Consider the following 143,343-nt stretch of genomic DNA (forward strand, 5'->3'; position numbering starts at 1 on the left):
ATTCTTTGCTCTGCGAGGACCTGTTAAGCAAATCCGTTCCGACTGCGTAACTAACTTTACGGGCGCCTGCAAAGAGTTACAGATACTCCTCACTGATCCTAAAGAGCCCAATATCAGGAAGTACTTGGGTGAAGAAGGCTGCACTTGGGTTTTCAACCCTCCCCACTCCTCTCATATGGGAGGAGTTTGGGAACGAATGATTGGCATCTCCAGACGGATACTAAACACCATGCTCATGCAAACCAGCCCTTCACGTCTCACTCATGAGGTGTTGTCTACCTTTATGGTCAAGTGCCTTGACAGAACTTCTTCAAATTCAGCACAAATGTTGGACTGGTTATACCTTGGTGGTCAAAGGTCAAGGTCACAGTGACCTCAGAAAACACACATCAATTATGACAAAATTTCACACAAAAGGTTAATATTTTATATGATTCTGGATAAACAGGGATGTAATCTGCAACTAGTCTGAGTGGTGGAGGCGCACAACCACGAGGCAGTAATTCTAGTTTAATATTATCTTTATTTTTTTATTTATGAGTTTTTGTATATTTTATGTTATTTGGTGTGTTTACTGCGTATATTCTGAATATTCTTTGGTATGTTTTTGATAAGTTTTTGTAAATGTCAATAAAAAGATTTGAATAATAAGTGTTTACAAGTGATGTTTATAGAATGGGCATCAGCCTCATGGACAGTTCACCTCCAGACCAGCTGCTAACAGATTTTTACAGAGAGTGAGAGGCATTTCCAAATCAGATTAGATAGAATTACACACACTTCAATCTGAGACATGATCTGATTACAGCTTCAGAGAGGCACCATTTCAAATTAAAAAGAAACTGCAGAAAAATGCATATGCACAGAAGTTCCTCTCTGTTTGGAACCTTTGAAAAATAAAGGTACTCTGTAGTGTTTAGGTTTGAGTAATACTGAATACACACTGTGTATGGTTACATAGTTAAGTGTAGTGTGTGCTGTGACATGTAACATATTTATATCCTTAAGGTATTCTTTCCTAGGCATTATTATGTGTATTCATTGTGTATTTAACGTTAGACTCATCAAAATACACTAAGCTGCTGTTTTAGTGCTAAAGCTTGACCCTGTATTCAATATCTCAGACCTGTGTGATCCAAACCTAAAATACATCCATCTTAATTATCTTAAAGGGTATATGTCTTTGTAAAGTAAAATTCATAATTTACCAGCAACTAAGTGCAAATTATCCTTCTGTGTTCTTATAGATTTAAGCCAGTTATATTGGAAAATGTGTCAAAGTCTAATTTTTGGTTTGATTTTCATATACTAGCAGTATTTCAGGATTCATACTGTATGATAAAAACGACTTCCACACACTTAAATCTTCATTAGATGATCCACTCAGATCCCCTGATCTGACCCTAGGCCGAAAGCTTAAAAAATAAAGTGACACTGCATTGATTTAAATGTGTGGAAATCTTTTTTATCATTCAGGTGAGAACTCGTTGGGTGGAGCAGTGGTCATCCTGCAATATGATTCATACTGAAACAAGTCTTCAAAATGCCCATGTCTCATTTTTTTAACCAGTTTTATTTTACATGTAATCAGTCTATAGAGTGAACAGCATCACACTTATCATTGAACAGATCATCAGTGTTGTCAGACATTATATTACTCGAGCCAAGTTAATCATAGAGATAGTAATAATCAGTGTATTAATGTTGTTGAGTGCAACATACAAAGGAAATCAAAACAACCAAAGCTTATAATTTCTTTAATAACTCCTCAACATCAGAGTCGAAATCAAAACCCCCACATCCTCCTACTGTCACACACCCATGGAAACTTGAGACATACAATTACCTGAACATACCATCATACAGCAGGATTTTTTGGAGCTCTGAAACTGACTTGCTTTGGCAATTCTCTGTCATTATGCCACTTCAGCCATCACACAGGAAATAAAGAAGAAAACCTTCATCCTTGGTGCATGATTGAGGAGGAGTCAAGGGTTGATGTGGAGCACTGGGGCCCTTTTCAGCTCCCATTCAAGCTTCATGGAGAATCGTCATTAGGCCCAGTCTCCACCATCAATAAACATTCAGCTCAAATACAGATGACCTCCATGTACCAAGTGCTGACAAAAATATATGTGCCTGGTTACACAACTTCTGCTGTAGTTTGTTCGTTCCCGTCTATTCTCTTACAGCCGAGACTGGTCATCTACAGAGGTATTGATCACTAAGCTTCTGAGGAAAGAGAGATAAACAAGCCCTTCAAGTGCCTCCAAATATGCAGAAAGGAATGTTGTGACAGTTAGTGGATCAACCCAATTTAGCAATATTTAGATAAATACTTAAAAATACCTGGCCTGTGGATAATTTAATGATTATGCTTATTAACAACATAAATAGATATAAATATAGCTGGCACCAGGCCAGATTCGAAACTGGATTCAAGTAGTTTGAATATGAACACCTTTCTGATTGAAGGCCTTTTTGTTCTGTTTACTTGCTTCGGAGCCTAATATTAATAACAGCTGATTTACGTTCATAAGTGTCCCTTATATATCAAGATTTAATAATTAATACATTAATAATTAATTTGAAGGTCAAATCAACCACCATCATTTTACAAGATAATGATCCAAAATGCTCTGTGTCGCTTCTCCATTGCATAGCAGACTGTGCGTACAGTTACCAACCTCAAAGTCTGCTTTAACAAAACTCAGACACCCCCAGCAGTTAAAGAAACTAAGTCTAGAGTATTTACAAGGCAAATAACACCCACAACCCCCTGTAGTGTTACATGATACATGTGAGAATTGTGGTCCGTCCTTGTTTGGAGTGCCAAATGGTGAAGTGTAGGGATGCCCCAATCAGGTTTTTTTTTGCCACCAATAGCGATCATTTATGAGTGAGATCAACCGATCCATGGCCGATACCGATCATTATTGGCAGACACTGCAGGGCTCCAAACTGCAACACATATGTGACTATTTTTTGTGAGTGTGCGAGTGAAAATTGCACATGGTCGTTGCATGATCATTAATCCCTAGGCTGTTTTGGTGCCCTGCATGTACTGCTTTGTTTTTTTTCCTTCACTGGCTCAGTCGGTCTGACTACCTGACCTTTCATCAGAATGCAGGTGCAGACAGGAACAGACAGAGACATTGGGCTAACTCAGTACCCGTGGTTGTGGTATGTGGGCAATGCTATGTTGCGTAGTGTAAGCAATGTGGCCCGTTCACTGCAGACAACGCTTGTTACTACCAAGTCAACACAATTTAAGCTTAAACTCCTGCAATTTAAGCTAAAAACCTGCCTGGACAGAGCCCCTCCCCTCATCTTTTCAGGAGAACGAAAAGGTCATCAAATTAAACTCTGCCTATAACAGAGCCAGGGGTTAAATTTTGCCAGGGCCCTGTGGAGCTGAGCTCTGTCCCCTTCAATATCATATCGTCATATCACACTAATATTTTCTAAATTGCCCAGTATACCTAATACCATGTGAGTAGCATATGCAATCTCTCACAGTACAAATAGCTACATTTTACACTCGGTAAAATTGTTTTCTCTGTGGTGAGTTTAGGTCGCGACGTGAAAAGATACTGACAGCGCTCTAGTGATATAGTGATATAATTTTACATTTTTATTTAACATGATTAAAGAAGAGTAAGCCTTGGAGCCTCCTTCATGAAGAAATAGGCCAGACCAAATCATGCATCCAGTGAAAAGTTAGTCTGGAGCCCTGCATTGCATTATATTTTGTGTTCCACATGGCTGACATGTTTTGTTTTAGTGGCCTGTCACACAGTGAACAAGGTGGGAGGCGGGACTACACTACAAAGCACACAGTGCCTCTCTCCGCCACGGACACCAGAGTATTAACCACGAGTGATCGGTTTTAAGGTTATTGGTGACTAGGATAATTTGCAGATCTACCGATCACTTATTTTTATGAAAATCAGACGATCATGATTGGCAGCCGATCAATCGGGGCATCCCTAGTAGTGTCAGCTAAGTTGTACATCACAGAAAGGTATACAAAATTGACTTTCATTTACTTTTCTTACACTTCTGAGCACGTTTTGTTTTGCTGTATACAGCAAACAAGACAAAAATGGTCTATGCAGGTTTAGACAAACACTAAGAATAATTTGAGACAACTGTCCGAACCTGCAGCTAACATCTCTACAACCAACACACTGGATGGCGACGTCCAGCAGTGTATGCTGGTGTGTCACATGTGGGGTGCACCCACTGTCTGTCATGAAGAGATGTAGGAAAGATGATGTGGCATGCGTGTGTGTTCGGACACATTCACACATATCTGAATGACAGGAAACAGGAAGATGGAGAAAAATGGCCACTAAACCCAATAGTCTGTGTTTGGAATGACTAAAGGATGATATGTTAAGAAGCTTCATTCATGTTCATTCTTCATCCATCTTTAAGTCTCTGTGATGCTCTATCCTTCTTCTCCTCTGCAGTAACATGACAAATGTAAATCTTCTGGCCTCATGCTGACTTATTTCAGCACAGTCTAGGCCCCTCTCTCCAGGTCTTTTAGGTCTCGGGATTGGGTGTTGCAAGCAGCGGCACGTTGTCCCTCCTCCTCCTGCCCAACGGGGGGCGTCTGTACTGCTCCCCTTCAGCCAGCGTCTGGGGCAGCGACTTCCTCTTGCTCTCAGGCAGCAGCAGGATGGACAGCACGGCCAGCAGAGCCAGTGACGAGTAGACCACATGGTGCAGGAAGTAGCCGTAATGGTTCCTCAGGTCCATGAGCGGGGAGCTGAGGCGGCCCACGCAGCCCAGGGCAAATACAGTGCCCACACCACTGCCCCTGACACACCAATCAGATTTGCAGAGATTTAGATAAGAAAATTGAAATTGAATCACTTAGCTTAGCTTAACATGAAGACTGGAAACGGGGAAATAACTAGTTTGTCTCTGTCCAAAGGAAACTAAATCCTCCAATCAGCTCCTCTAAAGCTCACTGAATAACAAAAAAAAATCTCAGCTCTGAAGCATTTTATCCATTTATTTCCAAAAACAACATAAGCCAAGCTTTAATTTCAGGTTGATCCCAGTTAACAGAAATGTTTTCAGATGTCATGAAACTTCTCATGATTACTAACAGCTATTGATAGAAATTCCCTCTCCTCTGTCACAATTTACTGCATTTTCCATGTCCTGATTAATTTTGGCAGCACTTACCTGAGCTGATATACTAATAGCTTGTACATCTCAACAGATACCATACTTTTACTATAGAACTCTGTGAGGAAAAGGCCAATTTAGCTTTTGAACTTCAAAGTGTTGTCTTTGCTGTCCTACCTGATGATGGTGGGCATGACCTCTGCAGTGAAGAGTATGCAGAGGGAGGCGGTGGCCTGAGAGGAGAACAGACCCAGCACTGAGAAAACTGTGATGGCCGTCTCACTGAGATCTAGAGAGAAGGAGGGGTGGGGTGGGGGTACGCTTCAATAATTATGCATTACCTTCAGTAATTATGCATTACCCTGATCAAGTGCAGCATTTCTACTTTTCAGTTTCAGATGTGTGTGAGTGTGATCATCATGATGCCTGCCAATCTAATCTTTTCTTAAAGCTTGTTCAGACCTCAGCATCACTAACAGCAGACAGAGAAAATCTCATTACGGCCCACTGCTTCTGGCCGGAGCCCCTGAAGCATGATTAAAGCACAGTCTGACACAGCTTTGACTTTGCTTCCACTGCAGTGTCCTACATAAACTCAATGTCATTCTCACCGTCACACACATGGGGGAGCCAGTGTGTTTCTACACCAGGCTGAGGAAAAACAAATAAAAAGGGCTGGCTAGTTTGATTGTAATCTATTTCATAATGCATAAAGTACAAGGTCAACATGACACACATAGTGCATGATGATCTAATATGACATTGGGTCAGGTCTGCATCAAATTAGCTAACTTTTACCTTCATTGGTCAAGGACTGAAGAACGCGAGGATCCTGACATAAGCCTGACATAGGCCCTGTTCAGACCTGGTATTATTTAATTATAAGACCTGTGCGCATCACATTAACTCACACACACTGCTGCTGACTAAAGCCCACTTACACTCCATGAGTCCCAGGAGGATCAAAGAGGCCAGCCCCGTCATTGTCATGGAGAGGAGCAAAATGCCACGCCGACCGCACCTGTCCACAGTCGCCCAGAGCAACAGCCAGGCACCACCCCCTGCACACACAGACAACAGGTACATCCAGTAGAAACTGGGAGCGGTGCCTCTGACGTCACCTCGGAATGAGCTGTAACAGTGACTGATGCCATGGGAGATGAATCTGAGGGAGGAAGGACAGAAAGACAAAGCACAAGCAGCTGAGGATTTACAAACTGGTTTCAAAAAGAAAGGTGGAGGAGACACTGAAACATGATACTACCGCAACAACACACCCTGTGAATTAATGACAAAGTGCGGGAAGACTTACGAGGTGAAGCCGAGCACACACATGTTCTTCCAGATGTTCCTGCTGTGGAAGAGTTCAGGGAAGGACAGGTGCGGTCGTGAAAAAAGGGCTGGTTCTGAATCCAGCTCTGCAGGAAACAAACAGGAAAAAAACATATTTTTTCTTTTTAATAAACAGTTCAGCAACACAGAGAATAATGACCGGACATGTCTCTTTTAACAATAACTCACTGTCAATTTCAGGGACATACAAGCTCAGTTGATTCAGATATAAGTAATAGAGAATTCAGTTTATACCACACACTAACTCAGTAGCTGTGAGCAGGAAAGTGTTTATTATACCATTTGTCAATGACTACAATTCCCTCTCTGACTGACAAGATACCACAGCTCTAATCATATAACATGTTTAATTAATTTATTCATTTTATTTATTTATAAACCCTTCTTCTTGTGTCTTTGTGAAAATTTAGCTAAATTCATCCACCGATGAAGGCAATTAAATAAGACTGAAAGCTCTGCGGGAATCTAGCAAGTAGACCTTGAGTTAACTTAATGAATGAACTTTAAAGCTCCACATATATCCAGGTAGTTACATAAGGGGTATGTTCTTTGATTTCTCAAGTGCATTTAACACCATCCAACCCCCCATCCTTAAAGACAAGCTGGAAGGGATGGGGGTGGATCCCTGCTTCACGTCCTGGATTGTTGATTACCTGACAAGACGACCACAGTACGTCAGGTTGAGTAACTGTGTCTCAGGGACAGTCATGAGCAGCACTGGGGCTCCACAGGGGACTGTTCTGGCACCATTCCTGTTCACCCTGTATACGGCGGGATTTAAATACAACTCTGATTCCTGTCACATCCAAAAATACTCGGATGACACAGCTATTGTGGCGCGAATCAGAAACAGGCAGGAAGAGGAATATAGAGATCTGAAGATGGCCTTCAGTGAATGGAGCGACAAGAACTGCTTCCTTCTGAACACCTCCAAGACCAAGGAGATGGTCATGGACTTTCGGAGGTCTAGGCCCACCCTTCAGCCAATCAACACTTGAGGGAAGGACAGCAAGGTGGTGCGCACTTATAAATTCCTAGGTGTGCACCTGGACTGGTCCCTGAACATGGATGCCATCTACCGGAAGGCACAGAGCCAGCTCTTTTTCCTCAGGAAGCTCGGGTCCTTTGATGTCTGCAGTGAAATGCTGCACATGTTTTATCAGTCAGTGTTGGCCAGTGTACTTTTTTACGCTGCAGTCTGCTGGGGCAGCAGCATGTCCGACATGAACACAAAGAGCCTGGACAAGCTGGTAAAACAGGCTGGGTCTGTGCTTGGCAGGAGTCTGGACTCACTCAGGACTGTTGTGGAGAGACGCATGCAATGTAAGATGGAGGCCATCTTGGACAATACCAACCATCCTCTCCACAACATTCTGGCAGGACAGAGAAGCAGCTACAGGTGCAGCAAACGTCTCAACTCACTGCGCTGAAGAACAGAGAGGTTGAGGAAATGCTTTGTTCCCACTGCCATCAGGCTATACAACACCTCAGCCAAAGGAAGTGAACTAATCTAATTATTATTGTTTATTTATTACCAACTGTTGTTATTATTATTATTATTATTATTATTATTATCAACAATGAGCTAATGGACACATACATTTTCACTAGGGGATAAATAAAGTATTTATCTATCTATATTTCTGACTATTGAACACAGTTATAAATTGTTGCCAGTGAATGATTCCTATTTATGTGAATGTGACAGTTAATGAATCATGTATCATTAACAGTAATTACAGTTTTGTTATCGCTCATTCTTTATCTCTTTATGCAGGAGTTAAGAAGTTTCATTCATCAAATATCATTATATCCAATTACAGTGTGTCAAGCGGGGTGTTAAATGTTACTGATGCAACTCATTCATACATCATTAATTAACTGGGCAAGGATCATTGGTGAACACAGTGTCAATACCATGCATCTGCCCAACAGTGCTCTGAGGTTTTTAACATCTAGAAAAACCTCTAAATAATGACGGCAAGGATGTGAAAACATGATTTCTACAGTGCAGACATTTGCTTTCAATTTTAGAGATAAAATAGGAATTAATCTGAATCCAATATTATAAATATGCATCAGGAGCTTGGTGGCTCAGATGACTCCCTTTAATGAACTGCTCAAACATCATATTTATCACATAATGAATACTTCAAGATTGTCAATTGCAAATACTCTGATGACATGTTTCAGAAGGCTGCTACTGAAAATGACGATGACTTCTGCTTAAGCCTTTAGCTTTAAAAACATTGTTTTTTGTGATCAATTATTTATTGCATGAATAAGGAAGTAACAACAAAAAAATTAGATATTACTGGAGGGACAAAACATATGTAAATTATAGTATGTCAAGTGTGCTAACATGAAAACATTGTTAAATATAACGAATGTTCATCTGCTCGTTTAATGCAGCACTCTCTTCCCCTCCCAAATCGTCAGATGCCTGGGTCTAACTTTCACCAAATGTGAGAAACATGATTACTGTCAATTGTCTGTGAATGACCGCTTGGTAGAATTATGTGATGCTTTTAACTCATAGTGGCAACAGTGCCACTAAACAAGAGCAAACTCCTCACATTTCTGCATGTAAACTATCCAGCTCACATTATTTTGTAGATGCTGCTTGGTCATTGTGCTCCATTAAAATCTAATTTTTATGCAGAACCTATGAGTCTTTAATAAATAATGAATTATAATGTAGCATCATTACCTACTCTTGGTAGTGATGTGTGATAGGTATTCATGTTTTCAAATGAAGATATAAGATATAATAAGAACCAGAATCTGTTCAGCCTGACACTGATTAGTTGCTCTTGTTTTAAGAAGCAGTGTGAGGAAAACGCTGTTGCTGCACACACACCTGTGAAGCTCTCGTCATCCCTCACATCTCTGTTGGAGTTTCTTCTCTCGCTGAACGAGTTCATGTCTGCAGATCGCTCAGACAGAAGGAGCCAGCGAGGGGACTCTGGAAAAACCCCAGGAATGCTGCAGGAGACCAGAGACAACACAAGCCTGACTCATTCTTAGATCTATGCTTACCTTCACTAGCACCAACTCTATTTGGACATATTAGGATTTTGTGCTGTAACCCAGATTTGCTGCCTCAACATGGAAAATAACCAGTTTGGAAGAATTCTTTTTCTTCCATTGTTATTAAAACCCGAAATTCACAGCCAGTAATCTCTGTATAATCTCTGTTACTTTGATTTTGAAATTACAATGAAGGCTTATCTTGTAACAGAGGTCTTAGAGGACCTTAAACAAAGTGGTCCTGATGTGTTCTGAAATGAGCTAAAAGGCTTGGGGTGGTGAGGGAACTGGTATCAATACAATCCAACAAAGCTTTCAGGAAGTCAGTTGGCATCAAGACGCTTCAACTATTACACTTCACAATATCAAAAGGCTATCAGGTTCCTTCATTCTCCTGGCCTCATTCTGCAGGTTCTCAGAAAAAAATGCTTCTGATATCTTAAAAGACTCCAAACTCGTACCCATAGCTGAGAAACAGTGTTAGTGGTGCAGCCCCGGCTCCCAGCAGGCCCCTCCAGGACTGGCAGCCCAAGGCCACGGCCAGCAGCAGCAGCTCTCCGGTGACAGTCATCAGACCAGCCAGCATGGTCACCACCAGCCTCAGAGAGGGCTCACACAGCTCCAGACCTGCCAGACACAAAGCAACCCTAATAAATCTTCATATTTACAGTTCCCATCTCTGCTGTTTATTTGTGGTTTACATCAGTTTTATATTAGTTGAACCAAAATGAAACATATTTTCACCACACAGTAAGACAGATTTTCATCTGCCAACTCTTATCAAAAATGGAAACCTAAACCCAGAAACACCTAGGGTGATGCATGAAAGCTGTGAAGAAAGAAGTGTATTTATTTGTATTTTAGTTGGAAAGCAGTGACCATGTGGGTGGAAAGCAGAACATAGATTTATTTTTATGATTATGCTACAGAATTGGTTTGAGATGTTTTTTTCTAACCAGCATGAATCTATAATGACTACATGAGTGAGTAAACCCCAAACTTACATTTTTTACGTGTTCATAGACTGTTTCATATTCAAAACATAGATATTTACATACATTTAGAATCAGTCATCTACTTTTACAAAGTGTAAATAAATGGTTACATCCAGGATAATTTAACTCAGTCTCTCTCAGGTAAAGTTAGTTACCGAACCAGAGAGGGAAAACAACCTGGTTCATTCTGAAACAAAAATTTGTGTCAGTTGTGTTTATCTGTCTGCTATAGTGTGTAACAGATCATCTATGAATTTTACTCAAACAAAGGAGGTGTTGTTTGAATGTACTCACGGGTGATGTACAGAGTGAGGTAGACTCCTGCACTAGCAGCCGCCAGGCAGAAACGCATAACAATGAAGATGGAGGGGTACGGAGAGACACACACCAGCACCCCAAACACCACTGACAGAGTCAGGGAGGTCAGCAGAGTCTTGGACCTGCCCAGCCTGAAGAGACACAGATACATACATATATCCCACATACACAGTACTCTATTACTCTATTATTATTATTATCACACAATAATAAGATGAGACTAATTACCACCTTGCAGTTGTATGCCTCTGCCACTCAGACTAGTTTTGGATTATATCCCTTGAGTCACATAAAATATTAACCATTTTGTCATAATTTCTGTGTGAAGTCTTGAGTAATGGCTAAAAGTGTTTTGTGAGGTCACCATGACCTTGACCTGTGACCACAAAAGTCTAATCAGTTTGTCCTTGAGTCCAAGTGGACATTTGTACCAAATTTGAAGAAGTTCCTTCAAGGCGTTATTGCGATATTGCGTTGACAGGGCCAAAATCATGTTTTGTGTACAAAAGCAATAAAGTGCAGAGAGAGCAAAGACAATATTTCATATAATATCAACAGCCTGAGCGATGAGAACAGAACACAGGACATTAATCTACTGTGAATATAAGGGTTAGGATACAATGGAGAACCACCATGTGAATTCTGCAACATAATCAACATCGTCCTCGTCATCATCATCTGCAATGCTGTTACCACATTCCTAGTTTCATGTCATTTACAAATAATTAAGAGAAAATGTTTATTAACAAAATTATTCTGAACTTAACACAATTGTAAGGTCTGAATTTTTTTTTTTACTGAATTTACATTTTAAGATTAATTCTAAGGATCTGAAAACAGACACCCAAAAATATAAACATATATACACAACAGATATTATTGTTATTGTTTCAAAAAGAAACTGGAATTACCACTTCTGGGTTGTATTCCTCCGTCAACCAAGCAAGTTACAGGAAATATGGTCACAATTTCCCCTTCCTGAGCTACAACATTGAACAATAGCCAGAGGTGATTTTGCAGAACATTATGATCTCACAGTAACATTGAACTTTGACCTTTTGGATATAAAATGTCATCACTTCATTTTATTCCAATAGACATTTGAGTAAAATTTTGTCATAATTAGTGTATGAATTTGTGAGTTATGGCCAAAATCGTGTTATGTGAGATCACTGTGACCTTGACCGTTGACCTTTGATCACCAAAGTCTAATCAGTTCATCATTGAGTCCAAGTGGACATTTGTGCGAAATTTCAAGAAATTCCCTCAAGGCATTACTGAGATATGGCACAAGAATGGGACAGGTGGATGGACCAATGGATGGATATTACATGAATACTCAGTACTCTTAGGTCAGACCACACCCATCTTCGAACTCAGCCTTCCTCTGACTTTCAGGTTGTGATGCTATCGTGGTGAAAAACAGACAGACAGATATCTGCCAAAGTTCTTAAAAGATGAAAACAATACCAGCCACACCATCTCAGCTGCTGATGCAATCATAATGATTACCAGAATACTGTGTCTTCTGCAGCTCAAGTCTGAAGTATAACTGATCACTACATGTGATAATCAGCCAATTCCCAGCTTCATGTAGGTGCAGCAGTTTTGTTTCCACACTGTAGGTTAGTACTGTTCCCATTTCTTCTTTTGTATGTTCCCAGGAGGCAGCATTAATTCACCAGTCTTAACAAACAGATGCTATGCTCAGTTGGTCAGCAAATTAATGAAAGCTGTTAGCTGATTAAACTGGCATCATCTACCTCACAATGCCCCCACAACTACAGCTTCCCTTGTGGGATTTTCAATCCAACAATGCAGCACATACAGACTGATCCATTATGTAAATTATCTGAGGCATTTGGGGTGTGTCTAATGCAGACTGCCGAGCCTGAAATCCTAAGATTTAGCAAACTAAAGCTTACAAATTCTTAGGCATTTATTTTGATGTCATTCATGGCTTGTTCATAGTAAACTGGTTTGTAATATATTCTTCAATGTTTCTGTGGCAAACAGTAGTACTTCTCCCACAGAATGATTTCTTACTGTGATGAAAAGCCAAGTCAGATGACCTGTGGGCCGTTTGATACTAAATCTTTCTTCCTATCGATTGGTGGCCATGAGCTACTGACTGACAGAGGAACCACTGGCAGACAAAGTAAATCTATAGCTAATTTCATTTGAACATTAACAACCAAGCTACTCCTTGTACATTGTGTGTGTCAGTGGACATGTCTCTGTGTGTTGCATGAAGAATTTTGAAGTAGTGAAACTGCAAAGTAAAGACAAGGTGCTGAAGAATGATGAACAAAGTGATCTCAACAGCAAAGATCACTGCAGACAGACAGACAAACTGAGTTGCACTGGGACAAAGTGAAAACATGTTTTTATAATTTTTTACAAATTTATCAAAAATCTAAAACTGAATTCTCTCATTTACAAAAGCATTCAGACACACAGACCTGTTAACAAAACTGTGTGTGAGGTGTGTGTGTGTGTGTGTATGTGCACGCTTTTATTACCTGTCAGCAGCATAGCCCAGACCCAGACAGCCAGTCAGGACACCTAGGATGAAACACACCTCCTCCACTGGGACCAACCAGTATTGACCACACACCAGATCCCACTGGACAGCACAAACACAAGAGAGGTAAGACATCCGGTAAACATTTGTTTGAACCAGGTAGAACCAGAGGCCTCTACTACAAAGCAAGTTCAACATACCCAGGATATCTTTTCATTATCTGCCTCAACTGAACCTTACATTGGCTGTCCTGGATAACCTATACTACCAAGTTGGTTAACTCTGGGTTTACCTATTCAGCTACGAGCGCATTCATGTGAAAGAGGTGGATTGTCCATTATAAGCAACATCATCGAACCATGAGTAAAACACTTAATATGACGTGAGAAGAAATGCTGATACCTACCAGTAAATTCAGTTATAGCAACTTTAGCGCTTTACACTATTACTCGCATTCACCCATTCACATACACATTCATACAGCTCTTGCTATATACACAGCACACCTCTATCACATACACTGATGGTACATTGGGGGTAATTTGGGGTTCAGTATCGTTCCCAAGGACACTGCGACATTTAGACTGGAGGAGCTGGGGATCAAACCACCGACCTTCTGATTAGTGGACGACCCACTCTACCTCCTGTGCCACAGCTGCCCCATTATGATCACATTATTTGAATAAAAAAAAACATTGGCAATAATTTCCAATTATTAAAGTCATGCTAAGGATATACTGTAAATATTTCTTCTTTTGTCTGATGATGAACAAACTATTATGAACATTTGATGCAGATTAAAAAAAAGTTGTCAGACTGTTGCTGCTGCCAAAGAAGAGAGAAGAGAAAGAACAGAAATGAGGGGGAATATATGTGTATCATAAGAGAATCAATAAAGGGAGAGGTTGGAAGATATAAGATACAGGTCTGGATTATATATCTGCACCCATTGGAATAAATTTATAACTGTTACAACAATGAAAATTTACAATAACTTCTCAACCCCAGTGCTTACCACAGTTATCTATTAGCACTGCAACAAATGACTGTTTTCATTTTCAACTATTGTGACAATTATTTTTCAGCTAATAGGTTACCCTATAAATGTGAGAGAATGGTGAAAAGTGCTATTACTATTTGTCAAGGTTCAAGTTTACATCCAAACCCCAAAGGATTACAGCACTATGAAACACAGAACAACAGCAGATCCTTACATTAGATAAGTTTAATCACATATTTTTTCTTGCTAATAACTTAAAACGATTATCAAAACCCTTGGCAATCAATTTTCTGTCAGTTGGCTCATCCATTAATCAACTAACAGTTTCCCTACTTCCTATTTAAAGGCGACCGCTTATGCTTGTTTCCAGTTCTCTATTTTTATTCTGGGACTCTACTAGAATGATTCACAGTTAAAAAAGTATTTAATTATCTCAAACTGCATTTTGTCCTGGTTTAAAAGTTGTAAATATGGGAAATGCACTAAAATGTAGACTGAAGTGAAAAACGTTGCAAGTAAAATATTATTCTGCTGTCATCAAAAATGGATAGTATACCACTGCAATGTGGATTATTTCTATGATGGAGGACATTAAATGTCTACAACAGCAGTTGGTTCTGAGAGAATGAGCTTAGTTTGGAGCAGACAACCATATACATAAATCTGTGACCTGATCTCAGCTCGTTACAGGAAGTACAAAAACCTATTGGACACCTATTGTTCAGAACAGACTGGATCCTGACCTTTTGTCTCACACGGATTTCATTATCTGACATTTTGGCTACATTTATATGAAAATCTGACAATGTAATATTATATACAAATATACACACATACATACACACATACATACATACATACATACATATACGTACATACATACATACATACATACATATATATGTGTGTATATAAACACACATATATATGTGTGTGTATATAAACATATATACATATACATATACATATATATATATATATATATGCTGCACTACCTCTCAATGTTCATAGGCTTTGGGACAAGTTACCCAAAAAAAATCACCACCAACAAATTACACATATTATAATAAAGATGCTTTTATGTTATGTCTACACCTATATGTACTTTTTATTAATCCTCCCTTTTTTACAATAAAAAGTTTTTTTAAGTGTAAATACAAAATAAGGTTTATCAAAGAAGTACCATTTCAGTTTCAGAGATTGACTTCCTAGAGATGGCTGAAGAAAATCTTTGGATGTAAGAACACACATGCTTTCATTGTATTTTGTGGATTTTCCATGTGGATTATTTCTACTCATTAGTAAATAATTACATGCACAGTCACAGGTGTAAACAGGGCTGGATTAGATCCAATGACATCACAGGCATCACAGGAATGACTCTTTTGAACCTTCTTTAGACTTGTGATACAAACACAGGAAAATGTAAGCATGTGAGTGTGTGGCCATGACAGTCAGAGGACAGTGGGTGTATTACTGTCATTGCTAGTTATACTTGCAATAGGAACAGTAACAGTAGAATGTTGGCACATCTGTTAAACAGAGGCACAGATATGGGAGGAGAGGGGGAGAGTAGACGGCCGGTGATAAAAAGGCCATGTATTATCAGTCCATGCACAGAAACATAAAACCCTGTCACATAATATCAGCCTGTTGCTGAGGCACAGAGTCACAGCAGTGCACAGTAACCGGCTAAAGGGCACCACAGCAACCCACAGTGCTCATATGGGTGGAATACTTTGGATGACTGATGGAGGGAAAATGCACACAAACAAATTTGGAAACTCCTCAGACCGGTTTTGAGAATGAGACTCAAGCACCAATCAGGTATGTGCCTTTAGTAAGGACAGAAACCTGCAGACATTTTTTCCTTTCACATTTTTGAGTCCAGATGCTTTGAATAGGAACACTGCCTTTTTGCCACTGTGGGATGAACTTCACTGACACTTCAGAGAGAGGTTACATGTATTTCAGGTTGAGGAAAGATGACAACTAGACATGAATCTAAAAATCTTCTCTCATAATATATACATTTTTTATAGTGATGTCAATATGGTGATATATTAAATTTACTGGAAAAATCCATAGAAAAACTCTGCATGCGTGTTTGTGTTCGGCTAATCCAGAAAATGAAGTATCTGACAAATCAATATACTTAATTATACTGATGCAAACATCCTATAACAAAGGCATAGTGCTAAAGCAGACCTGCTTAATGAGTGGAAATATGACCCAAGGTTCCTGATACACCCAGATATCTCAAGGATGCAGTTGTGCTGTACTGCTACAACATTTTTGGTGGTTTACAGGTTCTTTTCCTGACATTTTTCCCAACCCTTATGACAAAAGGAAGAAAAAGTAAGAAGTAGGTTCTGTGCATTAGTTCGTAGATCCACAGCATAGAAATGTTCAGTGGAGTTCACCTCTAGTACAGTGACACAGTATCTATTGATCAGCAGCAGAGGTGAAGCTGATCAGAGACCTTCCTAATTCTGGCCCATCAGTCTGCCAGCTCAGCAAAGCAAAGCAGCGCTGGAGGAACAGATCATTATGACAGTAGAAAATACTTTCTGAGTTAAACCTAACTCAAAAGCCAAACATGTCTCTTTGTCTGTTCATGTCAATACTAATATGAAACCTGAGAGGTGAAGACCACTATAAGCCTCCTCCTCCTCTACACAGATGTATTTGCAAACATGCTCCTGCTAAATGCTTCCCTTGGCAACGTTTGCTAATTTCAGCTCACTGCAGTGGTGTGGGTGGATTACCAGCAAACTGCCCTAATACCACGAACTGGAGGACTGGGTGTGGCTCCTACATCAGTAGGCACAGAAATGAAAACAGACCACAGGCCAGAGAGTTTCCACTAAGGCCACCAGCCTAAGGGAAACAAAATGTTCTCTCTTCCACTGTCTTCCCCCTGTCTGCTGTTTAAATACACAGTGATGAACACTAGAAGTGAGTTACAGTTCTAGTTTAGAGTTGCCAAATTGTGGCCTGCAGGCAAATAATTAATATTCCCCAATCCCTGCTTCATAAGCAGTTTCTCTGGTGCCCTAGAGCAAGACATTTAAAAGGCATTATTCCTGTTTGTGCATGTTTTATCCCATTAAATACAAGCTGCTGTTGATCCCATTCCAAAGCATAACTTTTAAGACATATCTTGTACATGGGACCTTTTAATTCAGTCTCTCTCAGTGTCTCAGTGCCACAGTCTGGTTTTAAGCAGTGACTGGTCTTCCTTAGTTACATGTTTAAGGATACTGACTTCTGAACTTTCAAACATGACTCTCATTATAATATCTCTCTCATAGCCCTTTCAGGTTGATCCTGTGATGTAGGTGAGACTCACAAGCTTTGCCCCGCATGCCATCACATCTCTGCGCTCACGCTCTGACACCTTAACAAAGGTAAAAATGCATTTCTATTGGAGTCAAGAACTCCTATTAAATAACACTGATATAAACTACAACCAACTGCTTGACTATTGAAACAAAAACACAGAGTGAATGGGTGAGTGTATGAGTGCACACTATAGCTAACCTAAACAGAACCTTGTTTGTGATAAGTAATCCTGTAGTTTAGCAGTAGTGTGTATGGGACAACAGCACCTGGGATCAGCTTGTGACATCTGTCTCATATGAATACCTCAAATGTAAATGCGCGCATTCAGTAACACACATCAAACAGGAGACTTGTGTGGGAAAATGGAATCAGGGATCTCCCAGATCTCTTGATGTTAGTAACTTTGACAGCACCAACAAGGAAGGGTTTTCATAACAATCAGTGTGCACACAACCAAAACATTACTAAAGAAAACTATAAGATATGATATAAATCAGCAATATGCAAGGCTCTTATGTTTTAGAAAATGAGAAACAGTTAACACAAGAGCCATTTAAAGTTAGAGGAATGAGACTGAACACATGGAAAACACTGAATTGGTCCTCAAAGGAGCTGCTTGGTAGCAAGAAAATATGTGCAGCTGTATTAAAGTTTAGCAGGGCATTGCAAAAAGAGAGACACTGAATGCTCAGCAAGACAATAAAAGTAAGAAACAAACTTTAGTCAACACATCAACAAGAAGCTAAAACCGTGAGCAAGACCAGGACCATAATCAGAGAGCACAGGATCCAGTCCGGAGCTTTACCTCAGTAACAATGTTGTTCCTCAGCCCTTCTGTGACGTTGTAGTCCCAGCCTGACTCGCAGTCCACCACAGCCGACTGGCTGCTGTTGACGTACTGCTTACACTGGGATGGGCCCCCACTATCCCCAGGCCTCTGTCCCTTCTCCCAGGGTAGGGAGGTGTTCAGGGTCTCCAGGGACTGCAGAGAACCGGGCAGGTGGCAGTGGTGGGGCGGGGAGAGGGTGATGAGGGGGTCAGATGATAGCAGAAAGGCCAGGAAAAGGTTGGGCAGGATTGAGAGAGCAATTAGCACCCGCTGCTTCTTCCTGCCCAGAGCCAGCACCATCACCTCCCCTGTGGGTGGCAGCGAAGGTGGGGCGGGGAGGGAGGAGGAGGATGGGGCTGGGGACGAGGGCACGGGGGAGGAGGGAAGAGACGGAGGGGGAGGAGGGCACGGGGAGGGGGATACCAGTGGGGGAGAGTCCGGAGATGTCATCATTGCGGGAGTTGAAGGTGGTAGGGGGTGATGTAGGAGAGCACTGTGGAGGAAAAGAAGCAAAACATTTTACAGTTAAAGGTTCTGTTTCTGTTCATGCTGGTTCACTGCCACACTGTAATGACTTAATGAGACACCTAAAGTGAATAGAGCCACCTGTTTCCTACTATTACAATTCTGACTGTGCCTTTAACAAAAGGAATAACAGAAAACAACAGGATAACCTGTTTTAAATGTAGCCTACATTATGTACACTAAAACAAATTTTTTTTTACATATACTGAATGTTTCAATGCTCACATACATGTAATAACATCTGTTTTAAGGCAAATTAAATTTAAGATTATTTATTTTTCTGCAATGATCACTTAGAATATCCACATCAGGATATAGGTTCTTACAACAGTATTTTGTGATAGAATGGTATTCCTTGACAAAATTTACTTCGGATTCTGTATATGCTCATGTGTGATCGCCACATGTGCAGTATCAGCCATGTTGTACTGTCAGCTGAGCCAAATGGGAAAGTTCCAGATAGTTCCAGAGTAAGAGGAGACAGAGTGAGGTCACACTTACGACATAAATCTGTTCAGAGATTGAAAAACAATGCTGAACAACACAATACTGAACCATACAGCAGCAAATTATTTTTGTGATCTAATGATACCCAGCCACATCCAAACTGAAACAGAAAGGTTGTGTTGTAGTAAGGCACTTTGGTGCCAGGATTATGAGATATCAATTTATACCTAGGTGTGGGTTTGGAACATCAACAACAAAACTTAGCAGATATTCCAAAATGTTTAATCATTGACATCATTTCTCAGGAGTTACTGGTTCCAGCCTCTCAGTTGTGAGGATTTGCTGATTTCCCTTGCCTTGTGTGACAATGAAGTGAACATCTTTGGGGTTTTGACCTGCTGTTCAGCCAAAACAAGACATTTGACAACATCAACTTGGGCTTCAGGAAATTGTAAGGGGCAATTTTTTCAATGTTCTGACCTTGTATAGCTCAAACAATTAACTGACAAAGAAAATTAATGTTAGTTGTCCTAATTCAGACCTGTTGATGTTTTTGAGAGTCTTGTCACACACTGAAGACCAAACTCACCATGAGGGAAGAGCCTCAGTAACTGATGATTCAGACTGCATAGCTGTCAGTATTCAAACAAGTACATGTGGAGACATTAAATACGTAACAGCACAAGTAAAACAGTTATCAGCAGCCTGAGCCTGTTCAAACCCTGTCCTAACCCGATTTTAATGCACATGGCTCTCCTCCAGCAGCCAGTGTTCCAGTTTCCTTGCACAGGAAGTCTGACAGAAAGGAATCCCACAGGGTTACATAAGAGTTTTTTTTTCCCGGGGAGGGGGGTTGTAACCCACCAAGGACTAGCTTGCCGGCCTCTTTCACGGTAGCACCACACCAAACAACAGAGCAGTGGTGTGAGCGGAATAAAATGATAATCGGGCTAACTAACGCAGCTGGGCCAGGCGAGCCGCAGCGGACAAGACTCACACCTGCCACGATAAAACAAACGCATAGCTGCCGCTACAGCATCCGCCTGGCACCAGCAGTAGATGTTCGCCGTTACATACCGCTTTAAAGCGTAGTTAAATATACACAGAGATACTGCCGGCCGTCGTCTCTTCCACAAGTCCAAACATTGCGGTCTGATGGGGGGGGGGCACAGCAGAGAGTACTTTCTCCGCAGTCACCGTATCTCCTCCGCTCCTCGACTCCAGGCTGCTCTGTCCGTTACAAGAAAATACATTTTTGTCCCGGAGAAGTGTCGTAGTCTCTGAGAAACACCAGTACTGCTGCTAACACAACAAAGGACACCGGACTGTTGTTAGTCCCGGGCACAGCTAACCCTATGTTGTTTGGAGATGTGGGATGCCCGCCGGGGATGCTACGCCATTCTGCTACAGTCGCTGCTTCAGTCTAGGGTTCCGCCTGCCGACGTTACTCACGGTCCTGAAGTAGACATCAGAATAGTGCCGGTGGCCGACAAAGAGCGAATAAACAACCAGGAGAAGCCTATTTAAAGAAGCGAGCAGCCACAGCACACTTTGACAAAAACGGCTCAAATCGTGAAAGCGACGTCCCCTCGCCTAGCTGTCGAAGATCGTCTATCTGAGATGGTGAATCACTCAGTAGTGAATCGGAGCGTTCTTCTGGCCAGAACTGTCTCAGTCATGAAGATAATAAGATACTAAAACTGTCAGAAATTTGGAAATATTAACATTATGCCTGTTTAGGTTTCGTTTTCACCTGCTGGCTGTGTAATACATTTTATTGACATCTGGTTTGCCAACTTTGCTCTGCTTGCAATAGTCACACAGAGTTACTAAACTGAAATTAAATTGTTCATTTATGCTGTCTGCCATCTTCATTTACTCATTTACAGTTAAATCTAGACTGATGTCTACATGTATAATCTTCAATCTTCTTACTCTGTCAAAAGAAAGGTAACACTTGTGAGATTCATCAAGAGGTGTAAGTATCAGCCTAAATTTCACTGGCTATGAGCAAATGAAGATGGCACACAGCATAAATGAACACTTTTATTTTATTTTTATATAATAATAAAAAAATTCCAACATATCTGATATATAAAATACATATAGACATGCTGTGAATACAACTGTTTCACTGAGTTTAGTAAATCTGTCAGTTCTAGATTCACCTATCAAATGGAGACAAAGAACGTGTAATCACCTAATCACTTGTCTAGGGAGATGTAGACCTTCCACCTTGGCAAACACAGACGGCTGGATGGACTCAATATGAAAGCGAGACAATAGCGGATTGTCAGCACCAGACAAAACTTGCCCATGTGTGCTGTACGACACATTATGCAGCTACATTATGCATATTGCATTTGCAGTTAATATTTTTGGTTTGTGCAATCATTTTTAATGTCATCACTGGTTTCTTTAATATCTTATTTTGTGCAATTTTGTTTTCCTTCCTCCCATATCTACAGTTAAAAGCATTTATAACTAAAATAGCCTCAGGAGGCACCCATATAGGTTGACATAATCATCTGAATGATGGCCTAAAAAACTGGAACATGAGAGGGGAATGGTTGCAGGTATATATAAGCTTCTTCTCCTTTCCTCCCCTAATAGCAATATTCAAGCACAGAAAAACAGATCAGGACCTTGGCATCTCACATACCCCACATGAATGGGATAGAATCTGGCATTCAGCAACACTGTCCAACTGTGTAAGATTTAGAGTAATACAATTGAAAATACTGCATAGAACATAAATCACCCCCTCCAGACCTAAAAAGATGAATCATTCTCTCTCAGGCTTATGCTGGCATGGTTGTGGGGAGGAGGGCATTCTTGTGCACTCCCTATGGTACTGTCCAGCAGTTAAAGCCTTCTGGGAGTCAGAGATATTCTGTCAAACATCCTAAACACATAAGCCTTAGCCCAGAGACGTGCTTACTCGGCATCCAGCCCTAGACTTCCCTAATCTTATCAGCACGGAAGATGCTGGGGCATCTCTGTCATGCTTGGACAGGGGAGGGGACGGTATATGGGAGACAATAAGTTCATTTCTGGACTCAGAACATCTCTCCCTCCTCTCCCTGTAATATAATAATGACCATTGTTGGACTTGTAATACTATAAGTAATGTCTTTTTTTGAGTTTATGCTCAAGAGGAAAGTATGTGATGTAAAAATATGTGAGCATGCAAAGTATGTGTTTGTGTTGTTAAATCATGTACATGCTTGTGTTCCTATCGACACACTGTGTGTCAAATAGTAGCACATGCATAAAGTACTTTAAAACTGTAACCCCACCACCCCTGTGTCCCTTTCTATTGTGAGTCTTTTCTGTGTGATAGTCATGTCTTCGTAGTGTTATCATGTCTTTCTGGTGTGTCTAGTTTTGTAAAATCTGTAATAAAAATTTTAAAAAATTTTATGTAATTTTTCAAGTGAGAATACCAACTGTTCCCCCATGTTTCTGTGTTTCTTTAATTTTCTGAAGCAAATTGAATTTGAAATGATTTATCAAAAAAGACATTTGAACCGTTACCTTGGGCATTAAGAAACCGTGTAACGGTGACATTGATTGCAAAGACCAAATGATACATTGTTTAAGATAAAATAATTGAGACATTCATTGAAAGTAAGAATAATAATTTGAGGCCTGTCAGAGATTAGTCTTGTCAGACTGTAATCAGACTTTGCTTGTTTTGGCTACTTAATGCTTGTGAACTTCTGCTTGTTATTGATACGTTGATACTTAATATTTTGTTTCACAATTTACACATTTTTGTTATTTATATGTTTTATGCTACAGTGAAATATAACTATGTCAGTGAGCTTTAAGAGTGTTTTGTTTTACAAGAAACCTTGAAACCTTGCTTTGTATGAAAGGTGCAGTAGTACAGTGGTCAGTATTGACATTGTATGATTTTTAAACCTCATTATGCAGTTATGATGAAGTAAAACTGGATCTTTAATAGTTTGATTTGTGCCTTTGTTATTCTGTTTGAGACTGGATGCATTGACTAGCAACACAGAGCCAGTCTGTTTGGAAAGTAAAATGTGCAGCAATAGATTTGTTCTAGCCCCCATGTATTACAGTTACTAGCTTAATTTTTGCACAAGGCAGTAAACATTCATGATTAGATAAAAACATTGTTTTTTCTAGTTGGTAGTGATGGGAGAAATGTTTCATGGAATCAGTGGCGAAGTGAGACATCTGTTATTTGTGTGCTCTCTGCTACAGGAGGCCTACATGTAGACCTCTGCCACATGGTGGAGCCATAAATCATACCACCACAGGGACAGCTCTGATGTCCTGCACCTCCATAGCACCTCCTTGTTTTTTTTCAATATGCAGCACTTCAAATGACGTTTGCACAGATGAGAAATGTCACATACTGTTCCTTCATTTATTTACTGTCATATTTATCACTATGCTGCCACACAGCAGTTAAATTTACTCCAGTGATCTTGAAGAGCAGTATATATAGAGGTAGCAGTAGGGCTGAGTAGATTCATCACTATAGAGTTGTCCAGCTTCATCTTTACTGCTTTACTTCTGAGTTCTTGAATCTTCTCCAATACTGTGTCCTGAGCAGGGAAATAACACTGCTACCTTGTTTCTAGGTTTAAAAGAGATAGATAGATAGATAGATAGATAGATAGATAGATAGATAGATAGATAGATAGATAGATAGATAGATAGATAGATAGATAGATAGATAGATAGATAGATGTCATGACTGGCCAAAATAACCTCACACTGATGGTTTCTAAAAATCTCTAAATTTTTTGTATAAATATTGTCAATGAAGGTTGGAAATTGTGGGATTTAAAAGAGCTTGTCTGACTTTTTTGAAGAAAATTTTTAAGGATGGCAGTTGGAGTGCGCAGTTGGCTCCAGCTAGCAAGTGGATTTGTGCCTAAAGACAGCAGACAACGCTGAAGATGTAATATATATCACAATCCTCTAAAGTGAAGTTACAGCAACACCACACGGAGTGAGCAAGAGAGAGGGAGAGAGAGAGAAGCTAGTGCTAACTGTTCAGCTAAAATAACTAGCAGGTCTGAACAGCATGTAAACAACTGCTGAGTTAGTGAAAGTCGCTAAAAGGAGCAGAGAGTGCTGGAGTAGAACAAGTGTAAGTTTAAATGTACAGCAGGTAGTTAGGCAATGGGATGAAGAAAATAGCAAGTAATAGAAACTGACTGGAGATGGGATGGGACACCACACTGACGTCAGTACACTACCACGTTAACGTTGTCACTAGTATTAGTAAAAAGACATCAGTAGAAGTAAAAATGTTCTCAGATAAAATAACAAAGTCAGTTAAAATGTTTCTGAATAAAGGTGTTACATTTGAAAATGAGGATGGGTAAAATGTTATATGGTGATAATAATAATATATTGCGAAACTATAAAATTTAAGTACATCTTTAGTTTACCAGATATATCAGTTCTCAGGTGAGAACAGCAACAAAACCACCCAATTAATAGCAGTTAGGCACTTTGGAGCCTGAGCATACACCTGATAATTATTAATATACTAAGACAGTTTTTGATTCAATTGATCACTGTGGAGGATGTAGTGTATATGACATTATACAGAGGTGTTTCTGATATTTAGCCTACCTTAAGTGATAAAAATGACGCGTGTGTGTGTGTGTGTGTGTGTGTGTGTGTGTGTGTGTGTGTGTGTGTGTGTGTGTGTTCACAGAGATCAAAGAGCCTCTTAACAAGCTGGTTCGAACACCTGTGTCTAGCTGGAAGAGAGATCTGGGTGAGATTTTGACTCAGTGAGCCTCTCAAACGGCTGCTATTTGTGAAAAAACGGTAACTCCTCTCAGAACCATGAGCAGACCATGACAAGCACAAGACCTTCATGCACTGCAGATCTCGCTTTGGTGTTTCTAGAGCCAAAAATGTGGACAAAGGAGCAAGTTACAGAAAAATGTCACTTCTGCATTTTTGGGGAAATCAGCTCCTGAATTTGTATTGCAGTCAAAGGGAGAGGTGGAGGGTACTCCCATCACTTTGAGGCTCACATTCAAATTCTGTAAGTCTCTATGATAGACACATTCTATGAAACAATTTTTCTACTATCCAGGAAGCTGTGATGCGTGAAGACTGAACTACAGAATGTGGCCGTGAGGACGAGTTAAACAGAATTTTTTCAGGAGTTCTAGAGCTTCTCCCACTCTAGCGATGATGTCATCCACTCTAGCTCTGAACATTCCATGCAATACACACCCATTATAAAGTCTGAAACGGTCTAAAAAAAACGTAAACTGCGATTTTTTGTCAAAATACCTATTGAACCCAAAAGAGTCTCAAGTCTTGTTACCCATTTAACATTTCAACCATTTTTCTACGTTGAAGTATGACTCAGCAGTAGAGCTCCAGAGTTGGTCATTTTGAAGACGTCTCCCCATTCATTCTCTATGGGAATGACCTGAATTCTGACCAGCCAGAATGTTTTGAAGAGAGTGGTTGGTATTGTCCAAGATGGCCTGCATCTTACATTGCAGTCCAGACTCCTGCCAAGCACAAACCCAGCTTTTTGACCAGCTTGTCCAGTCTGCTTGTGTTCATCTTTGACATGCTGCTGTCCCAGCAGACTGTAGCATAAACAAGGACACTGGCCACTACTGATTAATAAAACATGCAGCATTTCATTGCAGACATCAAAGGACCCGAGCCTCTTGAGGAAAAAGAGACAGCCCCTTCCGGTAAATGGCATCCATGTTCAAGGACCAGTTCAGCTTACTCTCCAAGTGCACACCTAGGTATTTATAAGTGTGCACCACCTCAATGTCCTTCCCTCTAATGTTGAGTGGCTGAAAGTAGATGACCATCTCCTTGGTCTTCAAGGTGTTCACAAGGAGGCAGTTCTTGTCGCTCCATTCACTGAAGGCCATCGTCAGATCCCTGTAGGAACAGAGCCAGAACAGTCCCCTGTGGAGACCCAGTGCTGCTTATCACTGTCTCTGAGACACCCAGCCTGATGTACTGTGGTCGTCTTGACAGGTAATCCACAATCCAGGACTTGAAGGAGGTATACACCCCCATCCCTTCAAGCTTGTCTTTAAGAATCTGGGGTTGGATGGTGTTAAATGTACTTGAAAAATCAAAGAACATAATCATCATGTAACCACCTCATCCAGGTAAGAATGGGACATGTAACATGTAAAGGACGGCATCATCCACTCCAATATGTAAGGAACATATTGGAGTGGATGATGACAGACAAATGTAGACAAACTTTAGGGGACCTGGTGCATGTTCAACATGTGGCCTCAGAAGGCAGAGAAGCAGCTGCTCCCGGGTCTTCATGATATGTGATGTGAGGGCCACCAGTCTGTAGAATAAATTCTAATAAACTAATTTAGTAATTTAATGTTAAGTTATGTTTCTAGTCTTGTTATTGTGGTTATATTACCTTGAAAATCATAAGCTTAATAATAATAACAATAATATTGTGACTGCATCATCTGTTGTAGACTTCAAATATACACATTTTTTTTCAATGATGGCTGCCATTTCCCCTCTAAACACCAAGGTAACAGCTCTTCTTTATGACAGATCCATTATCTTTACAATCAGAAAGTTAGATCCTTTAAATCACTTTACTTCTAAGAAAGAAATAAATGAAAAGTGAATAGTAACAACATGCCTTCTAGTAGATGAATCAACCCACACTTCACACCACCACAGAGCCTCTATCATTGCAGGACTCCTTCTCATTGATTATTTTGGTACCATCACTGGAGAGAATTTTGAATGTGTGGTGGGAAGCAGGTATCTGACCTCAGAGTTGCCTTTGTTTGAGAACATGTGTAAATGTTTGAGTGTGGAAGTCCTGAAATAGAGGTAGAAGGTTTAAGTTTCTGATGTTTGGCCTAGATCTTGACCTGTGTGTATGTTGATATCAGTCTCTGCTCTGGAGATTTAAGTGTGACTGGCCACTCAGTTACTGCCACAGAAGTAGATGAACTTGCCAGCATCTGTAAGAGTGGAGCAGCTTCAATGGGGTTGTGGTGGGGTTCATATGGTCTGCTGCTGTTGAGTAACGTGGAAGGGATGAGGTGAAACACAGTCTTTCTTCACTCTGTGGAGATGTTGCAGTCCTGGGACCACAGATTACCCCACACGGCGCTGCAGGACATTTCAACAGACACGGTCACACAACAATTCTTTATGTGCCTCTGAGTACATGTCAGGCCTGTGTCACACTTTCACTCTGCTTTGTAAATGAATCGTTCATCAGCATTAATGTTCATGTGGAGGATAAAGTCAGTTTTTGGAGTACATCATCTAATAATTGTGTTTGCACTTCTCTGTCTTTTGTACAAGTTGAGTGTTGTGTTTTCTGTTGCCCTAAAAATTCAATAAGTTTGTAGCTTGTAATATTACTTACACATATTATCTGTGCAGAGCTGCACTCTGATCTGTCATCTGTAATCTAAGGAAAGACTCAGACTCAGAGGTTGGATGTGATTAGATCTAGTTTATTTTGGATTAATCAGTTAACAGTGTGTGTGTGCTGATTAAAGTAGTGTAATTATTATCAGTTCAGGTCACTGAGTTGTAGAATTGCATATTAACATAATTTTACAACTTGGACAGCTCTAAAACAGTGTTTTATCTTTCTAATAAATTCAACAATGTAATGATGACATGATGTTTTCATTTTGTAAAAAGTTTAACAAGAGAACTTAACATCCATGTCTGTGTTGCTTCATTTAGTCGTTGTTGCCATAGTAAAAAAAAAGTTGAGATTAGGTCAAAAACAAAAATTAAAACATTAATTTGAAATGAGATGTGAAAATTTCTGAACAATTTTTGCATGTGGACTCATACGTCTCTTTCTAACAGTGTTGAAATGTTTTACCAATGATATAACTCCCCCCACCCACCCCACCCCCCCACCCCCCCACCCCCACTATCTCTCTGTCCCTTCATTACCATCACAGCCACAGGAAGGCCCTGGCAGCCCAAAAACACTGATACTATCTCTGCTCCTCATCTCCGTCCTCCACTGTGTTGAAATCTTGCCCATCCCACAAAGGGAAACCGCTGGTGCACAACGGCCCATGGCATGATGTCCGTTTCTGTGGGTTGACAATTTATGGTAAATAATGTGGCAGGTGCACACCATGTCCCCTGATGAAGGATACAGTGGAGGATCAGTGGGAATGATAAAATATAATCACGTTCTTTTAATCAAAAGGTGTCTAAGGAAGCTGTATCCTTTGTATTGTGTATATTGTTATGTTAAATTAGCATCAGCTGTCCAAACTTTTTTATATCACATATGAAAGATTATGGTTTCATATAAGCACAAGCATTTATTTATTTATATATGAAAATATCTGACAAAGTATTGCTTTAACAATGTATTACTATAACTTTATACAACACATTCAACAAGAGCAAAGGTGAAAACATTACATATTTAAAACTACATCAAATAATTTCAAGTAATCCCACACTGACTTAGAGTATTATACAGAGAGAGACACTTAGATTTCAGTGAATCCTTTACAAACCACAGGTTGTTGTGAAACTCTGTTGGGCAACAACACTTACAATCATCTCTGACGATGACAAGAAGCATCAGGTAGATGATTAGGCAACGTTTGTTCAATCAAATCAAAGAACAACCCAGTGGACAGCACAGAGTGGTCCGCTGTTTGAAGACACTGCCTTCAGGAGTCACACACAAATATGACCAGCTTCTTTGCCCATTTGTCCAGTATTTACATTTCCCCTATCATAGTCCTTTTCCACAGAATTTAGATTCACTGTATGTTTGAGACACTGCATTTACAGCATTTAAATTCAGACCCACCACACATTCTGCCAACAGGATATACTACAACAGTAACTATGTTTTTCAAAATGTACAGGTGTTTAATTAATTTTTTGAAAGTTCCAGTGTGCAGAGCCATTGCCACAATTTCAGAAATACTGAGGTCATGACAAAATCCCCTTTTACTAAGAAAAATACCAAAAAGTAACCCTCATACATTCAGTTTTAGGGATATTATAAAATATTTTATTCATTAAGCCAGCTATTATATTGTCTGTAGATTTCCCAACATAAATTCAGTTCACAAACAGGGACCTGAAGTGTCTGATCACAGCTTAGCATCTGAAACTAGAGCAGGCCTGTCGCCTGCCTCTGGGTGTCTGAAAGAAACAATATCTGAAGAGGTTGGAGGTGGCGTCGTTTTTAGCCTCCATAAAACCAAATTTCAAAAGCAGAAGTGTAATAAGCTGAAAAAGATAGCATGTCCCATCACGTGTGTCATCAGTGGAACGACAGTCCTGCCAGTGTGCTATGCTTTCTCTCTTCAAAAACTCTCTTCTGAAACTATAATTAACCACTTTATACCTGGTATTACATCCCAATACAACACTTCATTTTCAAGTTATAACAAATGTTTGCCTCAGTGAAAGCTAAAAAAAAACACTAGCAGGCTTTTGACTTTGAGTGTTGGAGGGATGCCTATACACTAATTATGAATGTGATGACTGGAACTGGATATTAATGGGAAGGTGGTTTTAGACTGTGCTCAGATGCTGGAATCTGCTGCTGCTCCCTCTTCAGCTCCCTGCAGATGTCGCTGTGACAGGATGTGTTTGAGAGTGTCCAGCTCCTGTGTTAGCTGCCCTATCCTCATCTGCAGCTTGTGGTTCTCCTCTTGCAGCTGCAGAGCTCTCTGCTGGGTCAGCAGGATCCTCCTGCGGGCCTTGTCCCTGCTCTTCCTCACAGCAATGTTGTTTCTCTCACGTCTCAGCCTGTATTCTGCGCTGTCTTTGCTGATGCTCCTCTTGGTCACCGGGGCCCTCAGAGTTGGCAGGAGGAAGGGAGAGAAGTCCTGGAGTTCACAAACACAAATGTGCTTAGGAAGTGTGGGAGCAGGATGACAGAGGAGGCTTATGATTTTTCCTCTCTGATCATTTCTAAAATTTGACATTTGTATCAATCGTGCACAAAAGCCTCTGTGTCACCTGTTGAGTGTTGGTGTGGCTCTGGTTGTGGTTTGTGCTCACACTTGAGGTGTTGCTGAGACAGGATGTTGTGTATGGAAGGTACGGCAATCCCATCATCTGCTCGGCCACTCTGTCCTCACCGTCCCCCCTCATCATTCCCTGGGACTGGCTGTATGGTATCATGTCTATCTGAGCCATTTGACTGGTAGATCCAGCCTGGCCGGAGGTGACAGGGTTCAGGATGTGGGCCTGACCCGGGTATGAGCTCACCCACTCCTGGATGACAGAGGACACCCTTGAATCAGACATCTGCATGGTCCAGAGGCAGGAGGAAACAGTTCAGTACTTCTCAGATTAAAAGTTTACATAAAAAATGTGATGCACTGTGGAAACCAGATTTTAGCTTTACTGTGTTTGTATCCTTAACAGTTAACTGTAACTGACAAGAAATATTGACAAATTGTTTGTATTTGTAACGTGTCCAAATTATTTAAATTTGTTTTTTTTGCTTATGACACAAATTTACACTGCTCCAGAAAGAGTTTGAACAGTTGAATTCAGTGGAGGGAGAATTGAAAAGAGTAAAGACATGGTTTGACACTAACAAATTATCATCTAATTTATATAACACCAAGTATATAATATTTGGAAATTAAAATAGTATGAAAATGGGTATGAAAATACATTTTTGGGTGTAATTATTTACAACAAATTATGTTGGAAGCCTCACATCAATAATGTAAAGACAAAAACTGTCTCAAACTGTGGCAGTGTTGCATAAGGCAAAATGAAAAATGAAAAATGAAAAATCAATATATATATCATACTGCTCTCTCATATTACCATACATTACTTATTGTGTGGAGATATGGGGAAACACTTACAAATGAACACAAACTCAATTTACATGCTTGAGAAGAAAGCTATGAGAATCATCAATCAATCAGATTATTATGAACCAACAAACCCACTATATTTATTCATTCATATGCTTTAAATTTTCATGATGTGGTTGACTTTAAAACTGCACAGATAATGTATAAAGCACAAAATTATTTAGTCCCAAACTGTATTCAGAGGTTGTTCGAAATCAGACAGAACCTGTTCGAATTTAAGGGAATAAGTACATTCATAAAAGCAAGGGTAAGGACCAATATAAAAAGATGTATAACTGTCAAAGGGGTAAACCCGTGGATGAGTTGTGATAATGAAATAAGAATGTATATATCACTTGGTAAATTAAAAAAAAAAAAAAGTTTAAAAATATGGTGATAAATAGATACACAACTGAGATATGATCATTATCATTGCATAAATGCAGCAGTGAAAGGCTTCTTTCTGTTTTTGCTTCTTCTTGGCCTGTAGTGACAAGGTTGCTGTTTCATTTAACATTATGTATTGAGGGGAGGTGTAATGAACTATAGTTTCAGCCCACACCTTTTAAGCCAATTTTGTTGTGTTTTATTTCTATGTGTATTTACTATGTATAATTATTAACACTGATCGAAATATAATTGAACTGAACTAAACTCAACTGAACTGAACTTGTATTGACTTTTGTTGATTACATTATCCAATAATGACCAGCAGCAGCATAAAAATCTTCCTAATAATATATAATCAAAGTTTATCATAACTCAGATCCCTGAAAGGCCTCATTCTGTTGTATATTGTGTACTTTTACTTTTGATTGTAAAAAACACTTTGCTAATAATATCTTTTTAGTTTAATTAAAATAAGAATGCAGTACTTTACCAACAACAGAATATTTTTATGGCATGATAACAGAATATTTTTACAGTGTGATGTCTATTTTTATTTTTATTTTGTATTAATACTTCTTCCATCGGTGCCCACAGAAATGCCTCTGTATATTGTTTCTTTTAAAGATGAAGGCAGGTTATCAAGCTCATATAGGAGGATGGATGGCTTTTCAACAATATATTCCTATATTTAATATAACAGACCAATTTACCAGTGTATGTCTAATGTTGTCAGACAATGCAGTTATCTTCAAGCTATAAGGTTTAATAAGTGTAACAGTAGATTTGGAGTAATTGGTTCACTAACCTTTTAGACAAATTCATCAGTAACAATTTTGATAATTAACTTCTAATTTAAGTAACTTTACAAGCAAATAAATTCACTGGTTCCAGGTCTACAAATGTGAACATTTGCTGGTCTCTGTGACAGGAAACTCTGGCTTTTTTGGATATTAAAATATATGAAACTGTTTTCCAGATAATTTTCTCAACTTGACAAAACAATTAATCAGTTAATTGATAGACTAAGCAGCTGATTTATGACACTTACAATAATAATAAGATGCAGCCCTATTCTTATTCTTCTATTTTTCTATTTCTTTTAAATCTCTCCACACAGTAGAAGTAGTAGTAGGCTACTAAATACAGCAGAAGTTACAGTGTCAGTTTGTGAAAGGTTGTATTAAAGCACATAGGTTCAGAGCTCTGGGTAAAGTTCTGATGTTACTCACCATGACTCTTCTTCAGGTTCCTGTGAATGGAAATGGTCTGAAAGTCAGAGGCAGGTACTCCTCTAGTGGTGGTGATGATGATGATGATGATAATAGTCACTCCATCACTTCCTCTGTTGCCCCTCCTTTCTCTCACACACACGCACTCAATTTACAGAAAAAGACCACCGCAAATCTACAGATTATTTATTATATTATTTACCGCCAATATAATTCATCAAATTATTTATTATATTATTAATAATTTCATGGCTGTTGACAATTTATATTTTGTTTATTAATTCTGGGACTTCCAGGAAAGGCAACACTTTTCCGCAGCAGGTCACATGAATTCATTTACTAACGGACGAGACTTGAATATTTTCCGTTCGCACGTTAACACCGGAAGGATACAAGTGCTATCATAATAACGCCTAATCCCTGCCTCTGCGGCTTCCGTAGATCAACGTGAACTCAAAATGGCTGACCCTGCTGACAACGTGAGTAGAGCTCCTGCTGAATACATTCATTTATTCATTTATTTGATTTATATTAACACTAAAACTGATCTGGCTATTTAAAGTATATTCTGAAACCAACTTTCAGATGTTGGATTTTGTGGTTTTGTTTTTGTTTTTAAAGACAAAGCTAACCAGCTAGCCACCAGCTAACTTAGCTTTTCTGCTACACTGGAAATTGTATTTTTTACAGTATCTTTGTGTCTCTCCTTTAACTTTCTGACAGGATCTAATTGAAAGTGACTTGCCCAAAGCTGTTGAGCTGCTGAATAATCTCACAGAACAGGTGGGACAATAACGCGATACTCTCTTGTTTATTATTGTCTAATACAAGTCCGAAGAAACAATGCAAACATGGTAAACACTGTCAGATTTTACACTGTCAGAAGCAGAATAATACTGAATTAGTACTGATCCTTGTCTGGGATCATATACAAGGGCAGCTTGTTTTTTTGTTTTTTTTTTAGATGTTCACAGAATCTGTCTACCATCGTTTATCTTGGTCAGGGTTCATGATGACTTTAGCACGTCTATTTGGAGCTGTACATGAGTCTTTGTAGCAGTGGAAACTCTGTCTCTTTTCTCTTTAGGTGGCCTCAGTCACGATTCATGTCCGAGAGCTGCTAACTAAAGTCAAAGATGGGACATTTAAGACATCACAGGTGAGCAGGGACTTTATCAGATCTATTCCTGGACATAAAAGATATATAAAAGGCCAAAGGCCCCGAGGTTCACTACATGTCTGCTTGTTTTAATAATTTCAAATCCATTAGAAAATTACCCCCACAAGTATCAGCTATTGTAATCTTTTTTTTATTATTTAATCTTCTGGCCCTGTCTTGTATCACAAGGGTTAAACTGATCAGATATTTTCCGGTCCCTTGGATAGGCCCTATGCAGTATATGTAGATCATAGTACATTTGTACCAGTGTACTATGTTTTCACACATGGATACAGTACTCTGTTTGTCTGTTGTCTCTGTGTAAAGTGGCCATGCGGTCCACATTTTCATGTTTTTGTTTGTTGAGTTTGGACTATGACAGGAGAATAGGTTTCTTGAAATTGTACTTTATGAAGGCATGTGTAACTGTCCAAGCTGTCAGACAGACACTGCTCTCCCTGACTCTTTGTCGATCTTCTCTCTGCAGGGTTTGTCTTTCCTGGACCTTCGCTATCACCTGCTGCTCTTCTACCTTCAGGACCTCACTAACCTGATCAGCATTAAGAGCGAAGGAGGCAGTATAAAAGACAGTGAAGCCTTGAACAGAGTGGTCACAATCAGAACAGTGAGACGTCATGATAAAGCAGTTGATTCTTATCTGTCCAGCTGATTCAGGGTTTAATCAGTTTTTCCTTTTTGAAGGTCTTGGAGAAGATGCGGCCACTAGACCACAAACTTAAGTACCAGATTGATAAACTGGTGCGTACAGCTGTTACTGGCAGTTTAGGTAAGAATGATGTGATGTTGTCTATGATAAATGTAACCATCAGTGATCTGATTTTTAATCTGTTTGTGAAGGACAAAATGTTCTACCTACCATGTTTCACAAACTTCTTTGTGTAACAGTTGGGATGGTGTTTGATATATCTTAAAGGACATAACAGCCTCTGCAGTTTTATTCCCTGAGGGAGACAAACTATGAATCTTCTATTTCTATTATAAGTATTAATGTGTAAGACTCTACATCTATATCAAGTTCACCTCCTACTGGCTCTGTCTGCTGAGCATCATGTTGCTGTCTAGTCCAAAAAGTCAAGTTACACATTAACACACTGAACAGTAGTGCAAGGCTTCTTAATAACAGCGTCTCATGCTTTTGTTGATTTCAGCTGAAAATGACCAGTTGCAGCTGCGTCCTAATCCTGAGAATCTCATCAGCAAAGTAAGTCCTGAATACTGTGTCACAGTTTAGTCACAGTTTGTATCATAAATCATCTCTAATGATTGGATATAGTGTAGAGTAACCTGTCAAAATCTGTTTTTTTTTTTGTTTGTTTTTTTTCAATTATTGTTCAAAGACATTTTCAAAGTCTACCACTGGTGTCATTAATTAAACATAAATATAATTTGCAAATAGTGAACAGACTTTTTTTAGTCACAGTCTTATTTATTTTTTTCTGTCTTACTGATCAATCAACCAGTTGGATGAATCTGAGGAGTCTGAAGATGAAGCTGAAATGAAGGCAGCCTCAGAGAAGAGAGCAGCCCACTCTAGTGGCAGAAAATATGTACCGCCAAAGATTGCCCCAGTGCATTATGGTAATGTTGTCTCTTTTTTTTTTTAAAAACAGCATTTTGTTCTTTACTTCCTTTTGTTAACAGATGAAAGAGGGTAGACTTTCCTTCTTTGGTTAGAGTATTCCTGTGAAAGTGTATCTGATTGCTGTGAAATAAAGACTTCAAAGAAGACTTTTAAAAAGCAGTGTATAAGAGCAGTATTGTCATGTTCCTGCAGATGGGGACATGACCGAGACCGACAGAAGGAAGGCTCAGCTGGAGTGTCAGCGGCGTGCAGCTCTGAGGAGCTCTGTGATCCAGGAGCTGAGACAGCAGTACAGCGATGCCCCTGAGGAGATCAGGGACAGACGAGACTTCCAGAATGAACGAGAAAGCCGCGAGGAGACGCACAGGTTGATGGGTTTTCTTCATATGTGGCATTTCTCTTCTTTGAACAGAGATAGGTGATATCTGTGTGATTAGATGAAAGAGAAGAGAGAAGTGTTACCAAAAAATATGAACAGCTGTAGGATTAATACCTGTTACATTTCTAACTGAATATCTGATGAGGAAGTCTTACACTTCTACACTGTGTGTTTCAGAAAACATTATGTCAAATATAAAAAAAATTTACTTTTTTGGAAGCGCTTTCACGCTTTCTAAATGTTGTTGAACAATGATTCTCTTTTCTTCTTCATCTTCACAGAAAAAATTATGAGGAGTCGATGATGGTGCGTCTCAACATGCCAAAGCGTCAGAAGAATACTAGGAAAAGGGGCATGATGGCCATGTCTGGCCAGCTGAGCAGCATCACACATTTCGGTGACATCACTGGGCTAACAGGTGGCGACGGCGGACAGGTGAGCTCTGACAGAATCGCCAAACACTGCGGATGAAGAACAATCAAAAGTTTAGTCCATTGGCCAATTATGGCAGGCCAGAACATAATCAAAAGCTACTCTAATAAATTGATTGATAAAAATGCAACTAGAATTTACTTTGTTACTGTAAAAAATGTGAGGCACTGTGGCCCAGGTTTGACTGATTTACTGAACTGGTGTTAGTTTTTTCATATCACACATCCTACATCCGCTATTTTCAGAGGTCTGTCAAGCAAGCAACAGAACCATTGGACCTGTTGGTCTATGACAGGGAGTTATTTTAGCACCAGGTACTGTGTACTGACTACAGCGAAGCCTGCAGCTTGATGCGTGACTGTTGGTGTCTGTCATTGGCCCTCAACATGGACAAAAATATAATCAGTATCCTTCAGGTGGGGGTTATGTGGACATTATAGCTAAATCCGGAACTGTCTGTCTGATATGGTAAGATTCATAAAATAAATTATCAAAATAATCTGGCTGCCCAGGGGTCAGTCTTGGCCCGCAGGCCATCTGTTGCTGACCACTGCTGTCATACAAAGTACTAGTGAATGTGGTAAGGAATGGCCAGCCCTTGCTAATGGTCCGTTCCACTGCTTGTAAATGTGGAAATGTCATTCAGAGTCACATTTAGATTTTGTACTGGACAACAGCAGAAGCCACCAGCTCACTTCCGTCCATGATGAATGGGACCATTGTGTCTTGTTTTTATGTAAATGACTGCTTTGCCTTGCAGGATGGAGAACACACTCGTCCCAAGAAAAAGAAGAAACCGATGAAGAAGCAAACCAAGAGAAGAGGTAAGGACATCAAATATACCAGACAGAACAAATTTGTCTAGAGGCAAAAATTAGGGACAAATACTTTCTATTTCTGTCATTGCTTTTGCTCCAGTACTGGCTCTGTATCGAGTCTGCATTTACAACACTTTACTACCATTTGCTGCATCACAACTATGTGATCATTTAGTTCTAAAAGGAGAAAAACTTTTTTACACACATCTAATTGAAGTCTTCAACGTTAAACCTAATTAGTTTCCATATTTCACAAGCCTATTCAAATGAAAAGCAGCAATCAGTGCTGTTATTTGCATTTAAATTTCATTGTAATAATCACTGATTTCTCTTCTGTGCAGCTTTCAAGAAGCACAGATAGACCTGAAACACGGTATCCACTGATGTAAGATGTGACCATCCATCATTGTTTTAGTTCATACAACATTGTTTTCAGGATTATATCTTCGCTGACTCAGTTGTTTTAAAAATAAATTCGTCAACACTTTTTTTAGTGTTTGACTTTGTATAATAAACATTACTGTCGACTCTTGTATTTGTTAGTCACACTTTTTATTTTTATTTTCCTCCATTAGAGGGCAGTCATATAACAGATCTTTGGGACAAACACACTGAAAGTTAGTGAATTTTAAGACTCACTTAATTCTATTCTTTTCCACTATCAGCATCTGCTGCTGGAAGAGCTATCATCATGTTAAGACATGCAAGAACAGGGTCTACAAAGAACCATCTAGTCCAGTTTGATATACAAAGTGTCTCAAGAAGCTGCCTGATGTTGATCTAAGACCTGAGCACAACCACGCCATCCCACTGAACACAAGGCAAAGAAAAACTTCTCATGTGGCAGTAGAAAAGCACTGGTGTTTAGTTCCCAGGTAACTTGGTGCTGTGTCTGTCTGCTGTGAAAAACATATTCAGGAGCTTCACAGCAAACCATGAAACTACCACTCTTAAAAAAAAATGTCATCTCTCCTATTAAAATATATAGTGACCAGAATTTATGTGCAGTAAGGTCCGTCATACCCAATGTAACAAGTAGTGTCAAACCTTTGATGTGCTTCTCAGTAAAAGGTTGTCGTTTGTCTAAATATCAAATGTTTAAGCTTTGACCTGCTCAGACTCCGGATCAATAGGATCTGCTTCATTCTCAAATATATATAGATTGTGATTCTATTAAACTGACCAGATGGGCCGTGACCTTAAATAACACTATCACCAGTTGCACAATTAGTTTTCAGGACAAAGTGACAGACACAGTCTCATTTTTACACAATGTCTTTATTTTTTTTCCCCTAATTACAGACTCATGAGTTAAAAATAAAATTAAAAAAACCAAAACATTTGTGGAAACCCACTCCCCCTTTTCAAAAAGAAAAAAGGAAAAAGAAAAAAAAAGGAAAACTTGCCACACAAACCCCACCCCTGACTTTCCCCACCCTAAAACAACAGCTCCAGCCCACTCCATTTATTAAATTAATAATCAATGCCATAAGCCTAGTCAGCCTTCCTCAGACAAGCCGTGACTGCACTGCGCCAAGTCAGAAAAAGGGGGCGCTATAAGGTCTGCACTGTACACCCTGGTCTCTGGTCCTGCCCTCCTCACTCTCTCTGCCACTCAGCTGTTGGCTTCAGCTCTCTGGATAGAAATCATGTGTAGGGTTGGCTGCCAGTTACAGGCTATGTCTCTGTGTGTGTGTGTGTGTGTGTGTGTGTGTGTGTGTGTGTGTGTGTGTGTGTGTGTGTGTGTGTGTGTGTGTGTGTATCTCTCTGTGCGTGTGTTGGAGTGAAAAGGACAAAAAGCATCATCAGCGTTTGCTGTTGTAGTAAATGCCCCCTGCTGCGGGCCTGTGGTCCCCCTGTCCCCCACCCCCGCCCCCCCACACGGACAGAATGGGGTGAGTGTGCATAGTGGGAGCAGAGAGAGAGAGAGACGCTGCAGAGACAGTGGGGGGGGCCGGTGCCACCTGGGGAGGGGTCGTCAGCCTCCACTGGTCCTGAAACCTGAAACGACAAGAAGTGGTCTAATATACAGAGAGAGGAGGGGGGAGGGGGCAGGAGACAAGGAGCACAGAGGGAGAGGGAGTGGTGGGGTAGCACAAAATAAAAACACTGATGCCTGTCAAAAGAATAAAATGAGCTGTGGCCATGCTGAGCTTGGGGGGGTGGGGGGAGCAACAACGACAAACCCCACCCACAAGAAAGAAAAAAAAAAAAAGATGCATGTACAGCCCCACTAACACTGCAGGTCCATCACTGTCCAGAGAAAAACAATCTGTGGTGTGATGAGCCAAGGGGTGGGGGTGGAGAGCATGGCTTATTAATTGAAGGGTAGATGTGAGGGGTGACAGTGGGTAGAAGGGGTTGAGGTGGGAGGGTAATGATATACTCCAAACTGAAAACACAACACTGTGGCTGGTGGAAGATTCACATGTACAGTACATTTAAAACTAAAATGAACACACTATCTTCTCATTGCTGCCCCCCACCCCCACACGTTTATTTTCTTGTTTTGGTGGTGGTGGAGGGTGAGTGGGTGGGCTGTGATGGTGTGAAAGCAGGAGGTCACAGCCAGACCAAAAGGAGACACATCTGCAGCCTGAGATACCATCATACCCCCCCCCTCCCCCCAAAACCAAAAAAACCAATAAAGAAGTCTGCCACCTTGTTCTCCCCTAGTGGCCAACTGATACCTTACCAGGGCTGACCGCATCACCCTCGGCACACGCACGCTCACACACAATCGCACACTGCGGCAGTCAGTCTCTGTCCACCACAGGGTTTCCTGTTTTGTCTTTTTTCTCTCTTCTGGGGGTCTCTTCTTTTAATGTTGGGGAGGGGGAAACTTTTTTCATTGTGTGTGTGTGTGTGTGTGTGTGTGTGTGTGTGTGTGTGTGTGTTTTTTTTTGAATGGGAACAGAGAGGGGGAGAGGGTTGATAGTAAGGGAGTGTTGGGGAGGGAGGGGGGTGTTTAGTAAGGGGAATACCACGATGTTGTTCGCCCTCGGCCCCTGGAAAAGAGAGAGAAAAAGAGGGTGAGTTTTTTTCTGGTTGGCTTAAGAAGACGACACCAATTTCCTGGTGTAATGTCATAAAATATTATATAATAGATATGTGTTACTGCGTGTGCTGGTGAACAGAGGAAGGATCTGCTGATGGGGACAGAATATAGTGATAACAGTGTGTTCAGAGATGTTATACCATCTTACAGGTATTGTGCCTTTGTTGTGTTACAACTTATCAGTGTGGAAAAAAAAAGACTAGAGCGCTGAAAGCAGCTGAGAGCAGCTTTGTCAGCATTATGAAGAGAGGAAAAGTGTTTAGTTTCCAGATATGAGGAGAAAATGATTGGGGGGATGGGGGGTTGAGGGGACAGCAAAGGCCCTCTCTCTCCCTCTTTCTCTCTCTCTCTCTCTCTGTGTGAGAGCCGCCTCTGGGGTCACTGTGGGGAAACACCGTGAGGACAAACAGCACCACACAAACCCCAGCAAGACATTGTGCACACACACCTGACAAGGTGGGTGACAGGACTCACAACTGCACCATTTTTATAGACTCATACATCACCTAACAGACAGACACACAGAGGGAAGCAGCAGACCTTCCCCACATCGCCAGGCATCTGTCTCACACACACACACACACACACGTCTTATGTTAGTTGTGAGGACACTCATTGACATAATGCATTCCTTAACCCTTACCCTAAACATAACTAAATGCCTAACCTTAACCCCACCCCTAATCTAAATCTTGATTCTAACCTGACCCCAAAAACCAAGTCTGAACCATCATCAGGCTGTGAGGACCGGCCAAAATGTCCTAAATGACGGTTTCAAACCAAATTTTATCCATACAACTGTAGACAGACATGTAGACTCACACAAAGAACATTCAGTGGTATACAAACAGGTCACACTGGGACTGAAACCAGTTGTCGTAGGCTAGATTCTGAGGTCAGGCTGCAGTAATGAACCCTAATTTCTGGGAGCGAACACTATTATGGTGAATCTGAGTACAAGTGTGTGCGTGCGTGTAAGTTCATGTACATGCAAAACACAGGAAAAACAAAAAGCTACTACCACATCATGAGCACATTCTGAGCACCTTCTAGCTTGCACTAAAATCTTTTCTTTTCACTGTGCCAACTTGGGAAGATCAACAATGTTAATGGATGTGAAAACAGAGAGCACACTTTCTGCAGCCAGCAGCCATTTTTTAAGAAAGGCTGCAAGGGTCTGTGGTGTTACACAAATGCCACTGTTTGGCTATGTACTCCTAGCAAACCAGCAGACGAGGCTCTCCCAAGCCTGAACAGTAACACTTACATCTTATAAAACAAAGCCTATCAACGTTCTCATACTTTAATCAAACATCACTCTTACTGTGCAGAATTAGAGCCATGCACTGAAATCCTCCCAAGCTCACGACAGGTTAATGCAAAGATTCTGAACAGACTGTTTGTTCACCATGGATGTGTTCCCACAACAAGACAAAGCACCAGCGAGAAGCGTTATTAGATTCAGATCAGAGCCTGGTTTTGTTCAAGTGCAGCTCAGTCTTAAACAGACTAGTGATGAATTCCTGATGTAACAGCTCTCATCTGCAAGAAGTGATCAAGGCCAGCTCAAGTGAAGAACTCTGCTTCTCTGCATACTATTATCTGTGGCTGATGAGTACATGTTAACCGTTGCTGTTAGAGAGTGGGATGATACACCATGTACCCCAGTGGGTTGTTTTGTTTGGGAGTACAGTCATTGCAGTCAAATTACTAATGGCAACAACAACAACAACAAAATCATCTCAGGTCCTTGGAACCGACTGATACGACTGTCAACAACATATCTAAAACCTTTAACTGTTCCTTTGTGTGTTTCTAGCACAGCCTTTTGGGGTTAATGGACCTTTTTTTTTTTTTTTTTTTAAACTTTCATAATCGTATAACTGCAAGTTCAACAAGCACAGTAAGTCTTACCTAAGCATACAAACCAACAACCTACTTAAAGATTTTAAAATCAAATACAAATAATCTGTATAATAAGTATTTGAGAGTAATTAAATTACCCACTGGTATCAGTACTTTTAGCAGCTGGAGACTTGATTTAATATCAAATCGTCTTATTGCCTTGTCCTGCTGCTTGGGCCAAATCCCAGCAAGTGAACTGGGTATGTGTGGGAGTACACATTGATTAGAGAGATTCTGACCTTGAGCTTCAGACACTTTCTCACATAAAGGAATGAACAGACGTAACCCTCCTTGTGGGGTTTTTTTTTTTTCAATTTATATATAAATATAAAAATAAATAAATAAATAAAGGCATCATTGCTCAAATGGGAATTCACTGAATAAATACTCCGGTCTAGAGTAAGTGAAGAAAAACACAAGATAAAGATAAAACCGAGTAAACAGGCTTATCAGAACAACTTTGCAAACTGTTTATTGCTGAAATAAGAGACCTCTAAATGAGGGCTTTTAACCGCTGCAGCATCTTCCTTCTGAAAATGCTCTTTGATAAACTTAAAGTATAAGACAAGAGCTAAGGCCTGCAGGATCCAGATTAGAATAAGAATCTCTGTGTCACAGCTCTGTGCATTAGAGGAAGCTGGCATGCTGATCAACATGTCTCGCACGACACCTCTGTCTCAACAGAAAAAACGGCTTCAGAGACAGAGCTCCACCATGGGGCTTATAGAGTGAAATTACTTGTAGCTGCCTACGACGCATTTACATAAAAAGGGGCAGTTGGTTGTTGTTCATTACACCCAAAATCATTTCAAATAGGAACTGTGCAGCTCCAGTTTAAAGTCAACTGCAAAGTGATTTAACCACCCGCTATAAACACACCAGATGTGGCCTTGCAGTAGAAAAAAGGCCCCATAACAGAGCTCTTAGGTAAAGCCCATCAAAACGAAGAGACCCTGTATATAGACCGCCACCAGAATCCAATGCACAACACTCTGATCAACGCCAGGCCAGTGCTGCAGCAGACTAAAGTAATGTCATCAGGTTACAGTGTGTAAACCCTGTTACATATTAGAAAATGGAAAACCAGTAAGTCTAGCTTTGCACCAGTACCTTTCCGTTACCTAAAAAGACCTGGGAAGAACAGGCCGATGTGCACAGAGCCTGTTCACCTTCAATGTAATGGTTTTATGTGATGTTTCATGCAATGAGCCCTCAGCCCCACAACTAATGTGATATGACATTCTATTACAGGCTCTAATACAATGTGGATAACAATTTGTTTATTACATGATGAATAATCCACAGTACTCAATTACATCCAATACTGAAGTAAGTGTCATGATGAAATGTGATTTCATTTCTAACAAATCTTAGACTCATTGTTTATACTCGACACTTGAGGATGGGAATTAATATTTAGACACTTCAGATTTCAAACAGGGTATCTAGAAATGTTTACCTCTTTGGACAATGCTCAGATTTCTTCTCTGGCCCTTGGGTACTTACCTTCTCTATACTATCTCAGATTCTTTTATCCTCATCTCCAATTTCTTTTCTTGTCCGGCCAATCTTTCTTTTCATTGTGGTCACATTTTTAAAAATCCTTTTCTTACAAACAATTCTGTCCAATTAGGTCTAGAGTAAAAAAGAAGTCTGGACACTGGTGTGCACTGTGTTACCCACTGGGCAATTTTGCTGGCTTACAAAAAAAATAAATAAAAAAATAAAGAATCAACCAACCTTAATCAAAAACATCCTAAACAGGCTTTACCAGGAGCATGTCGTACACGTGCACCTGTTTTCTCCAACGGCAGAGCCTGGTGCTTTACCAGAGGGTAATGTAACTGATGTAAAATCTGTCAAATTCTTGATTTGTGAACCCAATCCCTTGTTACCCTGTGAGCTTTCCTATCAAATATATTAAATGCTGATGATCAGTCATCTGTTTCCTTGTCCTGTTCTTTAAATATATAAAGGACAGGGTGAACCCTGACTATACTCCAACCTAATCTGCAGTGGGAAAGTTTATCATCTGTCCAGTTCTTGTTTTCTCCATAGCTGCATCCCTGTTCGATACAACAAAACCTAAATAATACTCATCACAATTGCATTTCTATGTAAATTCTCAAACTCTGGCCATGCTGGTTTGTGCCATTTGTCCTCTCCCTCTTTCAGTGCCAACAGTGGATGCAGGTGCAGTGTTGTCCCAGGTGCAAGAGGTGAGGTGTCTGGGCCTCAGCTCACCTGAAGGCCCGTCCTCTGCCTCTGGGTGGTGTGTAGCCACTGTAGTAGCGTGCACGCGATGAGAAGCTTCCTCCCCGTGATCGGAAGCGAGCCCGTGGAAAACCGCGGTCTGTGGTGCTGATACCTGGTCTGTTTGTTCTTTTAGCGCCCACCTGAGGAGCGAGGATTGAACAGGGAATGGTTACAGAAACAACAAAATCCAGAGTGTCTTACTTCTAACAGCTTTCGCATTTTCAGGTTGAAAGCAAATACTTCAATGTATAAACTAACTCTAATTACTAATAACTCCTAATTATTTTAGTGAGAGATTAAATAAATCTTACTCCAACACTTTCCAGTATCAGCAGTTCCAATCATGTGTCACAGTGACAAAAGCATATAAAGCCTCGCCATTCAAACCAAACTACACATTTGCCACCAGTATTAGAACACTTAACCTACAGAAGAAGGAATAACCTGTAAAATTAGCTGCTCTAGAGTCTACCTGTAATGTTAACTGTTCTTGGGTCGAGCAATAAGCATGAAGGTTGGTAAACATATTTCCATAAGAACAAAGGACAGGGTACCCTCTCAGGACAAACCAGGGGTGATTGATCCTGTCCTGTTACTCCATCAGCAGCTGCTACATGTAGCCAACAGTGCTGATTCTCCAGCTGTGACTACTTCACTTCCATTCGGTTTATTTTGTAAATGCACCAAGTATTCTAAATTAGACCATTCTCAATGATGACGAAACTGTTTCTGAGCAATCAAAATTTAAAAAACAGTCATCATCCCATTTTCCTAATTTCCTCTCACAATGGTGTCACTTTTCTTTCCATTTTTTTGGACGCATAAACCTCTCGGCTGTTCTCCATTAAGAGGAAACATTAAAAAACTGAAATGTGAAAATCTCTTACCTTTATCTGCCTTCCTCTGAAAAGGGATTCATCCAAAGCCATGGCTGTCCTCACAGACTCTTTGTCTGCAAACTCAATGTAGGCAAACCTAAAGAAGGACAACAGCATCACTCATGCAGAGAACATCTTGGTTTATTACAGTCATACCAACAAATATTGATACTGCATTGATCCAGTATTGATGCACAATAATCTGTCCACCCACAGTGAGCCTGTGGTATATTCGCCACATAACCTGTCATCCACACATTCATCTGGTACATAGTGAAGAGGTATAAAAGTGGTTATTACCCCTTGGGATGCCCTGTGTATTTGTCACACAGGATGGTGACTCTGTTTACTGAACCGCAGCCATGAAAGTGAGCCTCAAGCTCTTCTGCTGTGGCACCATAGTCCACCTGCAGACACAAAAGATAAGATGTTAGACATCACAACAGCATGTGACTTTAATAAAAAAAAATATATGAGACAGACAGGGGATTGTGGGGGAGGCTAACAGACAGCTCTGAATGAGCAGCAGGACTCCATGGCTGAGACTGGAGATAAAATAAGTGTTGGCCAGCATTATGGCAGAATAGACTCTACTTGACAGAAGGCACACAGGAAAACTGAATGGAAGACTTTATTTTGTGGAATCAAAATTAAGCTCACTTTGAGCTGTGTTGGGTACAATCCAAACACTGCACTTGGGGTTCTTTTTCCAGAAACCCAGATATAATGGCAAAGCTACAAAAGTAATGAAGTTTGTCTTGCAAAGTTCTCTGAATACTACAAAAACAATATTCAAGTCCTGGAGTGGTCCTAGAGTGACAAAGATTTAAATCCAACATTTGTTGTTGGACTTGAAACTCCTTTTGACTAAGTCACCGTCTTAGTTCAGAGCCTGTGTGGTTTTGCAAAGAAGAATGGGAGAAAATCTAAAAAGGTGCAATGAGACAAATGTGGTCAAAATAGCCTCTGTAAGAGACAAGAGACAGTTACCCACATTTCCAACATATATAGATCTGCCATCTGCTTCCATCTTCTCCTCGATGGACATGATGACAGGGCCGACTGCACAGAGAGGAGAGGAGAAAAACAAATTTACATGAGCAACAAAATATTTCAATTAATCCCAGAACTGCAGTTTCTTAAAGAACATGTTATGAAACCATGAGTGTATAAAGAAATCCATCACATTACAAGAATGGATGAGTGGTGCATTAAGCATAGGTCTGAAGGCAACATTACATTCCCCATTGGAGGTTGACTGAAGACAAGGTGTCTGGCTTTTTTACTGTGGAAACCTCCTAATAGCACACAGCAGTAATTTGCAATTTTTCTATCATTTAATCAAGTGCGAAATCTTGTGAGCTGGATGAAAGAGTTTTCAGGAGACGTCCAATGTCTTGAGCAGAAGTATTTATTGTTGCTTGATGCATCAAGGAGATAGGTAATGGATAAATACAGATATCAACAGGTCCACTAGTGTCATGCCACCCCAAAACTGAAGCTGTATATAAACCCATGGGTTCTCACATGGCTCAAGCTGGCTTGTCTCCAACTATATTCCCAAGTAAAGACTATCCCACATACATGTGTGAAACTTCTATTGGATCCCTAAACCTAAGCAAGACCTCATGTCTTACCAAACTCATGTTGAGGATCTTCCGTTACTTTTGTCCTAATAAAGATGATGCATACTACCTGCCCCTGGGACTCTAAGACGCCTTGTGCTCTCCCTCAAATGTTTACATCTCCCTACGCTCGCTACTGATAAGAGCCTTGCTGTAACTTTGGATACTATGGTTACTGCTGGTGGGAGTGGGGCTGCTGCACAGTCTCTAGGCTAGAGATAAACAATGAACTACAGTGACTTGTGACTGACCTTGTGTGTAAACTATTACAGACTAACATAAAAAAATTGTTTCAAAGGAAGAAATCCCACCATATCTGCAATGTCTCAGGAACGTCATATGAGAATTTCTACAAATTTGGCACAAATTTATTTGGGTTCAAAGATGAACTAATTAGATTTTGGTGGTAAAAGTCAAGGTAACTGTAACCTCACAAAACATGTTTTCATATGCTTATTATGAGATAATAAAGTGAAACCCTTCTATTAAATTCCATCAAAGACTTCACTACATATATTATGAGTCTGCACAGAGGTGGATATAAACTGCAACTTGACTGGTTGGCAGAAGCATACAACAAAGAGGCGGTAATTCTAGTCTCATAATTCTGCACACTACACTTACAAGTTTCAACACAACATCAGGTACACAAATAATCCAACTGGAAAACGGGTGACAATGTATAAAAGGCCCAAACAAGCTGTAAACAAGCACCAACTAGAACTCGTATATTAATGTATGTGTAATGTCCTACAATAAATTCTCCTTCATGGGGGTTATAGTGTTCCGTTTTTATTGAAACAAAGGTTAATTCAAATGATCATCTTGGAGGCTGTAGTTTGTGCTGCTATCTGTGTTTTCTATTATTGTGTCCACCCCATTAATATCAATGACAGTAGGCTAAATAGTAACAATTATTATTACATTCATACAGGAGGATTTATTACAGAACTGCCATATAAGACTGTATTTGTTTTAGCTAGGTGTTCCTAAAAAAATTACGACTGGGTGAATATCTTGAATTAAAAGTTACTAGTTAGGGATCACTGGTTTAAAGTGACTGCAGTACTTATCTATGAGATTAAATTTAGGCACAAAACATGACATGGCAGAAAGAGAGGAAATGTGAAGAGATGGGGAGATAAAAGAGGTCTACCCCTGAAAAAAAAAAAAAAACACACCTGGTGGGGGGCTGAGATTCATCTGTTTCTCCACCTCGTTCTGCAGCTCCTTCAGCTTCTCTGCCTCCTCCTCCATCTCTCTGACCCGAGCTTTGATTGCCTCCAGCTCCTGCATGGCAAACACAAATTCAATTAGAGCTCATAACAGAATACACTGAAACATTAACACGTCTAATAATTAAACAATGATACTGGTTGCACTAACAAGTACTGACCAACTAGAAATCAAACAAAACAATACTAATCATTAACAATATGTGCCATAATAACCTCTGATAACTGCACAGTAGTGAGAATGGTACAGCAGCAAGATCCCGAATCTCTGAGTGAAGGTGCCATCATAACATGACCTCAATCTAAAGCATGTAAGTGTGTGTTGTGTCTGCCAAAATGGGAAAACCACACACTGGGACTACTTCAAAGAAAAATTCTGCACCTTCACTATAGTTACACTACCTCTCATTCCACACATTTTCATTGTTTTCCCACCTCCAGCCTGAATGGGATTGCCACTGCCTCCTACAACTGGAAAGTTGACTTAGAGCCATTAGATAAAGTAACTCATCCAGCCCCGACATGTTGGAGTAGCATTCAACTAACAGTCAGTATGACATATTCAGTTTACACATTTGCTGTCACTTCTCAATGAGTATAGAGCCAATGTTCAGAAACAGCATTACAGACACAACACAAAACCGATATGACAATTAAATCTTAAGTATATAAAAATAATCATGACTAATTTCGACACACAACTTATTGTTTAATTTGTGACCATGCACTTGACTATGGGCATTTGCTAATGTTTTACTTGAGTACTCAACACATCTATAAATTATTTGTACATTAATCAGTATATCAACTGGAAATATAATGAGATCGGATTAAAGTGAAACCCACACAACAATGGCTGCCAAGTAATCAAATATTCCTGTGGTGAGCGCGGAGATTGGAGCCGACCCTCCTGTCTGACAGTGGTGCACTGCAGCACAGTGGCAATCACTCCAGTTCCATCCCGGGCTGCTGTGTGTACTGACGATTTGTAATGTACAAATGGCTGCAGGGAGACTGACAAACCATGATATAATAAACGTAGTAAACCTGCGCAATGACATATTGGTCGTGATGGTACCATCATGTGCCTGATAACCTGTCGCATCAGATGTCAACAAGCTTCCACTACAAATCCACATCACGGACCAGGAAAGAGTAATCCACACTCACAGCAGGATTGCTGAAATGAGCCACCCGGTGCCGACCCGCTATAGCTCCTGTTTTTTGTCGCATATTTAGTGTCAACCCCCACCCCCTCGCGTTCTCCTTGCTTTTACAGTGCAGGATGCAAACCCAGCCCCTCAAATACTGCAGCTTGCTACTTCTGCGTCGTCTGCCCGTACTACATCCTCCAACCCACCTGGACCTGCTGCACCATCAAGAAATAAATACTAAATTGATGTAGGCCGAGAATCCCTGCCTGTGCCACCACCACACACGACAGGTCTAATGCCCCGCTGACGCCCAACACCCGTCGTCATCCAAAGTAACCGACAGAGGTGGTCAAGTGCCGGTGAGCCATCTCCACCCCGGCTTTGTTAGAAACGGCTGGCTTGTTGGCTCGTCAGGGTTCCGGTATCTTATAGAAATGACTCTAGCTTGCAGGCTAACCGCAACTCCAGGTGCAAATCCCGCATTTGTGTCGTGGTTGGTGATAATGGCCGACAGGTCGCTGGTCATTTCAGTTGCAGCATTTGATGCCACGACCGGCCAATGTTAGCCTGCTGCCACCGAATCATTAGCACGAGCATACATCGGCGCTTGAGATGGAGTTGTGGGCTGCATCATGGTTACGGTACAGGGAATAAAACATGCCATTACCGTAAGCAAGTCGCCTTCGAAAGCAGGTGGACTCGCACAGCGGTAGGTAACGGTGGCGGCCTGTCCTACCCTCGCCCCTAACTGTCTCTTGCTTCTCCGTCTGGCATTTTTTTTTTTTTTTTTTTTTTTGCGACGAGGATTTTTCCCCAGCTGCTTTAGCTGCTCCCTGGCGCAGGGAAACTGGCGCCACTGTTGCGCCAAAATGGCTGCCGACACCACGCATGTCACCACCCATTTCTACTGCACTGCGTGAACCACAATGGCGGTTAATGTCGACCAAGCGACAGCAGTAACGCACACGGCATGTGACCCCAAATTACTGGAAAAAACAACCCGACAAAACCATTTGACCGCTTACACTACCGATCCGATATGATCAACGCGTGCCCCGGTCTCCATGTGGGCTCCCAAGGTTCAGACAATGCCCTTCACTTACCGGGTCTTCGATCGCGGCCTCTCCCTCTTCTAACCCCGGTTCTTCGTCACCGACGCCCGGGTCTTCCAGTTCGGGGTGTCCGGGGTCTGAATCTAGTAGGGATTCCTCCGCCAGTCCGTTACCGAACTCCGCCATCGCCGAATTCCAGCTGTACCGACGCTCCTCGTGGTCAAACCAATGCTACAGGCCCCGACTCTCACGCGGGGGGAGGGGGGGGAGTTAGAGTGAACGGGGCGGCGGAGAGAAAAAAACGGCGGAAAACGCCGCTCAGTAAAGTTAAAATGGGGAATAAACTGTGAGCTACAGTTCCACCCAGTACCCAAACAGCACACCACGATGATCACGGACTGACGTTGGTCCCGCTGCTTCCAGATACTGGTCCCAGTTCCCGGTTTATTTACTAAAATGTGTACACATAAAGGCTAGGACGCGGAGCCGTCCCTCCACTCCAGACATGGAAGCCGGGGGCGGAGTCACGCGGCACTGCGGCCGTTAAACTCTCAATCTTATTCGTCAGTGCACGGTTCGTCACAAACCTCTTTGGCGTCTGCAGTGTCCCTATTGGATGCCCCCCCCACACGCGCGCGCGCGCACACACGCACAATTTAATTGGATTAGGTTTCTGTCAATCAAACATTGTCGTAGGTCAACTGACAGAGCCAATCGTTGATCAGATTGGTAACAAGCAATATTTCAGTTAGTCATAGAAACTGTGTGACCACACTTGTGTCATATGCCTGGGGCACGTTCAAGCTGCTACGGCTTTGCTACGTCTTCCCGATTAGATGAAACGTTTTCTCTAAACGGTGTGAAACGGGTTGTGGGGTAAGGTTTCTCTCGTTTGGTGGGTGTATCAGAGGTGTTGCCCAATCAGCAGACTTGTGTAGAAAACCCGCCGTATTAAAAAGGCAGTGCACATGCTTAAAATAATGTACCACTGTTCAACGTACGACTGTTTCCGTACAAATAAAAGTTTGCCATGTTTTGTAACGACTGAACGTCCAATGTTTACATTAATTTAGACCATTTCAACACCCCTGAGCATATACTGCTTACATGATGAATAACATGATCAATTTAAACCAGTACAACACACCTGAACAGTGTATGCACTGTTTACATGATGAATTTAGACCTGTGTCAAACAAAAAAGAACTAATAAATGCCCCCACCGCACAGATGTGCTTTGTTGTTCAACTGATTTTATTTCTTTTTCTGTATATCAAAGAAAGCATAATGGAGACCAAACACAAAAAGGCAGGTACAAGTGAGGAGGAAAAATAAGCTTAATCAAAAATCTAACAAGTCATAACAACACTGCCACTATTATTGTTCAATATTCAAAGGAATACCATACTCATTCTGAGCAGAGGTGGCATTTAAAACCATTATTGATCAATAATAATCAAAACAGTGATGAGTAGTAATGATAAATTGTATAAGTAGTAGTACAGTTATAACAATAGTGATAATCAAAGTGACAAAACATAAACAAGAATAAAAAGCAGATCTCCATAAAAACCTATCTATTTTGGACAGTGCAACACCGTGTCTGTGTGTGTGTGTGTGAGTGTGAGTGATAGAGATAGAGAGAGAGAGATCCCAGTCTTGAGGTCCAAGCACTGCAGTCCTTGCTTTACACACAAGATACAGTTTCCAACAGGAGTACAGATTACTAAGGACATTGTTCCCCTCCTTGTTTTAAAAACCACACCAAGTGACTCTTAATGTTGTGTTAATGGCTGTGTTCATCTGAAACGTCTGTAGCTTGTGCAAAAATCGTGGACTAGTGCAAGTGTCAAGCTGTGGGATGTAGCAGTTTGCATTACAAACACCTCTCCTGCTCTCTGTCGACCTCAAGATTGCTTTTTGGTTTTTGAATGACAGAAAGCAAAGGGAGGATTACTTTGGAATATCAGTTATTTTTTATATATTTCTTTACAAAAGTTCAGGTTTTAGTTTTGCATTTTGTTAAAACTATCAATAGTAACATTAATATACAACTTAAATTGAAGGAAAACATCTTTAGTATGTTATGTGTCCTTCAACACAGCACCATCTTATTAGCTCTCAGTCAACACATTTAATGTTTCCCAATTTGCTTCCTTTATTGAAGTATCCATTAGTCTCTAAAGGATACTGGTAATACCCAACTTTCTCCCTTGTCAGGGTTTCCAGACATCAGATCTCATTTCACAGCACATACTTTACCAGAATTAGTAACTGAACCAAGTGTTCGGCAGAAAAGTATGGGAAAGCCCATTTCATGCCCCCTTCTCTTTATATTTATAGAGAGATTTAGTTTTGACCTAAATAAAAATCTGTTACACCAAGTTTTAATTGCTTCTACTGTCATTTGTATAAATACTGAAGTGAATAAAATAAGACCTTAACTTTCCTGTCTTATGCACAGTATTCATGGCAAACAAAAACTGTAAAATGTATGCAATCAGTCTCAGCCTCCGTGTCAGATGTGGATGAAATTCACTAACATTTTATGAGGATCACCTGGGTTTGACTTGCTATACCTGGTGGTGTTTCCTCTTAAGGCTGTCATATTTCTAACACATCTACGGTAGGTGAAAACATTTATCTTCCAACAGGTTTGAAGAGCTGTATTCTAACATGTACACATTTGGGTGGATCAAAGAAATTTGTTGTAAAAGCAAGATAGTTGGTATTTTAAGTCATTGGCCATGAGAGTGATGAGAACTTTGCAAGCAGGATTTATGTCCTGGAAAAAGAAAATGACATTCACAGATTTTCCCCCAGAAATACATTAAAAGCATTTTGGAACAGAGCTCTTCTCCATTTGTTCCCAGGTCTGCCTCATCCACAATATTATGCTCACACCTAAAGCGTGTTTCATTAGACTAGCAAAAAATCAATTTATTTCACGTGATTTATATTAAGGCATCCAACATGCATTGATGTATCTTTCAATAAAGACACTTGCATCAGAATGCTTAAAAACATTTCAAACAATGTAAAATGTGTCAAAGTGCGGTATGCCAGGATTCTACGTTCCTCAGCCTCTTTTTGCTCTATTTGGATTGTCGTGAAAACTGTGAACATGTAAATGGGGACAATTCAACAGTCCTATTCTCTCTGAAGTACCTCTTATATCCCAAATGAGTAGACACAACACCCTTCAGATGACACTTCCATTGCAAATTAAAAAGTGACAATCAATACCAGTTCTTCCTCTCCTGTTGGTTCAGTCCAGTCATGTTTTATCCAAGCAATCTTTGCTCTAGAAGGGAAAGGGGGCATAAGAAAAACAATTCCACAGGAGCAAACTGGGAGTTTTCACTGTGAGAATTTCATGTTATTATCCCAAAAAGTGTTCCCGGGCCCACGGTCAAATGGCCACTTTCAAAGAGGAAACACTTTTGCATCAGTCTTTAAGGTAGGACAGCTCAAGCATGGCAAGTTGAGTGCCTTTACAAATTATAGGAAGGTCACTGAAATAAGGTAATATATAACCACAGGGTTAGGACCAAAAGTGTTTGGATAAAGTGTGTGAGGATCAAGAGACTTGACATGTTCATCACATATCAGACAGCAGCTGATGTAGTGAGAAGCAGCGTGAAAATAGTCTGCTGTTATGTTGGATTCCAGGAGAACTCTATTAACGGATATCAAGTCAATGAAGGCTGAGCAAAGGATAGCAGGTGCAGGAGGAGCCAGCTTCAAAAACTAAACAATAATAGCTTTTGAGAATTAGTGCTCAAATTTGTTTATTAAAATCTGAGGAGCCCAAATGGGTCCAAGAATAGTCAGTGTGCAGACCAATCCTGATCTGAGTCTTTAACTGCTGCTGGTGGCTGTCGGTGGAGGCGACTCAATAACCATCTCCCCTCCAGAACCAGCCCCAGAACTGGTTACTGTAGTGGAATGAGAGACCTGCGAGCCCGGCACAACACTGCCAGGTCCACCATTTCCGGTGCCATTCTTGTTGACGAGCGTTGTCGGCTGGCCAAAGTTAGTGGTTCTCAAGGTTGCCAGATGACGTGGGGAAAAGACGTGGGCCCTCGCTGCAGCCCGGGATTCAAAGGAGACACTGCAGGCATCACAGCGGCCTGTCAGGGTCTCCTTTGGCACTGGCTGGCCAGCCACTGGGGAAGCAGGAGGTTCAGTAACTGTCAGCTGAACAGGTTTGGGCAGGATGGGACGATTGGCTTTGAGAGCGTTGTACTGCAAGTAGCTTCCTGAGCTCATGTCCACCTTTCCACCTGACAGAGGAGACTGAAAACGGGAAGGAGGGGTGGATAGACAGGACCAGAGAGGGAAAAAGTTTAATGCCAAATCTGTTAAGATCTGAATTTTGTTACAGGTTTTAGTGAATCAGAGAATATTCAAGTCCACTATATAATTAAGTATCTATTTTTGACAGTAATAAATTATGTTTTTATGGAAAAGTGACTATCTACATTTTGAGCGCTAAAATGAATTCTCTGATCATTCATTACATAACACAATTACATTAATATGAAATATTTTGGTTAAAAATGCTAAATGTTGATGGACAGGATTTTCAGAATTCAAACACATTTGCTGTCAGAGGGAAAAAATAAGACTTAAAATAGGGCTAGGACACAAAGTTGAACTCATCAAAATGTGAATACAGATTTTTTTATTTAATATCATAAAATTTTGTATAAACACAAATTCATCACAATATGATTCCACTTTGACAAAGTCAAAAATGTTAAGTTATTGCCCAGTTATCACATAAAGGCATTAAGCAGCCTATAAAAAATAAAATAGTCTCAGTTACTTGGCTTGCTGTGTATTTTATTACTCTCTCTTGTGCACAGTAATCGGATTTTCTACAAAAGACTTAAAAATAAAATAACATTAAAATGAAAATACCAAAGTCCACATACCATTTTTTCTTGCTGCAGCCTCCAGCGCTTCTCCTTGGCTCTGGTGTTTTGGAACCAGATCTGCACTACCTTGAGCGGTAGGTTGAGCTCACTGCCAATTGCCTCACACTCCATGGCATTAGGATGGGCACAGGTCTCGTAACAGGACTGCAGAATCGACAACTGTAGGCAGGACAAGTGTGTACGTGGCCTACGACTGGATGAATGGGGCAGAAAGCTGCTTTCTGATGGGCTTGATTTAACCACAGCTGGGGTGGAGGGGCTAGCCACTTTGGCAGAGCTGGGAGTATTCGGGCTAACTGGTGCAATACTGGGGGTGGGAGGAGGGGGGATGGTACGAGGAGGCGTGTGTGTGGGAAGAGCCAGTTGTTCTCTTGATAGAGTGTTGATCTTAATGGGGACTTTGGGGGTCCAGTAGTTGAGCCCATTTTGTTTTTGTGGCACCACAGTTGTGGCAGGAGGCCTGTTGTTGATGGCAATTGTGGGCAGCTTGGGCACCATGCGGTTAGTGATCCCTGGTCCAGGACCCATCTCATTTTCATTGTCCCTCTCTTCATCAGTCTTTTCTTCGTCACTCTCTTCATCTAGTTTTCGTTTCTGGGCCGGTCGTGGGGCAATTGGGATTGGATCCTTAGGCGGAGCTAAAAGGACAGGGCTGTTGACTTTGGGTGCAACCTTGACCATAGTGACGTTGCTGGTGGTTTCAAGCTTGGTCTTTGGCACTGCAGAGACATTGCTGCTCACAGGGGAGGCTGCAGTAGAAGAAACAACCTCCTTAGGCTTGATAGGAACAGGGGTTGGTTTTTTCACCACTGCTGGTTTGCCCAGCTCCTTTATAGGCTCCCTCTCTGTCTTCATGAGGGTGCGCACAATAGGGGTAGTTGTAATACACCCAGTATTGTTTGGAGCAGGCTTGTTGGAGAATATGGGTTTGGAAAGAGGCCAGGTAAATTTGATGAGAGGTTTGCCAACTGCTGCCAGGGTGCCATCACTGATGAATCTGACCTCACCCTTTCGTTCTCTTGCCCTCATGTTCTGGAACCAAATCTGAACAACCTTCTTTGGAAGGTGGACCCACTCTGAAATCTGTTCAAACTCGTGTTTCCCAGGATTTGGGTCTTTGAAATAGCAGCCATACAGAATGTCAAGCTGTTCAGCTTGGATGATAGTCCTCGAACGTCGCATGTCCCTGTACCTTTTTCCTTTGGACTTCCTTTGCTGCTGTTCTTGCTCTCTCTCCTTTTCCTTCTCTCTGTCCTTTTCTCGTTCCCTTTCCAGTAATGTAGAATTCATTTTCTCTGCTGCCCTCATATAAATACTAGACTTTGTCATGTTATTGCAGTTGACAAGACTCATACTGCTGTTGGAGGAAGGCATTGCAACAGATTCAGGCTTAACTTGTACAACTACCAGACCTTTGGATGTGGGCCTCAGGCCGAGCCCATCCAGCAACTGCCCCTTCTGTGCTGCAATTTTATCAGCCAGACACAATGAGGAAGAACCAGATTTTGAGCTGTTTTTCCCCATGCTGAGGTCTAAAGCAGACTCACAGTCGCCACCATTGGACAGGTAGTGAGAAGTCTGGTTGCGGGAGGAGAGAGACTGCGAGAGAAGAGAGTTGGAGAAGCGTGTGATGGTTGGTGGATTAGGAAAGACAGGTACTTTGTTCCCATCTCCAACCACTGAAGGAGTAAGAGAGAGGACATAGGGACTAAGGAACTGAGTAGAAAAGTGAGTAAGGGACAAAGGAAGTGAGTGCAGAGCACTGGTTGGAGTCTCAGGATGGTCCACTGAGTGCATCAATGAAGTTGGAGGATCCCCTTGGGCTTCCAATTCTAGATCCACATCTGGATCCTGCCTTTCCTTCTTTACCTCCACCTCATCACGCTCAAACTCCCCCTTTCGCTTTTTCCTTTTGGTCCTCTGACCCCCTCCACCCTCTTCATCTTCATACTCATCCTCTGCATCTGAGAGAAACACAGTTGTGGAGCGCAAGACCTTTCCTCCAACCGACCCCTTGTCACCATGGACCTCCCGATGTGCTTCACCTTTAGCAGGGCTCTCAGGACCCTCCCTCAAAGACCCATTCTGACTTTCCTCATCGGACACAATGACAGAGGTGTATACCTCATTTTCTGAGTCAGAGGTAAGGCAAGAATCTCCTTGACCCTCCCTTCCTAAATCTCTCTGTCGGCGTTTCCCTCTTCTACTAGACAAATCTATTGCCTGACTCCCTGAAGCTTCAGCATCATCCTCACCCTCTGCTATGATCAGTGACCTTTCCTCGTCATCATAGTCATTGTCCAAACTTTGGGCATGTCTTGTAAATCCTGCAAAGCCTTGTAGGTGGTCCAATTCTGTCGCCCTCTGCCTCTGTTTAGCATGCCGGGCTTGGCTCAGCCACCTACGTACCTCTTCCTCAGCAAGCCCAACCTCTCTGCCCAGCGCCTCACAGTCTTCATGGGGAGGACTTGCAGCATCAGCCTCACTACGTGACTCAAAGAACGCCCAGAGAACTTCTGACTGGAACTCTGACAACACTGGAAGGTCTGGATAAATGGATCCCATTGTTTTACAATGCGATCGAGTTTGGTTGTTAATTAAGGCATTTGTACTCGGGCTGGATTTTGGGGTGCCAAGAGAGTCGCAAGGGCTAGTGCCTGATTGTGATTTTTGCGGAGTAGAATCAGGACTAAGTGTAAGGTTTAAATTTACTGGACTGAGGGTGGAGTTGCTGGGCACAGATGCAGAAGGCGAGAGGTTGTTATTGCGAAGGCTCTTCTCTGTGCCTGCTGGGGAGAGATTCTGGCTAGCTGCTTTATCACCTTCCAGGTCCAACTGATTAGTCGAGCTGTCTCCATCTGTTGTGCTATCTCTATGTGCCTTTGCATTGTCTTCATTATTTTCAGACTTTACTTTGCTTTCTATATCAGGACACTGCGCAAATTCTTTACTGTCCTCTTGCTTGAATTTCTCTGTTGTCCCGTTATCCCTGTCCTTTATCTGAGCTAAAACCTTCTCAACAGTCTCCTCACTGTCCTTCCTCTCTTGCTCTCTCTCACACACTCTCTCACACATAGTCTGTTTTTGTTCTTCCAGGCTGGACTGCATGTTTGTTGAAACTCCTGGAGAGGGCCACTGGCTCTGTAAGCTGTTAAGTCTTTGGGTTAAGAGGGCTTGCTGGGCTGTGCTGAGACCTACGAATGGTACACACTGGGTAAGGAGCTGGCCTTGCTGGTTCTCTTGGTGCTGCTGGGTTTGGGCTTGCAGCCCATTCAAAATTAAGGGCATGACCATTTGAGGCTGAGGCACAAGCTGATGCGCATTTGCACCAGTAGCAGCACCAGCCGCAAACAGAGAGGGGAGGAGGGAGTGTGAGAAGGTGTTAGGACTCGATGTGAGGAGGGTGAGGAAGGCTGAAACTGCCTGAGCTGAGGCCACAGGGGAGGTGAGGAGGGAGGGAGCCACTTGTGAAGTTTGAATCTGCTCTTCATCTTTTGTAGTCGTTACCATCACGGTCCCAGGAACAGCACAGTTGGTGGTGGTCACTAACTGACTGGATCCACTTCCAGGTGTGTTCACTACAGAATTTGGAGCAGTGACAGTGCTACCTCCCAAACCAGCAGAGGCCACTGCATTGTTTGCAGCATGTGCAACAATTCCAGCATTTCTGCTGCGTGTCTGGTGCAAGACAGATTTCATATGGCTCTCGAGGGTGATGGCATGATTGTAAGAGACTCGACATATAGCACATTGGTAAGGTTTGTTTGATATATATGGCCGAGACAGGACAGGAACTGAGGGAATGATGGGATCACTTTCCCCACCCTGTTTTGCAGAACCTGTTGTCATCCTCTGAATGTGGGATGCAGAGTTGTAATGAACACTCAAGGCAGTTCTGCTTGGAAAAGTTTCCAGGCAGGCATTGCATTTGAATGAGCGGGTGTTATTTTCAGCTGGCACACCATTTTTAGTAACTGACTTTTCACTGGCTGCTGGGATTTCTGTGTTTTCAGTTGCATTTTGCTGTTTGGCTCCTGTGAGTTGATTTCCCTCCTCTTCTGGCTCGGACTCAGCTTCAACTCCCTCCTGTTCCATTATTCTCTCTTCCTCCATCTCTTTGTTTCCAAGCGCCTTGGTAGCGTCTGAACTCTTGCTTGATTGGAAGGGCTCTGAACTGATGTCTTCAGTGTGCTTCAGTTGTGAAGATTCAGCATCTGATAACAGGAATATATAGGTTTAACTATTATATTCTAATAAACGGGCTGGCTGAAAACAGAACTACATACTCGCATACTGAATGCCTATATCAACCCTTTTCACCCACCTAGCCACCCAACCCACATCAGGGGCAATTTTCCACTGTGAATGCATGTTTTTGATTCCCAAAAACATAACCATTGAGTTCATTTTTCCCTTTCTAGAGCTTCAAAATATAACTAACACCACTTTAATGCAACAGAAAGATCCATATGATAATAATCTATTAATGGGGTAAATCAGGTCAGTGATTTGACACCTAATCAGTTTTGTTACAGTAACTAAGAAAAGCCAGTATGTGTATTACGACTGTGTTCAATGTTTTGATTTATTTCTCATGATTTAAATAACATTTAAGTTTTTTTTCACCCTCACCTGAAGACTTTTGAGCACCTCTGTCCTCTCTTCCTCCACTGGCACCCTGTTTTAGAACAGCCTGTTCAAATAAAGTGACAGTTGGCAAAATTTCCACAGCAAATTTCATTCAGCTGTATGCAATGTAACTTTTGAGCAGCACAAAATTTGGGTGTGACTCATTGATGTGTGGTTATATTACACACAGCAAGCCTAGCTTAACCTTAATTTGCAAATTTCCCTTAAGGCATATATTAAACGGTCTTTGATCAATTCATCCGTCAACAAATTTCCCTCTATTTCTAAACAATGAAATACTTAACTATCATGGGCCCATTACAAATCATAGGTTCACTGAGATGCTTATTTTTTTTTGTCAAGTTTGATGTCTACTCAGCAAAAACATTTATACTGACATACTTGCTAACTGGCTAATGCAAACAATTAAATATTCAAACTATTACGGTAAAGAACATAGTGCTGACTGCCAAAAGTGAATATGCACAAACAAGTCATGAAAACAGAAAACACCACTGTCAATACTCACAGCTCAAACTGCTAATTAATAATGTAATAACAGATTATGTAGAAATAACAGTATATTTTCCCTGACGTATGTAAACAATTGTATCCAAATAATAATGCTACTGCTTGGATTAGATAGCAATCTTTGGATTTTTTTTTTTTTTTTTTAGATGTTAGATGAATTCAACACCAAACTATGAATTTCAATGAGAACTTGATAATAATAAACAATTTTGTTTAATAAACTTTCCAATGCATACATGTAGCCTGTCTGACTTGTGTCTCTTCTGTTTTGATGATTGTCTGTATGGGTGACTAGCCCAGGGGATTAATAAAGTTATCCATCTATCTCATAAATGCATAATAAATACTGTGTAATTAGTGTGGACAAAGAAACAGAAACATTATAATACAGCAGCCCAGCATTCAATACTTGTTTGGTGAAGCTCAAGTTTTTATGACTTATTTTAAATGTTGGTGACCATTGTTCCTCTTTGCAGTTTTTCTGTTTTTGGCATAACACCATGTTTGATAACTCTCCCCATGCCACTTATAATAATTTCTGCACCGATTCTTACAGATACCCAAGCAGTTCAGGCATCAGTTCTTAAGCTGTTTTCACTTTGACTGCCTCAAAAATAACCATCAATTTGAATCAACAGCTTAGTGTGTCAGAAAAATAAACTTAATGAACTACAGCAATTTCTTTCTTGCTACATCATTGCAAGGTGTTTGATATGTTGTCCAGCCCCAGTACATCAGCCAGCAACAAGTGGGCTAATCAGGCATTATACACATAGCTGATGTATGAACCACATTTTAACCTTCAGTGTCTATAAAGTGTGGGAAAAAAACCCATGTGAACTATATTTTGGCCATACTGCCCAGCCGCACTTACAATGTCCAGCAGTCTGTTGACACAAGATGGAAGGACGCTGTGTTGCTCTGTGAGATGCAGAGACAGGGAGGATCTGTCTGTTTGTCCTTTCTGGCAGAGGGGGCAAAGCCACTCTGCCACCCCATCGCTTTCAGTGCTCACTGTCTCTCCAGACTCCTCCTGACAAATAGAAGAGCCTGTTAGAGAATCCTACTCTTTCTGGAGCTGCTACTATTTATCATAAACACTGTACGAAGGGTTTCACAGACAAAAAAAAATAAAGGATGATGGGATGTGAGAAGGTTATTTCATATAACCAAGATCAAGACAAAAACATACTGTTACCGTTTCACACCTTCGCTAGGTGACCGGCAGTAATCTTGCCCTGCTGTGTCTAACAATCTGAAACCATACCCTTCAATTAGCATGTAAAATTGATCCTAGATCTTTTAAGTTTCATTCCTGACTATTTTTTAAATGTTAACCATGCTTTGTAAGGTGGTTCCCAACATTTTGTCTGCAATGAGCAGATGCACACAGAGATGACATCTCTGCAATGTAGGAGTATCCAAATAATGCTTTCTGCAGATTTGAAATTGCACTGTAGTAACCTGAGTTCTAAATAGAAGATCTATTGTCTCAGACCTCTTTGAATTCAATCGAACAAACAGATCTGGTATCACATGTGCATATAAAATGTATTAAATGCAGAACAGACCAGAGCAGAAGTAGCAAATCATAACATGCCTGGTCATTTACAATCACAAAAGTGCCCCTCCACCACACACGCAGTTTTGACCAATACAAGAACATGTGGCCAATAAACTATGTAAACTATGATCTGAGATCATACTGTGCTGCACTAGCAGTTTTAAATAAGTGAGAAGACCACGCAGTTCTCGTGTATTTTTCTGCAAAAATCCATAATGCAGCCGGACGTCAGTTCAACACGACCAGAGCTACAGTCCTCACTTCCTCCTCATGCCAATTAGCAGGCTAGCAGGGTTATATGACCACATGATGGTTCGACAAGGCTGCATCTGTACACTATATCATCTTTAAAAGCCCCTCATCCCGATCCTCATAATTAAAAGCCAAGACAGAACTAGACTGACGTCTCTTTACCCATAGTTGGCTAATTAATGAGAAGTCTAATTAGCTATGCCGACCAGAGATGAATCAATTAGCTAGCAGGCTAAACTGAGCAGCGGCTGAAACGTCGCATTACAGCGGTGAGGAAGAGCTGGTAGTTTAGTTGAAATAATGCTTCAGTGAAAGCCACTCACGTCAGCCCGACATGCGCCACTTTACACTGGCTGCTGTTTCCCTTTTAAATTCATAAACCAAAGGGTTGATCAGTCGTGTGACTTTGCTAGCTAGCCTGTTAGCAGACAGATAATTAACTGCCCCCCCCTCCCCCACAAACTCTGCCCGGTCCAGGTGGGAACTGCAGCTCTAACACTGCGACTGGTCCACCGGGATAAAAACATTCATCGGCTTCAGGTCACAAACCTCGGCCTCGAGTTAGCTCCGTGCCCCGCTGTTTGTGGGTATGTAGCGCCGCTCCGCCTCCGCCGCTCAGCGCAGACCGAGGCCTACACCGACTACAGCCGTTTAATTAACGAACGTGGCTCTGTTCACAGATGTGTTCGAAAACAGTCGCCCCCTGCCCCCCGCCTAGAAGACCCATTTAGACGCGTCCTACAGCTGAAATCCACACCTTTCAGACTTCGGTGCAACACATGTCCATATAAACTAAGATTTAACCGCTTCAGCTGTAACATGCTCTGAAATGCTCCGGACCGGAGGACGGGCGCCGCGGTCGGCCCGACGGTGGGGGTGGTGTCGGGAGAGCAGGCAAAAGAGACGAGAGGCAGAAAAAGTTTGGGTTTAATGTTGGATTTCTACGAGGGATCGGATTAGTAGGAGACTCGATTCGTCGTCTCTCGGTCCTCCACCAGTCGCAGGCCACTCTCCTGCTCAAAGCAGTACAATTAACCGATCACAACGACGTTTAATTAAGTTGAAAGCAATTAGCTAATGCGTTTTACCTGCATGGTCTCCGCTCCAGCACGCACACACGCACACGCTTCCTCTGTAGCTCCTCAGAAGTGAAAAGTTTTCTTTCCTGCCCTCCCTCTCCTCCCTCTCCTCCCTCTCTCTCCTGCTCTCCCCCTCCCTCTCCCCGCTTCCCTGTAGTAAACAGACCACAGCTCCCCCCGAGGCTGGCTGCTGACATTCAGACGGACACGGAGAGAAAGCCTTATATAACCCACATATCACTGTTATATTCTTATTATATCAGCACTGATCACTTTCTGATTAGGGCACACTGATGACATGGTGCCTCACGGATACACTTCTATTAAAGTATGTGAATTACAGGGAGCACCCACCCTCCCCTCTCTAACATTAAACCTTCCTCATTCTCAGATTAAAGGTGAATGAAAATAAAAACGAGTCCTCATTCTGCCACTTGGACTGTGACACAGTGACGAGTTAACCACTGCTGGATGATTCAGATGTGGGTGCAAAAGCTGGGCCCCGAATGGTTCCCATCATACGGTCGGCGAGACGTCTGTGGGGTGAATACTGAGGAAGAAGGGTGGATTAAAAACTGCAACCATCTACATGCCCCTGCGTTACTAGGGCAGGAATTGATGCTCTCCAACACCCTCTTAGCTGTCTGTAACTGCGCCTGTGCAGAATAAACTTTGCTTACGTGTAGGCGCAACTTCGATCGATCTATTGCTGAGTTTTTTGATGCCGAATTACGTGGATTTAAGGACCTGATCTGTCAAGGTGTGTGAGGCTGCAGTTTGATGTGTCAATGGGGTTTTTAAACACTCTGTGGTTCAATTTGTGGGTTTTAATTTGTAGTTCATGCATGACCACAGCAGCTTGCGCTGAATGTGTCGAGCCTGATTGTCAAGACATATTATTCTATACGGATATGTAACTTTCAGTTTACATTTATAGCGCATTTACCAAATGTTTAAATGCTTGGAAGTAAAACAATACGAAATAACTATGAATAACTATGAACAGAATAACTATGAAATTTCCCAAAAGCAAGACCAACCACAAGCTTAAATGTAAGTACGTTGAGAAAATCTAGGTTAAATACAAGAACTCCGATCTTTAATTGAGTAAAAGTAGTAGGATGTAAAAAACTCTCTATTTGATGTAATATTCATCTTTTCACAACTTTACTTAAGTGAAGCAACAGAAACAGAGGGGGATTCATTATTTTGTATATGTTATGTTATTGTGTAATTGGATTATCAGTGCATTACTGTGTATTCACCATTTTAACCTTTGTTGCAGGTTGAACCAGAGGCAATTTTGTTTGTTTTTTTTACTTAACGGGTAGTTTTATGTATATTTATACACTGAATTTTATATCTGGAATTTTGTATGTAATAAATAAATCTGTACAGTAACTAGTAACCAAAGCTGTAGCTGGGTAAAACAACAATTGACTTTGGGATAGACGTACTATTTTTTTTTTTTTTTTTAAAGTGAGAAGTGAGAAACAATTCAATAAACCATAATTTATGCCATGAACATAGCATGCCCAATGCCTATTCCCTAGTGAAAAAAAAGAAAATGCATATAGGACTTACCCGTGCTTGTTAAGTAACTAACTGTAAAGACAAATGAATCTTAAAGCCGGTTAAAGTGGATTTAGTTGCACTCCTGATCTTACAATATTGTTGGTGTTGATGAAACTATGTCATTTCAGATGAGTGTGGAAGTGGAGAGAAAGTTTTTATGCAATGCTGACACTCTGAAAACACTGGAGGAGATTGGGGGTATGTCTTAAGTTTGACTACCACACATTTACACATTTACACATGGGTAAATTTAGAGTTGGGGCAGGTTTCTGATGCTGTAACTTATAAATGTTCACTGATAACATTGTTCTGTAAGTGCAGTGATACAGGCCATCTGTCTCTTGTTAATAAGGTTAATTATTTGTTTCAGCCCCATTAGTATTTATTCATTCATACATCTCTTACTTCTTTTCCTCAGCAGTATGTGTTGGTCAGCAGCAAATTCATGACCAGTATTTTGACACTCCCCAGTTTAACCTCACTTTGAGAAACATGTGGCTGCGTAAACGTAAAGGATGCTGGGAACTCAAGTGTCCACCAGCAGCAGTCAGTGGGACTGAAGAAAAGGGTGGAGAACAAAGTGGAGCGGCAGCAATGTGCACTTGCTACAAGGAGATAACCAGCCTGCCTGAAATTCAGCTGAGAGTGACAGAGGTCATCAGAAACGTTTGTGAGAGCAGAGACACAGAAACAGGCTTCTCACAACAGGATGAGTCTTGGCTGAGCAAAATGAATCTGGTGTGCTTTGCGGAGTTTACAACGGTGCGGCAGTCATTCAATTTAGAGGAGGAGGGGGTGAAGATAGATCTGGACCAAGCTGACTTTGGTTACCATGTGGGAGAGGTAGAGATGGTCATACCAGAAGGAGGAGATGTGCAGGCTGCTCTGGAGAGGATTGACAGAACAGCAGGAAAGCTAGGTGAACTCAAAGTTGTCATGCTGCTCAACTGTTTAATACATTCAATATCATTCATCGTGTTCACTAGGAAGGTTATTAATTTACCCCTCTGTCACCTACTTTCATGAAAGCCATACATTTTTTTTTTCTTTACAGGTCTGACTGGAGATCAACGAGTTGAAGGAAAAATGAGTGTTTACCTTAAAAAAAATCATCCTGACCACTACACAAAACTACTAAGTGTGCATGTTTTGTAAGAGATCAGTGACAGTTTTTAACATGTGCACAGTCATATCCATAAACTGAGGTATTATTCATAAGAAAACCTGATGACAAATGTGCTTGAAACTGTAAACATACTCAGGGTGGACATTCATTTCTCAGTACATTTCCTGTATTTTAATCTTTAGAAAGCAGCAACAGACCCTTGATTTGTTGATATGCTGTTTGTTCTATGGCTGTTGAAGTGAAGTTTTTTGTCCTGTGTACCCCAAGAACAGCCATGTTTTTATCTGCTTATTACATGGAGCTTGTGAGAGTATCTGTATATACTGGAAATAAATGGGGTGACATACTCTCCATTCACCATTAATATTGATTGTTATGTATTCTGTTGTGTTAAAAAGACAGATGATTAGATGATGATGGTGATGAATATATTAGACACTACCATGATAAAGAGCTGGTGACTGTTTTATCTGCAGCACCATATGAAGGTGTTTTCCTGTCAGAAGTTACTGCTTCATATGCTGAAATCAGCAGCTGGGGGTTTCTTGTCATCTTTGAGCATACGATTCAAACTTGCTGCTAGTTTCCAGATTTAAAGCTCTTTACATCCATCTTGATGTTTCAATAATTTGAACTATGAAATGGGTTTAGATGTGATAATATGTCCTCTTCATGTACATGTATGAAAAATAAAATAACATGTTAACAATCAATCAAAATGTTGCTTTTGGTACAAACTTGAATTAAATTACATTTGCATTTGTAAATATAATTAAATCAACACACAGTTACACTGTTCTACAAATGTTGAATATCTTTATTTTGTCTAAATGATACAAAAAACTACTCGACTTCCAAAGTTTTGTAACTTTGGAAGTTTCACCTGTAACCTGTTGATATTTTATCCATGTGTTTTATGTGTATGTTTTGCATTTTGTAGCAACATGTTCATCAGAGAGTACCTCATCCTTCCAGCTGTGGTGGATATGATATAATGTCTGGGAAGATTGTCAGTCATCCAGGTCATGGTTACCCAAGAAAAGTTGAATATATGTTGCACAAATGATATAATATGACAGAGCAAGTGTCCCATGTCACCCATGTTATCTTAACCAAGCATACAATAACAAAAGTAGCCTGATAGAAAAAGTTTTATTATTATAATGAGGAAAGGGTAAACAAGTGTGGCCACAGTATATTGCAGAAAAGAGCAGAGGTTTTGAATGTATTGATCAAGGTTTCTTTTTGTTTTATGCTCCTGACAACCAACATACATAATGTTGTGCTTAGTAGATACTGCAGGATTTATTCTTCAGCTCTTTCACAACCAAACCTCTGTCCAACAGTTTCATTAACAGTCTCACAGTTCTCACAGTAACTCACCGTAAAACTTCAAAATAACGAAAATGAAATAAAGTTCTATCATGAGACTTAATTATTTATAATTATAAAGAGAGCAGAAATTCTATGATCGTTAGACACAATAGATAGCAGTACAAATTGTGCCATAATCAGTAATACAAAATGTTAAATGTCACTTTGGTGAACCAAAAGTGTCTCTGATGAAGAGAGAAGTTTCTCTTAGCAACACCAAAATCTGTGTGGTGTCTACTGATTAACAAGAGCAAATTTTCATTGCGTCTTTTCTGCTGTAAAAGAAAGGCTTCGCTGGTTCATTCAAATGCTCTCACATATCAATTCCTGCAGCAGTGTTGTAGCAACATCACTTATTCCTCCAGGAGAGAGAGACCTGTAATAAAGATGAGCTACCATGGCCATGCTCTGATCGTTTTATTTCAGGCTGCAACTAGTAAGGTGGAGATAATGGAGGAGGTTCCTCAGAGGCTGAAATTAACCCTCCGATGGATTGGTCTTCTGGTCTGGACTCTCCTGTTCCAACACCAACACCTGCTGTGGACACCTTAGTCTGGACACCTATGGTCCACACACACAATAACAGATTACGGTATAATACGACACAGGATAATGTATGGGGAAGTGTTTTAACACAGAGAAATCATCAGTCATGAGAGAGACACACCCAGACTTTTCCTGTATATCAGTCTTTGTTCTGACAACTGGGTCCTCACAGTCCTCATCCTGTGAAGACCACACTGGAATCTGACTTTATGTACAACCACATAGTTACACTTACAGGCCACATCTGCTCCTCTTAGACATGATGCAGCTGCAACCTTATTAAAGACAAAAACATCAATTTTGTTGGCAATTAACAATCACAGAAGTCTGGAGCTCCCTTATACCACACTTTCATAGGATGAATGAATGACACAGCATGACGCAGCATGTCTGATATAGCCCTCATATCAATCATTTACTTAAAAACTGATGACAAATTAGGCTATAGTGTTCACAGAATTGACAGAAGTAAGCACAACTAAATCTGTCCTGAGAAAAATATTATAGTGACAAGGACAGGTGACACAAATAGTGTCTGCAGGGTTTAGAGTAAGTAAATAAACAAATACAGTCTTGTTTATTCAAAGATCATACAAGGATACAAAGAACACTAAGAATACAAATAGTAACAAAACAACAACAAGGATGTATTTATCCTTGTTGTTAGAAAAGGGATATATTCATATTCAAATTAAAAACAGGTTTTTAAGGCACTGTGGATGACTTTACAGTGCATCCAGAAAGTATTCACACCCCTTCACTTTCCCCACATTTTGTTATGTTACAGCCTTATTCCAGAATGGATTAAATTCCTTTTTTTTCTCATCAATCTACACACAATATCCCATAATGACAAAGCAAAAAAGGTTTTTTAGAAATTCTTGCAAATTTATTAAAAATAAAAAACTGAAATATCGCATGTACATAAGTATTCACACCCTTTGCTATGACACTCAAAAGTGAGCTTAGGTGCATCCTGTTTCCACTAATCATCCTTGAGATGTCTCTACAGCTTGATTGGAGTCTACCTGTAGTAAATTCAATTGATTGGACATGATTTGGGAAGGCACACACCTGTCTATATAAGGTCCCATCTATATATAAGGTCCCACTGTTGACAGTGCATGTCAGAGCAGAAACCAAGCTGTGAAGTCAAAGGAATTGTCTGTAGACCTCCGAGACAGGATTGTATCGAGGAACAGATCTGGGGAAGGGTACAAAAAAATTTCTGTAGTATTGATGGTACAGTGGTCTCCATCATTCATAAATGGAAGAAGTTTGGAACCACCAGGACTTTCCTAGAGCTGGCCGCCCAGCCAAACTGAGCGATCGGGGGAGAAGGGCCTTGGTCAGGAAGGTGACCAAGAACCCAATGGTCACTCTGACAGAGCTCCAGCGTTCCTCTGTGGAGATGGGAGAACCTTCCAGAAGGACAACCATCTCTGCAGCACTCCACCAATCAAGCCTTTATGGTAGAGTGGCCAGACGGAAGCCTCTACTAGGCACATCACAGCCCGCTTGGAGTTTGCCAGAAGGCACCTAAAGGACTCTCAGACCATGAGAAACAAGCACATTGCATGCGTCTCTCCACAACAGTCCTGAGTGAGTCCATACTCCTGCCAAGCACAGACCCAGTATTTCTGACAAGCTTATCCAGTCGCTTTGTGTTCATGTCTGACATGCTGCTGCCCCAGCAGACTGCAGCATAAAAGAGTACACTGGCCACCACTGACTGATAAAAAATGTGCAGCATTTCACTGCAGACGTCAAAGGACCTGAGCTTCCTGAGGAAAACGAACCAGCTCTGCCCCTTCCGGTAGATGGTATCCGTGTTCAGGGACCAGTCCAGTTTACTGTCCAGGTGTACACCTAGGAATTTATAAGTTTGCACCACCTCAATGTCCTTCCCTCGAGTGTTTACTGTCTGAAGGGTGGGCCTAGACCTCCGAAAGTCCATGACCATCATCATGTGTCCTTCTTGCATAAAACCAGACTGACAGACATCTATAATTATGTCTACATATAACTTTAGTCTCTGTGCATAGGATGTGAACCAATATTTTTGCATCATTTTCAGCCAAGGCTATGAACCTCTGATTATCGAGGCAGTAATTGATCTTTATTTGGTTTATATCTCAAAGTAATTAAAACCTGGTACATAATTGAGGGAAGCGTATTAACTTCTATAGCCTTCCTAAAAATTTACGGTAAAAAAATCTGAAATATGGTTTTGAAATATCTAATAAATTGCTGAACTGCAGTTGTCCATCAACATTGTTCACTAATTGTAATGGTAATGTTAATACATATGTAATGCACTGTTTGGTAGCATTTGTAGTTTGACCAGTGGATGGTTGTTTTCTATCGGTGTACACAGAAGGGACTGTAGCCGCTGCCAGAAAACATAAAGGTATAAAGGGTAGGGTAAAAAGGCAACCATGCACACTGCAGACCATGTATGGTAACATTATAGAAACCCAGTAAACCAACTTCCCCAGGTTTTCTGTATTGTCATTTGATTTTGGCAAAATAAATAGCACATTAGTTTAAGAATATGCACCATGCACACGTGGCTGGGCTGTGGCAAGGGCCAGATTTGACTGAAAATTTAGGTGCCACTGACCGCCTTTAATACCCCAGTAAAACCGGTTAGTCCACAGATCCCTTAATGATACAGATGACAAAAAAAGATGGACTGAGAAAAGGATTTCCCCCAAGATTACAAATTTATTAAAAAAAAAACAAAAAAGGTTAAAAGGGCAAATATATAAAATCAACAACAATTTATTAAAGTTGTTAATCAAAAAAAGCTATAGAAAATATAAAAGAGGTGCCTCAAGATCTAATCTGTGCAATATTTAAATGAATAACAGGAGGAAGAGAGCTGTAGGATTAGCAGCTGTGGCCATAGACAGGGAAGGGAGAAAATTCACACTGGGATAGAGTACCTCACCACACTCCGCCCTACACACTCATACAACAATCAACAAAAGGGATGCAAATAAATAGTGAAGGAAGTGCAAAATTTACCAAACACACTATTATGAGGGGTGGTGAAGTACAGGTGAGGAACTCTACCACCAAACCCTCCACCGTTGGGCCGGCCACGCTCACTGCCGTGCCTACAGCACTCGTACAGGGACAGAAAAACACGTATTATATCACAGCAGGGGTACAAATTCTTGGGGGAAATAACCAAATCAATGCCAGGAGGGCCAACAGTGTACAAACAACGAAACAACGAACAGAAAATACCTATTAAACCAAAGGCTAAGTGCAAAGCACTGTATCAAACGACAAAACTAAGTAAAACAGTTTACTAAACAGACAGTTAAACAAAACACAATAACTAAACTAACAAAATAACCAACAGAACAAACATGGAGCAGAGACAGCATTCTACAGGCTCACCAGGCAGCAGAGAGAGAGCGAGAGAGAGAGAGAGCAGCAGCATCAGGGTAAATATATAGCCTTCCCCAAACAATTAAAACCAGGAAGTAGGCATGACTAAACCCTATGGTGATCTGGAAGGGATATCCCACAACCTGCTACACACAGACACTATCAGCAGAAACATACATTGTTTAAACCAGAATATGACTCAGGATGACTCAGTTAGTGTGAGGTAATAATGCAGGACATGTTTTGAAGTCATTCCCTCGCCTAGCATGAAGCATTTTTAAATTGTAGAGGGGCATATTCCAAATTTCAGAGAACTAGTTAGCAGTTATTCAAACTGCATCATGATGGCCTCTAGCTGTATCTTCAAAGTAAAGAGGTGTATCACAGGTAGGCTACAGATATTATAATTTGTGTCTGGTGTCAGATAAACACAGTAATCTCTTATCACTGTCACTGAATAAGCAGGACAAAGCAGGACTGTTTATAACATATTATTGTGACTTTCCCTCATATCAAAATACATTCATCTTATATCATTGCTTATCAGCTCTGCTTGACATATTACTATGTAAAAGTTGTAGACCTACATTTTAATCTTACGACTCTGCTCTTTGTTTCTGCCTTGTAGCCTATATGTCACATTACTGCTTTTCTAGTGTAAACACTTTGTAACGTTGGTTATATATGCACAAATACACATTATTGTTTATTCTAACATGATGAACAACTTTGTTGACTTTGGATCTTCGATTAGGAGGTGAGCGCAGGTGTGCGTCATGTGACAGTGAACGGGCACGAGCAGAGTTTTTCACACGTTTGTAAACAACATGGCGGCTGTCGGAGTACCTCTGCTAGCTGACTGATCTGACACAACCTTCAACTTTATGGATATACCTCATCTGCAGGGCCATACCGGAGCCATACTTATACCAAACTGATCAGGTTGCAACGAAACATAACAGTCTGGACCGACGAGCCGCTGAGAAGACAGTTTGACGGACAAACGGTAACGTTGAGTCGTTAGCATCGTTAGCTGGCTCCACAAAACAGCCAATACGAGCTAACGCAAGACACCGGGTAACGGGTGAACAGTATAGATTTCTCCTGCAGCAGTCCGACTCTGTCTGAAGCAGTGGGGGTGCGGGGGCTTGAACTGATAACTCGGTCTGCTGTCCGTTCAGTTAATGCAAATATATTTTCCTGCAATTATAATCTAACTTGTGTTTGTCCACCAACGAAAAAGTGTCAGATAATCTCGTACCACTGTCCCGCCAGGCCCTCTTCAGTCTATGGGCTCTCAGTCCAGTTCTGGGATGTCTGGTGGAAGGAGCTCTTCCAGTGACAACCCAGCTGAGCGGTCTGAAGCAGCAGAACCGAACCGGAGCAGCGGCAGCCGGGGCCGCAGGACGGCGGACAGGCAACAGACAGACAGACAGTCAGCAGCAGAGGAGGACGTCGATTTAGCTGAAGTGCTGGCTTACCTACTGAGGAGGTGACCTGTCCTAGATTCCTAGACCTCCTAGACTTTTGGTCCGTCTGGATTTATCAAAGTTGTTGTGTTGTGTGAGGCACTTTGTAAAAACTACTGTGTCAAACGTCAAACATTTTATTGTGTCAGTGAACCCTGACTCTGTAGGCTGAGACACTAACAAGACAGCGTGGAGAAAAGGGGAAATAACTAAAAGAAGTAGAAATCCACTGTGAGTAGGTCCTATCATCCGGCAGTAGCAATGAGGCCGGTCAGTCTGACAGACATCTATAATTATGTCTACATATAACTTTAGTCTCTGTGCATAGGATGTGAACCAATATTTTTGCATCATTTTCAGCCAAGGCTATGAACCTCTGATTATCGAGGCAGTAATTGATCTTTATTTGGTTTATATCTCAAAGTAATTAAAACCTGGTACATAATTGAGGGAAGCGTATTAACTTCTATAGCCTTCCTAAAAATTTACGGTAAAAAAATCTGAAATATGGTTTTGAAATATCTAATAAATTGCTGAACTGCAGTTGTCCATCAACATTGTTCACTAATTGTAATGGTAATGTTAATACATATGTAATGCACTGTTTGGTAGCATTTGTAGTTTGACCAGTGGATGGTTGTTTTCTATCGGTGTACACAGAAGGGACTGTAGCCGCTGCCAGAAAACATAAAGGTATAAAGGGTAGGGTAAAAAGGCAACCATGCACACTGCAGACCATGTATGGTAACATTATAGAAACCCAGTAAACCAACTTCCCCAGGTTTTCTGTATTGTCATTTGATTTTGGCAAAATAAATAGCACATTAGTTTAAGAATATGCACCATGCACACGTGGCTGGGCTGTGGCAAGGGCCAGATTTGACTGAAAATTTAGGTGCCACTGACCGCCTTTAATACCCCAGTAAAACCGGTTAGTCCACAGATCCCTTAATGATACAGATGACAAAAAAAGATGGACTGAGAAAAGGATTTCCCCCAAGATTACAAATTTATAAAAAAAAAAAAAAAAAAGGTTAAAAGGGCAAATATATAAAATCAACAACAATTTATTAAAGTTGTTAATCAAAAAAAGCTATAGAAAATATAAAAGAGGTGCCTCAAGATCTAATCTGTGCAATATTTAAATGAATAACAGGAGGAAGAGAGCTGTAGGATTAGCAGCTGTGGCCATAGACAGGGAAGGGAGAAAATTCACACTGGGATAGAGTACCTCACCACACTCCGCCCTACACACTCATACAACAAATCAACAAAAGGGATGCAAATAAATAGTTAAGGAAGTGCAAAATTTACCAAACACACTATTATGAGGGGTGGTGAAGTACAGGTGAGGAACTCTACCACCAAACCCTCCACCGTTGGGCCGGCCACGCTCACTGCCGTGCCTACAGCACTCGTACAGGGACAGAAAAACACGTATTATATCACAGCAGGGGTACAAATTCTTGGGGGAAATAACCAAATCAATGCCAGGAGGGCCAACAGTGTACAAACAACGAAACAACGAACAGAAAATACCTATTAAACCAAAGGCTAAGTGCAAAGCACTGTATCAAACGACAAAACTAAGTAAAACAGTTTACTAAACAGACAGTTAAACAAAACACAATAACTAAACTAACAAAATAACCAACAGAACAAACATGGAGCAGAGACAGCATTCTACAGGCTCACCAGGCAGCAGAGAGAGAGCGAGAGAGAGAGAGAGCAGCAGCATCAGGGTAAATATATAGCCTTCCCCAAACAATTAAAACCAGGAAGTAGGCATGACTAAACCCTATGGTGATCTGGAAGGGATATCCCACAACCTGCTACACACAGACACTATCAGCAGAAACATACATTGTTTAAACCAGAATATGACTCAGGATGACTCAGTTAGTGTGAGGTAATAATGCAGGACATGTTTTGAAGTCATTCCCTCGCCTAGCATGAAGCATTTTTAAATTGTAGAGGGGCATATTCCAAATTTCAGAGAACTAGTTAGCAGTTATTCAAACTGCATCATGATGGCCTCTAGCTGTATCTTCAAAGTAAAGAGGTGTATCACAGGTAGGCTACAGATATTATAATTTGTGTCTGGTGTCAGATAAACACAGTAATCTCTTATCACTGTCACTGAATAAGCAGGACAAAGCAGGACTGTTTATAACATATTATTGTGACTTTCCCTCATATCAAAATACATTCATCTTATATCATTGCTTATCAGCTCTGCTTGACATATTACTATGTAAAAGTTGTAGACCTACATTTTAATCTTACGACTCTGCTCTTTGTTTCTGCCTTGTAGCCTATATGTCACATTACTGCTTTTCTAGTGTAAACACTTTGTAACGTTGGTTATATATGCACAAATACACATTATTGTTTATTCTAACATGATGAACAACTTTGTTGACTTTGGATCTTCGATTAGGAGGTGAGCGCAGGTGTGCGTCATGTGACAGTGAACGGGCACGAGCAGAGTTTTTCACACGTTTGTAAACAACATGGCGGCTGTCGGAGTACCTCTGCTAGCTGACTGATCTGACACAACCTTCAACTTTATGGATATACCTCATCTGCAGGGCCATACCGGAGCCATACTTATACCAAACTGATCAGGTTGCAACGAAACATAACAGTCTGGACCGACGAGCCGCTGAGAAGACAGTTTGACGGACAAACGGTAACGTTGAGTCGTTAGCATCGTTAGCTGGCTCCACAAAACAGCCAATACGAGCTAACGCAAGACACCGGGTAACGGGTGAACAGTATAGATTTCTCCTGCAGCAGTCCGACTCTGTCTGAAGCAGTGGGGGTGCGGGGGCTTGAACTGATAACTCGGTCTGCTGTCCGTTCAGTTAATGCAAATATATTTTCCTGCAATTATAATCTAACTTGTGTTTGTCCACCAACGAAAAAGTGTCAGATAATCTCGTACCACTGTCCCGCCAGGCCCTCTTCAGTCTATGGGCTCTCAGTCCAGTTCTGGGATGTCTGGTGGAAGGAGCTCTTCCAGTGACAACCCAGCTGAGCGGTCTGAAGCAGCAGAACCGAACCGGAGCAGCGGCAGCCGGGGCCGCAGGACGGCGGACAGGCAACAGACAGACAGACAGTCAGCAGCAGAGGAGGACGTCGATTTAGCTGAAGTGCTGGCTTACCTACTGAGGAGGTGACCTGTCCTAGATTCCTAGACCTCCTAGACTTTTGGTCCGTCTGGATTTATCAAAGTTGTTGTGTTGTGTGAGGCACTTTGTAAAAACTACTGTGTCAAACGTCAAACATTTTATTGTGTCAGTGAACCCTGACTCTGTAGGCTGAGACACTAACAAGACAGCGTGGAGAAAAGGGGAAATAACTAAAAGAAGTAGAAATCCACTGTGAGTAGGTCCTATCATCCGGCAGTAGCAATGAGGCCGGTCAGTCTGCGAAACACTGTCTGATTTGTACATGTGATGTTAGAATATTTCAAGCATTTGTTTTGACATACAGTTGTAATTTCTTCTACATTTTCTGATCTGTTTGAAATTCTTGTTTATGTACACTTGTTCCTCTTTAACTGGTGGTTGAACTGATGTGGTGTTCGTGTTTTCAGGGGCCAGGTCAGACTGGTCCATGGCAGTGGAGCCACAGGGCTGCAGCTGGTCCAGTCATACTCTGACTCTGATGAGGACAGCGATGGAGCCTGGGAAGGTCGGCTGGGAGACCGCTACAACCCACCAGGTAACCTCAGTGCTGATACTGTTGTCCAGGTGCAATAGTAGGAAATTAAATAACTCTATATTACAGAGCTCCTTACCATCACTCTTCTGCTGAAACACGCTGTTTCAACAACCATACACGGAATTGCAGAATTAAATAGCAGCGTTTTGCTATAATTCAAAGGAATTAAGTGAAGAGTATTTTTTAGCCATTAAAGTAAGCATATACAACAATTGAAATCATCTTTTAAACTCATAAAACCCAATTAACAACCTTGCAGTTTTATTGAGCTGCTGACTAGTACATTCTGTGTGTTCTCCTCTTTGTCACTCTCTGCTTTCTCACTCTCCCCGTATCAGAACATTAGAAAAACATGTTTGTGTTGAGTTTGTCCAATGGTTATTGAAAAATTACAGTATTTCAGTTGTTGAAAGGTCCTGCAGTTTGTTCTCATAAATATTCAGGGCCATTGAATCAGAATATACTATGTAGCATGTCCAGAAAAATACTAATACTGACACTTGTTGTTTGTGTTATCTTGCTAGTGGACACCCAGCCCGACACACTGGAAGTGGACCGAAGTGAAATCAGAACTCAGATCCTGCTGGCCACCGCCTCCTCTGCCCTGAAAGGCCGAAACAGTTTCACTCACATGCTAACAGAGGTCAGACCACTGAGACACAAACTAAACCAGACCAGAACTGGTAATGTTCTCCCTCTAAAAATGTAGCAAGATGAGGATGATTAATTCTCATCATTTTCATCCAGTTTTATGAGGAGTTTGTGAATTAATTAAAAAAAAAACTCTAAAAACTCTACTGTGATGTCTTATTATTTTTATCCCAGTTTATCCAAATATTTAAGATGATTTTAGACACATTAGGCTGTTGACTAATTTGTTGTTTTTCTGATGAACTTTGATTTTTAGAGGGAACAAGGCAGATGTAGAGGTTCTAGTTTTTCTCATGGGGAGTGCAGTCGTATCCGCACACAGTAAGTTGTTCAAACTCTACACATGTCTGATAATTCTCAATGAATTACCAGAAGGTGACACAGAGAAAGAACAAGAACCAGTTAGCTCAGGAAGGCAGAGTAGCAGAGTATTCACGATTAAGCACTAACTTCTGTTGTATTTATGTGAGTTAGTGCAATATAATTTTTGTGAAAATCGACAATACACTAGACATCAGTCAGATATTATTGACTCTGGTGTTCCTTCACAGTTTCCTGCCAAACTATGTATCCCACAAAGATACATACCAGCAGAAAGCCTTCTGTGGAGTGTACAGCGAGGATGGCAACATGTTCCTCTCCGCCTGCCAAGGTAAATAACTTCAGATCCGACACGACAACCCAGTGGAACTGGTTCAGAGATGACAGTGATTCTTAGTGTTTGTTTAAACCTGCTTAGAAATCAAAGGGAACATGTAGTGTTCTGCACAGAATTTGGTTGGTCTCAGTATTGTTTGTGCTTGACTGCAACCGTTTGGCCAGCCCTATAAACATGAATATCACTGACTGACTGACTAATGAAGTAACACCTTTGGTCAGCTGAATGCAGTGTGACTGAGTGAAATGGTTTCACGACTGGTGTGCTGGCTGAGTATTGGAGTTTCTGTATGGCTGTTGCTCTTTCAAAATGAATTGATGTGAACAGTTTCTATGTCATCAGGGGGCATTTACAGGCAGTGGTGCCAATTTAGTGCCTTTGACGCTAGATTTAAGACCCTTCAGCGAGTTTTTTCAAAAAAGCAGCTAGCGACACTCTTCTTGGACAAACCTTAGCTACTTTCCATAGAAGAGAGACCCCTACAAGCGTGAGTTTGGGCTTTTCTTCAGCAGACATGTCTCTCCATGAGTCTTGTTCTATTGACCACATGGCAGGTGAGATGGATGTGAATGAGCTTGTAACTTTCTCTCAGAGTGATCATTTTGAAAGTAAATGTAGCCAAAATCACAGCACAGTCTTTGTCTTTAACTTATGTGTTTTGTGATTTTGTCAGATGACATTGTGGTTATAAAATGAGGATTTTAACAGCAGCAGAGCAGGAGCTTGGAAAGGGCTTGGAGGTGACTGCTGGTTAACTCGAAGTCCTCATGGACCACGTTTCAGTCACTGTTTCAAACATATTTTATTGTCTGACAAAAGAAACAGCTTTATTGGAATTTAGTTATATCCTGAATAATGTATATGTGAGCACAGAGGATGAGAGAAGCAAACAGACAAAGGGCTTAAACCAGCTGACACTAGGCAGAATGCAAACATGATGCAATAATGTTGTGAATATGCTAATTAGTATATAATGCAACTTTTCTAACATTAGGCTTTAGCTACTTCCCATTGAAAGTAGTTATTTACAGCGGTTCCACAACAGTTTTCAACTACATCTTCAATCTTGCATATTGACCCAGCCTAGGTTTATTATACTAGGGTTTGACCCAGTTTTGTTTTACTTTTCATTTCATTGTCTGTATAAAACAAGTCATCAGAAAACACCAAATGTACCAAATCTAGTATCATTATGTATATTCATTCCTTTTCCTGATTTAATATGTCACTACTTTTTTCATAAAGTTGCTGTTTTGATAATACAGTTAAGTGGCAACAGATCTCACAAAGCCCCTGTTTGTCAGTTTTTGCTTCCTCCATTATTATAGAGATGTTGCTCCTGTAACCACTGAATTAGTAGCCAAATGCTGGTTGCACTAATGTTTAAATAGGTCCTTATATTATGAAAAACTAAACTTGTATGTTATTGACAATAAATAACTTTAGGTTTATGCAATGTAGCCATGATTTAATGTAATTTTTTTCTGTTGCTTACTGCAGACCAGAACATACGCTTGTACAACACCACCAGGGGACGTTTTAATCTACAGCAAACAGTGAAGGCTCGAGACGTGGGCTGGAGCGTGCTGGACGTCTGCTTCACCCCTGATGCGCACCATGTGCTGTACTCCAGCTGGTCTGACTACAGTAAGGCTAGGGGTCCTGTCACATACCATATGATGCGATAAATTAGTCATAATACTGTATGGATGGCAAATGATAAAATGTATTGATACCAATGCCATTATAGAATCTGCTTAATTTATTGATTTTTTTTTAACGATTTTCTGTATGGTAAAAAACATTTTTGCAGGTTTTTGCCCTACTGCTTGCTCGATCTGTCGGTCTGATAATAGGTAGGCCTATAAAGAACAGAATGAGGTATAAATAAATAATTATTGAATACAATATATATATATATATCTATACAAGATAAGTAAATATTAACATTCAGAAATTCTTCCCTCGAATGTTGACTGGCTGAAGGGTTTTCGACACAGCACGGGCATCAATAATAGGAAAATAAAAGGAATTGATAAGCTTTGGTACATGTGATGCAGATGGTTCAAACAATTTGGAAGCGGTTCTCGATTCCAATCACTACTTTTGTTTAATGAGAGTTGTGGTTTGGACGGCAAGATGTCCACAAAGAACTATACAACTCACTGGCCACTTTATTAGGTACACCTGTTCAACTGCTCGTTAACGCAAATATCTAATAGGCCAATCACTTGGCAGCAACTCAGTGCATTTAGGCATGTAAACATGGTCAAGACGTTGTGCTGAAGTTCAAACCGAGCATCAGAATGGGGAATAAAGGTAATTTTAAGTGACTTTGAACGTGGCATGGTTGTTGGTGCCAGACGGACTGGTCTGAATATTTCAGAAACTGCTGATCTACTGGGATTTTCGCGCACAACCATCTCTAGGCTTTACAGAGAATGGTCTGAAAAAGAGAAAATATCCAGTGAGCAGCAGTTCTCTGGGCGAAAATGCCTTGTTGATGCCAGAGGTCAGAGGAGAATGGCCAGACTGGATCAAGCTGATAGAAAGGCAACAGTAACTCAAGGTTACAACCAAGGTATGCAGAACAGCATCTCTGAATGCACAGCACGTTGAACCTTGAAGCAGATGGGCTCCAGCAGCAGAAGAACACACCGGGTACCACTCCTGTCAGCTAAGAACAGGAAACTGAGGCTACAATTCACACGGGCTCACCAAAATTGGACAATAGAAGATTGAAAAATGTTGCCTGATCTAATGAGTCTGAATGCAACATTCGTATGGTATGGTCAGAATTTGGCGTAAACAACATGAAAGCATGGATCCATCCTGCCTTGTATCAACGGTTCAGGTTGGTGTTGTAATGATGTGTGGGATATTTTCTTGGTACACTTTGGGCCCCTTAATACCAATTGAGCATCATTTAAACGCAACAGCCTACCTGAGTATTGTTGATGACCATTTCCATCCCTTTATGACCACAGTGTACCCATCTTCTGATTGCTACTTCCAGCAGGATAACGCACCATGTCACAAAGCTCAAATCATCTCAAACTGGTTTCTTGAACATGACCATGAGATCACTGTACTCAAATGGCCTCCACAATCACCAGACCTCAATCCAATAGAGCACCTTTGGGATGTGGTGGGATGGGAGATTCACATCATGGATGTGCAGCTGACAAATCTGCAGCAACTGCATGATACTATCATGTCAATAACCAAAACCTCTGAGGAATGTTTTCAGCACCTTGTTGAATCTATGTCAAGAAGAATTAAGGCAGTTCTGAAGGTAAAAGGACGTCCAACCCGGTACTAGTAAAGTGTACCTAATAAAGTGGCAGTGAATGTATATTCATGTGCTTTTACAGCCAGCATTTGTAACTAAGCATAAGCCAGATGGAATTATTGGACTTATTTAGTTAAATGTTCAAAGTTCACATGCTGAATGTGATCCTGCACTTCTACCTGTACTGCCTGTGTGTTTGGAGCTTTCATTAAATTTAAGTTTTCTCTCCAAACCAATGGCACCACAAGTTACTTGGAAGGTGACAGAGGTCTGCATTTGTGTGCATGTCAGTTTGATTACTTTTCATTGTTCTGCTCTGTTCAGATTGAGAGCGATACATAAAGTTTATTTGAATAAAGAGCTGACCATTTAGTTGGTATGACTGTGACCTCAATATTCTCAAAAATATCTCTATCAACATTGTAATCACAAACTCACAATTTTTTATCTTAAAATGCTAAAAATAATCCCATTAATAGCTCCAGAGGGTAACTATTTGAGCTTTGTTGGAAGGGAGTCACATTCGTACTGTAGCAAAGCAGATTAACTAATTAAACAGTAATTTCAAGTAACTTCTATTTTCATTGCTGATTAAAGTGCTGAATATTTTGATAAATTGTTGTGTCTGTGAAATAACAGGAAAGTATATGGACAGAATATACGTCATAGTTTCCTTGAGTGAAAAGTGACATTCTCCCCTTTTACACAGCCTATTCAAAGGGAGAATGTTGTGCTGTTATTCCTCCTCACCCTTTCTGTATAAAAAGTACAAACATCAGGGGGATGTTGTTCTGGCTTTATGCCTGCAGCAGAGGTAGTCACAGAACCAAACCAACATCTTTGTGAAAGGAATAGCTGTTCATGATGCGACAGATGCTGATGCTGTTGTGTTACATGTCATGCCTCTGATTCCTGAATGCCGGCATGCTACCTAAAATCACACAGTGTGGTGGTAATACGCCAGCTTTGTTTGGTTCATTGTGAACCAGCAAAGACAGCAAAATGAAGGGTCTTCTTAACAGCAATACAGCAGGATCTCTGTTTAAAAGGGACTTGTGTCAGATATCTGTTGTCCAACCAACAGTCCCAAACCCTAAGACATTTAAGAAGGTTTAAAAAAGAAAAGTAGCACATTTTCAAATTTTAGATGATAGAACCACAGAAATGCTGACTAAAATTGCTCAAAATTGTTTTCAGAATAAATTTCAGTGTATTGACTGATAACTGACTGGTAATGGACTGATAATTTCAGCGCTATTATTGAAAGATGCTTCAGAAAACACAGAATCAGGTCTTTATTCTTTATTCTTTATTTTCATCAGCATGACTGTTAACAGGCTCTGCCACTGTTCACAATATGTTGTTTTATTTCTATATGTTTTATCTGTCTGTGTGTCTTCCCCACAGTTCATTTGTGCAGTATATATGGAGACAGTGAAAACCACACCGCCCTGGACCTCAAGTTAGTGTTTCCCTCATAGTAACTTATAACATTATGGAGCAGGTAATCTATCATTCCCTCTGTTCATTAACACCTAGATGAATGATGCTGTTAGAACTCACTACCCACTCATCACATGTGTGTTCCGTTGTTTCACAAAGCACTACCATTAACTCATAGCACTCCTTACACTAGCATTGTGTGCCTTCATCAAGCTTTTTGGTGTGGCATGACATGCAGTAGACGGTGTAGTTATGATTCAGTAATGGTGCTACTGCTGCAGCGTAAACCTGCCTCTATGTGTGTTTGTAGTCCAGATGAAAGGAGGTTCTGTGTGTTCTCCCTGGCTGCATCCACAGATGGCAAAGAGATCCTCGGAGGGTGAGTAGAGTTCACTTTTATGTTTTGAGGCAGTGAGTGTGGAAACCAGTAGAGCTTTCATACATACACGTCAACCCTGAACTTATCTAGACATTATTTGGAGGAGCTGTATGTGAGAAAGCAAATGTCTGAATCAGTTGAACTGGACATTAAACAGACTTGGGTTAGCTCCCTAAAATAAATTTGTGTAATGTACGATTGAGCTCATGTGTGAATAGAGCAGGTCATGTCCGGAGAATTCACAGTGAGCAAGTGGGCGTGCTGACAACGTTTCTATCATTTCTCCTGCACGCTTCACCCAGGCGCCGCCCCTCACCTAAACCAAACTGAGTATGTCCCGTAAGTGAGAACATGTCTTACATGGACAATCTCCTGCATGAGTGAAAGAACAATTCTGGACATTGTCAATATGAGAAAACAGTACAGGACTGTAATGTAACTTCAAGCTGTTTTTTTTTTTGACAGCTGTTTGTTCGAGGTGGAAGTTGAATATACTTTTTCATTTTGTAGCCAGCATTGTCAATGCTTGAATTCTGAAGACAAGACACCTACATTTACTATAAACACATGGAAAGTTGCATTAAACTGCTTGTTTTTTAATTCATTCAGTCTCTCCTCACCTTCCAGAGCAAATGATGGCTGCCTTTACGTTTTTGACCTTGAGCAGAATAAACGAACGTTGAAGGTTAGTGTTTTTGCATATGTTTTTTGTTTTTGTATTGTTTGTGTTGCTTTGTCTTTGTTTGTATTTACCTTTTTGTGAGTAACATCCACTTCTAATAAAAAGATGAGCTGAACATTCATACCACTCTGCTGGCTGTTATGTTAGCAGCAAGAGTCTGGTTCCACCCTGCAGTGTGTGTGTGTGTGTGTGGGGGGGGGGGGGGGGGGTAAAATAACATTAGTGATAATAATAATACTAATAACAAAAAAAAGACAGTAATAATGTGTGTGTGTTCGTGTGCATGTGTTAAAGGAGAGTGTAGTTATGAAGAAGAGAAAAGTTTTTCCACTGTTATGTGGTCTATAAAGAGGAATATCCATAGTGAGATTGATAGTTAGAGTGATGAGTCATACTTTTATGCTGTGGTTGGGGAGTGTGAGTGATGACAACTCATGAATGATTGGGAAAGTCCAGTATGAGGGACAGTTATTCTGTGATTTCTGTCCAAAACTGTTTTACCAATTGGGCAGTGCCTCATTGTGTGGATGTAATCGTCTAAGGTGTTAGGGGGGCAGAGAGGCTGATTTGGTACTTTTTTGAGTGTTACGTGTGTTCTGTGTTCTGAGCTTACACTTAATGAGTTAGAGGTTGGGTTTATTTGTCATTGCCAGAAAGTTGATTTGTGAGAAATTATAAAATTATATTAAAACAGGAATGGAGCATTGACTCAGGTAGCAGAGTGGGTTGGCTGCAGATTCCGGGGTTGGCAGTTCGATCTATGGTTCCTCAAAACCAAGGTTGTGACAGAAAGGACATACAGTGTGAAACCTATGCAAATCAAATACATGAATGGCAACTCCTCACTGGAGCAGACAAAGGACAACAACATTATTATATTCAAAATTCCTGTGTTTTTGTTGCTAAATTAAAATTAGTATTTTTTTTTTTATGTTATGTCAGACATATCTAATTGAAGTTTATTCAGATTTTCTTCTGAGTTCTTGCAGTTTTTTCTAGCTCTGTTATTTTTAATTCTTGATTGTTTTCATATGCAGGCTGTTTTTCTTCTTCTGAGATGAAAAAGATGTTTTTTTTGCCAAATTACTGTTTTTGCAGTTTCCTAGATTAATGGTAGTGAGCTATTTGTAGATTCATATTTGTCCATGAAGGATGCACGCTCTCCTGTCAAAGTTTGTGTCTTTGAGCATTGAGACGTTGAAGGAACCTTCTAGGGGGTTATTTATGGAATTCCTTGCTATTGAGTAGGGGTGTTGCGATATACTAGTATTGACAATAATCATGATATTTAAACTAGAATTACCGCCTCATGGTTGTAGGCCTCCACTAGTTTCAGGTTACATCCCTGTTTATCCAGAGTCTATAAAATATTGACCATTTGTGTGAAATTTTGTCATAATTGCTGAGTGAAGTCTTGAATAATGGCTAAAAAGTGTTTTCTGAGGTCACACTGACCTTGGCTTTTGACCACCAAAATCAGTTTGTCTTGAGCCCAAGTGAATGTTTGTGCCAATTTGAAGAAATTCCCTCGAAGTTCGCTATGGTGGTGATCAATGAATGATTCCAGGTTTGCTAGCTCCTCTTGTATGTTTAGATAGCGGGACAAATTAGACTGTGGCAGAGGACGTTGGTTGAATATGCGGTCCTTCAATGTGGCCCAGGATGCATTTGTGTTCACACTACAGTGTTTCCCCTAGAATTTTTTATAGCAGCGGTGCTGTTGTGTCCATTAGGATGCGACACTGGCCCATATTCATGCAAGTCGGAATAGCTTCAAATTAAATAACCTGAGAATCATTATACATAAGATTATTTATGTTTGTCTTTTGTGTCTTAATTTACTATAGAAATTAATATCAAAAAATGATATGAAATACCCATTTACCACTTGCACTAGCTGTCCTTTTTTCTGTGACATACTTTAGCACCTAGATAGGCAACATGTAACCAGCATTTTATTTACTCCATTCTGTATTGGCAATTGTACATTAGAATCCAAAAGACATTTCTCATTAGATTAAAAGGTGACTAGTTTGAATCCCTAATTTGCTTTACTCAGCTCCTCCATGGTCACCATCCTCCTTTCTCTTCCTAACCCACCAGTTTGATACATGCATCTGAAAACTGAAATATGATTTAACTATCAAGATGTATGAGTATAGGACAAATTTGAGTTTAGTCTAAGCTTGTACCTGTCGTGCACTTACAGGACAAGTAAGAGAGTAGTAATATCATTTTAGCTAAGACAGGGAGCTTGCCTTACCCCGTGGAGCACACTAGCTATGCTGTAATTACTAACAGAGGATCTAGACACTGGGCATGCAGTTATTAATGACAAGCAGCTAATTAAAGTGACTTCCTATGAATGCAGCTAACTTTACATAGCAGCCAAAAAACCTATTGTTAGCCTTTCTTGGGGAGATGTCTTGAGAAGCTGTAGTTTTCATTAACTACACACCGCAGCCCATACTGTACATTTGCTGCCATATTGACAACTTACTGCTAACCTTTTCCTCTGCTCTGTTTGCATTCACTGATTCACCGTCACTTCTCTGCCACTCGCTTGTTACGCACTGCCTTATTCCCTAAAGGAGCTACGCTACTTCAACATTACCTTTTATGTTGATGTCCTTTGAAGAATGATAGATAGTATTGGGTCTGAGCTCTACCTCATGAGCTGGACACCAAATATGTTGGATTTCGGTTGTCTCTCAATTTATTGGCTATCATAAATTAAGAAAATATTAATATTAAAAATATTAATAATAAATAATAACGTTAAAATTAATTAAAGTCCTCGGGGCACCAGCCTAAACTAATATGGTTTTAGTCTCAATTTATTACCATTCTGGAACTCTGATTAACCATTGGCTTACCAACTATAACCAAATTACCATATCAACAGTAAGTTAAAGTTGAAGGATTGGAATTCTACCAAGTAGAGGTTGGCAAAATTCACGCTTGTGCAACATTAAACACACCAGTAGTTATACTTAAAGGCATTTATTTACAATGGAGCAGAGTAAAACACGATGTCTAATCTAGTATATACAGGTGTGTGTGTGTGTGTGTGTGTGTGTGTGTGTGTGTGTGTGTGTGTTGTGTGTGTGTGTGTGTGTGTGTGTGTGTGTGTGTGGGGACACAAACAAAGGCAAGATGGCCGATTCACAGTGGTCACTGTGACCACATGACCTGAACAAAGAAGACTACACAAGATGGCGGTAAACAAAGAAACTACTCAAAATGGCCGCTGAGACCACCTGGTGTGTGTGAGAGGGAAGGTGTGATTTTCTTTCTTAGCCTAGCTCATGTAATCTAAAGGTACCAGGTTAGAGGGAGGAGGTTAGCTTCATGCAGGTTCTAGAACTGAGACGTACTACTATGTGTGTGTGAACATATGAGTACCTGATTAACTGTATGACTGACCACAACCTAAGCAAACATTACAACAACAAGACATCAATCAACAAGTACATTAACAAAGTTAAGACTTCTGCTGCTTAGCTATGCTGTGCTGTGCTGTGCTGTGCTGGGCTGGGCTGGGCTGGGCTGGGCTGGGAAAGGTTAGGCCCAGTCAGTTAACGTTACCCAGTCCTTGGAACAAACAAAGAGTTCCTTTCCAGTGTTTTTGTAAAATCCAGTGAGTTGGGAGGCTTCCTGGTGGAGTAAAGTCCTGTCTGGCTGTGTTGCTTTGCTGTTATCTCCTTTGTTCTCCTCACAGAGTTAGCTGTTCCACGCTAACTCTGCTATGACTCCTGTTGTTTGGAAAATTAGCTGGCCTTGTGCTGATTCTGAAGAGAATTTGGTTCACTCTCAGTTAATCCGAAGCAGGTTGCTGCTGTTGAGGAGAAGAGTGTTTGCAGGCTGCTGTGAGCAGGCCGACGAGAGAGCTGGTTTCTCAGGTAGCAGGGCTGACCTTGGCTGGGGCCTTGTTGCCCTTTGAAGAGCCGAGAGGAGAGAACAGAAGCTGCTCTCCAGAGCAAGCAGAGAAGAGAGAGAAGAGGGCCAGAGGACTGGTTTTGTTTGGTGACACCCTTGGGGGTCACATGTCACACGCTGACCCAGACTGGCTGGCCAGTAAGGTCCGTGGGGGGAAGGGTCGTCCCCAGGTGTGAACGGTGAGGAACTGTGGAGTGTGAGTTCCTTTGTCCAGTGGAGCAACGAAACATCTGGTATCTTGAATGATGAGTCACAACAATAGATAGATAGATAGATAGATCGATACTTTATTTATCCGCTAGGGAAAATCATGTGTCCATTAGCTCAATGTTGATAATAATAATAATAATAATAATAATAATAATAATAATAATAAAAACAGTTAATAATAAATAAACAATAATAATTAGATTAGTCAACTTCCTTTGGCTGAGGTGTTGTATAGCCTGATGGCAGTGGGAACAAGAGATCTCCTCAACCTCTCTGTTCTGCAGCGCAGTGAGATGAGACGTTTGCTGCACCTGTAGCTGCTTCTCTGTCCTGCCAGAATGTTGTGGAGAGGATGGTTGGTATTGTCCAAGATGGCCTCCATCTTACATTGCATGCGTCTCTCCACAACAGTACTGAGTGAGGCCACAATCCTGCCAAGCACAGATCCAGCCTTTTTTACCATCTTAGCCAGTCTCTTAGTGTTCGTGTCTGACATGCTGCTGCCTCAGCAGACTGCAGCATAAAAGAGTACACTGGCCACCACTGACTGATAAAACTTGTGCAGCATTTCACTGCAGACGTCAAAGGACCTGAGCTTCCTGAGGAAAAAGAGCCAGCTCTGCCCCTTCCGGTAGATGGCTTCTGTTTTCAGGGACCAGTCCAGGTGCACACCTAGGAATTTATAAGTGTGCACCACCTCAATGTCCTTCCCTCGAGTGTTTACTGGCTGAAGGGTGGGCCAAGACCTCCGAAAGTCGATGAAACATCTCCTTGGTCTTGGAGGTGTTCAGAAGGAAGCAATTCTTGTCGCTCCATTCACTGAAGGCCATCATCAGATCCCTGTACTCCTCTTCCTGCCCGTCCCTGATACGCGCCACAATAGCTGTGTCATCTGAATATTTCTGGATCCACTCATCCACAACATCCACTCCAATTTGTTCTCTGTAGGCGAACTGTAGGGGGTCAAGTGCATGTTCATCCTGTGGCCTCAGAAGGTGGAGAAGCAGCTGCTCCAGGGTATTCATGATGTGTGATGTGAGGGCCACTGGTCTGTAGTCATTTATCTCAGCTGGTCGTCCTACTTTAGGTACCGGAACAGGACATGATGTTTTCCACAGTACCAGGACCCTCCCTGTTTGAAGGCTTAAGTTAAAGATCCTCTGGAGAGGCTCAGCCAGCTGGGCTGCACAGTCCTTTAACAGCCTCGGACACACACCATCCGGGCCTGTTGCCTTTCCAGACTTGACCCCAGTGTGGAGGGAATTGCGGCTGCAGTGTCAGGTTGTGAAGGAGATGCCGTAGGAAAAGCTACAGCTGAAGCAGTGGGAGAGAAACGGATTAGGCTGTGTCAAACCTGTTGTAGAACAGGTTGAACTCATTGGCCTTGTCCACATCACCTGATGTTGCCTGGCTGTTCTTCGTTTTATACCCAATGATGGTCCTCCCCTTCTACACCTCTCTGGTGTTGTTGTGCTGCAGCTTCCTCTCTACTTTCTTTTTGTAGTCCTCCTTCGCCTGCTTTAATCTCTTCAGCTCATGTTGCATGCACCTGAGCTTCAACCTGTCTCCATCCCCGAAGGCCTCCTTTTTCTGGTTGAGGAGGATCTTGATGTTACAGGATGATCCAGGGTTTGTCGAAAGCAGTGTACAGTCCTTGCTGGTATAACAGTGTCCATACAGAACTTAATATTGTCTGTGGTACATTCAACCACTCTATCAAGGTCAGGGTCCTTGCTTTAATCATTTTCCTGTGACTCCAACAGGACATTCCAATCTGTGCACTCAAAACAGTCATTTAGACACTCACTGGCCTCCGGGGCCAGTTCCTGAATGAGCAGGTGGTTGCAGCCTGCCTCATTACACAGGGCTTGTAGGAACGCTGAAGAAAAACCAGATTATGATCTGATCTGCTAAGTGGTAGTAGAGCTAAAGCAGTGTAAGCCTTCTTGACATTTGCATACAACAGATCAAGTGTTTTATTTTCCCTTGTGGGACAGTCAACATACTGAGTGAAGCCAAACAAGTGAGAGTGACATGGTTAAAATCACCCGATATTGCAATGAATGCATTTGGGTGCTGGGTCTGTACTCTTGCAACAGTCTTGTGAATGACATCACACACGACTGCAGGCTCAGCTCATGGTTGAATGTAAACAATTATGGCGACGATGTGTGAGAAGTCCCTCAGTACGGTCTAAGACAAACTGCCAACAGTTCAATATCCCAACAGCAGATCTTCTCCGTCACTGTGATATGACCGGGGTTGCACCATCTATTGATCACAAACAGAACCAGTCCTCCACCTTTATTCTTCCCACTTGCTCAGGTGTCTCTGTCCGCTCGTACTGCAGTGAAGCCGCTGGTTTTTCACAAGTGCCTCCAGTTCATCACACTTGTTAGCCAGGGGGTTGAAGAGTCTGGGAGGATTTGATGCACTAGTCAATGACTCAGACAAATCCAAGATAATGTTTGGTGTAGCCCATTGATATTAATGATAGATGAAATTTAAGTGGCAGCACACATAATCTAACAGTGGCAGTGTGCCGCTGCTGGGTGAATATCGGGGAAACACTGCACTACTAAAAGAATGTGACCATATGTGGCCCAGACCACCTCCAAATGTGGTCTGAGTGATCGGATCTAAAATGTATCCTTAATGCATCTTGGGTGTGTTCACACCTGTACTTAGAGCTGATCACTTGTGATTGGATCAGCTTAGATAGATGTTAATAACAGGTCTGAATATGGCCAAATAGTCTGTGATTCCAGAAACTAATAAAAACACATCAGTGAGTCATCCACTGTAGTTTATTATGACTCAGTCCCACACACCGTCCTGTTGCCCCATATACTCACTACAGTGTCAAATGTGAATTAATCCGCTGCTTAAAATAGTCCCCAAGAAATGCACCATTACCTCCTGTTTGTTTCATAAAAAATAGAGTGAGCAGCTGTTTTAGGAAATGACTGAGCCATTTAAAAAATGAAACTATATATTCAAAGATTCATCTTCAGTAGGAACCAATGGGCTTGGAGCTGAGAGCCTCAGAGCAGTCTTAAGTGTTGAGATAAACTGACTCACAGTTTTTTTCTTTTTTGTCTTAGGAATTGTTGACAATATTGATGGCATATTGATGTTGAACACTGTTTATCATGTTCACCACCTTTTTCTTTTTTTAATTCTTTATTTTGGGGAGGCAGTTCATATTACAAAACATACATCAGGAAAACACACTTTACTTTCCTATGCCGTTCAGTTTTTCTGTAAATGTAAGAACTTTTTACAGTTTGGGAGAGGTAAAGTATGCGCATAAGAACAACAAAATATAATAAAACAAAATAAAATAAACAATGAAGTCAGAGTAAAAAAACATTACAGGATCAATCATTCAATACTTCCACAAAATCTGGCCTTGAGGGCCTTACATATTTGATCCACTTGGTCCATAGTTTAATAAATTCAGTTTTCCTCAGATGGAGAGAAAAGGTCATCTTTTCTATTCCATAAATGTAATTTCTATCTATCACCTCCTGTATCATTGGGGGTTCAGAAGTAACCAGCGCCTTGTGACCACTTTTTTACAAGCAGAAATCAAAATACCAAACATATATTCATTTGATCGTCATGCCTGAAAATCAACCATTCCTAAGAATAGTGTGGAAAATTGCCTGGACAGTCCCAAAATATATGCTAGTGGTTTTTTTCCTGTTAACCATCTAAATTAAAAAAAATTTTCACTAGCTAATTAGCAGGAAACACAGCATACAGCTGCGGCTTAAGGGAATGTCACTATACACACCCTGCACTCTTAAACACTGACTCTGCTTTTTCTGTCTCTCCTCGTCAGATCGATGCCCACGAGGATGACGTGAACGCGGTGGCATTCGCTGACAGCTCATCCCAGCTGCTCTTCTCTGGCAGCGACGACGCGCTGTGCAAGGTGTGGGATAGACGGACGCTTCGGGAAGACAGGCCACAGCCTGTCGGACAGCTGGCTGGACACCGAGATGGCATCACCTTCATTCACAGCAAGGTGGGGAAGTTGGTGCTGGTATTTCAGTTGGATTTGACTGATTAAACTGATTAATTATATGCCCAAATTAGCCCAGTACACACACCTTTAGTTCAGTATACTGGTCTCAGGTTCAGAGGTTTGGTTTGTTTTGTTTTCTTCTTAAAACGTGATCTTCTCCACTTGTATTGTGACTGTGCCAGGGTGACGCACGCTATCTGATCAGCAACTCGAAGGACCAGTCCATCAAGCTCTGGGACGTCAGGAAGTTCTCCCCCAAAGAGGGCCTGGCAGCTTCCCGCCTGGCTGTCACCCAACAAAACTGGGATTACCGCTGGCAGCAGGTTCCCCAGAGAGGTGATGAGGAGGGAGGGAGGAAGGAACTAGAAGGCTTAGAGAAAGGAGAGGTCATATGGGGGAAGAATAGAGGAGGAGATAAAGATGAAATGATGTTATTAAAGAAGACAGATAGGGCCAATGACAGAAAGGTGAAACCTGTGTGGGTGGTGAAGGTGAAAATATATGACAGTATTATAACCACACACTGGGAGAAGAGTGATTACCATCGCAAGTCAAAGAGGAGGGATAATAAAATGGAGCAGAGAGAGGAGAGGGAAAACCCTAAACTTAAGAAAGAAATTAAAGAAAATAAATAATCTACTTCACCCAGTTTTTTAGCCAGATACCTTTTAACCTGATGTTTTAGGATGAAAATTGTACCAAACTGAAGTCAGGTTTAAGAAAAAACGAAATAGCAACGTAAAAAAATCTTCAAATTTTTTCTGTTTGACAGCAGTGTGCTTATATACCTCCTGGCCCTTTTGTCCCTTTCAGCCCTGAAGAGACATAAGCTAACAGGCGACACCTCGGTGATGACGTACCGTGGTCATGGTGTTTTGCATACCCTCATCCGTTGCCGTTTCTCCCCAGAGTTCAGCACTGGCCAGAGGTTCATCTACTCTGGCTGCTCCACTGGAAAAATAATCAGTGAGTGTCAGCATGTGTCAAGTTTGTGTGAATATGTCAGTGTTAGTGTGTTGATACACAGCACACTTTCATTTGTTTAAATATTTATGTGTGTGCAGTTTACGATGTGCTTACGGGCAGCGTGGTCTCCAGACTGTCAGGCCATGATGCCTGTGTGAGGGACGTCACTTGGCACCCGTACGAGGACAACATCGTTAGCAGCTCTGTGAGTAGTGTTAACTGGTATTATGTTAGAAAAACTTGATCATTACATTAAATCTAAAGGAAGCAAAGGTTCTAATTGAGCAGTGTTAAGACCAGACAGCGATTTCTCCGGATAATGGAATATGGTGGATTAAGAGAAGTCAGAGAATTTCATGTTTTGTGGTAATAACAGATAATCAAATGGGCCATTCACAGAAAGCAGTGTGCCATTTGAAGCAGTCGCACATCGTAATGACCGCCGGACACTGCACTCATGGTTTAAGACAGACTATGGCAGCAGATGTGGCAGCCAGACACCACATAATGGGCACACATGAGGCTATGTATCAGACCTTACACTGAAAATGTCATGTAAATGACAGGATTATCATATAAGAGTTATGACCTATTTGCAGTAGGTGGCGCTGTGACTATAGTGTAATATTAGTATGCAGATGTCTTAAATGTGAGACTGCCATCAAACATGTAAAATTTGGGGAAGATTGGGCAAAGTATTATATAGTTGTAACCACTTTCTATATTTCCATTACGTGGCGCTATGAATGTAAATAGGAGCATGTAGATGTGTTCAGGGCGGAAGTCTCATCAAATCTATAAAATTTCAGCCTGTTTAGGCACTGTATGCTGGAGTTATAGCAACTTCCTGTTTCATGGCGAAGGGTCAAAATTCAATCAATTTGCTATGAGCAGTATATAAAGGGGAAAACATGACACTTCCTGTTTCCACAATGGGGCACTATGAGTATCACAAAATATAAGCAAATGAGTGTGTTCAAGGTGGGATTCTTATGACGCACATTAAGTTTGGGGCAGTTTGGAACATGTGTGTTGGAATGAGAGCAAGTTGAATTTTCATGGCAAAGGATCGAAATTCGCCACACTGTAGCAGGCGGGTCCTCCAGCGAAAACTCAAAACTTCACAATTTAACATGGCAAAGGTCTTAAGATGAAACTCATCGACCATCGTGTTGATCTTATGAATTCCCTAGGAGGAGTTTGTGGCCCCAAAAGCGCAAAAACGGCACCAAATTTGCACATTAAATTCAAAATGGCTGACTTCCTGTGCAAGAGGCTTTTTTGTCCCATACCAGATGTAAATTTTCGCCAGGCCTGACGCGTGTGCAAAGTTTCATAACATTTTCGAGCATGGGAAAGGCCTCAAAAAGGCAATTTTTTTAGGTGAGGAAAATGATGATAAACAGCACAGTTTCAATAGGGTCCTCGCACCAGTCGGTGCTCGGGCCCTAAATATAACAATAATAAGATTAATACTGAGACTAATAGCAATAATAATTGTAGTAGTAGGTGCTGTAGTAAAAGTTTATCCACTACTTTTGTTATGTTGATGGAAAATTTATTAGACAGCATTTTTCAGTCATAAAATTATTGTGATTGTTTCCAGAGCAGAGCGAGAGGTGCAAAGATAGGAAGTTATTGGCAGGCAACGTCTTTTTTAACTAAAATCAATTACGGGACAGTCCAACTGAGTTAAGAAAATCACAAAGGAATTTGTGAACTATAACTGTAACCCTGTAGGCAGGCATTAAAAACAACAGGAAACGTAACCTGCAATCCCTATCCATTTCACCCTTGTTTGTTTGTCCACAGTGGGACGGAGCGGTGCGAATGTGGGAGCACAGACAAACCCATCCTCTGGAGGAGGAGAGAGAGAGGGACAGAGACTGACAACAAGAGAAAGACAAAAGGAAAAGATGTCGGAAGGAGAGACATCACCTCAGACAGGGCAAGACAGTCCCTAACAAAGGAAGACAATAAGCTCAGAAGGACTGGGGGAGACTATAAAGACTATATCTTTTAAATTCAATGCTGGATATTAATGATTACAATAACAGTGTGGTTGTGAAGTGTTCAGTTGGAAGGCATTGTAGCCTGACATTGTAAAGGTCAGATTAGAGCACACTGAGACGGCCTACTTCTGTTTTTTCTTTTTTGCCTCACTGTCTTACACCAAACAGGCCAAAGCTTTTCTACTTGGCTTGAAACTCTTCACTCAAAATGTGCTGAAGCTCAAAACGCCAAGCACTGCACTTAGTTAATGACCTGTTGAAATGTATTGGTAAGATAGTTAGATAAAATCAATGTTGGATATTGCAGGGAGAAAGGATGATGATGATTATGTATAAATGTATAGTATTTGTTCAGGGAGGTATTTAGACAGTTGTCAGTGTTCTGATTTGAACTCCGATTTCGACTTTGCTCTAATATGAATAACATGATCTGTTTCAGGGGCTATCACATTCAAAATGCACATTTAAAGACTATATTGAATATGAATATATTAAAATAATCCAGAACTTTATTTGCCAGCTGCCTAAAGTCACAACTCCTGTTATCATGTAACTTTGTGGAGTTTCCCATTGATCCACTGATTTCCTGGTGGTCTGAAGTCTTATTGATCCTGGGTTAGCGCTCAACTCTGTAAACAGCTCTGAGCCAATTTAAAAAGAGACAGTAATTTTGCTTGTCAGTATAGACATGTGATCAGTTCAAAAGATTTGATTGTCGGTGATAATCTGTTAATATTGGGAGGACATGCGTGTGAATAACAACTTAAACACTCATCTGTTTATGCAATTTTCAGGTGTTTATATCAAGTCACTCATATTTCTCTCAGACCATTGTTTTTCAGTAACAATAAAACCTTCTGTAAACATACCACAAAGAACCTACTTTGTTTGTTGTTAAATATCACTCGTTCAAGGTTTAAATTTCATATACTGTTTACAGTGAACTACGGAGACACTGTCAAAAACAGCACATGAAACACTGGAAACAAGTTTTCAAGTTGTTCATCCTTTTTTTTTTTAATTGAATTACTTTTTGTTAAAATTGTCATTTGTCCATTTCATTTGGTTAGATATGTCTGACAGATTGTCATTTACCAGTCGCACATAACTGTAGCATACATACCTGGCATGGCATCAGTCACAAGCTATTAAAGAAGTTCATTGTAAGGACATTACAGTTACAGACCCAAAATTGACACTTTGTTAGTCTTCCCACCATCAAACTATCAAATTGATAGGAAACAGAGACAAAAGACCCTTCTCTCACAAACAGACGATGCCTTTAGCATGTCAGAGAGACACAGAACCAGACCATGGGGTTAAAGGGTCAGCTCCAGAATCAAAGAATGGATACCAGGCAACTGGAGAACATGGGCAAAATCTCCAGTTTGTGACAATAAGACTCTGTCTAATGATATTTGGTTGTTTCTTATATAGGACAAGTAACACCAAAAGGACTGATTATCACTAAGGTGTGGCCTCTCTGTGCCATGCATGAACACACACACACACACACACACACACACACACACCAACCTCCCTTCCTCTGTCTCTCTCTAGATAAGAGTCATAAACTACAACCCACATTCCAATCCTGAAAAGTGACCAGCAGAACACTCTTCACAGACACAGATCTGAGGAAGAATATATAATCAAATATCTGTTTTGTAACTCATGAGATGTTTCTATGTAATAGTTCAATCCCAAACTTCTATCCGATAGAATGTTTGAACTGTAACATGTAGACTTTAAGACAATGTTCTTCATGTGAACATTCTGTCAGCATCCTTCACACAAGGTAACACACACTACATGACATCCAGAATGTCCATATTATTATGTGCATGAAGAACAATAGCATTGAAGGTATATATTATTATTCTGCATGCTTATTATGTGCCTGCAATGTAATAGCATTGAAGGCATATATTATTATTCTGCATAATTATTATATATTGAATGCTGCAGCATTCACACTATTGTTATTCAAATCTTTATTGGTGGGATTGCTAAATGAAACAATCCTACTCTATGTTGTTGTCAGGTCAAAAATGTTTCTCTTTATTGGTGGGATTGCTGAATGAAGAAATCCCACTATATGTTGTTGTCAGGTCGAAAAATGAACAAATACCTATTAGAGAAAGGCACACAAACACACACAGACACAAACAGACACATGCACACAAACAGGTACTCACACATACACACACAAACAGACACACAGACAGACAGACAGACAGACAGACAGACAAAGATGTTTACAAATTAATAGTCAGAGAGGGAAAACAACAGTAAATACAGCAGCAGACATACTGAATTGAACCTGCTCCACTGGTGGTATACTCCATGTCCTCCGTTTACTTTCCAAACCGTTCAGCTATCAAAATGTTCAGCTTCTTCAGGAGATGTATCCTTACCTTCAACTTTTTGATATTATTCATCTTTTAAAGAAGTGTTTACTGCATTTTTTTTACAGTGTAAGTGAATGGAGGCGATTTTCAAATCATTCAAAAGTTCTAAGTGTTTGAAATTCAAGTACTTGAGCATACTTTCAGCTACAAGCTTCATTCAAACTTTAAAGTGTTCACAACACTTCCAGCTATTAAGCCATTATTCAGCTTATTGATATCCTAAATTACAGTTTCTAATGTTTAGGATGCAGTTCATCTTTCATCATCATTGCTTCTTCACATTTTTGTGATTGCTTCAGCAATCTCATTCAGCATTTTCAGTAGGAAATGCATTTTCTAGTTCGTCTTATACCTCTTCCGTATCGAACTTTCGGCGCATAACTAGTCCCGCAGCTTTGAGAAAACACAGACAATATATATATATATATATGTGTTTGGCTTGATCAAGAATGGTGTGCTTTGTCTTTCCTTCGTCATACTTCAACGTAGAAAAATGTTTGAAACGTTAAACGGGTCACAAGACTTGAGACTCTTTTGGGTTGAATTGGTATTTGACAACTATTACGGTTTACACAAAATCACAGTTCATTAATTTTTAGACCATTTCAGACTTTATAATGGGTGTGTATTACACGGAATGTTCTGAACTAGAGTGGATGACATCATCACTAGAGTGGGAGAAGCTCTAGAACTCCTCTGAAAAAATTCTGTTTTACTCATCCTCACGGCCACATACAGTATTTCAGTCTTCACACATCATGGCTTCCTCGGTAGGCTGTAGTAGATAAATTTGTCCTGTTTCATACAATGTGTCTACCTTAGCACAGAGACTTACAGAATTTGAACATGAGCCTCACAGCGATAGGAGTACCCGCCACCTCTCCCACACATATTTTTGTAACTTGTTCCTTTGTCCACATTTTTGGCTCTAGAAACACCAAAGCCAGATAAGCAGTGCACGAAGGTCTTGTGCCCGTCATGGTCTGCTCATGGTTCTGATAGAAGTTACCGTTTTTTCACAAAAAGCAGGCGTTTGAGAGGCTCGCCGAGCCCAAATCACACCCAGATCTGTGTCAGCTCTGTGTCTTCCAGCTAGACACAGGTGTTCGAACAAGCTTGTTAAGAGACTCTTTGATCTCTGTGATGTTTACAAACACAGCCACACACACACACACACACACACACACACACACACACACACACACATACACACAGGGAGAAAGCTGTTCACAAGTTAGTGCTCATGGAGAAAGATTACAGTTCAGCTCTCCCTTGGACTGCAATACAAATTCAGTAGGTCTCAGGTCTCAGCAGGTGCCACTAGAGCAGTATCCGGGCACACACACACCACCGCCATCACCACCGCCATCACCACCGCCACCCCCACTAACCCATTTTTATCACTTAAGGTAGGTTAAATAACAGAAACACCGTTGTATAATGTAATATACACTACATCCTCCAGAGTGATCAATTGAATCAACAACTGTCTAAAACTATTTTAATAATAAATTGCCAAATGAGTAGGCCTATATTAGTAATTTTCAGGTGTATGCTCAGCCTCCAAAGTGTCTAACTGCTGTGAATTGGTTGATTTTTTTGCTGTTCTCACCAGGTAATTGATATATCTGGTAACCTAAAGATTATTCATTTTATAGTTTTATCATATATTATTATTATCACCCTATGACATGTTTAACCCCTCTCTCCCCATTTTTCAAATTTAACGTAATAACACGTTTACTAAGAAACATTTTAACTGACTTACTTTGTCCTTTTATCTGAGAACATTTTTACACAGTGATTTACTTCTACTGATGTCTTTTCACTAATAGTGGTGATGTCGCGTTGATGTGCTGAGCCTGACATCAGTGTGGTGTACCATCTCAGTTTCTGTTACTGGTAGAGAATATTGCTTCTCTGTCTGAACACTGTTAATATTGCTGTTTTCTTTCTTGCCGTTATCACAGAGTCTAACTACCTGCTGTATATTTAAACTTACACTAGTTCTGCTCCAGCACCCAGAGCTCTCTGCTCCTTTTAGCGCCTTTCAATAACTCAGCAGTTGCTCACATGCTGTTCAGATGTGCTAGTTACTTTAGCTTAGCAGTTAGCACTAGCTTCTCTCTCTCTCCCTTGCTCGGTGTGTTGTTGTTGTAACTTCACTGTAGAGGATTGTGATATTTACTACATCTTCAGCGATGTCTGCTGTCTTTAGGCACAGCTTGCTAACAGGACTAAAAATTCACTATAATTAATAATGATATTATTAATGTTATTAGCTGTCATTACTATTTTTGTCATTAGGAGCACTACAGTTGCCATTACATTACTACTGCTGTTACTGCCGTTACTATCACTATTATTCATTTTCCTATCATTGCACGTTGTTGTTCTTTTCCTGTGCTCTCTCTTGCTCTCTCTCTCTCTCTCTCTCTCTCTCTCTCTCTCTCTCTCTCTCTCTCTCTCTCTCTATCTATCTCTCCAACCCAACTGGACGAGACAGATGGCCGCCCACCATGGGTGGGTGACTAGAGTCATTTGGTCAACGCCAGTCTCCTCTAAAGTTATTTAGCCAAAGTGAAGTGCCTTAGAGTTTATTTCACGTCAACCCGCAAGAGACGCCAGCAGATAACACATCTGCCCACGACCGCCTGCAGATGAGCCTACCAGTAATCAAGACTGCCCGAGACAGAAAGTCTCCTGGCAAACTCCACCAGAGCTGAACCGCTTTGACACCGGCAGAATCCTTCACTGTGATAACAGGACACGGCCTCCAGGAGAATCCACCTAGATCCCGTGTCTCCATGGTAACCATGTAAACCATAGCCACCTGGGTTCCAGCCAAGGGTATCCAGCTACAGCACAACTCACAGTAGGCCGGTCTTGACCTTCTGCTCATGACTAGGTTGATGACGAAATATAGCAATATTTTATCAACAAATCTCATTCGTAGACGTAGCATCATTAGCTGTATAGACATAGTGTGTAGCCATAACATATTGTCTCCCACCATTACCAACTCATCACACAGCTCATTTCATTATTATTTTCATCATTATGATTATTACACGTTGCATTTACTCTGTAGATAGAAGTTTAGTTAATAAACTTTATTTACACCCAGTTGTTGTCCGGTTGTGTTCTTTTGAAGTTGAGACTGGAGATCCATTGAATTGAGAAGTCATGGCTTCTGTTATGAGATTGATAAATTTATCAATGAAGTAATTCATTGTTGTCCTCCCAGAGGCCTGGTGCCCCATTTCAACGAGATCAAATTCTAAATTGTGGTGTTCACACTACATAACAAACAACTGCTTTAGGAATCAAAACCAAGTTGCCTCCAGGTCGTTCAGTTGACAGCAATGCAATAAGTTCTATAAAATTATAGTGAGATTCTTTGCCATTTCTGGTTTCATTTGCTCTTACTTTTCTGACTTAATACAAATTTGATTCTTATAAAAACTCACTGGCAGTTTTTGTAATAATTTGAGTCTGAGGAACAGTTTCACTGAAAGAGTTTGGTTATTTGGTATTCATTTTTACAAAATGTAGCTGGATCCATAAAATAATCAAAAATGCCATATTGCTATTTAAGTTTTAAATTGTAATTCGACCTGGGATTTAACATTTTGAGATAAGACAACAGGAATCCAGAAAGAATTATTTTTAAACTACTCCCACTAGCTGTGTAGTGTATTTGTCCATCTTTCCAGATGTGTCAGTTTAAGGTGACAAATACACATTAACAGTCCATCCAGCAGTACCTCTGCAGTACGGATTTGAACTCTGAAGAAGGAGTAGTGGGACTGGATGTCCTGGCTTGAAAAAGTAGCACCTGTATGTTTTACTGAGTATGAATCTCATGCACAGGCTAAATTGACTTCATTTGGCTCTGGGAGTTAAAGAGATTTAAGAAGTTCTGGCCTGAGGACGGCCTGGGAATAAACATGATTGAAAGTGCTGTGAGAAAAGCAGCTGTCCATTGCACCAAATGTAGACTGGCAGCAGTTAATATCTTAAATTAACTATTAAATATTAAAGTTGGCTCCAGCAGCTGATTCTAAGAATAGAGGGAAGAAAGGCGAACCAAAGACGGAAAGCTATATTTAAGCCTGGTATCTGATCACTGTTTAGGAGAATGGGGTCAGTTCCAGCAGCAGCCATTACCATGTCTCCACTCTCAGTCAGTGCTGGGGAGGGGGAGGGCTTTGGTGGGTAAAGGGGAAAGAGGGGTTGTATTTTTGTAAAACACGTGCTCTCCTGCGTGCCTGACAGTGATAAAGTAGAAAGGTCCGAGAGAAGGGCTAGTGTGCCTTTCACACACAACAGAAAGTGAGGCAGACTTTAGCCCTTGGCTGTGATTGAACACAAAGAGAAAAGGACAACACTGTCAGCATTACAAAAGGTACCAGACAAGCAGACTAGAAGAACATGGGTTTAAAGACTAAAAATGGCCTCACAACAGATGTCAGCTTGGAGAAGTAACACAGGCTTGTCCTCAGAGTCTTGAATACTGTTCTGGAGTTTGTAACAAATTTACTGGCCAGAATTTTAGGAAGCCACCCAAATTTCCACCTGATGCTGTCTGGTTTGGTTCTGTTTGGGCTGGTGCTGAGTTTTTGTGTGTCAAAGTTCAGCATCTTTGCAAACAGCCACCACTACCTGTACAGGTAAAAGCTCTTTTAAATGAAAATGTCCCTAATTGGTTGCTTTGCTGGAAATATAAGCGGCTGCATGATTTTCAGTTGTGAGCTCTTTTTAAAAACCTGTCAGCCTAAGGTAATTAACCCACCTGCCTCATTTAAGACCAGTAACATTTAAAACTTTGTTACGAAACGTAGTTAAGCAGGATTTTCTTGTATTTATTAGTCACTGATATGTCTTTTGGATCTTAGTCACACCCTGACTATATAAATATAAATCACTGCCTGCTAATAAAGAGTTTATAAGTGATCAATCACGGCTAAAAGTAATTAATATGAAAGATCAAAGATCATTTTAATGTAAATCCTTTGCCAACCATTATCATTATTATCAGCTGAGACAGTGGGTCTGGTATTGTTTTCACCTTGTCAGTCTGTGTGTGTTATGTGTGTCATTATGGTAGAATTGGTCCTGGAGTCACCTACTATAAGCAGGAACTACCACAGAGGCATTATTTGTAATAATGTAGTAATGACCACTCAGTATTCATGGGACAGACCATAATTATTATAATTATGTGTTACATTGCGACTGTTGTGTTCTAACACTGAGTTTCTGATTAAATTCTTCATCACAGTAAGTTTCTAAAATCCACTTGGGGTTGGACCTGGATCTTCACAGGTTCATTCATCTTCCTCTACTCCCTCTCAGCCCATCACCCCCTATCTCTGTCCCTCCACCACCTCTCAGACAGAAGTCGTGGGGTGCCTCTGGTGGGGGTGTCAGCGCCTAATGACCCTGCTGGAGGATACAGCAGGGACCTGTTATGAACCAATGACCGTTAGACAGGACACCCCGAGATTTGCCTCCCAAGGACTGCCACTGCTGCTCCTGCGTGAAGACCAGACCAAGGCCTCCTGCCTCAAAGCCAACATGGCGTGGAGAGCCTACAAAGTATCCGAGGACATCCTCATCCTCTGCTCGTGTTGCCTGCTGCTGGTGGAGGAATTGTCTGTCTTTGGCCCTCACATTGTCCAAGCAAAACACCTGCAGAGATTCCCAGGAGCCCCATTCAGATTAATCTTCCTCCTGTGTGTAGTTCTACTTGTTATGTGGATGTTCCTGCTCCTGTGTTTGCTCACACACTTCACCAAGTTCCCCTCCCAGCAGCTGGGAGGAGCTCTGGGCTACCTGGGGTGGAAAGGACTTTATCAGGGATGGTTCAACTCAAACTGAGCTGGGGCTGTCTTGGTATGCCAGGAGACAGACTTTTTACCTCAACAGACACTGACAAACAGCCTCAATAGTGTTAAACAGAGTAGATGATGTTTTGGGATGACAGTCTGACCTTAAAAGCTCAGGATGTTTTGAAAGGTCAAGAATCTTTCACATTAGGGCTGTGAAGAGAATATAGTCGGATAAAATATTACTGGTAAACACCCTGTATAACACTACATCCGGAATCTGCCATCTGCCATCATATGAATATGCAGGTTTCTTTCATTACAGGTCAACATCAGTTAAAAACAAAGATTTTAGATTCCCATTCGGACAAAATTACTTCAGGCAGTTATCAGACTTATGTTGCTTTATTTTGCAATCTGAAACAAAATGCATGCACAATAAGAAAAAGAGGACATTTTTGTCAGAGTGGGTGTATTGTTACTTGATGAGAGTGTCATACTAGACTAGTTGTATCTTGTTTGAGAGCCTGGGAGTGTGCCTCAGTAGATGAGGGCTTTCCCGTCTCCTCTGGGCTTCTTAATCTTGTCATAGTTCTTGTTGATGATGTCAAACAGCACAGCCTACAGGGAGAAATAAAGAGTGCGTCCGAAACAGACAACAGCAGAAATGCAGTGTGAAATATAAGGCAGAGTGACTGATAGGGACAGAGAGGTTTAAAGAGAGTAATAAAAGAGCATTACCCAGATTCAGAACTACTGTATAATGGTGTCAAACAGATCCTTTCATCACCACCTGTACCACCTTGTTCATTAACAGTATCAAACACAGCAGGACAATGGATGGAGCACCAATCAATTTAACATAAGTGCAGCAATTAGTTTAATTGCCCCCTTATTAAGAAGAAATGCTGTTCCATTTAGCCACCATGCCTGCTGCAGGTGGAATATTTTACAGATGTGTAGGTAGTTTTATTCAAAATACACTGTTTACCACATAGGTGGTTTCAGTGGCAGTATTTTAATGTATGCAGAACTAAATGTAGTAAATCAGTCTACATCATACCTATCATTATCACTTGTGTTTTGACATATTTTACACAATTGTGTATTTATTTTTTCAGATGAAGACACATGTCTGTATACAAACAAATTGTTAGCACAGAGACCTCACAGTAAACAACAAAGTGTGTGTATCTTACATATGTGTTGCGGATGTCCAAAACCACAAGGCGGAGCTCACAGTACTGATACTGGTCCAGCTCATGGACCAGCTGTCTGTAGTCTCCCTGCAGCACAAAACACACAACCATTAACACTGAGTTTACAGGCAAAAACATACATGAGCCATGTACTATGTTGTAGAACATAGTGTCTTTTATTTTGCACACAGTCTGCGAGTGTCACGCAACTTATTTTATCTTAATTCATTCTATGAAAATGTATGAAAATGTACTCTGATCAAGACACAACATGAGATACTGACCACGTGGGCTTGTTTGGCGGCTTTGGCCACAGCATCACCTCTCTCACTGTAATATCTAACAAACCAAGAGGAAAGAGAAATTTCTTGTCATTCAGTTTCAACAGTCCTCAGTATGATATATTGATATATTAAATATTCACAGTTCATCTGTGAGTTCAACTTTTCTTTTGTAAGAGAAATATTGTGTTATTTCTCCTTTCAAAACTCTCACTTTAAAGTGAAGGGGTTGCTACATGGTGTACTGGTGGACCTCAGCAAATTCCTAGCATAACCTGGAAAGAGCTCTAACTGGCCAAAACATGGACAACACCTGTGTGGGTAGATAAGAAAGGGCAGCTGCTTCGGTATGGGCGCTTACTTTGAAATCTGAGTTTGGAATCCCTCTATCTTGGTGCGTGTGTTGGTCAGCAGCTCAAACACTTTCTCCTGTTGGACAAAAGCAAAGCTAAAATTCACCTTGAAGATCAACAATAAATTAGAGAAATGTAAGAAAAGCTTTTTAAGATAAGAAATCAGCAGTTACAGACCTGTACGGCTACTCCAAAGTTGTTACCGTCTTCTATCTTAGGGATTTGCAGTTGCACCCACATCGACACCTGCCAGAGAAGAACTGTGAATATATATGAAACTCTCACATGAAACATGGCATGTGACATAAAGTCATATGCACTGAAAGGCAGATTCCTAACTCTCAGATTTACATTGATCCTCTTTGTATAAAATGAACAAGGAGACAAGAGACTGACTGACCGTGTTGAGCTTCTCCTTCAGGGTCTGGATCTGAGGCTTGACCTCCTGCAGGAGACTTTCCACTCGCTCATTGATGCAAATGGGACCACAGGGAGGGCCTGGAGGAGAAAACATCCCCAAACATTGCTTCACTTAGTCACAATATGATAATTCTGGTTCAGTTGTGCTTCACCTGGACTGCTTTCTAAGAGGATTTCCTTTCCACTACAGTCCCAGCCCCACAGTTCCAGAGATACCAATCAATGTTCTCAACTATAATAATGCCATAAGCCACCATGTCAGACATAGTACTAAGACCAAGCAGAACCAGTACCGAGCATTCACCTGCATCAGCCTTCATCAAGATATTTTTAGCCCCTTTTACACATAAATCCTGCTATGTTGTCATTAAGAACACCATTAAGAAGACCACTCATAACATATTGCCATCCCAGTGTGATTTTAGATAGCATGTTGTGTTACAGGTCATAAGGCATAATGGCTCAACATTCCCGTGTTTAACAAGCTGCGTAAAAGGCGCTATTGACTACTCTTATAATGGCAGTCTCTGTGCTGTGTTGCTGTCGATACCTGATTGAAATTTCTCATAAATATTGTCATTGATTAAGACTTCCAACAATCGATTTGAGACAATCCTCTCTAGGATTTTTTACAACTCATTGGTTACAGGAATCATTTTTTTTTCAATATTAATGGTTAAGGAATAAGTTGAAAAGACCTGAGATTGATGTTTACACAGACTGTCTTTACAAAAACTTAAACCATGTTTGTGGAATAACTACATTATACAGAACAACTTCATTATATAGAAAAAACTACAATCAATATATTATTAGAATTGTTTGCATTGTGCAATCATAGATTAATGAAACAATGCTTTGAAAAACACATTTTTCCACCAATAAAATTTTTTCCACACCAACCTTTGTGCAAAATATTAGCTTCATCTCACAATGATCAGGTTCTGCAGAAAACTGTCATCACACAACTTCAACTGGGAGGACCTTGTGAAAGTGACAGGTGACGTGTCGTAGTGTTTGACAACCACCACTGTATGATTTCAGTCACTTCAATCAGTAGTTTGCTTTATTACTTTACACATTTACCTGCATCTTCTTCCTCTTTATTGCTGTCCTTGTCTTTCTTTCCCTCCTTTGCCTCCTTCTGCAATAGAGAAACAGAAAAGTTTCCATGGCCTCTTAGACAGTTCACCCACATGTTTTATTTTCTTTGGCTATCTCAATAAAGATGTCAAAAAGTTGGATTTTGTCTTTGCATAAGAAACCTAACCCAGCTGTAGCAGTCCCTGCTCCATCCACACTGAGTTGCTACATGATCCCAGATATTCTTCTAACCCATTTCCCCCTCACTAAACCCAGGACACTGGAAATCATTCTGTGTTGTATAAAGAACCTACAGGGTGCTGCTGCTCCTTACAAAGTTCTTTCAGTGCTAGTCTAGTTACAATTAGGTTCAACAAAAAGAAATAACTTTAATATCATTTAATGCCAAATAAATTTTAAAATTCACAGTAGACGAAGATGTCAATTCAGATCTTTTTTTAAACATCACTCAAAAGGCCCCCTCATTGCCAATCTGTAAAACAGCCTTTGTAAATTGCACAGTGATTGTTGGCAATGGTAACTGGGGACTGATTGATAGCATATTAAATATAGACCAATGGCTGAGAATCCCAGTTGAGAGGCTTAATGCAGTGATCCTGAAAAAAATCAAAGGTTAGGGAAATAAAACATTTATGAAACACATTTTATTTTCATAATCTGGCACTGGTGTTTATTTTCCATTCAACCTCTTAAAATTTCTGGAGGTGTTTTCTTAATTTGGCAATTAACTGTAAACAAATTACAGCCCTGGAGTTAATTATGCTGACTCTAACAAACAAATAAAAGTTATAACACTCCAGTGCTTTAATTGGACTTCTTCTTTTTTTTTTTTAAGTATATTTTTTTGGGCTTTTTATGCCTTTATTGGATAGTATAGTATAGAGAGACAGGAAACGGGGAGGCAGAGAGAGGGGGAATGACATGCAGTAAAGGGCCGTCCGATGCGGGATTCGAGCCGGAGCCAACTGCAGCCTCTACACATCGGGCGGCTGCTTAGACCACTACGCCACACGACGCCCCCAATTGGACTTCTTCAAACCAACATACAGGAGCAATTTCAGAGAAAACAGGCTAAAACCTAGTGAGTGTGGGACCTACCTCCTCCTTCTTCTTGCGATTGGCCTCCTCTTTAGCTGGGTCAGGCATTGGGATGTCCAGTGGAGCCTTCAAGGACGCCATGTCCTCACAGCTGAAAGATGTCTGGCAGAAAACACAAGTCATAAATGTCCTGATGCAGGGGAAGGATTTATCATAACAGGGTCATTCTTAATTTGCCTCAGGACCCCAAGTTAACCCTGAAAAGATCCCCTCAACACCCTTGTCCCCATTTTGCCTCATAAAAACACAGACATACCTTCAGCAACATCTGCAGCTCTTCCATTTTCTGAGGGAAAAACTTTGAAACCAGTTCTTCTGCCTGTTGTAAAAAAAAATATATATATTATTATGCAACATTATTCGGATCAATGTAAAAAGATTAATTTTGAGAAATATTTTTAACTACTGGATAAATTACCTCTTTGGTGAGCTTCTGGCAGAAGTCATCCACCTGCAGTGAAGAGATGAAATGATTTCTTATGAGCGCCAGTGGGAAAGTCTTGTTCACACAACTACACAGGCCGTGTAGTAGCTACACAGCTGACAATGACCTGTAGGATTTTTGCTGTTTGTCTGGTTGTCAAACTCACTCTTACCTGGACACTAGCTCACCTGTTAGCGTCACAGCCAGGTGTTTGAAAGGAATATGGCTTTAAAATGTTCAATGGAAATCATGCTAGCAGACACTGGTCCTTACCTGTTTCTTCGATCCGAGGTGAATATCCAGAGAAGCCATTTCGTGTCTGTACATGAACAGTAATTTATCGTTGTATAAAGTTTATAACAGCGTTTTACCCTTAACTTTAGCAGTGATAAACAATAACAAGCTGTATATCTTTGGAATTCAAGGCCGAGCACGACACAAAAAAACTGCTCAGTTACTCAGCATCAAAAGCGAAAATGAAAGTAAAGCGCATTTTCAAACTGTTCCGTACTTTCCCACTCTAATAGCGAAGGATCCTGTTGTATTGTGGGGCTTGTAGTTGTTTTTTCATTTCCCGTAGCAAGAGCCACTGATGGGAAATATTCTGACTAGCCTCAAAGCATCAATTGCAATAATGTATGTATATGAAAAGAATATCTTGATTTTGATTGAGTAGCACAACTGTATTATAAATTAACATTTTGTAAGAATTTGTAAATCAGTCTTATCCCGAAAGTGATCACATAACAGCATCTGTACCTAAGTTCTGACTGTGTCCACCTGATAGCGCTGCTGTTCTAAGTGAAGGAAACTGTCCTCTGGCAAACTACAGGATGTACAGTAGGCAATGATTAATAGCACCTGAGTAAACCTGTGAAGTTATGTGCCATTTGATTTTTGTGTGCGTTTTTAAAGAAAAATAATTTAATCATATTTATATTGCAGTGGGTATGAACCAACTTTCCTTCATGACACAAATGACACAATATTTGAAAATATTTTTTAAAATGGTGATAGACCTTTTTTCTGCCCATACATTTAAATTACAAAAAGACACAACCCAAACAGCCTAGTGAAAGCAAAATAAAGATAAATCTCCACTGGTGTCCTCACTCAACATCAGAACAGCACAACTTTAGTGTACTATTGTTTACTATAAAACTAAGGACTAAGGCCCTTCACCCAGTATTTCAGGGATCTGCTGTCATACGTCAGCATACATGTGATGACATGTGGACTCTTTGATCAGGAACTGTGTGGACACTGCCAGGATAAAGCCTAAAACAAATACAGGATCCTGAGTGGACAGAAGAGGCAGTTGTTTCCTTTTAAACCCTGTTGTATAAAGCCTATTAACATATGTCTGAACAGCTGTAGTCTTCAGCACCACAGTAATACATCACTTGTCAGGCATGAGGTATCATTCGAGGTTGGACCCAAAGGGCAAAAGCCGGATTTGTTTACAGCATGAGCATGATTAGTTATTGATTCTGTGATTTGATTGAGTGAGTTATTAAAACTCTGCTGTGTGTTATTTGGTTCAGGGAGTTTGTTGAGAAGTACTGAGGACAAAGGTCATCTATCTGAAGAAAAGTAGGGGAGGGATGGGTGGAGGGAGGTAGAGAGAAAATACCTTTAGGAACAAGTAAATTGTGTCATTGTACATTGGGTCCATGTGTGGGTCTAATCACAACCTTCCACTGTTACAGGCAGACCATATTAACTGAAAGACAACAGTACAGTATGCACATTGATATGCAGTGATGGAACAATTATTGTATTCTACTGTAATTAGTTCTGAAGAGCTTTATTTCACTGCTATTATTACTGGATTTACATGTGGTCACCATGTACTAAAAATCAAATGATAAAGCTGGAATTGTACAGTAGTGAAACAGTAGAGCCCCTAAAGCCCCCCAGAACTATTATCTTGGTTGTTTTTAGCTTACTAAATGGACAACAATTTGTGTGCACAAATTATTATGATGTGTGCAAGAAAAAAATAGTGTTACTTTTAAAATTTAAGTACACACTGGTGGCAATAATCTACTTTGACTGAAGTAGAATTTTGAATGCAGGACTTTTACTTGTCATAGAGTAATTGTACATTGTGGTATTTTGTCTTTTACTTGAGTAAAGGATCTGAGAACTTCTTCCACCACTGCTGATATGTATAGTTTCATGTCTAGATGTTTTAAAGAGTGACATTTACATTTTGACACTATCATTTCAACATGGCTCACAGTTCTTCTACTGTCGTTTCACTTTCTGAAACACAGTAAGGAAGCTTCATTGACATTTATTGCTGAGAGTTAAATGACTACAGAAAGCAACTCTCTGACCTTTTTTAGATATCAGCTGCTTACATCATTAATGTCATTTATCACATTACATTGTGTTTCTAACTGTATGATACTCCTAGCACGCTTTTTGGTGTACCTGATATAGTTCTATTCAAATATAATCAAATAGAACCTGTAGATTTTGATGATGGTGTGCCCTTACAAACAGTGTGAAAGCTGCCAGATTAAGGTGTAGTGTGGTGGAGGAACAAACAGCATCAGAAAAGCAGTTTTTTTCCAGAGCTTTTCTTTTTACTTGTGCCCACAAAAGGTTTTAAAAAGGTACAAAAACTGTTAATAGTATCACAAACATGTAACAGGCTGGTATACAACAAAAGCAGCTTTGCAGGCACAGCAACCACAGAGAACCTGACCCTGACACTAATGCTACTTTCTCACCTGGTATATGTGCGTAGAGTCTCTACCAGCTCAATATCAAATAGAATAACATCAATATTTACATACAGTACATGCAATACAAATGACTATTGCCTAATACAGGATAAATAGAATACATAATAAACTTGACAAATACCAAACAAACCCAACCAAAAACTCTCTACACCCTCCCCTCTGTCCTCTCTGACCTGGTCCAGCCTAAGCTCTGTGGCTGAAGTCTTATGTGTGGACTACATGAAAAACATCCCCCCCAGAAGTAGACCTCAAAGAGAGAGTGCACAACATACTTCCTTTACTGGTCTGTTTGTCCAACTTTATAGAGTCAATGTGTATGTGTTTTTTCACCTTGTGTGAAGTGAGGGCGATGCTTCCCAGCTCCATAACAAAACCATACAGTTGAAATTTGAAGACGATGTCTGTTCACTGAAGATTTTAAACTAATTTGCATTTAACAGTTCAGTGGCTTGATTGATCAACAGATCATTACTGTAACAAGAAAATAATGATGTTGATTTTTTTTTTCAGAAATATGTTTTTTTTCTCTGACATTCATATGAGTTGAACAATGAGATCAGTGAGATCATTCATTTACAGGTTACAGTCAGCACACGCAACAACACAGAAGTCATGCCAATGTTCACCATCACAGTACTGCAGTTTATATTTAGATTTCTTTAGACTGTGGTTGTTGGCCTTTAAAAAAGGTGAAACACTTAGGATGAGACTTCAAATAGCAACAGATGGGTGATCACCCATTATGATCTTTCATTGACAAATAATATTCAGGCTTCTGTTACTTCTGTGCATATTGCTGCATTTCTGAATGTCACCTTCCATAACCATGGCCTTTTAGCATGTAGGCATTCATTCATAGAGAGTAAGTGTGTGTGTGTGTGTGTGTGTATGTGTGTGCGTGTGTGTGTGTGTGCGTGCGTGCGTGCGTGCGTGCGTGCGTGCGTGCGTGCGTGTGTCTGTGTCTGTGTCTGTGTTATCCATGTGCACTGAGAGTCTCTTTGGTTGACTATCAGAGACCATGAGATAGGAGGGCTATCTCTCAGTATCTCCTATCTACAGTACAGTCTCCTGTCCAACTCCCACCCCTTTACTTCCCCTCTCTCTGAGTGTATATATATATGTGTGTGTGTGTGTGTGTATGTGTGTGTGTGTGTGTGTGTGTGTGTGTGTGTGTGTGTGTGTGTGTGTGTGTGTGTGTGTGTGTGTGTGTGTGTGTGTGTGTGTGTGTGTAAGAGACCCCTCCCCCAGTTACCAGAGGGAAACATTAACAGGAAATTCACTATTTAAAAAACAGATGCAGACAGACTTGATTGCTCTGTACTTTTAGAGGGTAACTCCTCCTTCTGGCTCAACTCTGAAACTCCAGCTATTTCACTCAAGCAAAATGCTTATCAGTTATCAGTGTTGTAAAAGTGATCATTACAACAATATTCTCCTGGAATAATAGAACTATAAACCCTCAGTGGGTAGCACTCCAGGCTCCGCCCTAATCCAAACGCAATGCTAACCCTGACACAAAGAGGGAACTGTTGGAAATTTGAGCTCCAATAGTCAAAAATTATGACAGTCTCTAATTAAATATTTTGTTGGCTTTTTCAAGTTTTGATTCTTGAACATTGCCTTTTGTTGTTATATAGAGTAGACTGAGCGAAGCCATTTCACTTGCACTCTGCCTCTTGAAACCTTTGTTTTATTATCTCATTAAGTTCCTTGGGATGGTTTACTTTGGTAACTTTATTGAAAACAATAATAAAATAATATTAAATAATAAAGTCAAATACAGTAACATAAATACATCCACGAGAAAGGAAGGGTTATAATTGGTGAAATGATACATTAGACAAATCAACATTAAACACAATGCAGAGAGCCCTTTACTTTTCAGCACAGTTAAGGGCCAAACCACCGATTTTTATAAATTATGTTTAGGGTATTTGTCATGAGGAACACAGCTCAGCTTGTGAAAACAGCTGTCTTTTGAAATTGAAATTTCTAAGGATGTCACCAGGGTCATCTCAGATTGGCCTAAAACACCTAAACTTAGGTTAAATAAATTATTATATTGTTGTATAAATTAGTTAACAGAAATGGCATTTTTTCATGCTCTCATCCAGCTGTATTCGGAGGGGCTCATGTGACACCCGGTTTGATCAGTGTGCTCGTGTTTCCGGGTTGTGTCTCCACGCTGGTTTTCGGTGCAGCGACTGTGAAACTTGCATCAGCCGGTAACTCAGTTGTTTGAAGGAGTGGACGCAACATTATGGACAGAAACTACTAATTAGGCTGCATGTTAGAGACGTTTGAAAGCAGGAACAAGCAGTGGACTCTGTTATCTGTGGTCAGCAGCATCCAGGTGTTTCGGTGTGACCAAAGTGCAAGGTCTCGTCTCAGCGCAGATATGAGCTGTGAGCGGCTCTGACACGGCTCTTCACTTCACCTCCTCACATCACCTGCATTAGCCTTTTACACGGCTAGTTTGTATAAGACAATTTTACTCTGCAACTAAGATGTCGAGTCTTTTATTGGGAGCCATCCGGAGGTCAGTAACTGTGGCTTTTTGTGTCCTCGCTTGAATTTAAATTGTGTTTTAGCTTCATGGGCTCAGGCTGACTAAACCTCATTTATCACGGCTAGTCAATGACACTAAGCTGCCCAGACGGTGTTTATGCTTCAGCTAAATGTTTTTTGCTATATATGAATGAATGCCAATTCTTTAGCCTGTCTTTAGAAATTTTTTTGAAAATGTTTTGTGGACAACTTCGTGCCCTGCCCGTTTAATATACACCATTTTGCGATCTTTTTCTTTTTTTAACCACTGAAGAGGAAACAGTTTATCAGGCCCAGGGGGATTAATACACACAGTTACATCCATTTTGACCATTAGTTAACTAAAAAGTGAAAACACGCACTGCATAGGATAGGTAGCCTGCATTCATTCCATCATTCAGCCAATATGAAATTATTATCAAAGTCAGACATTTGAAGTTTTGTTTTGAGGAGTTACTTTAGATTCTTCATTGTATGTCAGCTGCTGCTGTTTGCAGGCAGAAACTGGTCAGACTTGATGTCGGAGACCTCAGATCCCTGAACATAGACATGTACAGTAAACGTCCATATATCAAACATGTCAAAGTAGTAGGTAGTATTTTTAAGAGGAGTCATTCCCCCAGCACCCCTTTGTGATGACACACACTATGTGCTTTTATCTTCTCATTAAAAATGCATGAGAGTGGCACCATGGCAGGACATGTGTCTGTCAGGAGGCCCCTGCTCCTGTGCACTGTTTGTATTTCTGCTTGAGAGGTTGTTAATGACTGGACTCATCACTCCTCTGTTTGCCTGAATGTCCCTGAGCATGTTCCGTGTGTTTTTCCCCGTGTACTTACCGTACTGTGTGTGTGAGGCTAATATATGCAGCACGTGTTCATGTTCTAGTCTGTGCTCCATGTGTTGACTCTGCCCTAAGGAGAGGCTATTGACCAGGATCCATCAGGGTGGTTAAGGGGGAGTGTAGGCGTGTGTGCCTGTGGTGTATGATGATTGGCTTGCTGATTTGGAGGTGTGTTTGGAGGAAAACTTGTTCAACTGGAGGCAAGAGACAGTTAGGGGTATGGATACCAGATCAGGTTTATTTGTTTCCTCTGTTCTGTTCTGGATAATGTCCCTTAGATCATAGTTAACCTCCTTAACAACAGAGGCAAGGTTATGTTAAATTTGTCAAATTGAGGAATGCCTGTGCTCATCAGGTATGGGGGATGGGGTGAGGAATGGGGAAGCAGAGACAAAGGCATGAGGGGATGAATGGCTGCAGGGAAACTGGGAGCAAAGTTCATCAGAGTCTGCTCAGGATTTCTAAAAGATTCAGCTTTTTTTAGTGCAAAGCAGAAAGAATAGAGGCTGATCCACTCTCCTGCTTCTCCCTTCATCTTTTGTCTCAAGTCAGCCACTGTCTGAGATTCAGTCAGCAAATGAACATACCGTTAGCTTCTGTTAAATAAAACATTCAAATTCAATCGAGCTCATCTCCTTTCCTAATCCAAATCACACTACATATAATGTTCAGCACCACCCAAATGGTTATAGTAATTGGTGGCATAACAGGGTGGTTGATTGCAAGCATAGGTAATTGATTTAGTGTGAGGAAGAAAGAGACTAAAGGACCATAGAGCTAATTTAAGCAGACTGGTTCATTTAATATCCCAGATCAGACAAACTGCCTTTTATTTTTTGGGGCTAAAGGTCATTCTGGGCAACTGTGATACAGAAACACTAATGTTCCCTTAGTTCCCCTTCAGCTATTTATTCATGTATTTGTTCAGATTTTAGTGAAAAAGTCTAAAGACCTGAAAACCTGTCCTGTTTCTTTTACGGAGAAGATAAATATTTAAATGGAGCATGGTTAATGGGTGCAGAGACTATTTCTCTAGCACTATCATGTGGTTGACATTTGTTTTGATTAAAATATATCAGCAACTATTGGATAGATTGGAATGAAATTAGGTTCAGACCTCCATATTTCCCTCAGGATTATCTGTAACAACTTTGGTGACCCTCTTCATCTAGAACCATAATCAGTCCAACATTTTAATTTGTCCAGTACCTATTTTTATGTACAAATACCTGCAGAACAAATTTTTCACAACTTGTTCACTGCTTAATATTAGTGATGCTAACATGCTAAACTCTGATGGTGAACATGGTACCTAAGCTACAGCCATCCACAAACTGTGGTAGGGAAATCCAAATTATTGCCAAGATTACAAAATTCAACAGACATTAAATAATGTCAAATTCAGCTCCCAGTCTGTCTGTCACTATGTGTTGAGTCAGCTTTTGTTGCACAACTGGAGTCTGTTCATGATTAATCACTCCTACATCAATGGTTACACACCTGGTGTGGCACAGGTCAACTATTCTGCTGGCATTAAACTGTCCTCAGCTCTTTGCCCTATCACTGTCTAGTTACATGTTCTCTTCTTTGAGCATGCCTGCTGCTTGTGCCCTTTGTATGAGCCGACCAGATACGTGTGTATGCATGAATAGAAGTATGTACGTCTGTGTGTGTGTGTGTGTGTGTGTGTGTGTGTATATATATATATTTGCCTTTATCACAGTGACAGTGATGAGAGACATGAAAGTTGGGGAGAGAGTGAGAGGGGATGACATGCAGCAAAGGGCTACGGGTTGGACTTGGAACTGGGCCTCTGCAATAAGAACTAAATGGTAGGCTGTCTACCAGGTGAGCCACCGGGGCACCCCAGGACCTCTGCATTCTTGTTGTTGAAACAACAGCCAAAGCAGAGTGTGATTTGTATTTGCAGTCAAATTAGCCACAGATTTTTTTTTTTTAAGTATATTTCTTTGGGCTTTTGTGCCTTTATTGGACAGGATAGTAGAGAGACAGGAAATGGGGAGGCAGAGAGAAGGGGAATGACATGCAACAAGGGCCGTCCGATTCGATACTCGAACCGGGGCCAACTGCAGTGAGGCCTCTACACATGGGGCACCTGCTTAGACCACTACGCCACATGACGCCCCCACTGATTTTTGACTGGAGAGAGAAAGTGGGTCAATTTATGGTTGAAACTAGTTTGAGAGCAGTCTTGCTAAAATGTGGATTTGCAGTTGTCTCTCATTTGAGGATAAAGAATACATCTTTTATATTTTTCTGAAGAGGTCATCTTGAGTAATCCACACTGTAAACAGACAGACAAAAAAAATAAGAACATACACTGTTCTGTTTTTTCCATTGTTAGGCCATTGCTAGTGACAGGCTGGAGACACACACACATACATTATGCTTGTGTTTTAACAGCTTGCACAGCAGCAGCCCTCTCAGTGGTTTGTATTTGTGAATATCATGCTACTAACAAACAATAGGCCAGCCCCTGCATGTCTCTGTATGTGGAAAAGTCAGGGTGAGGGTCTCAGGTTGCACTAACAACTACCCCACAAATGAACTCCACACAATGGAAGAGGGGTACTGTAGCTACTACAGCCCCTCTAATCTCTAATAATGAGTCAAAAGAATAACAGATTACTTTCTTTTACAGACAGGGTGGTGTTGGGGCAGGTGTCAGGATTCGGTCACTGGCCTCAATCCCCTCGCTGCCCCCAGCAGTGACTGAGTTTGTGAAGGGAGCCATGGAGGAGTGTAAGCCCGCTGGTGTACATGTGGTCACGGGAACGCCAGAGGAAACAGCCAACATCCTGGCAGGTCTGGAGAAGGAAGGGATGGTCAAGAAGCTTCCCAAATATGACAACTGGTAAGGACTAGGCATACGTATACTTGCATACATAAATGCATTCAGTGCTGTATTGCTTTATTTTATTCTACTGTATTCATGTTTAATTGTGTGCCTGCAATGCAATAGCATTGAAGGCATATATTATTATTCTGCATGGTTATTATGTGCCTGCAATGCAAAAGCATTAAAGGCATATATTATTATTCTGCATACTTATTATTGTGTCTGCAATACAATAGCATTGAATGCATATATTATTCTGCATACTTATTAGTGTGCTGTATGCTGCAGCATTCACACTATTGTTGTTCAAATCTTTATTAGTGCCACGGGTGCTCAGCTCCGAGGCATCTCTTAATATTATTCCTCATACATATTATTCTTCCGCCAAATTTTGGCGCGTAACTCGTCCCACAGCTTTGAGAAAACCCCAGTAATATATACATCAAAATGTGCGTCTGACTTTTGGTGTTAAAATTCCAATTTTTCCCAACGTTATTCCCAAAATACTGGGAATAATAATGCATTAGGAATGCATTGGAATTTAAAAAAAAAACCTGCGCGTAGAAATGTGATTCAAACTGTAAAACGGAGGAAAACTTCTGCTCTCTCCAAAACACCAAACTGTTTTTACATGTAAACTTTTCAAACTATGAGCACTCAAAGGAGTGGAAATCACTTTTTCTTCAAAGTTAGAGTGACAGTGTCAATTGGCTAGAGTGCGTGAAGCAGTAAAAAATAACCTTTATTTTTATTTTTAACTCGAGCTCACGGCCAAACCGTAAAAAGGAGACAAATAATTGTTTCTCAAAATGTAGACATTGTTGTTGGGATTCATAAAATGTAACTTTGACAGGCAGGGTCTGCACAAAATTTAAACGAGGGTGCTGAGTCCGGCAGCAATACCTGTCTCACTCTCATTGAACCCTAATGTAATCGTCTTTTTTTTTCAAAAGAATCTCACTCTGTCTTCGCACTGAGCTTACTCACTCATTTTAAGGAATATCTGAATAAAATAGAGACTGTAAGAAAACTTCTGGCTTCAGTGTCTCTCACGGTGTTTTTGGTTTTTGAAAAGAAGTAACAGTTTTCTCATAATTTGCAATTGTTTGAAGCCATGTAGAGCCAAATTCTGGGCAGATTTTCACATTGCCATGGCAATGGCAGCTCCTGACCTGACCTCTGACAGCCAAGGGCTGCGTGATGTCATCGCTACAGTGACACAGAGAAGATTTTTTACCCTAACCCTAACCCTATCCCGGCAGTAGCCCCTGTGACACTCAAAATTTCCCTGGAATTTTCTAGTTTCAGTTTGTTATTCTAACAGACAAGCAGAGAGGCACACAGACAGATAAACAGGCAGACAGACACAGACAGGTAGACACACATGCCTGTCTGTCTGGATAGACACACACACACACATACACACACACAGAGAAAGCTATTTACAAGTTAGTACTCATAGAGCGAGATGACAGTTCAGACTAGACAGAACAACAGTAAATACAGCAGCAGACATATTGAATTTAATCTCCTACATACTTTGTGCTACATAAACTGTTCAACTATCAAAATGTTCAGCTTCTTCAAGAGGTGTATCGTATGATGTTCAAATGCTTCAAAACTTCAACGTCTTTGAAATTCAACTACTTAAGCATATTTTCAGCTACAGACTTTGTCCGAACTTTAAACCTTTCACAACACTTCCAGTTATTATGCATTTATTTAGCTTATTGATATCTTCAATTAAAGTGTATACTGTTTAGGATGCAGTTCATCTTTCATCAACATTACTTCTTCACATTTTAAAAGGCATTTTATTCCTACTTCCACCTTTGGCAGTAAGTAATTTGGCTTTCAACTATTTCAACAACATGTTAAATCCACAGATTTTGCAGTTTATGGACTTCAGCTCCTCCAGTTTAACATTTTGGCATCAAATTTTTCAAAGCATTGTCAGGAATCTCTTTCAGGTGTGACATTAGGTTTTGGCCATTTAGCTTTCAACTAACATGCTTTCCTGTTTTTCACATTTTTTATTTTTTTCTACAGTTTTGTGCTGTTTGTTACACTTTCCAAAAAAAACGTAGGTCTTTTTCAACCATTTTTTCACCCAATTGGACACCCCCACCTTATGGTTCTGATAGGAGTTACCGTTTTTTCACAAAAAGCAGGCGTTTGAGAGGCTCGCCGAGCCCAAATCACACCCAGATCTGTGTCAGCTCTGTGTCTTCCAGCTAGACACAGGTGTTCGAACCAGCTTGTTAAGAGACTCTTTGATCTCTGTGATGTTTACAAACACAGCCACACACCTACACACACACACACACACACACACACACACACACACACACACACACACACACAGGGAGAAAGCTGTTAACAAGTTAGTGCTCATGGAGAAAAATTACAGTTCAGACTGGTACAGCAGCAGACATATTGACTTTACTTTGAGCTACAGGAACTGGTCAACTATCATAGTAGCTCTCCCTTGGACTGCAATACAAATTCAGTAGGTCTCAGGTCTCAGCAGGTGCCACTAAAGCAGTATCTGGGCACACACACACCACCACCATCACCACCGCCACTCCCACTACCCCATTTTTATCACTTAAGGTAGGCTAAATAACAGAAACACCTCTGTATAATGTACTATACACTACATCCTCCAAAGTGATCAATTGAATCAAAAACTGTCTAAAATTATTTTAACAATAAATTGACAACTGAGTATATTAGTAATTATCATGTGTATGCTCAGCCTCCAAAGTTCCGTATTGAAATTTTGGTGCGTAACTAGTTCCGCAGCTTTGAGAAAACCCAGACAATATGTATATCAATGCTCAATCGGGAATGGTGTGCTATGACTTTTCTTACATTTAAACTTATACTAGTTCTACTCCAGCACTCAGAGCTCTGTGCTCCCTTTAGCGACTTTCACTAACTCAGCACTTGTTTACATTCTGTTCAGATATGCTAGTTACTTTAGCTTAGCAGTTAGCACTAGCTTCTCTCTCTCTCCCTCTCTTGTTCGCTCGGTGACCTACTGATGTCTTTTCACTAATAGTAGTGAACTCGTTCACATGTTGACGTGCTGACATCAGTGTGGTGTCCCATCTCAGTTTCTCTTACTGGTAGAGTATATTGCTGCTCTGTCTGAAAACAGTTAATATTGCTGATTTCTTTATTGCTGCTATAAGTTTCAAATGATGCGCTGGCAACAAGTGGCAGCAAGTCCGCATAGCTTGTCTTTTTTTGCAATATATTTGTATATATTAGTATATTTTTTGTTGATTTATGTTTTTTTTTCGTCTGACGATGGAGAAAGTAAAGTACACAAAGGAAAATTCCTGACTTTAAAGTTTACCATAAGTGTGATGAACTGGAGGCACTTCTGAAGAACCAACGAGCATCTCGTGAGTGTAGTCTCATGTGTTTCACGGAGACCTGGTTAAACGACAACACTCCCAACAGTTGTGTGGATTTATCTGGCTTCACTGCAGTATGAGCAGACAGAGACGCCAGAGCAAGTGGGAAGAATAAAGGTGGAGGACTGGTTCTGCTTGTGAACAATAGATGGTTCAACCCCGGTCATATCACAGTGAAGGAGAAGATCTGCTGTTGGGATATTGAACTGTTGGCAGTTGGTCTATGACCGTACTATGTACCAAGAGAGTTCTCACAGATCGTCGCCATTGTTGTTTTCATTCAACCACGACCAGAGCCTGCAATCACATTTGATGTCATTCACGAGACTGTTGCGAGGGGTCAGACCGACCACCCAGATGCAGTCATTGCAATATCGAGCAGTTTGAACCATATCACTCTCACCTCTCACTTGACTGGCTTTACTCAGTATGTTGACTGTCCCACAAGGGAAAATAAGACACTTGATCTGTTGTATGCAAACGTCAAGGAGGCCTACACTGCTTCAGCTCTACCACCACGTGGCAGATCAGATCGTAATCTGGTTTTTCTTCAGCCTTCCTACAAACCCTGTGTACTGAGGCAGGCTGCAATCACCCGCTCATTCAGGAACTGGACCCTGGAGGACAGTGAGTCTCTAAAAGACAGTTTTGAGTGCACAGATTGGAATGTCCTGTTGGAGTCACAGGAAAATGATTAAAGCAAGGACCCTGACCTTGATAGAATGGTTGAATGTACCACGGATATTAAGTTCTGTATGGACACTGTAATACCAGCAAAGACTGTACACTGCTTTCCAAACAACAAACCCTGGATCACCAGTAACATCAAGACCCTTCTCAACCAGAAAAAGGAGGCCTTCAGGGATGGAGACATGGAGAAGTTCAGGTGTGTGCAACATGAGCTGAAGAGGAGATTAAAGAAGGTGAAGGAGGACTACAAAAGAAAGTAGAGAGGAAGCTGCAGCACAACAACACCAGAGATGTGTGGAAGGGGATGAGGACCATCACTGGGTATAAAGAGAAGAACAGCCAGGCAACATCAGGTGATGTGGACAAGGCCAATGAATTCAACCTGTTCTACAACAGGTTTGACACAGCCTTACCTGTTCTCTCTCCCACTGCTTCAGCTGTAGCTTCTCCTACGGCATCTCCGTCACAACCTGACACTGCAGCCGCAACTCCCTCCACACTGGGGTCAAGTCTCCTGTCCTTTACAGCAGACAAGGTGAGGGCGATGCTCGAGAGGCTACGCCCTGGAAAGGCAACAGGCCCGGATGGTGTGTGTCCAAGGCTGTTAAAGGACTGTGCAGCCCAGTTGGCTGAGCCTCTCCAGAGGATCTTTAACTTAAGCCTTCAAACAGGGAGGGTCCTGGTACTGTGGAAAACATCATGTCTTGTTCCGGTACCTAAAGTAGGACGACCGGCTGAGATAAATGATTACAGATAGATGGCCCTCACATCACACATCATGAAGACCCTGGAGTGGCTTTTTCTCCACCTTTTGAAGCAACAGGTTGAACATGCACTTGACCCTCTACAGTTCGCCTACAAAGAACATATTGGAGTGGATGATGCCGTCCTTTACATGCTCCACCAGGCCCATTCTTAATTGGATGAGCCAGGTAGTTACATGAGGATTATTTTCTTTGATTTCTCAAGTGTATTTAACACCATCCAACCGCCCATTGTTAAACATGAGCTGGAAGGTCCCTGCTTCATGTCCTGGATTTTGGATTACCTGACAAAACGACCACAGTACGTCAGGCTGGGTAACCGTGTCTCAGGGACAGTGATGAGCAGCACTGGGGCTCCACAGGGGGACTGTTTACGGTGGACTTTAAATACAACTCTGAGTCCTGAGTCCTGAAATACTTGGACGACACAGCTATTGTGGCGCATATCAGGAATGGGCAGGAAAAGGAGTACAGGGCCTCCAGTGAATGGAGCGACAAGGACAGCCTCCTTCTGAAAACCTCCAAGACCAAGGAGATGGTCATCGACTTTCGGAGGTCTAGGCCCACCCTTCAGCCAGTCAACATTTGTGGGAAGGGCACGGAGGTGTTGCACACTTATAAATACCTAGGTGTGCACCTGGACAGTAAACTGGACTGGTCCATGAACACGGATGCCATCTACCTGGAGAGACAGAGCCAGCTCTTTTTCTACAGGAATCTCAGGTCCTTTGGTTTCTGCAGTGAAATGCTACACATGTTTTATCAGTCAGTGTTGGCCAGTGTACTCTTTTATGCTGCAGTCTGCTGGGGCAGCAGCATGTCAGACATGAACACAAAGAGACTGGACAAGCTGGTAAAACAGGCTGGGTCTGTGCTTGGCTTGAGTGTGGACTCACTCAGGACTTTTGTGGAGAGACGCATGCAATGTAAAATGGAGGCCATCTTGGACAATACCAACCATCCTCTCCACAACATTCTGGCAGGACAGAGAAGCAGCTACAGGTGCAGCAAACGTCATCACTGCGCTGCAGAACAGAGAGGTTGAGGAGATCCTTTGTTCCCACTGCCATCAGGCTATACAACACCTCAGCCAAAGGAAGTGGACTAATGTAATTATTATTGTTTATTTATTAATAACTGTTATTATTATTATTATTATCATCATCATCATCAACAATGAGCTAATGGAGATATGAATTTACCCTCTGAACTGTACTGAACTGAACTACCCATTGTACATTGTATTAAACTTACACTAGTTCTCCTCCAGCACTCAGAGCTCTCTGCTCCCTTTAGCAACTTTCACTAACTCAGCAGTTGCTTACATGCTGTTCAGATCTGCTGGTTACTTTAGCTATGCAGTTAGCACTACCTTCTCTCTCTATCCCTCTCTCTTGCTCGCTCGGTGCGGTGTTGTTGTATCTTCAGTGTAGACGATTATGATATTTACTACATCTTCAGCAATGTCTGCTGTCTTTAGGCACAGCTCCACTTGCTATCTGGACTAAAATTTACTATAATTAATAATGATAATTATTAATGGGATTAGCTCTCATTATTATTGTTATCAGTAGGTGCACTAGAGTTGCTATTACATTACTATTGCTGTTACTGCCATTACTATCAATATTATTAATCTTGCTATAATTGCACGTTCTTGTATTTTCCTCTGTGCTCTCCCTTGCTCTCTCTCTCTCTGTCTATCTCTCCAACCCAACCGGTTGAGGCAGATAACCGCCCACCCTGAGTCCGGTTCTGCTTGAGGTTTCTGCCTCTTAAAAGGATGTCTTTCCTTGCCACTGTCACCTAGTGCTTGCTCTTGGTGGGAATTGTTGGGTCTCTGTAAATATGCTCTATTTGGAAACTGCCTTTGAGATAACTTATGTTGTAAGTTGGTGTTATACAAATAAAAATTTACTTGACTTGAGTAACTGAAGCTAACTGCCATCTCTGAAATTTTTTGTCAAAGTCAGACAAGCTCTTTTAAGTCCCACAATTTCCAACCTTGATTGACAATTTTTATTTAAAACATGTACAGATTTTGGTTAAAAACCATTATTGTGAGGTCACTGCACATGCTGACGTCGATGTGGTGTCCCATCTCCAGTCAGTTTCTTTTACTGGTAGAGTTTATTGCTGCTCTGTCTGAATACAGTTAATGTTGCTGTTTTCTTCATCACAGTGTCTAACTAACTGCTGTACATTCAAACTTCCACTAGTTGTACTCTAGCACTTAGGAGTTCCCTGCTCCTTTTAGCGACTTTCACTAACGCAGCAGTTGTTTACATGCTGTTCAGATCTGCTGATTACTTTAGCTTAGCAGTTAGCACTAGCTTCTCTCCCTCCCTCTCGCTTGCTCGGTGTGGTGTTGTTGTAATTTCAGTGTAGAGGATTGTGATATTTATTACATCTTCAGCGATTTCTGCTGTCTTTAGGCACAGCTCCACTTGCAAAACTGGAGGCAACTGCTCACTCTAACTGCCATCTCTGAAAATTTTCCTTTAAAAAAAGTCAGATAAGCTCTTTTAAATCCCACAATTTCCAACCTTCATTGACAATTTTTTATATAAAAAATGTAGAGTTTTTTTTTGTCCTGTATCACCTAGTTTTGGTCTTATTCTGATATGTTTTACAGTTTTTGAGGAAGTGATGGGAGTGCTCTCCACCTCTCCCATTGACTGCAATACAAATTCAGGAGCAGGTGTTATTCTGATTGGCTAATTAAACTCATTGATTCTCAGCCTTTTAACTCAGGTATGAGAGCAACTCTAAGATAAACCAACACAGTGTATTTGCGTGTACTTGTGTGTGCGTGTTGATGTGTGGTTCTTTGCATGTGTGTACATGTCTTTCTAGAATTGTGAGGACAATTTTGGTTGAAAATCCTTATTGTGAAGTCATTTTGGCCGGTCCTGACAACTTCAAAGGGCTGTTTGAAAAGACACACAAACTCCATCACCATCATATGGATATTAACTGTATAAGTGTCTCAACCTGGTAACACAAGCATTTTGGAGGCTCTATGGCAGACAGTTCTATTGCCACACACAACAATACACACGCACATTGACAGACACACACAAACACCATCTTACTTTTTTGATATTTACCTTCAAAATAAGAGTCTCAACCAGGTAAAAAGAACTCACTGGAGGTTCTGTTGGGCAGCTCTACTGCCACACACTCACTCACTCACTCACTCACTCACTCACTCACATACATATATATACAGTGGAGGAAATAATTATTTGATCCCCTGCTGATTTTTTCTTACAAAGACATGAACAGTCCATAATTTTTATGGTAGGTTTATTTTAACAGAGAGAGACAGAATATCAACAAAAAATCTAGAAAAAAACATTAAATAAAGGTTATAAATTAATTTGTATTTGATCATCTAGCAAAACGTGACTTAGTACTTGGTGGAGAAACCCTTGTTGGCAAGCACAGGTCAGACGTTTCTTGTAGTTGCTCACCAGGTTTGCGCACATCTCAGGAGGGATTTTGGTCCACTCCGCTTTACAGATACTCTCCAAATCCTGAAAGTTTCGAGGCTGTCGCTTAGCAAGTTTCAGCTCCCTCCACAGATTTTCTATGGGATTAAGGTCCAGAGACTGGATAGGCCACTCCAGGATCTTAATGTGCTTCTTCTTGAGCCACTCCTTTGTTGCCTTGGCCGTATGTTTTGGGATGAATGTTTCCACCTCCATTTTTGACAGTGGGTATGGTGTTCTTGGGGTCATATTCAGCATTTTTCTGCCTCCAAACATGGTGAGTCGAGTTGATGCCAAAGAGCTCAATTTTGGTCTCATATGACCACATCACATTCTCCCAAGCCTTCTCTGAATCACTCAGGTGTTCATTGGCAAACTTCAGACGGGCCTGTACATGTGCCTTCTTGAGCAGGGGGACCTTGCGGGCACTGCAGGATCTCAATCCATTATGGTGAAGTGTGTTACCAATGGTTTTTTTGGTGACTGTGGTCCCAGCTCCCGTGAGATCATTAACAAGCTCCTCCTGTGTAATTCTGGGCTGATCCCTCACCTTTTTCAGAATCATCCTTACCCCACGAGGTGAGATCTTGCATGGAGCTCCAGAGCGAGGGCGATTGACTGTTATCTTGTATTTCTTCCATTTTCGAATTATCGCGACAACAGTGGTCTCCTTCTCATCAAACTTCTTGCTGATTCTCTTGTAGCCCATTCCAGCCTTGTGCAGGTCTACAATCTTGTCCCTGACGTCCTTTGACAGCTCTTTGGTCTTGCCCATTAGTGGTGGAGAGGTTTGAATGGAAGAGATTGATTCTGTGACAGGTGTCTTTTATACACATAACGAGTTGAGATTAGGAGTAGGGACTGACTTTCCTAAAGGGACAGCACTAATTTGACTGCCTCATTGGCACAGAACCGGTCTGTGGGGGTCAGAATTCTAGCTGGTTGGTAGGGGATCAAATACTTATTTCACTCAATCAAATACAAATTAATTTATAACCTTTTTATTTAATTTTTTTCTGGATTTTTTGTTGATATTCTGTCTCTCTCTGTTACAATAAACCTACCATAAAGATTATGGACTGTTCATGTCTTTGTAAGTGGGTAAACCTACAAAATCAGCAGGGGGGATCAAATAATTATTTCCTCCACTGTATATGATATAAATGTATATTTGACAGAAACACACAAAGACCATCTCCACAAATTCGATTAACCTACAAAATATAAGTCTTAACATAAGAGGGAATTATTGGCTCTGTTGTACAAAACCTAGCTTTATTGCACATCAGTTTCTGTTGGGGCATGTACATGTGTGTATACATGTCTGGCTATGGTTGTGGGGACAAATTTGGGTTTGAAACCATCAGTGTGAGGTTATTTTGGCCAGTTGTGACAGCTTCAAAAGGCTTTTTGAGGGACACCTGCAGTCACTGAGGTCAGTGTCAGGATGAGTCTCTACGACATGAATGAAACTAAAAGTAACTACCTTTATACAGATTGAAACGAAAGGAGTGAAGTAAACGCACCAAGCAGTAGGCACATTCAAAATTTCTCCAGGAATTTTCGAGTTCTCTTCTACAATTCCATATTTTTCCTGCATCAGGCTCAGATTTTTTTCTGTATTTTGCAGTTGGTTGGCACGTACAGATCCAAAAGACGTGGCTCGGGTGGAGAGCAAGACCGTGATTGTGACCAAGACCCAGAGGGACACCATTCCCATCCCTACTGGTGGGGTGCAGAGCCAGCTGGGAAGCTGGATGTGTGAGTCAGACTGGCATAAAGCCAGAGAGGAGCGTTTCCCTGGCTGCATGGCAGGTATGTTGCTGGATGGAAATTAAATGTTTCTTCCTTGTTGCCAGGAAAAGTGTGTCTTCAACTTCCTTATATTGTAAATGGCTTTGACTTGAAATTTAGTGATTTAATCTGTATAATATTATTAACCAACTATATAAAAAAATTTATGACAATAAAATAGGATGTTTCGTCTCTAAAGAGTAACTTAACACAAGGCTGAAAAGTAGTGTTTCACCTCCAACCTGCCCCAGTATGGGTGTGGTTGGGTTGGGTGTGGTCAAGGAAAGATGAGAAGGAGAATTCATAAGGACTTACGAAAAGACAATCGTGGAGCGGAGAGAATCCGACTGCACTTACTCTAAGCTTTTTCTTAAAATTACCTTTATTTATATCACATAAATACTCCTTTCCTAACCAAAAACTAACCATGCTTTTGACAATTTTTGAACAATTGTCATGAAGTGAAAATTCATTTTAGTGCTTTACACAATCGGAGGGGATTTAGTGAAACAACATTTATGTATACACTATAATATTTTGTTGTGATAATGATATTGTTAACTAGAAATTAAATATATTTGTTCTTCATGATAAATCCTAATTGGATTTGAAATAGAGAAGATAAACAGTATATTACATATTTTTATATATACAGTGTATATATATATATATATATATATATACTGTGTGTGTGTGTATATATATATATATATATATATATATATATTATATATATATATACACACATACACACATACAAACATAAAAAAGGTACTCTCTTGTTTCTACATTTAAGTAGGTCTGCCGATGTGAAACTACAATGTTGCGTTGCTTTAAATGTTGCAGCAGCACAGAATTGTGGGATGGCATTTCCCCTTTCCTTTCTTAAAGGAAGGTCCAGTGTTTCCTATGCTAAAGGAGATAAGATAGGAAGCATTGAAGCTCCTTTCCTTATCATTTAGGGAATTCAACCAGCTCTGATCATGGGTGCAGCTTAGATACTTTTGGGTAATTTCACTCAGTTAGTAACCTTCCTAAGCAAAAAAGCCTTTTCAACCACAACCCCATATACAAATGCAGCAAGGTGAGAGGTAAACGGGTCATCAGGTAGTATTATGTTACTGACAGATGTTTTACCGAATGTTTTTTGACGAATCTGCCACTGAAGTTATGTAAAAAAACAGATGTTTTATACATCATCTGTAACGATGTTTTTGTGGCATATAAAATAACATGGGACAATTACTTGATTTGCACCATAAAAAGCCAAGAAAGCCATGACCTCTCAAGCCAAATATTACCTAATTTTCATCATTTGTCAATACTGAAACAATGCTGCCTAAAATGGAAAAATAAACTACATTCATATGTAATTAATGCTTGTCTTTCCTCTCTATAGGTCGGACCATGTACGTGATTCCCTTCAGTATGGGTCCTGTAGGCTCCAGTCTGAGTAAATATGGCGTCCAGGTAGTGACTGTGCTCCTCTCAACACTTGATAGAAAAGCATGCAACAAAGCAATACACCTGCTGTTTGGAGTTAGCAGTTTCATTTATTGCTGTAATTTATAATATATTCTAGAAAATGACTATATCAAAGTCTCAGGTGATAAACGTTCAGCTCTCCTTCAAGGTGACAGACTCCCCGTACGTCGTGGCCAGTATGGGCATCATGACGCGTATGGGGACACCTGTCTTGAAGAAACTGGCTGAAGGAGCAGAGTTTGTCCGCTGTCAGCACTCTTTGGGACGACCTTTACCTCTCAGAGGTACAGATTTCAACAGCAGGAAACAAGTTATATTACTGCTTTGTGCAAACATTTTTATAAATTCCCTTTCTTCTTTTTTCCCTTTTACTATTCCTCTCCAGCCCCTCTGCTCAACTCATGGCCCTGTAACCCAGACAAGGTGCTGATATCTCACCTGCCGGACAGTAGGCAGATCCTGTCCTTTGGCAGTGGCTATGGAGGAAATTCTCTCCTTGGGAAAAAGTGCTTCGCCCTCCGCATTGCCTCCCGCATTGCCAAGGACGAGGGCTGGCTGGCAGAGCACATGCTTGTGAGAATGAAGGATGTCATGTTGTGACTGTAGCCTGGGTTGAGAAACTGACTCTGGGATAGTGAAGTTGAGCACTCACACTCTGCAAAAATAAATAGTTAACCTTCAGTGTAAAACATTGCTGTCTTAAGCAGACCCTAATGTCTGACACTCAAATCAGTACTGTCGAAAAGCAATTTTTTTCCGTCCTGCTGTAAGGAATTGAAAGAAAATGTAATCAGAAGTTTTCTGATCCTGTAATTTTTCACAGTTATGTTGGTAAAAATATAACCGTCATACCTGACTAGTACATACCGTCCATATTAACGACAATTTATATGATAATAAAATAACTCATTGGCTCCTTATGAAGTAAATTATGGAAATAAATGTGAAAATGAACTTCATGGTCCTATTGAAAAGTATTGTATCTAATAGCCAACAATCTTTCAAATATTAAGATAAATACTTGGATGGGATTTCAGTTTTGATCATACAGTTGAAGTCAGATGTTTACATACTCTTAGGTTGAAGTCATTAAAGCTAATATTTAACCACTGCTCAGATTTCATGTTATCAAACTATAGTTTTGGCACATGTGTAAGGGCATGTATGACATGAGTAATTTTTCCAACCATTGTTTCCAGATTCCACATTGTTTCACTTTTAATTCACAATATTACAATTCCAGTGTATACACACATACACACAAAATTCCAACGTATTATGGCATGGCTTTAAAAGCTTCTGATAGGCTAATTTGTGTTAATTACCTGTGGAAGTATTTTAAGACATACCTTCAAACTCAGCGCCTCTTTGACATCATTAGAAATTCAAAAGAAATCAGCCAACTACTTGAAAAAAATTGTGGACCCCCACAAGTCTGATTTTTCGTTCTGAGCAATTTCCACACACCTAAAGGTTCCACGTTCATCTATACAAACAATAGTACACAAGTATAAACACCATGAGACTATGTAGCTGTCATAACATTCAGGGAGGAGACGTATTCTCTCTCCTAGAGATGAACTTACAATAACCCACAAAACCTGACTCAATTCCATCAGTTCTGTCAAGAGGAATGGATCAAAATTCAGCACCTTAGTGTGAGAACCAGTGTAAAGCTATCTTAATTTAAAGGCAATGCTACCAAATACTAACAAAGTATATGTAAAATTCTGACACCCTGGGAAGGTGATGAAATAAATAATTCTCTACTTTTATTCTGACATCTTAAAATATAGTAGTGATCCTTACCTCTAAAACAGGTAATGTTTATTAGGATTAAATGTCAGGAATTGTGCAAAACTGAATTCACATGTATACGGCTAAAGTGTATGTATGACTTCTACTGTAAATAGATCTTTGGCCTCTCTCCAGTATACAAACATGAATGCATTTCTATTTTCTGATGTACCAAAAGAAATACCTTTAGTATTTTGTGTCAGGTTGAGCTTGTGATGCGAAGGGATCATAGATGGAAATTTATCATCTTCTCTCATCACTCACACATTAATATATTTTGTACATTGTCCCTAGAAATGTAATCAATTAAATAGAAAAGAATATGGCTAGATTTGTATTGTATGTATGTTGCTGTGAAACTGCCTGGCCTTGATGCACTTTCAGTGCCTTGGACTGATGGCTATCAATGAAAGGTCGAGTGATAATTATAGAGCTATACTTGTGATAATTACGATTATTCCTTTTAACATTTTTATTCACCACTCCATCTGCTTCTCAGATCCTGGGTATCACCAACCCTCAGGGAGTGAAGCGTTACATAGCAGCGGCATTCCCCAGTGCCTGTGGTAAAACCAACTTGGCCATGATGAAACCAGCTTTGCCAGGATGGAAAGTTGAGTGTGTGGGAGACGACATAGCATGGATGAAGTTTGACAGCCAAGGTGAGAACGAGGAGCAGAGCTCACGCACAAAGACCCTGTTACTCCATATGTAATGTATACATGTACAACATGTCTGTCTCTGTAGGTAAACTGAGGGCCATCAACCCAGAGAATGGTTTCTTCGGTGTAGCTCCAGGTACCTCAGACAAGACCAACCCATATGCCATGGCCACCATTGCCAAAAACACCATGTTCACTAATGTTGGTGAGACCAGCGATGGGGGAGTGTGGTGGGAAGGACTTGACCCACCTCAAGTCGGCATCACACTCACAGACTGGCATGGCAAAACTTGGAAGCAAGGTAATATCAGCCAGAGGATGTGTTTTTATAGGGACATCAAAGTGTTGTGCTTGTATTTCAGTTATACTGATGTGTTTCCGTTTTTGCCAACAACACCAACATAAAATGTCATAGTGTTGGGCCACCACGTGCTGTCAGAATCGCTGCAATTCTCCTTGGCATCATCTACAAGTCTCTGAACTCTACTGTAGGGATGAACACAATTCTTCCAAAATAATTTCACTCATTTGGTGTTTTGATGATAGTACTGGAGAGCGCTATCTAACACATCAGCCCAAATTCTCTGGGCTGAGATCTGGTGGCTTTGGCCAAGGCTATAGCATATGATTTACATCATTTTCTTACACATCAAACCATTCAGTGACCCCTTGTGTCCTATGGATGGAGTCACTGTCATTCTGGAAGAGCTCACTCCCATCAGGATAGAAATATTTCATCATAGGATAAAGGTAATCACTCAGAATAACTTTTAAGGGGACAAGTGGACTAAAACCATGCCACCAAAATGGCCCACACATCATAATGGAGCCACCAGATCACCTCACTATAGGGGTCAAGCATTCAGGCCTGTACGGTTCTTGGTGTTCGCCACACATACACTCGCCAACTTTAGGAGAATACGGTGAAGGATCTGACTATATTACTTTTTTCACGTCTCTGTAGACTAGTGCCTTTGGTTTTCGCAGCACTGAACTCTCAAATGTGCTTTCATCTTTGTAATGGCTTTATGCACTGCAGGCCTATTATAACATTTTCAGTCACCTGAGGAAGCGTTGCTCTGCTGTATTTCCTTACATATCTCACTAATGCACAAGCAACACTTGATCCAAGGTCATCAGGTAAATCTCTGCTTACAAGGTTCAAATTGTTTACAGCCACCATGGGCATCCGGTCAAGGATGAAGGAAACGCTTGATGTCCCTTTTAAATCTTAAATATTCAGTTCCAACGGTCTTACTTTAGTAAGTGCAATGTGTCAAAGAATCCAGTAGAGGGCACCAAATGAACGCAAATGGTCTTTACAGCACTTTTGCTTACAAATCATTATGAATCCAGTGCAATCTACAGTATTGCATGAAACACTGTTACAAGTCACTCAAATAAACAACTAGCATATTATAATATTTCTATAGTAAAGCTGAAAGATATTTCAGTGACTGTACACTGCATCAGCCACATGGTTCTTAAACACTACTCTGAATGGCATGTAAACTATTAACAGTTTATAAGACCTGTACCATGCAGTGCACCTTTGCAGAAGCATCTGCATTTGTTTTGTTTCTCCATTCATTTGTTCAGGTTTTTCCTTTAATTTATCACCGTCTGTATCTCTCCACCAGTTCTGGTTATTAGACTGCAGACCAAAGACACACAGAAGTGAACTCTACTGGAGAGATGAACACAATTCTTCCAAAAATAATTTCAGTCATTTGGTGTTTTGATGATAGTACTGGAGAGTGCTATCTAACACATCAGCCCAAATTCTCTGGGCTGAGATCTAGTCTCTCATAAAATCATAAAAAGCTTTAAGAATTTTTATGAGCCAGATCTTTGTATCTCAGTATTCCTTTTGTGACAGAACTTTGTTCTGATTGGCTGACAGCTTCACTGACATGTGTTATATGTTCTAATAACTTCAGATCCATTATCTCCTATGGTTTTTTTCTCCAAAAGGCATGCAGATTTGATCTCCTCCTTCTGCCAGCTATTTTTTTTTACATATGGGAACCGACACTAGCAAGATTTCCAGCAAGAAAGCTGTAAAAACAGTTTGGTTAGTTTAGTGTGTTATTGTAAAAGAAGTAATGCCTTTTTATTTTATTTATAACTGAAATACCGATTATGTTTGCACTGCAGCATACAGTATATTGTAGTTTTGTAGTATTGTAGTTGTATTTTACTTGTTTGACAATCTAATAATCTTAATTTTTTTGTAATTGTCTAATGGAGACCAGGATTTGGCCTCCTTGGCATTTTGAGTAACTTTCTTCATGTGGGTTAAGATGTAAAACGTTATGTCAGCTTTTGTTTTCTTCAAAGATGTAAATTCTTTCAAGTGTAATGTCATTCTCGGTTTGGCTGGTTTGAAATAATGAAACAACAGTACATGTGAAAAAAAAATTATTTATAAGGTTGCTCAGTAGTACTATTCACAGACAGCTCAGGACAACAGTATGGTTGTTACTAACTCTGAGCATGAATCACATTTACTAATTCACCCATAGTATGGGGCAGACCATACCTAATTTTACAACAGAATCATTTTGTGAATGGAGTATAATTTTTAATAATACTGTGATACAATAACATCACAACAAAAAACAAACAAAACACCATGATTTAAATTTTCCATGTTACTTATGTAATGGAGCTTTTATTTGTAATGGAGGTGCCTAAAGATCAGACACAGTTTTCACCATGATATACAGATGTTTACAATATTTTTGGCCAAATTACTAGAGCACTCAATAACATTAACATTAACATTGAAGGAAGAACAAAATATTGTTTCCTTTTTGTGAACAGGGTCAATCAAAAAATCCCACACACTTGTTGCAAGTTAGACAACAAATGTTGCAAGTCAGTGTACAGGAGTATTTAAAAAAAAAAACGAAAAGGAAACGATTTTTTAAAAAAAACAAAAAGGAAACGATATTAAAAAAATCAGAAAAAAAAAATTGATTGATAGTTTGGATCCACTCATCCTATTCCTACGCACCTGCCTCACAAATAGATGTGTAAAGTTCTCTCCTGCTTTTTGTAAACAGGAAGCTTGACACCTTGTGCCCACCCCAACTCCCGTTTCTGTGCCCCAGCGGCTCAGTGTCCCATCATTGACCCCCAGTGGGAGAGTGAGGAAGGGGTTCCCATTGACGCCATAATCTTTGGTGGCAGGAGGCCAGAAGGTTGGTGCCAATTTTTATTCACTTTTAATATTGACATTTTTGGCCTTTGGTTATAGTAAGAGTGACACTAGAGATACAGACATGGGGAGAGATAGAGAGGAGGTGGGTAGAGACACCACCAGGCCACTAGGATGCCTTAGCATTCACACAGTTGATAGTTGAGTCTTCTGTGGCGTGAATGACACAGAAATAAATACATTAATTCAACATAACATAAATTAAAATTGCAACCAGGAAATAAGCTGTGCTGAGGTCACAGGAAAAGATTTTAGTGAACTGCATATAAAAATGAGAGTTCAAAATAAAATCAGGTTTTAGGCTTTTTAATTATAGGTTTCAATGAAATAATAAGTGTCTGTAATTCAGAAATATGAATGTTTTTTCAATTACTGAAGAGTACTGAAATTGATTATTGAAGTTGAAGAGATGTAAAGAAGTTGGAATAATCAGATCCTCATTTTCCTTGTAATATCAGGCAATAATACTGAGCAGATTACATCTTCCATGCAGTATTGTCTCGCTCAACCTAATATTAGGAAAAAGGTTTTCATGTCTCTGCACCGGTGACAGCCAGGGCCAGAAATATTATGTTTTCAGGTTGTCTGTCTGTACATACGTCCCATTCTCATGAATACGATATCTCAGTAACACCTGAAGGAAATTTCTTCAAATTTGGCACAAACATTGACTTGGACTCGAGAATAAACTGTTAGAATTTGGTGGTCAAAGGTCACTGTGACCTCACAAAACACGGTTTTGCCCATAACTCACAAAGTCAAGCTAATTATAACACAACGCAAATGTCTAATAGGATAAAATGAAGTGATGACATTTTATATCCAAATGGTCAAAGGTCAACTTGACTGCAACATCATAATGTTCTGCAACACCTCTTGCTATTATTCAATGCTGTAACTAAGAAATGGAAATGGTGGCCATATTTCCTGCAACTTGGCTGGTTGGCAGAGAGGTAAAACACAAGGCCGTAATTCTAGTTTTCTATTATTAAGTGCCTGCAATGCAATAACATTGAAGGCATATATTACTATCCTGCATACATTCGATTTATTAATCTTCTGTAACGAAATTTCAGCGTGTAACTAGTCCCACAGCTTTGAGAAAACCCAGACAATATACAGTATGTACACACATATATTGAAAGAAACACAAACCATCTCCATCTTTGGATATTCACCTAAAAACTAGGCACCAGGCAAGACAAGGTTTTCGGAGGCTCTATGGTAGACAGCTCTGCTATCACACAATACACGCATATTGACAGCAACATAGACAAACACCATCTTACTTTTTACTTATTTAGTCTGTTTGTCTGTATGTAGTCTCAGCCAGGTAAATAGAACTTACTGGAGATTCTGTTGGGCAGCTCTGCCACTACACATGCACACATGCGCACACAAACAGACACACACTCACACATCTATTGACAGAAACACACAAACACCATCTCCACGATTTGGATTAACCTTCAAAATAAGTCTCAACATGGTAAGAGGGAATTATTGGTTCTGTTGTACAAAACCTTATGCAATTTATATTGCCAAACACAAGCACAGACATTTACAGACACATGCCATCTCCATGACATGGATAGACTTTCACATTCAAAATTTCTCCAGGAATTTTCTAGTTTCTATTACAATCGTGACAATCATAATCCTGCCGTGCCTGAACAGATCTCACAGTAACATCATAGCCTCTTAAACAGTTAAACACAGTAAATATATTGTGGATGTTCTGCATCATACAACACAATGCTTGTGTTTTCTATTTAAACATATGCTTGAGTAATTAGAGCAACAACTTTTATTTAACATGATTTTGATGTTGTCAGGAGTCCCTCTGGTCTACGAGTCTTTCAACTGGCAGCACGGGGTCTTTGTTGGAGCTGCAATGAGGTCTGAGGCCACAGCAGCTGCTGAGCATAAGGGTACAGATAAACACCTCTGATATTCTTATGGTTTAAGTTCCTCTAAATGTATTCATACTGATTTACAGCTCTGTTGTGTTTTAGGGTTGATTGTCTTTTGTATGACTTTGTTTTAGAAATTGTGCCATCACTTAAGAGTTGGTTAAGATAATAGGATGATAAGGAAGCTGTAGTAAATTCAAATCAAAATCAAATCAAAATTACAAAGCATTTAATGTTTTCTTTCAGGCAAGGTGATTATGCATGACCCCTTCGCCATGCGGCCATTCTTCGGCTACAACTTTGGCGACTACCTTGCTCACTGGCTGAGCATGGAGAGCCGAAAGGCTCCCACTCATCTGCCCAAGATCTTCCATGTCAACTGGTTCAGAAAGGATGCCACCACCGGCGCCTTCCTCTGGCCTGGCTTTGGTGAAAACGCACGCGTGCTGGAGTGGATCTTCAAGCGTTGCAGCCGGGAGAGGCAGGATGAGGCAGCCAAGAAGAGCATTATTGGCTGGCTGCCAGAAGATGGCGCCATTGATACTAAAGGCTTGAGTGGCAAGGTGGATATGGGTGCCTTGTTTGATGTGCCCAAGCCTTTCTGGCAGAGGGAGACCAAAGAGTTGAGAGCCTACTTCACTCAGCAAGTTGGAGTTGACCTGCCAGCTCAGGTGGAGGCTGAGCTGAAGGCACTTGAGGACAGAGTACACATGTAAATCCCTAGTGAACCCACAACCAAGGCAGTAGTCCCTGATGTCACAGGATCAGATCATTGGGTGGAATCAGAGTCACTGACTGGGTTTATATACACAGAGAATAAAGTTTTGAACTAGGTTAGCTAAGTTATCCTGTTTTGGTTTGATGCATATAAACAAAAATTGAGTTTGGATTAACTGCTTGAGATGCTTGGTTGAGACATTACTGTGGCATAGAAACATCCCGTCTCTTTTTTTTTTTTTTCAACACAGGATATACAGAATAGTGAAATGCCAAAAAAAAAAACATGGCAGGGGCTAGTAAAAAATTATTTAATGGAACCACATTGTCCTACCTCTTTAACGGCAGATTATTGAGATTACAGGTTTGTTGGTGCATAAAAACACAGTTAGTGACTCTTGACTTTCTCTCTTGTCATGTAGGTCAGTTAGGTTTGAACTGTCAGAGATGGAATTGGGGGAGAAGTTAACCTACAATGCAATTGCTACCTGTTGGACACTACTTCACACTAATGCTGCAACAGTGGCAGGCTGTTGCTGGGTTGGTGATAGCAGGGAGATTTGACTCAACGTGAAGGGTAGATTTCTGTGAAATTATCAGACTTAAGAGAGAGAAGCTAATGTCACTCTCTCCATTCACTCAAAAAATCTGTTATGGTACTGGAGCACAATCATCATGGCCTAGTAGTGCCTTTAAGACATTTAACAGTACAGTCCAGGCTGCTAATGTTTATAAGCTGAAGCACAAAGATCTTTCTGACAATGACTAGTTTTTTAATACACTCTGGACTGCCTTGAAAGGCCCTTTATTTTAAATTGAGCTCGATATTATGATATAACCTTTGTTAGAAGTCCATTAACTACTCCAAAACGTAGCAGATTTCAACTGGGCCTGAGGATTACTTTGCATCATTCATCTTGCCACTTTTGTAATGTTTGATTAAAGTTTTTGATTACAGGTGATGTTTACACACAATATGTGAAATTTTGGACCAATAAATGCAACTCAGATCATTAGGCATTTATAGTTGTATGACCAGCTTTTTATTACATTACAATACAATAAATAAATACTTTAAAATGCCTCGTTCATTTTTCAGTGACAGAAAATAAATATATATGTCAGATATGAAATATGTGATACACAATAGATCGGCAAATAAGATTAACACGTTACAAAATAAAGAAAAAATAAAAGTCACAAAATTGAATGACAAACATTTCAAAATTAAATATATTCTTTTACTACACTGATGTGTGTGGACCTGTTTCTGGTCTCATGGTCATGTTTCATGTCCTCATTTTGACTACAATTCTCTTTCATAGCAATCAGACGCACAAATAATGTTATGCCAGCCCTAATTGGCTGGCTATAGTGACATCAGCATCAGGAGGGGATAGGGCCCCTCCTATATATTAGGCCGACAGTTGTCAGTTGTTTCTTACAGAAACCGTTGGACAACTGTGCTGTTGAGTGCTAAGCTAAACTGCCCACCCCTTCAAGTGCACAACTCGATCACCGGGCGCTTTGTTCCCAGTTGCACGCTAGCTCATGAACAATAGCAATACTGGTCAACGGCTAGTTTCAACCTCAAAGATTTTAACAGTCACAGTCCTCCCCTTTATTCAAAGTTACAATCACTCAAACCAAAGAAAAAGCTATCTCAAATATACAAACTCCTGGCATCCAACGACAGAACACTAGCAATCCCCATAGACAAATGGACCACAGACATAAATAACCTTCCATCAGATTTCAATTGGACAAATACTGTAGATGCACTAACACATTCTCTCTGACATGTAACTCCAAAACCCAACTAATTCAGTATAAAGTCCTTCAAAGAACCCATATCACTACCCACAAACTCTACCTTATGGGCCAAAGAATAAATGTTTACACTGCTCAATCTCAATAGGCAGTTACTTCCATGATACCTGGCTCATCCAAAACTTCTTGTTGGAGGTTATGAGCAGGCTACCTGAGATGCTTGGCCTCAGCATACCCATTTGCCCAATCATTGCATTACTTAGTGACCTCCACATAACATATACCCTTCCATACCCTTAGTTAGTTTTCTCTGATGTTTGTTGTGATTTTCATTTCCCTTAATATAATTTTCCTTTTCAGCAGTTCCAGTACCTGCTATTTTATTTTTGGTTCCAAGTAAGTTCTAAAATAAATATTTTGTTGATTTAAAAAACAAATCTCTGCCTTATCAGTAATGAGCTTGTGTCCTTGTATCCATTTAAAACGTCTAATGTTTTAAAATAGTATATCCTGGGGTGTGATTCCCCAGGTGGCGTTGTTGGCCCCTTTTACTCCACTCCTCACCTTATTGTATGCTTCGTGCAACACCAGCAAAGACTGATTTTTAGAACCCTGTTTTTGACACTCTTGAGTTGTGCGTTTGAGTCCCGTCTTATGGTTCGTTATATGACCATTTTGTGGTTGGTCAAAAGACACACATTTGTAAGTGGCAACTGTGAAATGTGTGGACAGGGTTGTGCATTGTTCCTGGCACATGGTCGATGTATTGAGTGACTTCTTTGTTTTACTGTTTAATGTCCAACATGTAGCTACTGGTTAGCTAATGCTGAAAATGATCTCTTATTTTGCATTTGTTCCTTTTTATAACCAAGCTGGTTTAGGGACTGTGTGAAAAACTAGGGGAGTCGTGTGACGTGGTTGAGAGTGGCTGCGCGAGAACGAGCTGTGCCTATCCCTGCACAGCTTTGAACCCTGACAAAGAGCTAGCTTTTCTTTAAGTTAACAATAAAAGTTGACAATATACTGCAACAATGCCAAATATTACAAGCAATTCTGTGAATCCCTCGAAAACTGGCCCCGGTAGAGTGATGTGGCTAATGCTACTAAAGCTGATCCAAGAGCATAGCTGCCTTGTGAGCCTCCAGACAGTGGGATACACCTGTTGCTAGTTCCATCTCCGGTGAAGTGGCTAAAGAGTTTTCTAAACTTACTGCACTAATCTGAGTCTGAGGCCCACAACAAGAAGCTAGAGGCTATATGGGTGACAACAAGTGCACAAGATAGCAAACTGGCTGAAATTACTAGCCACATTTCCCAAGTTGAGAGCTGGCTAAAATTTCTGGAGGACGCTAACCTCCCAGCCACAGCCATAGAAGTGGAGGTCTTGCTCCATGAGAAACGCATCAGATTTTCTCTCGACAATCCGGCAGTGCTCACCATGAGATCAGCGCAGGGTCCCTGCCGATTCAATGACCATAAAAAAGCCCTGGTTTACATTTGCTCTTTGGGATTATGATGTTTCTGCACCTTGCCGTTTATGAATGATGATGAATTATTCCCCTTCTTCAATAGGACACTGTCGATTTATTACTCACTCTGAGTCTGCGTACACATGGAGGTATTCGCACAAACTTTCCCTGTTTCCCTGTGCAAGAGAAAATTTTGCATGTGGACGTTTGTGAAGAACATTAATGGACGTATACAAACGGACGATTGGTGAGTTGTCATATTATGTCTCGGGAGATTTAGTTAATCTGACACTTTTTGGTGGACAATTTAAACAACCTTTTGTTGAAAGCTGTTTCTTTTTTGTTTTTTTTCTGTCTTTAAGAAGATAGAGAAATCAAGTAGAGATCACTAAACTATTTAACAATGTTTCAGTGTGTAATGTTAGAGTGGCTATACACTATGGCTATATAGCTAATGATACGTCTGTAGCGTACATACGTGGCCTGGCATCAGTCAAAAGCCATTAAGGAAGTTCATTATAAGGACATGCAGAGTTACGGACCTACAATTGATACTTTGCGACTCTTTCCACCATCAAACTATCAGATTGATAGGAAACAGAGACAAAGGACCCCTCTTCCACAAACAGACCATGCTGTTAGCATGTCCGAACGACACAGAACCAGACCAAAGATCAAAGGGTCAGCTCCAGAGGATCAACCAATGGACACCAGACAACTGGAGAAGTGATATTTGATTGTTTCTTGTATAGGACAAGTAACAACAAAAGGTGTGAATCCTGGCCTGTCTGTGCCATGCATGAACACACACACACACCAACCTCCCTTCCTCTGTCCCTCTCTAGATAAGAGTCATAAACTACAACCCACATTCCAATCCTGGGTAGTGACCAGCAGAACACTCTTCACAGACACAGATCAAAGGATGAATGTAAAATTAAATATCTAACTGTTCTGTAACTCATGAGATGTTCCTATGCAATAGTTTAATCCCAAACTTCTATCCCATAGAATGTTTGAAATGTAACATGTAGATTTTAAGACAATGTCCTTCATGTGACCATACTGTCAGCATCCTTCACATGAGGTAACACACTACATGACATCCAGAATGTGCATATTATTATTACAGTCGAAGAACTGCTGTGTAATCCACATTTATAGACTACTAGCTTTGGGAAATGTTTATATTGTTGTTTGATCAATTAACCACTTGTATCATAATTAATTCCAGGTTTGAAGGATGTAATATGAAATCAACACTCCTATTACTCCTCTCTGCCGTTATTAGTGCAAGTAGTTTCATGTTATTTCATTTAAAGTTTTGTGGTCATGGTGGAAGATGGATGTGCGAGTTTATAAGTAAACTCTAGATTTAAATTATTCTAAAGTTCAGTGGAAAATTACTCTCTTCTCCAAGTGGAAACACAGGAGAAGATGGGTGACGCCCATGAAACATGCGCCAACCCCCAGGGAATAAAACAGTCGTGAACAATTCACACATTGCCAAAAAAGCCAAAACGAAGCCTGTTCAGAAGCCTGTTTCAGAAGCCTGTTACAGAAGCCTGTTTCAGAAGCCTGTTCAGAAGCCTGTTCAGAAGCCTGTTCAGAAACCTATTCAAAAGCCAAAACCAGGCCTAAGCCTAAATCAGGACGACAAGAAGATGCGAGAAGCGAGAAACGATGCAGAAACTAGAAGCTGAGATCTTTGCTCAAAGCTCAGAGTCCCGGCTCAAAGCCCGGCTCTGTAGCCATGTAAACTCTTAGCTCTAAGCTGTTCGCCACAAACTCATGGCTCTTAGTCATTTTTGCACTTTTCGCGCCTTTTATTTTTCTTTGCCACAAGCTCCAAGTAACATGATTTTTGTCTACATGCGCGATCTTTTATTTTTATAAGCCAAGTCAAGACCAACTGAACCAAAGCAACAGAAGTGCCTCAGAGTAATTTTGTAACTTTTAATCATCATCAAGTTTTACTTTTTGAAGATTTTGACAACTTTAGAGTCACCTGGTCAACGCCAGTCTCCTCTAAAGTTATCCAACCAAAGTGAAGAGCATTAGAGTTTATTTCGCATCAACCCGCAAGAGACACCAGCAGATAACATCTGCATGACCGCCTGCAGAGAAGCCGAGCAGAAATCAAGAGTGCCCGAGACAGAGAGTCTCCTGGCAACCTCCACCAGAGCTGAACCGCTGAGACACCGGCAGAATCCGTCATCGTGATAACGGGACACGGCCTCCAGGAGAATCCTCCTAGATCCCGCGTCTCCAGGGTTACCACGGCAACCACAGCCACCTGGGTTCCAGCCGAGGGTCTTCAGCTACAGCGCAACTCACAGTAGGCCGATCTTAACACTCTGCTCATGACTGGGTTGATGTCGAAATTTAGCAATATTTAATTACCAAACCTAATTCGTAGATGTAGCATCATTAGCTGTATAGCCATAGTGTATAGCCATAACATATTCTCTCCCACCATTGCCAACTCATCACACTGCTCATTTTCTTATTATTTTCATCTTTATGATTATTACACCTTGCATTTACTCTGTAGATAGTAGTTTAGTTAAATAAACTCTTTTATTTACACCCAGTTGTTGTCCTGTTGTATTCTTTTGACGTAGAGACTGGAGATCCATTGAATCGAGAAGTCATGGCTTCCGATATGAGATTGATAAATTTGGCAATGAAGTAATTCATTGTTGTCCTCCTAGAGGACTGGTGCCCCATTTCAACGAGAGTAAATCCTTAAATATGGCTTAACGCTACACGTCTATCAATGAGATTTCGTAATTAAATATTACTATATTTTGACATCAGCCCAGTCATGAGCAGAGTGTTAAGACGGACCCTTTGCTGGAACCAAGGTGGCTGTGGTTGCCGTGGTAACCCTGGAGACGCGGGATCTAGGTGGATACTCCTGGATGCCGTGTCCCGTTATCATGGTGGTGGATTCTGCTGGTGTGTCAGCGGTTCA

At 40.7% G+C, this 143,343-nt stretch overlaps 10 protein-coding genes across 18 annotated transcripts; 5 read left to right on the top strand and 5 right to left on the bottom strand.

Moving 5' to 3' along the window:
• Positions 1–1,554: 1,554 nt before the first annotated feature.
• On the bottom strand, positions 1,555–21,132 carry slc22a17 (solute carrier family 22 member 17). The gene is made up of 10 exons (XM_056364326.1): positions 20,589–21,132; positions 18,516–19,032; positions 13,364–13,467; positions 10,818–10,972; positions 9,990–10,155; positions 9,359–9,483; positions 6,458–6,563; positions 6,087–6,310; positions 5,323–5,434; positions 1,555–4,828 (listed from the first exon to the last, which is right to left on the bottom strand). The coding sequence occupies exons 2-10, from the start codon at positions 18,990–18,992 to the stop codon at positions 4,552–4,554; spliced, it is 1,746 nt and encodes a 581-aa protein (XP_056220301.1). The 5' UTR covers positions 18,993–19,032; positions 20,589–21,132; the 3' UTR covers positions 1,555–4,551.
• Positions 21,133–28,845: 7,713 nt separating this feature from the next.
• On the bottom strand, positions 28,846–33,351 carry cebp1 (CCAAT/enhancer binding protein (C/EBP) 1). The gene is made up of 3 exons (XM_056364331.1): positions 32,998–33,351; positions 30,522–30,812; positions 28,846–30,388 (listed from the first exon to the last, which is right to left on the bottom strand). The coding sequence occupies exons 1-3, from the start codon at positions 32,998–33,000 to the stop codon at positions 30,083–30,085; spliced, it is 600 nt and encodes a 199-aa protein (XP_056220306.1). The 5' UTR covers positions 33,001–33,351; the 3' UTR covers positions 28,846–30,082.
• A 60-nt stretch (positions 33,352–33,411) lies between these two features.
• ngdn (neuroguidin, EIF4E binding protein) lies at positions 33,412–37,923 on the top strand. The gene is made up of 11 exons (XM_056364327.1): positions 33,412–33,476; positions 33,721–33,780; positions 34,085–34,156; positions 34,644–34,781; positions 34,859–34,943; positions 35,326–35,378; positions 35,638–35,755; positions 35,952–36,126; positions 36,420–36,573; positions 37,331–37,394; positions 37,730–37,923. The coding sequence occupies exons 1-11, from the start codon at positions 33,456–33,458 to the stop codon at positions 37,747–37,749; spliced, it is 960 nt and encodes a 319-aa protein (XP_056220302.1). The 5' UTR covers positions 33,412–33,455; the 3' UTR covers positions 37,750–37,923.
• Positions 37,924–38,647: 724 nt separating this feature from the next.
• On the bottom strand, positions 38,648–51,072 carry pabpn1 (poly(A) binding protein, nuclear 1). 3 transcript variants are annotated; one of them, XM_056364328.1, is made up of 7 exons: positions 50,603–51,072; positions 48,292–48,400; positions 46,480–46,547; positions 45,786–45,892; positions 45,495–45,582; positions 44,596–44,747; positions 38,648–39,389 (listed from the first exon to the last, which is right to left on the bottom strand). In XM_056364328.1, exons 1-7 carry the CDS (start codon positions 50,735–50,737, stop codon positions 39,194–39,196), a joined length of 855 nt encoding a protein of 284 aa, XP_056220303.1. In that variant the 5' UTR covers positions 50,738–51,072; the 3' UTR covers positions 38,648–39,193. The 3 variants fall into 3 exon arrangements, with proteins under 3 accessions (XP_056220303.1, XP_056220305.1, XP_056220304.1); XM_056364330.1 differs by lacking the exon at positions 50,603–51,072 and adding an exon at positions 50,167–50,360; XM_056364329.1 differs by having other exon boundaries at positions 39,248–40,396; positions 50,603–51,071.
• A 712-nt stretch (positions 51,073–51,784) lies between these two features.
• zfhx2 (zinc finger homeobox 2) lies at positions 51,785–63,673 on the bottom strand. Its single transcript, XM_056363957.1, has 5 exons — positions 63,559–63,673; positions 61,529–61,687; positions 60,127–60,187; positions 55,492–59,708; positions 51,785–54,850 (listed from the first exon to the last, which is right to left on the bottom strand). The coding sequence occupies exons 1-5, from the start codon at positions 63,562–63,564 to the stop codon at positions 54,413–54,415; spliced, it is 4,881 nt and encodes a 1,626-aa protein (XP_056219932.1). The 5' UTR covers positions 63,565–63,673; the 3' UTR covers positions 51,785–54,412.
• Positions 63,674–63,909: 236 nt separating this feature from the next.
• On the top strand, positions 63,910–67,041 carry thtpa (thiamine triphosphatase). 6 transcript variants are annotated; one of them, XM_056363963.1, is made up of 4 exons: positions 63,925–64,309; positions 65,253–65,322; positions 65,546–66,043; positions 66,179–67,041. In XM_056363963.1, the coding sequence occupies exons 2-4, from the start codon at positions 65,253–65,255 to the stop codon at positions 66,277–66,279; spliced, it is 669 nt and encodes a 222-aa protein (XP_056219938.1). In that variant the 5' UTR covers positions 63,925–64,309; the 3' UTR covers positions 66,280–67,041. The 6 variants fall into 6 exon arrangements, with proteins under 6 accessions (XP_056219936.1, XP_056219934.1, XP_056219938.1 ...); XM_056363961.1 differs by lacking the exon at positions 66,179–67,041 and having other exon boundaries at positions 63,910–64,309; positions 65,546–66,171; XM_056363959.1 differs by lacking the exon at positions 66,179–67,041 and having other exon boundaries at positions 63,913–64,309; positions 65,543–66,171.
• A 5,820-nt stretch (positions 67,042–72,861) lies between these two features.
• Positions 72,862–95,903, top strand: dcaf11 (ddb1 and cul4 associated factor 11). 2 transcript variants are annotated; one of them, XM_056364160.1, is made up of 15 exons: positions 72,862–72,958; positions 76,078–76,219; positions 76,643–76,770; positions 77,295–77,413; positions 77,678–77,742; positions 77,973–78,073; positions 79,580–79,726; positions 82,779–82,833; positions 83,125–83,193; positions 83,821–83,878; positions 91,872–92,057; positions 92,240–92,393; positions 92,871–93,023; positions 93,122–93,228; positions 94,836–95,903. In XM_056364160.1, the coding sequence occupies exons 1-15, from the start codon at positions 72,862–72,864 to the stop codon at positions 94,911–94,913; spliced, it is 1,659 nt and encodes a 552-aa protein (XP_056220135.1). In that variant the 3' UTR covers positions 94,914–95,903. The 2 variants fall into 2 exon arrangements, with proteins under 2 accessions (XP_056220135.1, XP_056220134.1); XM_056364159.1 differs by lacking the exon at positions 72,862–72,958 and adding an exon at positions 75,537–75,733 and having other exon boundaries at positions 76,003–76,219.
• A 6,757-nt stretch (positions 95,904–102,660) lies between these two features.
• LOC130161139 (fat storage-inducing transmembrane protein 1) lies at positions 102,661–103,390 on the top strand. Its single transcript, XM_056364162.1, has one exon. It carries the CDS (start codon positions 102,886–102,888, stop codon positions 103,327–103,329), a length of 444 nt encoding a protein of 147 aa, XP_056220137.1. The 5' UTR covers positions 102,661–102,885; the 3' UTR covers positions 103,330–103,390.
• Positions 103,391–103,663: 273 nt separating this feature from the next.
• Positions 103,664–108,636, bottom strand: psme1 (proteasome activator subunit 1). Its single transcript, XM_056364161.1, has 11 exons — positions 108,430–108,636; positions 108,151–108,183; positions 107,989–108,051; positions 107,733–107,834; positions 106,617–106,674; positions 105,511–105,608; positions 105,288–105,356; positions 105,119–105,186; positions 104,761–104,815; positions 104,477–104,563; positions 103,664–103,898 (listed from the first exon to the last, which is right to left on the bottom strand). The coding sequence occupies exons 1-11, from the start codon at positions 108,481–108,483 to the stop codon at positions 103,818–103,820; spliced, it is 768 nt and encodes a 255-aa protein (XP_056220136.1). The 5' UTR covers positions 108,484–108,636; the 3' UTR covers positions 103,664–103,817.
• A 4,455-nt stretch (positions 108,637–113,091) lies between these two features.
• On the top strand, positions 113,092–138,376 carry pck2 (phosphoenolpyruvate carboxykinase 2 (mitochondrial)). Its single transcript, XM_056364784.1, has 11 exons — positions 113,092–113,451; positions 116,966–117,178; positions 127,167–127,351; positions 128,730–128,800; positions 128,964–129,099; positions 129,201–129,388; positions 131,112–131,274; positions 131,360–131,575; positions 134,343–134,480; positions 136,333–136,428; positions 136,657–138,376. The coding sequence occupies exons 1-11, from the start codon at positions 113,420–113,422 to the stop codon at positions 137,124–137,126; spliced, it is 1,908 nt and encodes a 635-aa protein (XP_056220759.1). The 5' UTR covers positions 113,092–113,419; the 3' UTR covers positions 137,127–138,376.
• The last annotated feature ends 4,967 nt before the right edge of the window (positions 138,377–143,343 follow it).

The sequence above is a fragment of the Seriola aureovittata genome, chromosome 20 (genome assembly GCF_021018895.1).
Source record: "Seriola aureovittata isolate HTS-2021-v1 ecotype China chromosome 20, ASM2101889v1, whole genome shotgun sequence".
Taxonomy (NCBI): domain Eukaryota; kingdom Metazoa; phylum Chordata; class Actinopteri; order Carangiformes; family Carangidae; genus Seriola; species Seriola aureovittata.

Excerpts from the sequence above, each read along its gene's own strand:
- thtpa (XM_056363958.1), top strand. The coding sequence starts at position 65,241 with ATGTCATTTCAGATGAGTGTGGAAGTGGAGAGAAAGTTTTTATGCAAT. Across the intron at positions 65,323-65,542 it reads AACACTGGAGGAGATTGGGG|CAGTATGTGTTGGTCAGCAG; the intron begins GTATGTCTTAAG and ends TCTTTTCCTCAG. Across the intron at positions 66,044-66,178 it reads CAGAACAGCAGGAAAGCTAG|GTCTGACTGGAGATCAACGA; the intron begins GTGAACTCAAAG and ends TTTTCTTTACAG.
- pabpn1 (XM_056364328.1), bottom strand. The coding sequence starts at position 50,737 with ATGGCGGAGTTCGGTAACGGACTGGCGGAGGAATCCCTACTAGATTCA. Across the intron at positions 48,401-50,602 it reads AGGCCGCGATCGAAGACCCG|GAGCTGGAGGCAATCAAAGC; the intron begins GTAAGTGAAGGG and ends TTTGCCATGCAG. Across the intron at positions 44,748-45,494 it reads TCAGAGGAAGGCAGATAAAG|GTGGGCGCTAAAAGAACAAA; the intron begins GTAAGAGATTTT and ends CTCGCTCCTCAG.
- slc22a17 (XM_056364326.1), bottom strand. The coding sequence starts at position 18,992 with ATGATGACATCTCCGGACTCTCCCCCACTGGTATCCCCCTCCCCGTGC. Across the intron at positions 10,156-10,817 it reads CCTCACTCTGTACATCACCC|GTCTGGAGCTGTGTGAGCCC; the intron begins GTGAGTACATTC and ends TGTGTCTGGCAG. Across the intron at positions 9,484-9,989 it reads ACACTGTTTCTCAGCTATGG|CATTCCTGGGGTTTTTCCAG; the intron begins GTACGAGTTTGG and ends GGTCTCCTGCAG.
- zfhx2 (XM_056363957.1), bottom strand. Across the intron at positions 60,188-61,528 it reads TCAACAGACTGCTGGACATT|GCTGTTCTAAAACAGGGTGC; the intron begins GTAAGTGCGGCT and ends TTATTTGAACAG. Across the intron at positions 59,709-60,126 it reads AGGTGCTCAAAAGTCTTCAG|ATGCTGAATCTTCACAACTG; the intron begins GTGAGGGTGAAA and ends TCCTGTTATCAG.
- LOC130161139 (XM_056364162.1), top strand. The coding sequence starts at position 102,886 with ATGACCCTGCTGGAGGATACAGCAGGGACCTGTTATGAACCAATGACC.
- dcaf11 (XM_056364160.1), top strand. The coding sequence starts at position 72,862 with ATGGGCTCTCAGTCCAGTTCTGGGATGTCTGGTGGAAGGAGCTCTTCC. Across the intron at positions 76,771-77,294 it reads AGACCGCTACAACCCACCAG|TGGACACCCAGCCCGACACA; the intron begins GTAACCTCAGTG and ends TTATCTTGCTAG. Across the intron at positions 77,414-77,677 it reads TCACTCACATGCTAACAGAG|AGGGAACAAGGCAGATGTAG; the intron begins GTCAGACCACTG and ends TTTGATTTTTAG.
- psme1 (XM_056364161.1), bottom strand. The coding sequence starts at position 108,483 with ATGTACAGACACGAAATGGCTTCTCTGGATATTCACCTCGGATCGAAG. Across the intron at positions 108,052-108,150 it reads GCCAGAAGCTCACCAAAGAG|GCAGAAGAACTGGTTTCAAA; the intron begins GTAATTTATCCA and ends TTTTTACAACAG. Across the intron at positions 104,564-104,760 it reads CCGCCAAACAAGCCCACGTG|GGAGACTACAGACAGCTGGT; the intron begins GTCAGTATCTCA and ends TTTGTGCTGCAG.
- cebp1 (XM_056364331.1), bottom strand. Across the intron at positions 30,389-30,521 it reads GCCACACCAACACTCAACAG|GACTTCTCTCCCTTCCTCCT; the intron begins GTGACACAGAGG and ends TGTGAACTCCAG.
- ngdn (XM_056364327.1), top strand. The coding sequence starts at position 33,456 with ATGGCTGACCCTGCTGACAAC. Across the intron at positions 34,157-34,643 it reads GGACATTTAAGACATCACAG|GGTTTGTCTTTCCTGGACCT; the intron begins GTGAGCAGGGAC and ends TTCTCTCTGCAG. Across the intron at positions 35,379-35,637 it reads CTGAGAATCTCATCAGCAAA|TTGGATGAATCTGAGGAGTC; the intron begins GTAAGTCCTGAA and ends TCAATCAACCAG.
- pck2 (XM_056364784.1), top strand. The coding sequence starts at position 113,420 with ATGTCGAGTCTTTTATTGGGAGCCATCCGGAG. Across the intron at positions 129,100-129,200 it reads ACGACCTTTACCTCTCAGAG|CCCCTCTGCTCAACTCATGG; the intron begins GTACAGATTTCA and ends ATTCCTCTCCAG. Across the intron at positions 131,275-131,359 it reads GATGAAGTTTGACAGCCAAG|GTAAACTGAGGGCCATCAAC; the intron begins GTGAGAACGAGG and ends CTGTCTCTGTAG.